Raw genomic sequence first — 121,970 nt, 5'->3', positions numbered from 1 at the left:
AACAAACTAAGCAGCAAAGTTAGCCCAGTTTTTTAATATATTGTGAAACATGATATTATGCCGAGTAAACAGATACCTAACATGTTAGGCCGCGTACACACGGGCGGACTGTTCGCCCAACTTTGTCCGCTGAACAGTGTTTGGGCGGACAGTCCGCTCGTGTGTGGGCTTTCAGCGGACAGTTTCAGCGGACAGTTGGACGGACAAGGTTTTTCGGAATTTCCCAAAAACTGTCCGCTGAAACCTTGTTTCAGCGAACAGCCCGCTCGTGTGTAGGCTTGTTCGTCAAACAAAGTTGGGCGCATGCTCAGAAAGGATTTTCACGCCGAAAGCTATAATGCAGTGTATAGGACGTCGTATTTTTCGTCCCGTCGTACGTGCTGTTCACGTCATCGCGCACGGTTTCAGCAAACTGTTCGTTCGTCGTGTGTGGGCATGTCCGTCCATGCTAATTTTGAGCGGACTGTTTGCTGAAACTGTTGGACGGACAAAGTTGGGCGAACAGTCCGCGCGTGTGTACGCGGCCTTACAGTTTAACCACTTGCCTACTGGGCACTTAAACCCCTCTCTTGCCCAGTCCAATTTTCAGCTTTCGGTGCTCTCACACTTTGAATGACAATTACTCAGTCATGCAACATGGTATCCAAATTAATTTTTTGTCCCTTTTTCCCCACAAATAGAGCTTTCTTTTGGTGGTATTTGATCACCTCTGGGTTTTTTATTTTTTGCGCTATAAATGAAAAAAGACCGAACATTTTGAAAAAAAAAACAAATTTTTCTTTGTTTCTGTGATAAATTTTGCAAATTATAAATTTTTCTTCATAAATTTTGGCCACAATTTATACTGCTACATATCTTTGGTAAAAATAACCCAAATTAGTGGATATTATTTGGTCTTTGTGAAAGTTAGAGAGTCCACAAGCTGTGGTGCAAATCATACAAAACTGATCACATCTGGTGGTCGATCTCATTTCTTGCGACCCGAACAAGCCAGGAAAGTACAAATAACCCCCAAATGACCCCTTTTTTGAAAGTAGACATTCCAAGGTATTTAGTAAGGTGCATGGTGTTTTTTTTTCCACAAAATTGTCATTGTAATAAGTTATTTCTCTCACATGGCATGTGCATACCACAAATAATGCCCCAAAATAAATTCTGCTACTCCTCCTGAGTATTACGATACCACATGTGTGGGACTTTTCCACAGCCTGGCCACATAGAGAGGCCCAACATGCAGGGAGCGCCATCAAGTGTTCTAGGAGCATAAATTACACATCTAACTTGTTGACTACCTATAAGCCCACGTACACACGGTCGGAGATTTTGCCAACCAAATCCGTCGGATTTTGCCCGTCGGATTTAGTCCGACGGATTGTGTTCGAAACTGTTGCATACACATGGTCGGGCCAAGTTGGCGAAAAATCAGATCTTTCAGAACGTGATGACGTAATTTCGTTATGATAGGACTACATTCAGGCTAGTAGCCAATAGCTTTGATGTAGGAATTTGATCTGAGCATGCGTGGCACTTGGTCCGATAAAAATGCTCTACACATGATCGGATTAGGTCCGTCTGGCCCAGTTGGTCGGGAAATATTTCCAACATGTTGGAAAATTGGGTCGGACGGAGATTCGGACGGAATCAGTCCGATGCATACCACACACAGTCGGATTATACCACAACACGGTCCGATAAGACTCATTCCGATAGATTCTCCGACCGTGTGTACAAGGGCTTACACTTTTGAAGGCCCTGGAGCACCAGGACAATGACCCGTGACACTGACGTGGCACTGATGACAGATGCCACTAATACGTGGCACTAATATGTGGCACTGATGACAGATGCCACTAATATGTGGCATTGATGACAGATGGCACTTATACGGGGCACTGATGACACGTGGCACTAATATGTGGCACTGATGACACATGGCCCTAATACGTGGCACTGATGACACATGGCACTAATACGTGGCACTGATGACAGATGGCACTGACAGGTGGCACTGATGACAGATGGCACTAATATGTGGCACTGATGACACGTGACACTGATATGGCACTGATGACAGATGGCACTATGTGGCACTGATGACACGTGGCACTGATGACAGATGGCACTATGTGGCACTGATGACAGGTGGCATGGATGACAGATGGCACTAACGACAGGTGGCACTGGGGGAAGATGGCACTGTGGGCAGATGAGGACAGGTGGCAGTGGGGACAGATGGCAGTGGGGCAGTGGGGACAGGTGGCAGTGGGGGCAGATGGGTACTTTATTTTCCTTTTTTCTTTGTCTTTTTACTAACCGCTGCATCTCTGCAGCGGTTCATCTCTCCCTCCTCACACGCTGTCTCTGTGTGAGGAGGGAGAGCCGGCGATGGGAGATGATCTCATATGTTTACATATGAGATCATCTCCCATTGGACACGCCGATCGCGCTGTAAACGACCGCTGTGATTGCCGGTTAAAGCGATCTGTGACTGGCTGTGTTCAAGGGACATGGCCAGCACAGAACTTCCCCGATGCACGCCTGCGGCGAGGGTAAGTAAACAGGAGGATGTCCAGGGATGCCCTCCCGGCAGATAGCGTCCGCGCTGTAGCCGTCTTTTGGCTATAGCGCAGGTGCGTATTGGTTAAAATTCGTGGAATGGCGACAAACTACAGTACTTAAAAATCTCCATGGGCGATGCTTTAATACATTTTAACAGTTACCTGTTCAGAGTTACAGAGGAGGTGTTTTGCTAGAATTATCGCTCTCGCTCATACGATTGCGGCGATACCTCACATGTGCGATTTGAACACTGTTTACATTTGCGGGTACAAATTACGTATGCATTTTCTTTGGTGCGCGAGCACACGGGGACAAGGGCGTTCTGGCTGGTCGTTTTGCAGGGGGATGGGAGACCCGAGCGGAGCCAAAATCTGTTATTATCACTATAAAGCCGACTACCAGCTCTAAAAAAAACGGTACCAGGGTGAAGTTTACAACTACTTTCTCAAAGCGATGTACAGATACATTGTTTTGCGTGAAGTGGTTAAAGTGTAACTCCACTTTTGTTGAGAAAAAAACACCCCCCTCTGGGTGATCTATGTACATTGCAAGGATTATAACAAACGTTGTTGCAGATTCCGACCTTTTGTTATTCTGAAGAAATCCCTCTGTGTTTCTCTGTGCCCATGTGGGAAAGTGAATCTAATGGGAGTGGTTTCATAATTATCAATTGTCTGTGCACCTTGCAGAGCACTAATGATAACATCTACTGGGCCTGCATCCCCTAGGACGTGTTCCTATTGGGAGTGTCTCACCAATAAATACATTTTTTGTTGCAGGGGATGCCTGGAATCTGAGTTCTGTGCACAGTTCTGGGAAAATCGGTGAGCCAATCTCACAAGCAGGAAATAATGTTTGGGGGGCTGCAGATTGAAAAGGAAAGGTCATTTTTAGCTCCTTCAGAGCCGCGCTATAGCCGAATGATGACTACAGTGCGCTTCTGCTTTGCCGGGAGGCCATCAATAGATGTCCTCCCCTTTGCACGCTCCCCGTGCGCCCCCTGCAGGACGTGCGCTGTGATCACTGAGTCAATGAGACTCGGGTGATCACAGATCCCGGCCCCTTACCATGTGATCAGCTGTCAGCCAATGACAGCTGATCACATGATGTAAACAGAAGATCGGTAATCTTTTTTTTCTCACGCTAACCGGCTTTAGTGCAAGGGACATCGGTCCTGAAGAGGAACAGGTGAAGCCACCTCATGTTTGCCCACCAATACCGCCTAACAGTGCCACCTGCCAGTGCCCACACTGCCACCTGCCAATGCCCACACAGTGCCACGAATGAGTGCATAAGTGCCAGCAATCAGTGCCACCTATCAATGCCCACGAGTACCACCTATCACTGCCCACCAGTGGTGCGAATCATTGCCTCATTAGTGCCACCTAGCAGTGATGCCTGTCAGTGTCACCTACCAGTGCCGATCAGTGCCCATCACTGCCACCCATCAGTGCCCATCACTGCCACCCATCAGTGCCCATCACTGCCACCTATTAGTACCCATCAGTGCCAGCTATCAGTGCCACCTATTAGTGCCCATCAGTGCTACCTATCAATGCCCTTCAGTGCAGCCCATCAGTGCACCCATCAATGCCACACATCAGTGCCACCCATCAGTGCCCACCAATGCCACCTATCAGTGCCCACCAGTGCCACCTCATCAGAGCCCACCAGTGCTGCCTATCAGCGCCCATCAGTGCACATCAATGAAGGAGAAAAATTACCTGTTTACAAAATTTATTAACAAAATATAAGACGATTTTGTATATTTTTTTTATTCTTTCTCAAAAAATAAAAAACCCAGAGGTGATCAAATACCACCAAAAGAAAGCTCTATTTGTGGGGAAAAAAATGATAAAAATTTTATTTGGGTACAGTGTTGTATGACTGCGCAATTGTCGTTCAAAGAGTGACAGCGCTAAAAGCTGAAAATTGGTCTGGGCAGGAGGGGGTTTAGGTGGCCAGTAAGCAAGTGGTTAATAACATTCAATGACAATATGACTTGTGTCGAAATTGTATACATTATAATTTTTTTTCTTTATTTGCTATTTTTTTTTTCCCAGGAAAGCGGAGTTACCTTTTAAATAATTCCAAAAGCTCATTTACGTGTTTAAAATAAACTATGCCGATGAACTGACTACACCTAACCGCACAGGTTTACCAACATGCTGATCACAGTCAGCCCTGGCAGCACACAAGAAATGCAATGCTATTCTTGCGTTTATTTTTTACTTCCTCCTCCAGCCTACCTTTACCTCCTCAGAACAAGCGTCGCAATACAATGTGGAGATTTGTCTTTTCCAGCCAATAACAATCAGGCCAAGAAACCTGACACTCCTCTTGTGTAAAGTACATGGGAACAGTAAAACCAGGAAACTGCAGCTCTCCACTGACATTTGCTTGCTCCATGGAGGTGGAAGGTGCGAAATGGGCAACAGCAGCAGCACAAACGGCTTCTGGCCCCCTGGGTGAGTAGATCTGTGTGCCCTGATTGTGTGGGCGTAGTGCCAGGAAAAGGGGATTGATTATACTGCAGATCTGATCAGGTGTTGTACTTCTCACTGACATATGCACCTGTCACATTTCCTAGGATAAGGTCTTGTTAGCAGGTGGAGGATCTACATACTGCTTTAATTATATGGAGAATGCTGCTAATAAGATCCCTTGCCTAACAGAAATCTTGGATAGAAATACAAATGTTGTTGCCACCAACAATTATTCTGTGGTTGGTACAGTCACAGCCAGCAACCAGGATGACTTGGGATCTAGATCTTTCGTGCAATGTTGATTTTGTGGGAGGTGGATATATGGACTAATTACACAGAGATGCTTTCACTTGCCTACTACAGAGCAGAACCAAGTTTACATGAGCTTCACAATTTGATGAGCAATATACAGGGGATCACTTTTCAGAGACTGTTTGGTAGGTCGTGAGGAGGCTCTTGTTTTAATCCCTAAAACACTGCACCAGGGGCATTACACAGGGTTTTTGGGGTGGCCCTATTCAGTTAAATGGGTCATGTTCAGAGGACAGCACTACCCACCAAACACGGCAGAAGGGGATCATTTTTGCATCATGGCCAATCCATCTCCTGATAGAACAGAGCCTTGGGGGCAAGCTGCACATGCTCAGTTTGCTGTGTATTGCTCGAGAGTTTTTTTTTTCTTTTCTTGGGAGAGTGAACGTGATTAGCACAAGGCCAATCAGCACTGTCCAGACAGAGGGTCAGGGGTAGGGTTGCCACCTGTCCAGGATTCACCCAGACAGTCAGGTTTTGAATCATGTGTCTGGGTTTTCAGGCAGCCTGAAACCTGGATACATTATTTAGACTGGGTTGTGGCTCCCCAAGTAGCCAAGAGAGTCACACACAAATCTGTTGCTGTCTGGGAGCTACGGGCGGCTGTCTGGGGGCAGGGCAATAATGTCATCAAGAGCAATTTGACCACACCTACTGTTCGCTCCGACACGCTATGCACACTGCATTACTACCCTCCTTGGGGCACCCAAAGGTGTCCCAGGCCACTAAAGTGTTCAGGTTTAGCTTGAAAACAAGGTGGCAATCCTAGTCAGGGGTCCTGCAGCCTCATAGAACAATCAGGGGAGGATGAAAAACTCCTCCTACAAGCTTTAACCAGACACTGATAGAAGTCACAAGACTGCTCTAACTGCTCTAAATATAATGAATGCAGGGTCCTGGGTTTAGTAACTCTTTAAAGTGGAACTTCACTCTGCTATCAACATTGATTATTTTTAATACTCATGCTGCTAGCATTAGTAAATAGATAGGAAATTAGATCATATTTACTTGTTTTAAACATTTTCTTTTACATTTCTTCAGTTACTTCCTGGTTTCTTGCCTAGGCAAATTATGTCATACATCCCATGAGTCTTCAGGAGGAGAGGAGGAGGTGTTTTCTTAGCTAAGCACACTCTTCTGCATGCATGCTTGAGCTATGGGCAGATGGATTCCAGGAAGTAAATTCTAAATTAATGAATTGACCTTACGCAAGATGGCCATGGACAGAAATATTAGGGGGGTGCTTTTCAAAGTGATTTCTCAACAAAATAAAGCATATGGACATGGATGGATGAGGGAGTTTGCTTTGAATACTAAAATTGAATTAATGTTTCTGGTTTGTGGTGCTCAGATGCAGTAAAGATCTGCTTTAAGAGGAAGCAGTAGGAGGTGGTAAAAACACGGTTCAGCATTATGTTTTCGCCACCCACCAACTGCAAGTGTAAACATGGCCTTCAATCGTATCTATGGAAAAAATTTAAAATTATATATTCATTTCCATTTTGTATTTCAATTGTTTCTAGTATTCTCCTATTAATCTGAATGATCTTGAGGTTTGTAAGCCAGCCTACTCTGTGATGATCCCCTACACATTTACTTCCTTGAATTCTCATGTTCATAGGCACTACTGTCTCACACATATAACAGAGCCTGCCTTCTGAACAACAGAGGTGCTGTGAGGAGGAGCTTTAGGAGTGTCAGGTCACCTGAGTCCAGGTAACAGATGTACTCCGTTGGGGTCAGGAGTGCACCGCAAGGTAGTGGATCCTATGGCTGAGTGCTGCAGATGGAGTGCTAGGTGATTCAGGAGAGCATGTATTCTGGAGCACCAACACAGATCACACTGGGAGCTAGAGCATAAGATTTCACAGGGTGCGGAATCTAAGAGCCAGCGGGTGTTCACCAGAGGCCCCTAGTGGTGGGGATAGATTTTGCTTCAGTCTGGCTCCGGATCTTGACCCCCCAGGGCCTCCCAGCTCATGCTCACAGTTGAATACAGGAAGGTAGGGATGAAGCAGCAGACTGCTACAACAAGGATAGTCAGGAGATAGCCATAGGTCAGGGCAACAAGCAGTTAAGGATAGTCAAGGAACATGCCAAGGTCAGGATATGGAGCAGACAAGGACAGTCAAGAAGCCTATTATGGCATCCTTGAGGATAGGTATGTGGAAAAGGGGGAGGAGTCCGAAGACCCTTGACCTGAATTCCACTAGGCAGGGCAGGACCACCAAATATGGATTTCGTCTCCTCACTGACGACAGGTCCAGAAACATCTATCATTAAGAGATGGGTTCGACTTGGCAAATACCATTGAAGGAGGACCTTATATGCTGCCTCCAACACGGCTGTATTGAAGGAGCACTTTGCTATGCTGGACCAGGCCTTGCTCCAATCTGCAAGGTCAATAGAGAATAGGTCTCACTCCAACTTAAGTACTTAGGAAAGAGAGGCAGAGGCACTGTTAGAGTTGAGAGAAGAATATGCCATAGACATGGTGCCTGGGGCACATGGGGAGTACAGGCAAGGGTGTTCAAAGGTGTTTTCTTTGATATGGGAAACTGTCATGTCAGTGAAGTGAGGCTATGCAGGGCAGCAGCTGAATATCGCAGAAGAATTCAACTGAAGGAGCTTCATGGGTCTCTTGAATCGAAGACCATGTAGAGAAGGTGTGCGATCCAAGAAAATGTCAGACCCGTGAGAACCCGGGGGGGGGGGGGGGCACCATGAAAATATGGAGATGTTCAAGAGAGGAAGTAGTGGAAGAAACCGAGACATGAGCTTTCTGGTGTACCATACCGAGTCCGAAAGTTTCAGACTAGGTGCCATTAAGGGGCCAACAGAGGGGGGACATAGTTTAGGAGGGAGCCACAGTAGGGCAGAGATGGTGGCCAGCACGCAGTTAGGGACCTCAAAAAGAACTTAAAGAGGGATGTCAGTCGAAGCGCGGAGCATGACAAGTTGAGAAATTTGTGCTGGCGGATAGTATTTTGCAACGTTTGGAGCACCCAGCCTGCCTAGCATCCTATGGGCGTATACAGTAAAGCAGGAGACCTTGGGGCACTTGTGGGTCCAAATGAAAGAGAGGAGTCTGTTCTGGAGAAGTTGCAGGTTGAATGCAGAGACCTGGACAGGCAGGATGTTCTGAGTATTTTTATTTGAAATTCTATACATCTATGCCCAGCTTTAGTTGCTACTACTGTAAGACTGGACTACTTTAAGCAATGGTAGGGTTGGGGGAGGACTATTGTTGGGCTGTCCATTATATGGCCCTGTGGCCCATAGATGATAATACAATCAGAAGATCATGATACTGGCACAGTTGTTATGTTTTGAGCAGTGTGCACACAGTTTGTCTCCCACAGATCTGCCTGTTACCTTTTCTCTTGCGATCTTTCAGAAATGTACAATGTAGCTACATCTAGTGAGTGATGATGGAGGGTGTAAGGAGACCAGGGTTGCCAACCTTCCGCAGCATTTTTTACTGACAAAACAGACAATTTACTGGCAATTTACACTTAAAAATTCAACACAGCATGAAATTATGAATGAATGAATGAAATACTTGTATAGCGCACAATGCGAACTGAATCGCCTCTAGGCGCTGAAATTATCACCCCCTGATATTTACTGCCAGTTGTAAAAAAATCACATATTTTTACAATCTGTCAGTAAATTTAGGGTTCTTTCACACGGGGTATTATAAAGTAGCACTTCCTTTGCCTACAGCTGCACGGCAAAGATGTAAGCAGGCTGCCCAGTGTTGAACATGCAGATGGGGCCCCACCTACAAACAGGGCTCCAGGACTGTAAAAAGATATCAGAGGGTGCAAACGCCTAGTGTATAACCACCACCAAATTTAATTAAATATAAGAGCCAAAACATACTCACAAACTTGAGAAGGTACAAGCGTTTCAAAACTCAACTCCAGCATCAGGCAATGCCATAATAGCTGCGGTTGGACAGCTGATTTCCTCACAACAACGCAGTTTTCAAAGATGTAAGCAGGCTGCCCAGTGTTGAGTGGCCAAACATGCAGATGGGGTCCCACCTCCAAATAGGGCTCCAGGACTATTCCTATAGTATTTCCTGTTCAAGCCCACGCAAACATCACATGCTCAGATACTGGTCCGAGACCACATTCCTGTATCCATTTGTTCTTAGTGCAAATAACCCCTTTCCCCAAGCACTTTATACATAGGCCTGTGCCTTAACATGGTCCAGATTGGGACTCTGGGATTCCAACTCAACACCTAGGGCCCATGTCACACGGGGGCCCAGGTCACCTGGCGAGTGTTCCAGGAGAGGCTTAGCTTTCAGTGCCAGAAGGGTGACTCTTTCCCCAATCACCACCTACTCCTGAGCCGATCAGGTTTCCACAAACACACATATTTACTTCTTCCCAAAGGCTGATCTTATTATTTCACAATTCTTGAGCTCCCAGGCTTCGACAAGGAAGAGACGATAAGACGCTTTTCTTGAACTTTACTTAAAACAAAAGGGAATATAAATAGTTCTAAAATCTGATATTGCAACCCAATATACAAGGTATGAACAGTTCCCAAACAATGGCACAAAGGTACATAAAAACATGTCAACGTCGTGGTTATAATAGCAAGAAAGCAATAGATACACAGAAAGAGGTGCTGTGGTGCTACTCCCCGGGCCCCAGGTCTCATAACTTCCCACCCCCAGGGGGGTGCTTCCTCTTTAATGCTGTATCCTGCTGTCCTTGCTGCTGATGAAGACCAACGTTAGCTCCTCCCCCACTATTTAATGGGACAGGGGACTGGGCTGAGGTAGTACAGAGGACACACTTCCTAAGGGAAGTGGCCACACCTTAAGGCTGGGTTCACACTGCAGCGATGCGGGAACGCTCCAAATCCACTGTGGGTTCCCGCATCGCATTCCTCCCGGCGGCAGTTCACACTGCCCTATGCGAACTGCTGGGAGTGTCAGTGAAACGTTAATGACACCCCCAGATCAGTTTGCATATCGCAGTGCGATCTGCAAAACTCGACAGGAATCGGATCGCATGGTGTGAACACCCTTGCGATCCGATTCTGCTGCGGACCAAAAAAAGGGTCCTGTGCGAGTGTGGGCGGGATGCGATGCTATTTTCAGCCATACTATCTGTATGGCTGAACTCGCATTGCACAGAGATCGGATGTGATTTGCACTGCAGTGCGGTGTGAATCACATCCGATCTCATCACCGCAGCAGTGTGAACCCAGCCTTACAGGGAAGACCTACCTACAGGTAGACCGCTTCTCTCCCAGCATATGCAAAGGTAAGCACCAACAATGAGAATGCAGAGAGATGGGAGTGAACCAAGGTGGGGTACCCTGTCCAACATTGCATCGAGTGTTACAGGACACCTAGGTAGATAGGAAAATCTGAAACTGAATAATTGATGCTTCTTCTTTAATGGCTAGCTCCTGATTTTATCAAAGTGTGCAACTTCCCTAAACAAGGCTAATTTGATTTTATCCTATGTCTAGCTGGTAGATAAGTTGTACGAGTTCATGTTTTTTAAAGAGGGAAAAGGGGAACTGTACCAACTGTCTTGATTTTATCTTGTATGTCCCATCAGAAAACAAAAAATTGAGGCTTTACTCCTCTTGCAAGCATCCAGCATACCACCAAAAGCTGGGGCTAGTCAGAAAAAAATGAACAAATTGGGATCAGCTTAAAGTGGTTTTAAAGCCTAAACATTTTTTACCTTAATGCATTCCTTGCATTAAGGTGGAAAAAATGTTTGGGCTTCAGCATCCCCCCTCACCCCCCCTTTTTTACTTTCCTGAGCCCTCCTTTGATCCAATGCTGTGCACATCTACAGCTCTTCTCTCCCCCCACTTCTGGGTTTCACTGGCTCTCCTGGGGCATGCAAAGCCATTGGCTCCCAGTGCTGTTAATCAAAGCCAGTTACGGGGCAACAGGGTCGAGTCCCGCTGTCTGTGTCCATGCACTCAGCAGCGGGGCTCAGGAACAAGCACGCACAAGTGCCCCCATGGGAAGTGGCTTGCCATGGGGGCACTGGACAGAGAGGAGAGGCCAGGAGCGTTGACAGGGAACATAGAAGAGGAGTATAGTATAGTATGTTATGAAAATTGGAGGGAGCACACCACTCCCTCATAAGGTTGTGGGATATTTAAGCATGTTTAAAACTGTCAGTGACGTAAGCACAGCCACAAAAAAGTGTTCATAAAATTATAAAATTTATTTCAAAGGTTAACAAGTTAAAAGGTTACAATAATGACATTTGATCACAGAAAGTAGACCAATGATCAATACAACAATAGCATTTGGTCATAACTATTTGACCATAATTGATACTCAATACCCAGGATAAAGGCAGATGCTTGTATATGTGGAAACTGACGCGTTTCACATACTTCTTATCTGCTTCTTCAGGGCAGCTCGGCATACATCTATAACATTTTGTAGATTATAAAAAGATACCGTTAATACCAATAACAATTATTTTATTCACATTTATAGAAGATTATACAATGGCATGAGTGCTCACCAAACTTGTGGTATTGATACTTCAGCGACCGCAACATCAAGAGGGAGCAGAGATGACACACTCTACAATGATAGGATGGTGAAGCCAGATTCACCAGCCTGGTGTGATGGACGTTGGACAGTATAGAAAGTGCTATATAAAGAGGCCAATGATCGTCTAGGAGTACCAAACAAAATTGTTCAAAGAATAGAACCCTTTATATACCCATGACTATAGCAATATATGTATATATATCATATGTGGCCAATGGTAAGGTGAGTTCAGGTATAAGGCATGGATATGAGACATCCAATTGACCCATACCCAAACCCCTCCCCCCCACACAATCATCACAACCCCTCCATCCCCCCACCCACACAAAAGGAGCAGAGCCTAGGCAAGAACAGATGCCCCGTGTATAATAGGACAGTAGGGGTAATCATCCTCATTAACCATGTGGATGGCCATGAACATTGCACTATAAATAAACCAGAAACATGGGGCATATGGAAAACTACCATTGCCACAGTATAATATACCTGCTAGATATACACTTGCCAATAAGAAAGTGGGATAAACAGAACCCAATTCCTAAATGCCATTGAATATATGTTAGGGTTATTAAAAACATAAATATATGGGACATTACCTGTACGAGGCCGTCAAGAAAAAATACCCCAAAAAGACTGAGAAGTGGGGTGCCAGTGCACCTTGATTTCAACACGCTCCAGGAACCATCACCGCCGTGTGCGTCTTGACGGCTCTGCTGTTTAAGCGCAATTAAATTCAAGGTCCCAGACAGAAGTGAATGAGCCTGAAACAGCTCAATGACCGCATTTTTTTACCTTTACAATCTATTTAAGTTTTATTTTTTTCATTTTTGTTTTATTTGTATCTAGTAATCCTTTGAAAAATGTAATTCCTGTACCTTCCTGACTACCCATACTTCCACTGTAGCTATAGAAGGAGACATGCCTGTCATCTGGGCTGAATTTCAAACATGTCTGCCATTTGTTCATCTCCATTACTATACATGGTGGATTTATGGGGCAATTAGTGGCAGGGATGCCTAAGAGATGCTGGAGACAGTTTAGATACTGTTGAGGTACTAGATTTGTAGAATGGTGGTTTCCAGATCAGGCCAGGGATCACGCAGGAGCCAGAAGCAGAGTCATAGTCAGGGTGTGCAGAAGTCAGCAACAACTAGGCAGAATTGGTACCAGTTCAGCAAGATGAAGCAGAATCAGAGTTCAGGCTAAGGTCAAGATCAAAAAGGCAGCAGAGGTACCACGACAGCTGGTAGAAGGTAAAGAAAGGACACAAGCTAAGGTCAGTAGAAGGAAAAACAGGCATAACAAAATCATGGGACAAGCCGGGTCTAACATAGGCCAGGTCAGATAATTTAATAAATGTGAATGCATGGCAAATGAAAATACAAACAAATACATCTGTACACCAAACCTAAGCTGCCTGATAATCCCCAATTACATGGCTCCATCGTTTTTAATGGAGCCACGCTGCCAGCCAAAATATATAGATCAGTGGTCTGTATTACATCTAGCAGTCTAAGTAATGCACAGCTCTACAATGCAAATTAGATGCAAATTAGAGGATTCCTCATCATTAAAGTGGAGCTTAAATAGGAAGTAAACCCTGAAGGGTTTACTTCCTCTTTGTCTCCCTGCAATGGTAAAGCATAATGGGCTACTATGCATCGCATAATAGCCCATTATGTGTCACTTACCTGACACAAGAGCCAGCAATGTCACCGCTGTCCCCTGTAGCACGAAGCATCCATCTTCTTCTGGGTATCGCTGCTCAGGCCACTCACAGCGCCGGAGCAGCGATGACATCACTCCCGCACATGCGCACGGGAGCCGCCACTAACGGCATATAGCCGTTAGCAGCAGCATGCTTACTGCGCCGTAAACAGCGGTGCCTGTCTTTTTGTAAATATATCCTAAACCGTGTAGGTTTTGGAGATATTTCTTGGACCTACAGGTAAGCCTCTAGGCTTACCTGTAGGTCAAAGTGGTTTGTAAGGGTTTACAACCACTTTAAGATCCCTTTCACACTGGGGCTCTGCGCTGGCAGGATGTCAAAAAAAGTCCTGTAAGCAGCTTCTTTGGAGTGCTTTAGGAGTGGTGTACATACGGCTCCTAAAGCGCCCCTGCCCATTGAAGTCAATAGGCAGCGCCGATGAAGCACCCGACAGCGGCGCTTTGCCGGCACTTTTAACCCTTTATTCGGCCGTCAGCGAGGGTTAAAAGCTCCCCGCTAGTGCCCAAAAAGCCTCTAAAACAATGATGAAGTACAGCTAAAACTAGCTGCACTCGCGCTGGCAGTGTGAAAAAGCTCAGTCACAAAATTAGGTCCTGTAGATCACTTCAGGCTGGCCCCTTTTGCAGGTATAGCTACGTAAAACATTAGAAATAAGTGCTTATACTGTTTAAAACCCAGTAATACACTTAGGGTTTCCACCTTTTCTGCAAGTCAAACCCAAACATTTTAGCAAAGCACAGCTAATTTTTTAACAGCATAAACTATAGATATACTTTGCAATTAAATAACATTTCTAATCATATGAAGTGAAGTAAGAGTTCCCCTTTAGATCAGTGTCCACAGAGTTCCCCCTTTAGATCAGTGTCCAAAGAGTTCCCCCTTTAGATCAGAGTCAGCAGAGTTCCCCTTTAGTTCAGAGTCAGCAGAGTTCCCCTTTAGTTCAGAGTCAGCAGAGTTCCCCTTTAGTTCAGAGTCCGCAGAGTTCCCGCTTTAGATCATAGTCCGCAGAGTTCCCCCTTTAGTTCAGAGTCCACAGAGTTCCCCCTTTAGATCAGAGTCCGCAGAGTTCTGGAAACCCTGATCTAAGGGGGAACACTGAGAACTCTGATGTAAGGAGGAACATTGCTGCCTCTGGTGTAAAGAGGAACTCTGATGTAAGGAGTGCTCTGAGAACCCTGATTTACCTTGGTGTACTCACTCAGAGACAAGTGAGAGAACAGGGGAGGGGAAGGAGACTTCAGTCACAGACAGGGATGGATGGTGAGCTCACCCACCCCTTGACAGTCAGCACCTCTCATCTAGATGTATCTGTGGTTGCTGGGCTTCAAATTTTCCGGTCTCCGCTTTCCTTTTCTGAGGAATTGGCGTGTGGTACGAACAGCGATCTGTCATCTCCCCTAGTCAGTCCCCACCCCCCTTCAGTTAGAGCACACACTAGGGAACACAATTAACCCCTTGATAGCCCCCTAGTGTTAACCCCTACACTGCCAGTGACATTTGTACAGTAATCAATGCATTTTTATAGTATTGATCGCTGTACTAATGCCAATGGTCCCAAAAATGTATCTAAATTGTCCGATGTGTCCGCCATAATGTCACAGTCACGATAAAAATCACAGGTCGCCGCCATTACTAGTAAAAATAAAAATAATAATAAAAATGCTATAAATCTATCCCCTATTTTGTAGACGCTATAACTTTTGCGCAAGCCAATCAATATATGCTTATGGCGATTTTTTTTTACCAAAAATATGTAGAAGAATACATATAAACTGAGAAAAAAAATAGTTTTTTTTTATATATTTTTGGGGGATATTTATTATAGCAAAAAATAATGCGTTTTCTTTAAAATTGTCGCTCTTTTTTTGTTTATAGCGCAAAAAATAAAAATCGCTCTATTTGTGGGAAAAAAAAGGACGTCAATTTTGTTTGGGTGCAACGTCGCATTACACTCTACTCTCCAATCTATGCGGCTCAGACTAGGTAAAAACCAGCATAAGCAGCCAATCAGGTGTGTTGCAGCGTAAAGCCCCTTTCACACAGGCAGTCTGATCAGGACCTGATTGGAAGCTCTATGTTAGGCTGGCCATATATTATATAATTTTTTTGTACAACTTTCTGTTAGATTTACCAAAACCATACAATATGAGGTCACACCTAAACAAGTTCAATGTGTATGCAATCGGCAGGCCCTTGCACTATATAGTTGAGGGTAAATTTATATGAAAATTGTATAATGTATGGCCAGCTATTGGGTCCTTTCACACGGGTGGTCCGCCGGCAGACTCCACTTTGCTCAGCAGGAGATCGCTCTGTCGATCCCCGCTAAGCAGGAGGATGACAGGTCCGTCTCCACTCTCCGCTCACTATGCAGAGACGGACCTGTCAAAGCCTCGCTCTCCTCTATGGGGAGATCGGATGAAAAAGACCGCCTGTCTGTTTTCATTGGATTCCATCCAATCTGCCAGATGGATGGAAAATAGGGTCTCCATCCGCCTGGATTTCACAGGCAGGTTTGGATTGGATAGCAGCGGGTGTCAGCGGACATGTTATCCGCCGTTCCATAGGAGTGATTAGAGCAGGGCTTTTTTCCTCCGAGAATAGGTGCAGGAACTCCCCCCCTTGCGAGTCACCCCTCGTCTCAGTCCCCTAACTACCTCTGAGCATCGTCCCTTGTCTCCACCCCCTACCCAACTCTAAGCACCGTTCCTTGGTTCCACTCCCTACCACACTCCTAGTACCGGCCCTTTTAGAAAATACAGTACCAAATATCATTTTGTGATGCTAAATAATTTGTATGGAATATGTTAATGATTACAAGAAAAGCAGCCAAAAATAGACTCCCCCAGCAACAATAGATCCAACACACAAAAGATCCCACCGCAGCAACAGTAGATCCCACACATGACAATAGACCCTCTACACAGCAACAATGGACCACAACAAAACACCACATCCAGCAACAAAAGATCCACCCCAACAACATTAGACCCCCCCAGCAGCCACAACAGATCTCCCAGCAGCCAGCATCAATAGACCCTCCAGCACACCCCACAACCCTTGCTATTACATACATTACATACATTCAGTGCTGGAGGTGGCGGAACTGCGTTCCCCCACGTTCCTGCTGAAAAAAGGCGCTGCATTGGAGGAGCTCTGAACAGCTTCGCCTGAAAAACTGACAGATGGACCTAATCGGAAAGCCCGTGTGAAAGGGGCCTTAGACTGTGGGTGGACAGGTGTAAATGGACTGCTTACCTCTCATTACCTCCAAATGCAGCCAGATCAGAAAAAAAACAGAGAAAGGTCTATGTCCTTTTTGATAATTTTTGGACCTAAACATTATAGATTGCAGGTTGTCTGATTTAAACACTTAAAAGTCTGTTTACAATATCTTACAAAAGTGAGTACACCCCTCACATTTTTGTAAATATTTTATTATATCTTTTCATGTGACAACACTGAACAAATGACACTTTGCTACAATGTAAAGTAGTGCTTGTACAGCTTGTATAACAGTGTAAATTTGCTGTCCCCTCAAAATAACTCAACACACAGCCATTAATGTCTAAACCGCTGGCAACAAAAGTAAGTACATCCCTAAGTGAAAATGTCCAAATTGGGCACAATTTGGACAATTTCACTTAGGGGTTTACTCACTTTTGTTGCCAGCGGTTTAGACATTAATGGCTGTGTGTTGAGTTATTTTGAAGGGGACAGCAAATCTACACTGTTATACAAGCTGTACACTCACTACTTTACATTGTAGCAAAGTGTCATTTGTTCAGTGTTGTCACATGAAAAGATATAATAAAATATTTACAAAAATGTGAGGGGTGTACTCACTTTTGTGAGGTACTGTATATATGTCATGAATCTGCAGTAATGTTTCATGCCCTGTTTGTCTGCTTACCTTTCTGCTTGTGTTCAGCTTAAGAGACCGTGCGACGTTCACCTGTGTGCGTAAAGTGCTGTCACCCCCCCCCAAAAAAAAACAACACACACAATTAAAAGCCAGCAGCTACACATACTGCAGTTGCTAGCTTTTAACAATAGGACACTTACCTGTCCCGGAGTCCAGCGATGTCGGCACCGCAGCTGATGTTTCCATCAGCTGTCGGGTGCTGCCGCCGCCATTGTGGGTAAAGATACCCAGCAGTGTACTGTGCATGCGCGAGGCCCCGCTCCGCTCTCCTACTGGCCCGGCGAAATGGAGAGGAGTGAGCTCTGCGGTGATGTGATACCTGTCAAAGACAGATATCCTGCCCCCCCCCCCCCCCCCGAAAAGTGCCAATTGTGGCACTGGAGGGGGAGAGGAGACAAATGAGCGGAAGTTCCACTTTTGGGTGGAACTCCACTTTAAGTAATTTTCCCTCAGCATCTAACAGGAAACACTATTTAGACTTGTGCACTGCAAGCCAGCCTTGCCAATCAACATTAGTGTGTTAGGTTTCCTGTGTGGTTCTTGCCGTGTGCTCTACGTCTGATTGCGTATACCGACCTTGGCTTGTTCTCTTGACTATCCCAGTCTAATCGATTCCTTGGCCTTTGGTGTGTTCTCCTGTCTATCCCTGTCTGCTCGTTGCCCAGACCCATGGCTTGTCCTCCTGACTATCCCCTGTTGTCATAGACTTCTGCTTCCTCTCGATCCACCAATACCCAGCCGTGAGCGTGAGCTGGGAGACCCTGGGGGCCGCGACCTAGATTCAGTTGCAGTGAAGGCCATCCTCACCATCAGAGGCTCTGGTGAAAACCTGCTGGTTTTTAGACTCCATGCTCCGGGAAATCTCATGCTCTAGCTTCCAGTGTGATCCGTTCCAATGCTCCAGTGGACCTGCTTTCCTGAACCACCCAGAGCTCCATCCGCAGCAGTCAGCAAAAGGGCCCACTATCTTAGCATTGCGCTCCTGACCACAACGTTGTGCATCTGTCACCTAGCCTCAGGTGACCTGACAATATATGTATAAAAAACGGGTAAAATAAGTATTGAACACGTCACCATTTGTCTAGGTAAATATATTTCTAAAGGTGCTATTGATAATACATTTTCACCACATGTCAGTAACAGCCCATGCAATCCATACAAAGAAAAGAAAACAAATCAGTTCAAAAATGAAATTGTGTAATAAAATAGACTGACACAGGGAAAAAGTATTGAACACATAAAGAATAGGAGGTGCAAAAGGGCATGGAAAGCCACCAACTGAAATCTATCAGTAATTAGAAAGCAATCCTGCTCCTTGTCAGTGCAAATTAATATCAGCTGGTTCAATCTCAAATGATGGCCTATAAAAAGGTGTCTCATTACCAAGGTGTCACACAATAAACATCTTATGATGGGTTAAAGCAAAGAGCCCTCTCAAGACCTTTGCACCCTTATTATTGCAAATCATGCTGATGGCATTGGTTACAGTAGAATTTCTAAACTTCTGAATGTTCCAGTGAGCACTGTTGGGGCCATAATCCTGAAGTGTAAAGAACATAATTTCACCATAAACCGGCCACGATCAGGTGCCCCTTACAAGATTTCTGACAGAGGAGTGAAAAGAATTATCAGAAAATATAGAAAATAAAGCTGCTATAATGACCCAGCCAATCACCTGACTTGAATCCAATAGAATATCTATGAAAGGAACTAAAGATCAGAGTTCATAAACTCACCTCCGTTCCTAGTGCCAACTTATGGAGCTTAAAGGGGATCCAATATTTGAGTCAGTGGTGTATTTTGGTTTTGTTCTGCCCTAGGCAAGACTAAAATCGGGCACCCACCCATCTGAATTTGCCACACCCCTTCCTGTTTAAGACCCACCCCTTTATCTGTAACCTCCACCACTTCCTCTTTAGGCTCCACCTCTTCCTATTAGAGCTCCACCTCAGGAGTTGGTCAGAGACTGCAGACATACTACAGGAGTTGGTCAGAGACTGTGGATATGATACAGGGGATGGTCAGAGGCTGCAGACATGGTCAGAGGCTGCGGACATGATTAACTTCTTCTCTAACATGATTCTCCTCCTTTTTCTAATACATCATTACTTACATCACTGTGACTGTCCCCTCCGCCCGAGCCCAGCCAAGCTGAGGTGAGTCAAGCCTGCCCGCCTCCTGCCCAAGCAGCACAACCGAGCCGAGCCAAGGTGAGCTGAGACTGCCCCTCCGCTCAAGCCCATATATTTGTGCGGCCGTCGAGACTCAGGGGGAGGTGGGGAGCTTTTTTTCACATGAGGGTGGCTTTTTTGCTGCCCCCCCACAAAGCACCGCCCTACGCCTGGGCCTTGTCAGCCTAGGCCAAGACACAGCGCTGATTTGAGTCATCTACCCTCAGATGGAAATCTTAAAACATATGACGGACTTAGAGAGGAATCTTATTGCCTAACTACATTTTTTTTAGATGTCTATGGATCTGTCATGCTATGCAAACACAGTTCCCTTGAGAGTTTTCTCAGGCAGCTCCTAACCCCCAATGGAAATGGTCAAAAAAGTACAGGCCCTGGCAAATGAATCCCCATCTCTTACAGTATGTTACTCCTTCCTTCTTTTATGCAACTAGCTTCTAGGCTAAAGAAAAAATTGGAGAGTGATATGGGTATTATAGAGAATGAGGAATGGAGTGAGGCACTAAACACATGTAAGATGGTGTCAGCCAAATTGTCAGATCGTCTCACCCAATTATTTATAATACACCGCTCCTATCTTACCCCTCTTAGAATAGCCCCTTACAAAGGAGAGTAAAGCATTTTATGTCCAATGTGTAACGGTGCTAATGGCTCATTCTATCATTTATCCACTGGTACAAGGATATTGGTCAAATTCTTTCATGACAATATGGGCTCCTCATTAACATCACACCCTAAGTGCTTATTGGGAATATTTCCTGAATCAGATTCCTCGATTCCTCAATTAGAGAAATTCACCAAGACCTTTCTTCAACAAACTTAATAGCCAGAAAAGCGAGAGCCCAAAATTGGATGAGAAATTTACCCCTGGAACCCACCACATGGATAGGAGAAGTCAATAACACCTTGCCATACAAAAAGTTTTTATATTCACAGGGGATGTCCTTCTAAATATAATAACATTTCGGATCATTGGTTACAATCCTCCTAAGCCTGTTTTTAGATACCAATCCATGGTCTCTTACTACAAGCTACAGTATATTGACAACTATGTTATACGTCATATTTTGAATTGATTTTCTGTGCATGTCCTAACTAACGGATTTTCTTTGATCTATTTGAAAACCCATAAATTGTGCTTAGTTACTATTGATCTTATCAGGGGATGAATAATCCAATTTTTCTTGTAATTTATGTATACACCAGTGAAATTTTGTTTGTTATACTTTGTATGACCTTGTATGAACATTTTCTTAATAAAAGTTCATGTTTAGGCTGAAAAGGTCAGAGTTCATAAAAGAGGCCCACTAGACCTCCAAGATTCAGGCCGGGTTCACACTGGTATGACAAACACTCCAACATTGGGAGCTCATGTCGCATGACGTGCGAAAATCAATGTTTCCCTATGGGATCCATTTTAACTGGTCTGATACAAGTCGGTCCGACTTTGAAAATGCTCCCTGCACTACTTTGGTCCAACTTTTATCCTACTTCAGCCCACTGAATATCACTGAAGGCGGATCACCATCTTGGCTGATCTGACTTTGGCATGCGACTTGTGCTCTGATAATCTTGAAGGGGAACTCCACGCCAATTTTTTTTAAAAAAAGGGGGCCCACAGATCCCTGCCCCCACTCTATGTTAATGAGTGTGGGGTACATTATACCCCTACTCATTCACCTGAAAAAAGTGTCAAATATAAAACATAGTACACAGGTCTTTAAAGTAATTTATTAAGGCAGCTCCGTCATCTCTTCCGATCTCTTCTCACTTCTCGGGGTCTTCTCAGCTCTCTCTTACAGTGCCTTGCGAAAGTATTCGGCCCCCTTGAACTTTTCAACCTTTTGCCACATTTCAGGCTTCAAACATAAAGATATAAAATTTTAATTTTTTGTGACGAATCACCAACAAGTGGGACACAATTGCGAAGTGGAACAAAATCTATTGGATATTTTAAACTTTTTTAGCAAATTAAAAACTGAAAAGTTGGGCGTGCAAAATTATTCGGCCCCTTTACTTTCAGTGCAGCAAACTCACTCCAGAAGTTCAGCAAGGATCTCTGAATGATTCAATGTTGTCCTAAATGACTGATGGTGATAAATAGAATCCACCTGTGTGTAATCAAGTCTCTGTATAAATGCACCTGCTCTGTGATAGTCTCAGGGTTCTGTTGAAAGCGCAGAGAGCATCATGAAGACCAAGGAACACACCAGGCAGGTCCGTAATACTGTTGTGGAGAAGTTTAAAGCCGGATTTGGATACATAAAGATTTCCCAAGCTTTAAACATCCCAAGGAGCACTGTGCAAGCGATCATTTTGAAATGGAAGGAGTATCAGACCACTGCAAATCTACCAAGGCCTGGCCGTCCCTCTAAACTTTCAGCTCAGACAATGAGAAGACTGATCAGAGATGCAGCCAAGAGGCCCATGATCACTCTGGATGAACTGCAGAGAACTACAGCTGAGGTGGGAGAGTCTGTCCATAGGACAACAATCAGTCGTACACTGCACAAATCTGGCCTTTATGGAAGAGTGGCAAGAAGAAAGCCATTTCTCAAAGATATCCATAAAAATTCTCGTCTAAAGTTTGCCACAAGCCACCTGGGAGACACACCAAACATGTGGAAGAAGGTGCTCTGGTCAGATGAAACCAAAATCCAACTTTTTGCCCACAATGCAAAACGATATGTTTGGCGTAAAAGCAACACAGCTCATCGCCCTCAACACACCATCTCCACTGTCAAACATGGTGGTGGCAGCATCATGGTTTGGGCCTGCTTTTCTTCAGCAGGGACAGGGAAGATGGTTAAAATTGAGGGGAAGATGGATGCAGCCAAATACAGGACCATTCTGGATGAAAACCTGTTGGAGTCTGCAAAAGACCTGAAACTGGGACAGAGATTTATCTTCCAACAAGACAATGATCCCAAACATACAGAAAAATCTACAAAGGAATGTTTCACAAATAAACGTATCCAGGTGTTAGAATGGCCAAGTCAAAGTCCAGACCTGAATCCAATCGAGAATCTGTGGAAAGAGCTGAAAACTGCTGTTCACAAACGCTCTCCATCCAACCTCACTGACCTCGAGCTGTTTTGCAAGGAAGAATGGGCAAGAATTTCAGTCTCTCGATGTGCAAAACTGATAGAGACATACCCCAAGGGACTTGCAGCTGTAATCGCAGCAAAAGGTGGCTCTACAAAGTATTAACACAAAGGTGCCGAATAATTTTGCACGCCCCACTTTTCATTTTTTTATTAGTTAAAAAAGTTTCAAAAATCCAATAGATTTCGTTCCACTTCACAATTGTGTCCCACTTGTTGGTGATTCTTCACAAAAAATTAAAATTTTATATCTTTATGTTTGAAGCCTGAAATGTGGCAAAAGGTTGAAAAGTTCAAGGGGGTCGAATATTTTCGCAAGGCACTGTATATCTTCTAGCCCTCTCCGGTTCTTCTCCCTCTGTCCTCTGTCTTCTCCGCTGTCCATGTCTTCTCCGCTATCTTCTCGCTCTTTAGCTGGGTCTTCTCCGATGTGTTCTCCCTCTGTTCTTCTTCCGATGTTGACTCGACACTCTCTCCTGCTTTAAAGCCGAGTGCGTGGTATGCCACTACTTATATTGTCACCGGGTGATGTCATCTGGAGGCCGTCCCTTATGACGCCACCACCCGGGGCATGATGGGAAGGTGACGTCATAAGATAAGGGGCAGGCCTCCGATGACCCTGCCCCATGCCAATATAAGTAGTGGCACACCACACACCCAGCATTAGAGCGTGAGCTAAAGATATAATAAAGTATTTGCAAAAATTTGAGGGGTGTACTCACTTTTGTCAGATACTGTGTGTATATATATATATATATATATATATATATATATATATATATATAATATAAAAATAAGTGTATGACAAAAACAAATGTCCTTTAGGACAGTACTCATCTCTCACATGCTACTTGCCACCATGTCACTGTGGCACATTCTCTGTGAAATACTTTCTTGGGCACATAGGAAACTTCCTACCAAAATCATTTCAGACTCCCTCAGGCAAATAGATCCTAGTCCTCCCCCCTCCGTCTAAATAACAAAAAAACTCTTACCAGCAGAATTCCCTAAGCAGGAGAGCAGTTCGTTCCAGCTTGGCATTTTAATAGAATTCTAAACAGGTACAAGATTAGAATTAATAATGCAAAATGGGGTCAGGATGGCAAAGAGCGTGCATAAATTACAGAATAATACAGACAGATATGATTATCCTCATAAACAGCATATCTATCAGTGAAGTCTAAGGTAGGTCTGGTAACACAGGTAAACAGCTGAAGGGGTGCATGGCACAAGGGCAAAAGCACCATCCCACTGGAACTGAAGTATTTTGGTAGCAATTGGGGAAAGGCTCCTTTTAGAAGCCAGCTGCATGCTATTAGGCTCACAGGCCGGTTCTCATATTGGTGGTCTGCTCATCTGGCTGCAGATCACTTACCCTGCTACCTCTGCCTCATCAATAAACATGAATATATAATAAAATCAGACCTGGTAGTGTTGGGTCAGTGACATTCCTTTATCATTTACTTCTGAGATAGGTGAAAATTAATTTAGAATAGTCTGAGGCACACCTAGTCACAGAAGGTCATGTAGAAAATTATAACCTAAATTTCCTCTTTACATATGTATATTGCCTTTGGGGAGGAACATAACCAAGATATCATGCATAGCTGTAATTTTTTTGAATACAGAACATTTTCTATATACGACTGTACTTGTGTTTACAATAGTACCATCATATACACGAGTACAGTGGTGCACAGCCCTTCATGGTCATGGCAGATTGTACGTTGCACCTAGCAGAGGAAATATGGCTGCAATTCCACTGAAAGGGCTCAGCTGGCCCATCGTGCATGAGTCTTAGGACTGAAGATCATACGTGGCATAGATGACAAGCAGTACCCAAATGGTTTGAATTTATTTTCATGTACGGAAATATTAAAAGGTGGCAAACAGGGAGTGTGACCTTGAGCTGGAGTTCTCAGATGAGAAAATGTCACATCTGTACATACTTAGACAGACTAGCTCCATAGAATCCAGAACCCAAGAGACCAACTATAAATTGCTAGCTCGCTGGTACCGTGTACCTGCAGCTCTATCACATATTTACCCTTTGGTCACAGATCACTGCTGGCGGGAATGTGGTTACAGGGGCACACTCCTGCAGCTCTTGTGGAGTGTCCTGTGGTTATCCCTTTTTGGTCAGATATTAAAACTCAGATAAAGGATGCTCTTGGAGTGGATATTCCATTGTCCCTGGCCCACTTCCTTCTCCATGTTCCTACTCTTCTGCTTAGCCATTATAAGAAAAGTGTCATACCTCCTCAATGCGGCTAAACGACTTATCCCGGTATATTGAAAACAAGCCCAGGTGCCCACCATGGAGGTGTGGTACTGGAAAGTAGCTGAGATTCAGGAGCCTGAAGAGTGGGTGGCGACATGTAGGGATATCTGGGCAACTTGGCAGGACCACATAGCTGATCCTGCCTTAAGTTTCGTCCAGCCTGGATGTCGCCCTGTTGGAGCTAGCGGAGCCCTCCCTGCGAGTACCTGCCTGACTAGTGTTGCATTACCTGAACCTAAATTTTATATTTCATTTTAATGTCTTTTCATTTCCTTTCAGACGTACCGATTAGTATGGGCGATTATGTTATGATAAACTCCAAAGGAGCGTCTTCTTAGTCTTAAACTGTGTTGAAGGTTTTAGTTCTTGTTCATGTTTTACTCCCTGCACTGGACTGCAACTTTTGCCTACTGTTCTGCTGTGCTAATGAGATTTTCGCTCTGTGAGGGCCCCGGTCTGGTCTCTGGCATGGCACCCTTGAGTGGAGGTTTGATGGAGGCTCTTGAGGCCCCCTTTCCCTGGTGTTGGTTCGGGAGGGGCCACCCTGCAGCCATGTTGATGTGAGGCTTCCAGGGATTGCTAAGGCTAACCCTCTGGCCTTCGGATCATGATTACTGTGAAGCTAGGTCAATGTGTCCCCCTATTGTGAAACCCCTGGCTTAAACTAGGGGTAACCTCATCATTGATGATGTTTACCTTTTCCTTTGTTTTTCCTTCATTTTCCTCTCCCTTTTAAATGCTGGTATACTTGCCTTTGCCATAATATGCACAAATTCTTATACCTATGGCATTGTGTATTATGGTGTGTTTTGATTGTTTTCTACAAATAAAGATTATAAAAAAAAAAAAAGGCAAGCTAAAAAAGATAATAGGTAAAATACAAATCAATGCAGATATATTTTCATTAAAATTAGATAATATATTTTATATGCAACTAGTGTTAAGCATTTAAATCGATCTTGCTATCAATATTCTGTTGACTGACTGTGAGATGGGGAGGCCAGTGCTAGAGGCCAGCCAAGCAGGTGCACTACTGTACACAGGAGCTGACAATGACTGTGCTGATAAGAGGAGAGAGCAGACAGATGAGCTAATCAGTCTGCTGCTGCTCCATCACTATCTACACTCAAACTGGGAAAACAGAGTTAACCACACAAGCATAATGTATTCAATGTTTTCATGAATGCTCTTTCTTATTCTTTTTCTCCCAAAGCCTGAATTACATGGTAATCCTGCTAGCAGCCTCAGCTTCCTGGATCATCAGGTCAACAAAAACCACAAGGCACTGCTTACTTATCGCTGTCGCACCATCCAGCTCTGACCCTGTATCAGTGTACAGGTAGTAATGTACCTGTGGTTGTACAGGCAGCCACACCTGCACCTTTCTGTAGCTTGACAAAGACTACCTTAAGCCCCATACACACTATCAGTTTTTCTGCTGAGTTTTTCCTTCAGGTTTACCAAAACCATGTAGTGCAAGGGCCTGACTGATTGCATAAAAATTGAAACTCCTAAGGCTTGACCTCATATTATATGGTTTTGGTAAATCTGAAGGAAAAACTCAGCAGAAAAACTGACAGTGTGTATGGGGCATTAGTGACTATCACTGTCAATACCGCAAGATACTGCAGAGTGGCGGAGTCACGCTCCTCCCACAGAGCTGAAGTAATTGAGGGGAACCTAGCAGTCGTGATTATGAATATAACCTTTAGAAAAAAGGTATTTCAATGAAATTTTAAAGCATTAGTTGGATGATTAGTGTTTTAGCAATGCTGATGTGTAGCTACTGTTGAGTTTTATATTAAGACACTTTGGGGTTTAAATATATATATAATATATATAATATATATAGTGACATTCACAGCAAACAGGAACTTTAGTTTAAGGGCATAATAGCCCACTTTTATTGAGAGGAACAAAATAAAGTTCATACATGCACTTGGATGCCCACACAGGGGTTCTTCTGCCAAAAACAATGACAACTGAAAAATGCCAATCCACCCAGCTATCTTCAGTAGTACTGCCACTTTGGCTTTACGCTTCAGCCCTCTTGGCTATACAGGGTTCCTGTACAACTACTGTACCTCATTTCAGCTTCCTTGCTGCTCAAGCCTTCCACTTCAGGCTCTCATCTGTCTCCTCAGATGCACACAGCGTCTATCTAGAAAACAGCCCCTCACTGCTCTGATCCTCAGACTTGGGTCTTTGGCTTTCACTAGTGCACACCTGCACACTTGCACACTTGCACTCTCTGGACTCTCTGGAGACCTCCTGTCTCTCTGGGTGGAGCCCAGAACCCTAATCCTGACTCTTCTATAAGCCCAGGACCCACCTGCTCAATCAGCCAGCCAGACTCCTGGCTGATCCCAAAACCCGATCACAGGATTGGAGATTTTGTCCCACCCATAATGCTATGGAATCTCCAGGCTCCAGGTCCCCAACTGTATTTTACAAACTTTGGAGGAAACTGATAAAACAGATTCCTCCACATTAAATACCCCTGGAGCCCCTCAACCCGCCTATTTGAGAAACCTGGGCAACAATTACTATGACAGGGAATTGTACTGTCACAATATATATATATATGTGTGTGTGTGTGTGTGTGTGTGTGTGTAGCACTGACCCCTGAAGCAGCTGCTCAGTTTGTTTGGGCCTGTACTGTGCTAGTGAACTCAGTCCCCTTGACACAGCTGTGGTGCAATGTTGGTGTGGGACTAATGACAAAGGATAACCCCAAAATATGCAATATGATAACAGTATACCTTTGTTATTACCTGGGTATGCAATGGCTCTAGCTGCTTCTGAAAAATGAACAACACTCCACACCAAAGTACTTAACCAGAAACGTATTTTTACTGGAACTTGTATTGAGTAATGTAAAAGGGTAATTGCAACATTTGCACTGTCACATAAACATAATGTAACAGTACAGTTGGTATACCCAACAGATTGTACCTGTACAGTTGTCTTAAATTACCCCTTAGAATGTGGCTCCAATTGGGACTAGTGCTCAGAGGGACTACACCTTACTCTGGGCACCTTTCCACTTCCAGCACACCCTGGTTGCTACAGAAATGCAAGGTTAATAGTGAATTGCAACACAATCCCTAGGGGGCTCCCTCTACCTTAATAAGATGCATGGCCTTGCATTAAAGGATGCAGTCTTTTATCTTCTTTCTTCTGCTAGCTATTTGTATTGTGACAATTTGTAATCCAACAGTAATCCACTTGTAATTCCCTTTGGTATAATTGCTTTGGAATAACACAGTGCTAATAGTGTTATAATGAATAGACTTGAGATCTGCTTAAACTCACTCTGCTGGTCTCAGTCCATTTGCTGCGGCCACACGGTCACACTGTTCCACTTCACAAAGTCACCAGAAACTCTCAGTTACCTCCGTCAGGGCGCCTCTGGATCCTTCCCGATCCAACCACACTGCTATCCCAGGACAATGTGGTGTGACGTCCTCCTCTGGCTTCAGATTTCTGCTCAGCACCGAGCAGGCCGCAGTGTTGTGGGACACACCCACAGGTCCTTGCAGGCAGGCCATGCATCCAGAAGAGGAAGAAAATGACAGCGCTCTTTTATAGCCTACCCAGCATGCAGTTCAGTACAGGGTGATCATGGGTAGATCATCTGGCATTCTGGGTAGATAGGTCACAAATAAAAAGTAACCAGAACAGTCACTTCCTGTTATCTTTCTAGTGCTTGGAAAAGGAAAATCATTCAAGTCTTTTTCCTGTTTTTGGTCACTAGATGGCGCCAAATACTAAGCTATAACATTGTCCATAGAATTAGATTGCATTACATTAATAGGTAAAAATGCCAGCACTATATATATATATATATATATATATATATATATATATATATATATATATATATATATATATATATATATATACACATTTTAAACAGAAGATACCAAATTGGGTAACTAGGTGGCACTAAGTATCCCAGAAATTTCCTATAATATCATATATGTCATCTAGTGGCCAAATGCAGTATTTTTTGTTTTAAATCAAGGATAAAAAATCAACCAGCACAGGAAATCATCTAATAACATTTGTTTTTGCCCCATTCACACAGACCAAATGTATATACACTTTCACAGGGGGAATTGCTATACTAAATTTTGGTCAGAAAAAGCTCTGATGGTTTTCCCAACGGAATTCCGACGGGATTTCGTTCAAGCTGCATACACGCGGTCACACCAAATTCCGACCGTCAAGAACGCAGTGACGTACAACACGTACGATGGGACTAGAAAAAGAAAGTCCAATACCAAGTAGCCAATAGCTTCTGTCTCGCAGTTAAATCTGAGCATGTGTGAGTTTTTGCGCGTCGGAATTGCATACACATGAACGCATTTTCGGATAGGAACTTTTTCCTTGATTGAGAGATCTTTTGCTGGCCGAATGGAGCATAGACGCGAACGCATTTTCCGACCAAAAGCTCTTATCGGTCTTTTGCTGGCTGAATTTCTGATCGTGTGTATGGGGCATTAAAGGCTGACGTAGTCATCACATGTAGCCTATTGTAATTAGCAAATGCACATCAAATAAACGTTGGACTTCACACCATAAAGTATAAAATGCAGTTTATGAAAAGAAATGGCCATCATATTTAACAGTGGAAGAAAGTATATACACTTACATAAACATCCACATTCAGAGATTAAAACGAAGATCCCAAACGCCCCGTTTCAGGGGAAAAGTGCCCTCTTCTTCACGGAGCTCTAACAGGATGCACTCTGAACACTGCCCTAAACATTGTCCTCTGTAGAGACAGAATGATGTAGGATATTGTGTTGCAGTGCTTTCTGTGCTCCCAATGGATTTCAGTTGAATGAGTTAACACTCGCTTGCCTCCATCCACCAGGGTGCGGGCAAGCAGAAAGATTCAAGAGGGTTGATAGTTGGCAGCATTAAATCATGGGAAATTAAGATTGGGAAATAAATTTTAGTGTGGCAATCTATGGACCATTGGATTACTATTCCAATTCTGGCCAAGTATTAGTGGACCCAGAGTCGTATTTTCTCCTGCTCAATACTGAGACACTTTCTCTTTGCTGTAAGGAGACCGAGCTACTATGCGCACATCAACCTATCACAAGACTGCTCACTCAGCTGCTTCTCAAGAACTTGTCTATTGTCCATAGTAAGAGGAACCTCTCTAGGGAGTTCTAAATGTCATTGTTGCTATTCATATAGAGAGTGCACTCTAAAGTGGATATAGATTACGGTTTACAGTATTGATTATTATTGCTGTTACTATTTTCTAATACCATTACTTGCTGCTGACGTTGTGGATCACCAGGTTTGCTCTAATTTAGCTGCATATAACTCCATTCAATGATGATATAGCCTAGGAAACATTGTCTAGTGAACTTTAATTGACCTAATCCTTTATCTGCTCATTTATATGCATACAGCGGGGACCGGAGTGAGTGGAAAGTAATGGAGCTAGCAGAGGGCCGGCATGACAGGAGTAAGAAGGGGACATCCAGGGGTTAAGGATAACAGGGTAAAAGTGTGAAGAGGTGAATTGGAAGAAAGGGAAAGAGGGGAGGGGTTTCGTTTATTTATTGGATAGGGGATTTCCTGGGCAGCATTGCAGGGAGAAGTCTAGACAGGGAACAGTTTTCAGCCCAGCAGCTTAGAGAAGTAGCACTTGTAGTTCACCAGCCATAGCCGACGTGGACCTGCTCTTGGCCCAGCTCCAGGTGGCCGCTGCTGCCAGGGACCCGAGTGGCTGCACAGCCAGGTGGCCCCACTGTTCTGTGACCAGGTATCCGGCTCGGCGGCGGGGGGACAGGAGCTCCCACGTGCTTGGAGGACTAGACCTCTGGAGTGTTTCTCCCCGGGAGCTTCCCCCCGAGCTTCGCGCCATGGCAGGAGCCCCAATCGGGACCCATCAGGCCCACCGGCAAAGCGCCTGCCTGCTTCTACTGTGGTAGGGCCTGCACGGAATCCTCAGCACCGGCAGAGCTCATGGGTGGGGCTATGGTGCGGGCAGGTGCCTCTCCCCACCCACTCGAGGACACTATCGAGAACAAACGCACTCACGGCCGCCTGGCCTCTACCAGTCCCTTCAGATGTGCCCCCAGGGGCCCCTCAAAGCATGCATACACCTCGCATTTTGCCAAATCCAGCTTACCTGCACTCTCCTACGACGACCCTGTCTTCTCACCAACCAGTGTACCTGGAGCCTTGGGCAACCCTGACAGACCCAATGCACTATCAGTCTCATTGGTGACCAAGATGGGTGAGGGCGATGGGGACGGCCTACTAGACCCCACCCCCGTGCCATCCACAGCTGACCCATCACCTGGCGGTACCCACGCTGCTATCTGTGGAGCCTGCACTCCTTTTTCTCCTGAAAATTGCTGTACCAACTCCCGCAATACCCCCAGCAAAGCCTGCAGATGAACGTCAGAACCCGCAGGGGTGGGGTATAGTGCCCGTTGCCCAAAGGTCAGCCACTAGCGCCACCATATGCTGCGGAGCCTTTCTTGCAGCCCCTATCACCCGCAGCTGCCACCCCTAACAACCCACATAATGCAGAACTCAAAGACAGATTATAATGGGACGATAGATGACTTACCGGGTACCGCCGGGCTCCGGTTGCAGCGGCTCTCATCCCATGTCCCGCTGTTTTAGAAAAGGGAAGGGCCCTGCAGGGGAATTTGGTAACAAAAGGCATGACACCACAAAGGGGGGAAAGGATGCAATATTTCCTAAATAGGTACCCGGCTGTTGGGGGTGGGAGCTGAGGGTTTTTTTTACGCATCGTATGCTCCTTGTCTACTGTGCCACCGGTGGTGAAGAATTTGCAATCGGCCTTGCTTCATCACTGAAAAATTGGGAAAGGAAGTGGCATTGGGTCACATGGCCCAACCTTTTCAGGAGCAGCCTCTTCCAGAGCTGGTGGTTTCCCCTCTGGGGGTGGTGCCTAAAAACATGAGTCGGCCCATGCGGACAGCTTTTGGCTGTTAGGGTGCTGCTGGCAAGGGGAATTTTACGTTGATCGTTGCTTGTCAATAGGCTGCTCCATTTCCTGTACAATGTTCGAAACATTCAGCTCCTTTATAGAGTGAGTGGTTCGGGATGTTTCACAGCTTAATTCCGTCATTCATTATTTGGATGACTTCCTCTGCGTGGGTCCTCCTTTGTCCAATGCGTGTGCGGTATTGTTATCCACGTTGCAACACATGGCAGGTAGATTCGGCATTCTGTTGGTGAAGGACAAGACAGAGGGTACAATCACTGCTCTCAGCCTCCTAGGCATAGTGATCGAATCAGATCGCATGGAGTGTCACTTAGGAGAAACTGGAATCGGGAGAGATTAACGGGGTCTTGGAGCTCTGCAAGATTCAGCTGGGGAAGCTGCAATCCTTGCTGGGTAAACTGAATTTCACTTGCCGGATTATTCCTACGAGCAGGGTGTTTTGCCAGTGGCTGTCGACAGCCACTGCAGGGGTCCAGTCCCCCACACATTTTATTCGGGTCACTAGAGAACATCGGGATGATTTGAGTGTGTGCCACACATTCTTGACTGACTTGAATGGCAGATCAATGTTGATGTCCGGTCTGGTGAGTAACTTTGATTTGGAGCTGTTCACAGATGCTGCTGGGTCGACGGGGTACAGTGTATTCTTCCAGGTTCACTGGAGTGCCGGGCCTTGGGAAAGTTCTTGGTTCGAGGCAGGCCTGCAAAAGAATCTGGTGCTACTGTAACTCTTTCCAGTAGTATTGGCAATGGAAATATGGGGTGAATCATTCAGAAACTTGAAAGTGAGATTGCATTGTGATAATCTGGGAGTGGTATAAGTTATTAACCGCATCTCAGCGTCATCACAGCATGTCGTTCGGCTGTTACGCCACCTGGTGCTGCATTGCCTACAGTTAAATATTTTTCTGTATGTGGTACACCTCCCAGGGGTGGACAATACATTGGCTGATGCCTTATCTCACTTTCAGTGGGTCAAGATTCGAGAGCTGGCTCTGGCGGCAGACAGACAGGGGGTTCTGTGTACCCAATTGCTGCAGGCGATCGCCTTGGAGTCACTGCTGGATGGATCAGGAGGTCGGTGAGTGAGGCCACATGGGCGGCCTATGATAAGGTATGGCGGGATCGGTGGGACTTGGTGAGGCAGGCCGGGGTGGATCCAGATGGCACGGAGGTACGGATGCTAGTCATCTACTTTGTTTCCAGAAACCTGGCACAGTTGGTGTCAGTGTCTGCCATGGATCGAAAACTGTCGGGTCTGGTGTTCTTGTTCAAATTGCAGGGCGGTGTCGATTTTATCAAGGATTTTGGGTAAGACAGGTGATGAAAGGTTACTATGGGACGCGTAAGCGCAGGGATGTTTGGAGGCCTGTGTCTTTTGACAACCTACAAATACTGATTGTTCAGTTGGGATCATTGTGTATGTCAGCTTACGATGTTGCATTGTTTAAAACAGCGTTTTTGTTGGCCTTTTTTGAAGCCTTCAGGATTAGTGAACTGGTCATCCCATCTAAGCGGGTCCAAGGGGGCTTAGGGGCACATGATGTGGTTTTCAAGAGAAACCGCATTAAGTTGTTGCTACGCCGGCCCAAGACGGACCAGGGTGGCAAGGGCATCAGAATACAGCTGTTTTCTCTAGTGGGCTCTCCGGTGTGCACGGTGGGAGCAGTGCAGGTGTTTCTGGGACTTCGTCTGGTTTCTGATGGGCCATTTTTATTGCACAGAGACGGGTCCCCAATGACTAAGTTACAATTTGTGGCAGTTTTTAGAAAATGCCTAAAAGCAGCGAGTTTGGATGGCACACAATTTGCTTCGCACTCGTTCTGCATCAGGGCAGCAACAGAGGCTGTGCAATTTGGGTTGGACGAGGCAGCTGTTAAGTAGATTGGTAGATGGGACTCAAAGAGATTCTGTACCTACATTCATCCGCATTTGGTGGTCGAGTAGAGCTACGACAGAAGTAAACTGGGGAGGGGGGGGGGGGGGGTTGTGTGTGTGTTTTTGGCAAGCATGCATAGGTCACATTTATCAAAAGGGGTGAACATATGTGGTTTGTTTGGTTATCCCGTCGTTTTTTGTTCCTTTCTTTTAAGGTGGAGATCAGCAGCACATCTTCGGGTTCATGGGCCACTCCTATGTGTTTTACTGCAGCAGGGCAGACCATCTGTACCAGATCACGTACCTAGTACATGATCTGACACTTCCGGGTCTGGGGTGCGCACCGCCAGCCACCCACTCCTGCTGAAATTGGACACAGCGGGAGCCAATCACTGATGTGCGCTGGGACCCGCCGTTCATCCCGGAGATCAGCAGGATGGCGGTCTGCTTGTGTAAACAAGGCAGATCGCTGTTCTTTGAGAAGGGAAGACAGAGATCTTATGTTTCTGCTAAGCAGGAACACTGATCTCTGTCTTTCCACAGTGAATGCACCCCACAGAGTTAGAAAACACTCCCAGGGAACACAGTTAACCATTTGATTTCCCTTGATGGTAACCCCTTCCCAGCCAGTGTGTTCAGTTCAATGACGGTGCATTTTTTTTAGCACTGATCACCATATTGGTGTCACTGGTCTCCAAAGTGTCACTTAGCCCTGGTTTACTATGGTGCGATTTGGCATGTCAAATAGCATGCCAAATCGGGGGCAATTGCCGGCAATGGCACCGTCTGAATCAGTGTGACGCTCCATTTGCGGCTCTGCACCGATTCTCAAAAGTAGTTTCTGTACTACGTTTGGCGACTTCGGGTGCGATTTCTATTGACATCTGTGCAGCAACCCACACAGATGTCTCGGAAATCGCCCCCGAAGTCGGGACTGACACGAAGGAATGAAAGCTGAACTTGCACAATTTCATTCCCGCTGTCAGTGTGAACCTAGGCTTACAGTCAGATTTGTCCACCGCAATGTTACAGTCCCGCTAAAACTCTCTGATTGCCGCCATTACTAGTAAAACTTTTTATAAATCTATCCCATTGATTGTAGACAATATACACTTTTTGGATTTTTGTTTTACCACATATATGTAGCAGAATACATATTGACCTAAATTTATGAAGAAATTCGATATTTTAAAAAAGGACGTACATTTTATTTGCGTAAAGTGTCACACAACAGCGCAATTGTCAGTTAAAATAAAGCAGTGCCATATCACAAAAAATGGTCTGGTCATGAAGGGAGGGGGGGTAAACCTTCCAGAGCTGAAGTGGTTAACCTGGCGTTTCAGTGGGATTGAGTTTGTTCTCAGAGTTGAGGCAGAAGAACAGAGGACCCAATCTATGAAGCGGCTCCTGCAGGGGCACCGCTACATAAAAATAATCTTGGATGGGTAGAGATTCAAGCAAAAATTCTTAGGAAAAAAATGTTCTAAGAGATGTGTTCTTTTTTCTAATTAATAGTGGGTGAAATTGATGTTTGGGTTTTTTACCGCAGTGGCAAGAAAATTCAAAGGATGGAAAAATGTTCTCAAGGGAATTAATTTCTAACAGTGTATGTGGTTTTTGTAAATCCATTTATTCTAAATTCAAATGTCGAAAACAAACAATATTTTTGGAGCAGCTTTCTAATGTTCTGAGAATTTTTGTACAAATTTTCCTAAGACGTACAAAAAAAATTCCACTTATTGCTTTATACATGTATTATTGTAAAGTGTATAATTAAAGTAATTTTTTATGTGACTTTCACGCAGATTTGCATTTGTTAATCTGTATGGTAGACTGGCAATCATCACCTTTGCTCAGTGATTACCAAGGTAACAGAACGAGACACCTACAGAGGGGATTGTTAATATTCAGCCTAATTAGACTGGTTGCCATTCTCTGGGAAAGAACCCTAGTAAAGCACAACCATAGTAATCAGGAAGCATGTTCTGCATAGGTAAGCTAAATACAAACTGTAAATAAAAGCATTTCCTTATAAAGCATTAACACAAATTGATAAGATTACTAACGTAAATTCCCAACGGAACTTTCAGTTTAAAGTTGAACTCCAGGCAAACTGCTAAATACACAGATTAAATACATACATGAGAGCCATTTACCTGTAACAGGCAACTAAGCCACAATTTTACCTCCCCCAACCACCCACACTCCCTTCAGCAGCAAAGGCTGCCGAATGGGGTTGTGCACATGCCGTGGAAAAAATGATACCCCCTGTTGGCTTTTTAGAGGGGTGGACAAGTCTTCCAGACTTTTTAACTTGGCCGTACGCGGAAGGGGACCCGACCTTTTCTTTGTGCAATTTCACATTCGCTTTTAGGTTCTCTCCTTTTTCCCATCCTGTGACTGGTCAGTGAAAGGAGAAGCAGCACACTGATGAGCTCTTCTCTCCGTCCCTTTTCTCTCACCAGCATGCACCTTATCAATGGGTGCTATCCAGTCTGATCAGCAGGGAACACATCCTCTGCTGAATTTTAAAACTGGAGCTTTCTGGACCAATGTTAGATGTATGGGCGGCTGGATGTACAGTAAAAGTGAGTACACTCATATTTTTGTAAATATTTTATTAGATCTTTTCATGTGACAATACTGAAGAAATTACACTTTTCTACAATGTAAAGTAGTGAGTGTACAGCTTGTATAAGCCCTTGTACACACGAGTCATTCAGACGGAAAATGTCCGATCGGACCGTGTTGTATATCCAACAAAGTTTTAGAGCTTGGCTATAAAACTTTCCGACAACATGATCCGATCGGACTTTGTCCGATTGTGTATAGAGAATTCCGATCGGACAAAGTGTCACGCATGCTCAGATCAAATTCCTAAACCAAAGCTATTGGCTACTAGCCTGAACGTAGTCCCATCGTAACTAAATAACGTCATCACGTTACGTACGTTTGGATTTTCCGACAACTTTGTCCGACCGTGTGTATGCAACACCAGTTTTGGACAAAATCCGATGGATTTTGTTGTCGGACTGTCCGACCATGTGTACAAGGACTAACAGTGTAAATTTTCTGTCCCCTCAAAATAACTCAACAAACTGCTGGCAACAATAGTGAGTACGCCCCTAAATGAAAATGTCCAAATTGGGCCCAATTAGCCATTTTCCCTCCCCGGTGTCATGTGACTTGTTAGTGTTACAAGGTCTCAATGTATGAATGGGGAGCAGGTGTGTTAAATTTGATATCGTTATCACTCTCCCATGCTGGTCACTGGAAGTTCAATATGGCACCTCATGGCAAAGAACTCTCTGAGGATCGTTGCTCTACATAAAGATGGCCTAGGCTATAAGAAGATTGCCAAGACCCTGAAAATGAGCTGTAGCACGGTGGCCAAGACCATACAATAGTTTAACAGGAAAGTGCTGCCAGCATTGCTGTAGAGGTTAAAGGGGTCAGCCTGTCAGTGCTCAGACCATACGTCGCACACTGCATCAAATTGGTCTGCATGGCTGTCATTCCAGAAGCTTGACACCATTTGAACCAAATACGTTTATCTTGGTCTAATCAGACCACAGGACATGATTCTGGTAATCCTGTCCTTAGTCTGCTATTCTTCAGCAAACTGTTTATGGGCTTTCTAGTGCAACATCTTTAAAAGAGGATTCCTTCTGGGACGACAGTCATGCAGACCAATTTGATGCAGTGTGCGGCGTATGGCCTGAGCACTGACAGGCTTACCCCCACCTCTTCAACCTGTGCAGCTTTGCTGGCCGCACTCATACATCTATTTCCCCAAAACAACCTCCGGATATGACGCTGAGCATGTGCACTCAACATCTTTGGTCGACCATGGCGAGGCCTGTTCTGAGTGGAACCTGTGCTGTTAAACCGCTGTATGCTCTTGACCACTGTGCTGCAGCTCTGTATCAGGGTCTTGCCAATCTTCTTATAGCCTAGGCCATTTTTATGTAGAGCAACAAAAATTTTTTTCAGATCCTCAGAGAGTTCTTTGCCATGAGGTACCATGTTGAACCTCTAGTGAAGAGTATGAGAGAGTGAGAGCAATAACACCAAATTTAACACACCTGCTCCCCATTCACACCTGAGACTTTGTAACACTAACGAGTCACATGGCACCAGGAAGGGGAAAATGGCTAATTGTGCCCGAATTTGGACATTTTCACTTAGGGGTGTACTCACTTTTGTTGCCAGCGGTTTAGACATTAATGGTTGTGTGTTGAGTTATTTTGAGGGACAGAAAATTTACACTGTTATACAAGCTGTACACTCACTACTTTACATTGTAGCAAAGTGTAATTTCTTCAGTGTTGTCACATGAAAAGATATAATGAAATATTTACAAAAATGTGAGGGGTGTACTCACTTTTGTGAGATAATGTGTGTGTGTGTGTGTATATATATATATATATATATATATATATATATATAGTATATATAATGGCACTTTTTTCCACAAAGAATATTTAATATGGAGGCAGGTTTACTAGACCTTTAAGACCATGTTACATATTGCACCCATATTTAGGGTGAAACTGTTTTTTCTGCAAAATATATATATATTTTTTGCAAAAGGTGGACATTTCCTTTAATATACACACTGTTTGTACATGTATGTATGTGTGTGTGTATATATGTATTGTTCAGGGTGCCGGGGATGTGTCCTGGACAGCAGGTATGTTTCCCCATTATTTGGGATGTGGTCCATTTAAGGGGAACAATAGGGTGAGTTTTAGGGCAGACCGGTCGAAGAGGAGAGAATTGATGAACTGTACTCTCAGGATTAGTGAGTCCTCATTTGGGTCCTGGGCAAAAATATTACAGCGCACACATGCAAAACTAACATTTACCTCCAGAAAGGCTTTTTAAAATCACCTAGACATTTTAAAAAAACATTATCAAAAAATATGGGGATTTGTCTGGGTGTTTTTAAAAAGCCTTGCTGGAGGTAAATGCTAGTTTTGCATATGTGCACTATAATATTTTTGCTCTGTTGTATGGTCTTATGGCAGCACCATCTTTATGCGTTTTTTTAGGGTGTGCCCCCCAAATATCTTGTTCCTCATTTGGGACCTGGGACCTGGAATTCAGAAGTTCAGCGAGAACCTGGGTGGCAAACCCTGACTATAGGGACTTTGGGCTAAACTGCCTGCAGGGGAAGCTTAAAAAGGGTCAGCAAACAATTCAGCACCTGTCTGTGAGGTAGTGTGGAGTGGTTCACAGCTATGATAAAGTGTGGACTATCTGGGGACCGAGACATGGTTTTGCTGCGCTCTTATGGCCTTCACATTACCCTGAAGCAGACAGGAACCCCCCAAACCCTAGTGTGGGACTGGCATACTGGTGGTGAGGTGAGCCATTCTGTTGTTTTCCTTATATCAGAATGATGGACTGTTTATCTCTCATATATATACTGTATATATATATATATATATATATACTGTATATATATATATATATATATATATATATATATATATATATACACAAATGTAGCCACCAAATCTAAGGACTGAACTGCAGTATTATATTCAATTTTTGTTCTTAGGTATTACTCCCAACCGTCCCTGATTTGGGACAAAGTCCCTCTGTCCCTCTTTCCTCCCATTTGTCCCTGATTTTGGTCCGATCTATATAGTTGTATATAAAATGTATTTGTTATCTTTCAAAAAAGCATTTCACAGTGCTACATTTTTCATCCAATTTCTAAACTGCTACATTTGTACATTTCAAAAGCCATTATAAAGGAAACGTAGTTGTAAAAAAAAAAAAAAAAAAGTACTTGAGGATTTACCAATTTTTTTATTGTATAATTCTCCTTTAAGGGGGCATGGCAGGGAGTGTATCCTATGCCTACATACTTTTTCTAATAGATGTTCCTCGTTCTCATCTCAAAAAGTTGTGAGGTAAAGGTTTATATATACTTTAAAGAGGAACTAAACCCTGATGAGTTTACTTCCTCTTTCATTCCCTGCAAAGGCAAAGCATAATGGACTACTATGCATCGCATAGTAGTCCATTATGTGTCACTTACCTGACACAGGAGCCAGCGATGTCACCGCTGTCCTCTGTAGTCCGGCGCATCCATCTTCTCGTGGGGTCTCGCAGCTCCGCCGCTGCCATTCAGGGAAGCCGCGATGACGTCACTCCCGCACATGCGCACGGGAGCCGACACGCGCGGCAGCTCAGTCATTGAAAATGCCACGCTCAGTGCGCCTGCGCGCCGCTGTCTGCGCCGTAGACAGCGGTGCCTGTCTTCGGGCAAATATCTCCTAAACCGTATAGGTTTAGGAGATATTTCTTTGACCTACAGGTAAGCCTTAATCTAGGCTTACCTGTAGGTCAAAGTGTGTTGTAAGGGTTTACAACCACTTTAAGTTAATAGTTCAAGGTGTTCATGCACACTCTTTCTTTACAAGATGTACTAGGCCTTGCCTACCTGAACAAAGGAAAACATTGCCCATGGCATCCAGTCAGAATGTAGCTGACAATGTGTAATGCAGGTAGAAAACCAGAAACAAGCACCTCACTTGTTGGATTGGACAATGGTCTGATTTTCTCTTGTCCATTTGTTTTATAAATAAGACCCACTGTTAGATACATAGTCAGTGCACATTATACAGTGTTTTTGTCATTGTCCATCCAGCAGCCTTGTAGTAGTTCAGTATGGGAGTTTAGTAGGAGTAAAGCAAAGACGTCACTTCAGTGAATCATCACTATACACCCCTGTGTAGTGACAGGCCTCAATCCTGATACCTCATTGTATGAATGTAGGCCTTGTCTGTAACCAGCTGCAACTGTGTATTATTCATTAGATGATCCCATGTGTACACCTAAAAATATACTCGTTGCAATTCGTTTAACCTGGGGCTGTATCTTAATAGGATTAACTTCAGTGGTTCATTGTCACAAGTTGTAAAACATTTAGGCCCCTTTCACACAGATGATTATATGCATACACCAGATTCCAGAAGCAATAATCAGCAGAGTCTTGCAGCTGGGATGACGGGTATTATGAGAACAGCCACAGCCACTGTGCAATGTAATAATAGACTAAATAGAGGAGAGCCGACCAGCTGCTCTCCTGACAGGGGGGTCTTCGATGATTGATTATCAGCGCAGCACCGGCCCCCACCCCCCCTGCGAATGCCCGCCGAGTACCACCAGGGATCCTGAATATGAATGGCCACCAGGTATGCCACCCTGGACCACCAGGGATGCCAATCACCCATAAGTACCCATCAGCGCAGCCTTTCAGTGCCCATCAGTGTTGCCCATCAGTGCCAGCTATCAATGCTCATCAGTGCTGCCTATCAGTGCCCCCATCAGTGCAACCTCATCAGTGCCCATCAGTGAAGGAGAAAACTTACTTATTTACAGTTTTTAATAGAAACAAAGAAAAACTTTTTTTATTTTTTTAGCAAAAAAAAAAGTAGAGGTGATCAAATACCACCAAAAGAAAGCTCAATTTGTGGGAAGATAATGATAAAATTTTGTTTGCGCACAGTGTGGCATTTAAAAAGTGACAGCGCTGAAAATTGGCCTGGGCAGGAAGGGTGGAAAGTGCCTGGTATTGAAGTGGTTAAAAGGACTTACTGTTGTTCCCATAGGCCAGTGATGGTGAACCTTGGCACCCCAGATGTTTTGGAACTACATTTCCCATGATGCTCAACTACACTGGAGAGTGCAAGAGCATCATGGGAAATGTAGTTCCAAAACATCTGGGGTGCCAAGGTTCGCCATCACTGCCATAGGCTCAGTTGCCTAAGAAACAACTAAAAGTAAACACAACACAGAACTTACTACAAAGTTTCACCATAAGATGACATGAGATATTAATTACAGATGTGTATTTTCATTTAGCTATAATACCATGTCCTCCTGGGTTCAGAGTGTGATTGTGCGATAATACATGCACATTACATCACATGTTAACACAAATTGTGTTAGGGCAGCCCATTTATTTTAATTGGCTTCCAACACACGCCTTTACAAGCAAAACTGTACCTCACCTTTTTCGAGGGAAGCAGCAAACAGTTGTGCATTGCATCCCTCCTAGATGTTTCTCTTTTATTTATTTCCTGGCAACAACTCAAAACTTTGGATTTTCCTTCACTTTTAGTCCCCAGGCCAATGGTTACCAGGGCAAATAGAGAGAGGGAATCTGCTTAGATATAAAAACTTGTCCTGACCCCTCACCAGTCTATCCAAAATGTAAAAAAAGCTTTGTCTATAAATGCGCTTTAATGGTCTTCAATATTTTTGTTGTTTGGTACTTGAGGATTTTGTATCATGTTTAATGTTTTTGTGAATCTAAAAGTCACTTGAGTCCTTATAATATTCCCATTCAGACAACATGCAACATTTAAAAGAGAAGTGCAGGATTTAAAAAAACAAAATTCATACTCACCTTTATGGCTGCAGCATCGATCCGATGCTGCAGGTTTTCCCACCGACTCTAACACTGAGAACTGAGCAATCACATGACCACTGATTGCTCAGTTCTGAGGCTTCAGAGAGCTGTGACTGTCAGTTACCGCCTCTCTACTCTGCCCCTAGTGTGCTCACTAGCACCAGGCTGTGGAAGGGGGCAGGGCCGACGTTGGCTGAGGCTCTGAAAGGCTGAGCCAGTTGCTGGTCAGGCATCTGGGTGGATCCTGACATTATTATTGGGATGGATCTATAAATTGTTGTCTCAGATAATATGCTGCATACCTAACATAATCGATACAAAGAAAAAAGAGAGATATTTTTTAAGGCTGGATTTTCAAGCCACAGTTCACACAATATATTTAAAATACAAATAACGTTATTACAAAATTACAAGATTAAAATGTTGTTGCTATATAAAAAAATTTAAATTTTACTTGTGGTATCGAGACAGTCCTTTCACATTTGGGCACGGCACACCAAAAAGCTTTTTTGGGTTGTTTTCCTGTGCGCATGCCTCTCCATAAAATCATATATTTTTCAGATTCTCTCAAACTGCCATTGTTGTACAATATGTCAAATCTCTTAAATTGTTACTAAACCCATAACAGTAAAATCAGTCTGTATATGCAGTAAAGCATGCTTTTAATACTCACTGAGGAACCTAAGGGCTTAATCCTCTGCATTGTGTAAAAAGGCTGTTTGGTCCTGTCTTCTGTGATTCTCCCCTTCTTTCACTATCCCCAATCCATCTGCTGATAGAACAGAGCCCTAGGAGGCACTCTGCACATGCTCAGTTTGGTTTGTTTTGCTAGAGAGTCTTTTTTTTTTTGAGAGGGTACATGTGATCAGCACAGAGGCAATCAGTACTGTCCAGACAGAAAGTCAGGGCCATGCGGCCTTACATAGGACAGGAGAATGAAAACTCCTCCTACAGGCTTTAACCAGTGCATCAGACATTGATAGAAGTCATAAGACTGCTCTGACTGCTGATGAGAAAAGGTATTTAGCAGTTTAGATTTACTAACATAGTTGCATTTTATTGTTCTGTGTACTGTGGGAGACCAGATATATTGATTGCAGGGTCCTGGGTTTAGTAACACTTTAAATCAGGTGATAGCTTTCAACCTCTATAAACTTGTCATCAGAAAAATATTTATATGGCTCAACGCATTTCCTGGGTCATAGTCCACTTCTACAAGGCAGGTATTGGAAATTAATTAAGAACAACTCTATAACATTTAAAAATAGAAACCGTTAAATTACCTTAATCCAAAATAATTATAAATGTTCATACGCTGACTGCAGTCACTTGAAAAACCACTGGGGATGTTGTTGGTTTGGAGGATCCAAAAAGGGGAACCCAAAACACAGGAGAAAGGAAACCACTCACCAGGCATCCCATGGTTCCCTTCTCTCTGCTTCCTATTCCACTCACAAGGTGGCACTTTATGACATTTATATTATTCTCAAAGATGGTCACATTTACTATAAAGGGTAATTGCCAGAAACCATGAATCAGACCGAGAGAGAAGTACAGTTAAATCACACTTTTTTAATAATAAAAGTAAATAGCAAAAACTTAGTCAAAACATAGCCAAAGCTTGGTAACCCGGAAGGGATAGTCAGGCAAGCCAGAAAGTCTGGGAGTCAGGGATCAGCATAGTGGAACAACAAGCAGGATCTGGAGCCAGAAGGAATGTCAGCCAAGCAAGTCTTTAACAGGAAGGCAGAAGATAGTCTCTGTGATGTTGACCAAGGCAAAGGCAGAGATCATTTGGGATGAACGGCTTAAGTAGGCAGGACTGACGAGCAGGATTTCATCAACAGGTGAGTCACTGTGGAGAGATAGGAGCTGGCAATTACCTGACACACAGCTCAGAGAAGGAAGGGCTGAGCCCAGCCCTGACATGAATAAAAGTATTCATAATCTAAGGGTCCAAAATGGAGGCTTTCACTTGGATATATCTATACATTTTATAGCAGAGCTCCGCCCAAAAGGGGAAGTTCAACTTTAAGCACTCCCCCCCTCCCGTCACATTTGGCGCAGTCATGCAGGAACAGGAAGAGACCATAACCAAACTGTTTCCACAAAGATGTAAACATGAAATTGTCCAAAATGTCTTGGTATGCTGATGCCTTAAGAGTTCCCTTCACTAGAACTAAGGGGCCAAGCTCAACCCCTGAAAAACAACCCCACACCATAATCACCCTTCACCGAATGATTTGGACCAGTGCACAAATCAAGGTCCATAAAGACATGGATGAGCAATTTTGGGGTGGAGGAACTTAACTGGCCTGCACAAAGTCCTGACTTCAACCCATCAGAACACCTTTGGGATAAAGCAGAGACTACAAGCTAGGCTTTCTTCCAACACCAGTACCTGACCTTACAAATGTACTTCTGGAAGAATGGTCAAACATTCCCATAGACACACTCCTAAACTTTGTGGACAGCCTTCTCAGAAGAGTTGAAGCTGTTATAGCTGCAAAGGGAGGGCCAACTCAATATTGAACCCTACGGACGAAGACTGGGAGGCCAATAAGGTTCATGTGCGTGTAAAGGCAGGTGTCCCAATACTTTTGGTAATATAGTGTATGTATTGTTATAATTACCAATGCATTATGACAGAGTACTAGTAAAATTTGAAATAGGGGCCTCAGCCACTTTACTTATTAAACCTTAGTTTAATAAGTAAAGGCGTGAGGAGTAAGGATGAGTCGAACACCCCCAGGTTCGGTTCGCACCAGAACCTGCAAACAGACCTAAACTTTGTGTGAACTTTAGAACCCTATTAAAGTCTATGGGACTCGAACGTTCAAAATCTAAAGTGCTAATTTTAAAGGCTAATATTCAAGTTCTTGTCCTAAAAAGTGTTTGGGGACCTGGGCCTGCCCCAGGGGACATGTATCAATGCAAAAAAAAGTTTTAAAAACTAACGTTTTTTTGGGAGCAGTGATTTTAATAATGCTTAAAGTGAAACAATAAAAGTGTAATATTCCTTTAAATTGTCATTTCAGAAGGAAAAAAGTAATTTAAAATCACTTGCGGCTATAATGAATTGTCAGCACCCCGTAATACAGAGAACAGTCATTGAAAGTCATTGATAAAAAAATAAATAAAAAAAGCGTGGGGTTCCCCCAAATTCAATTACCAGGCCCTTCAGGTCTGGTATGGATATTAAGGGGAACCCCATGTCAAATAAAAAAAAAAAAATTACGTGGGGTTTCCCCTAAATATCCGTACCAGGCCCTTCAGGTCTGGAATGGATTTTAAGGGGAACTCCACACCAAATGTTAAAAAAATGGCGTGGAGTTCCCCCTAAAAATCCATACCAGACCCTTTATACAAAAGTACCCCTACCATTTCACAAAGAAAGTGTAAAAGAATGTTAAAAAAGACACACACACTGTTGAAAAAGTCCTTTATTAAAAATAAACAAAAAATTAAAAAAAGATTCCAGCGGTGGTAATCCACTTTTGCTATCCAGCAATGGATGATCATCTCCCCGGGTCCAGTGATGGCTAATCTGATCCAGCGACGGGTGATATTCTTTTACACTTTCTTTGTGAAATGGAGGGGGCCAGGATTTGGGGGTCCCCTTGCTAAAGGGGGCTTCCAGATTCTGATAAGCCCCCTGCCCGCAGACCACCACAACCACCGGCCAGGGTTGTGGGGATGATGCCCTTGTCCTCATCAACATGGGGACAAGGTGCTTTGAGGGGTCACAGACCCCCGAAAACATCCTCCCAATGTTGAGGGCATGTGGCCTGGTACGGTTCAGGAGAGGGGGGCGTTCTCTCTTCCCCCCCTCTTTTCCTGCGGCCTGCCAGGTTGCGTGCTCAGATAAAGGGTCTGGTATAGATTTTTTAGGGGGAACTCCACGCCATTTTTTTAAATTTGATGCGGGGCTCCCCTTAATATCCATACCAGACCTGAAGGGCCTGGTAATTGAATTTGGGGGAACCCCACGCTTTTTTTTTTGTTTTTTTATCAATGACTTTCAATGACTGTTCTCTGTATTACAGGGAGCCGACAATTCCTTATAGCCGCGAGTGATTTTAAATGACTTTTTTTCCTGCAGAAATTACACTTTGTGCAGGGACAGTTCTAAGCACGGGAAACATGCGCCCCTTTACAGGCATACTATAGACACCCCCAGGTACAAAATTTAAAGGAATATTACACTTTTATTGTTTCACTTCAAGCATTATTAAAATCCCTGCTCCCGAAAAAACTGCAGTTTTTAAACTTTTTTTTGCATTGATATATGTCCCTTGGGGCGGGACCCAGGTCCCCAAACACTTTTTAGGACAATAAGTTGCATATTAGACTTTAAAATTAGCAATTTAGATTTTGAACGTTCGAGTCCCATAGACTTTAATAGGGTTCTAAAGTTCACACAAACTTCAAAAAGTCAAAAAATTAGCACTTTATATTTCTCCCATAGACTTGTACAGGGTGTTCTGCGGATTTTCGAATTTGCCGCGAACACCCCAAATTGTTCACTGTTTCCGCGAACAGGCATTGTTTGAGTCGAACATGAGTTCAACTCGAACTCAAAGCTCATCCCTAGTGAGGAGATGTAAAATGGTGATTGTGATGCATCCGGTTTCTGGGAGCATGAGCACCCTCACCGGTGACACCTGACGCTTGGATGTGACGACGTTACAAGATGGCACTGGAAGCCCAGACATCCATGCACCCGGAGCTGCCTCAACCCCGGTTTTACATCTCCCCACACTAGAATTATTGTCTGGATCCCCGCAGAGGCTGGACCAGCTCGGTGACGTCAGCCAGCGCTTTTTATGAATCTGTTTCTGAGTCAGCCTTTCTCAACCTTACTTCAGAGAAACCCTTGGAATACTTTTCAGGTCTCAGGAAACCCTTTTAAATAGAATAGATTTTATCTGCAACTCATGGAACATTACCATGAACAATATGTTGTAGGAAGGTTTAAATAAAATAATAAATCATTTGGCTTACGTACTGTATTTGACACCCAGGAGGCTGAGCCTTGTAGCCACAATCTAAATTCAAACATTTTAGCCAAACAGGACTGTACACATGGCGCAGAAATGATGCTTTGCTTGGCTATCAATTTTAACTTCACCTGCAGAGTTTGACAGGTGGCACTGCCCGTCAAACTCATCTAATGAGTTCAATCGGAGCACACTGCAACCGGGAGACAAACACTTGACCCGTGTTTGCAGTGTAGTATTTTGATATAAAATTCCCTTTAAAAAAAGAAGACATTCAGAAGTGGGACAAGCGTTTGTCTTATAATGCAGTGTTTTAATATAATCTCCCTTTTAAGATTAAAAAAAGACAAACATAGCATAGCATAGTAGCAGGATTGCCTACTGAATGCTTGTCAACTGCTGCTATACCACCCTCTAAAAAATGTTCCTCCGTGACAAGAACCAAATTCTTGCTACTGTTATAAGCACGTTCTTCCTTAAAGAAGGCCTAGTTATTGAGTAACTTCAATTCACGCTCTTGGCAATGCAGTTTGGTTAGTGAATGTCTAGAAGTGAAGTTGTTTTGTTTCTTTCAATCGAAACTCTGCAATTCACTTCCTTACTGACCTGGTGGCTAGTTAGGATGAACTGTGCGGTTACTGTGGGAGGGGTTGCGTGATCAAAGATTTTCATTGTACACTTAAAATCAGGTTTAACCTCTTTGTTGTGTTATCAAAATGTATTTTAATTTCGTTTGTAAAGATAGTTATATAATTATCAAGAGACAGTTAGCGATACCGTTAAGATGGAACTTTTTTTCATTTTGAATAAGGTAAGGGAGGGTTCTAACATCTGTTTTGTTTTTGCCATTTGTGTCCCATTAGGGAGATTCCTGGTTGTCACCATAACTACTGTCCCTGCTGAAAGATATGTCCTGTATGTCCTGTTTGTCCTGTATAACCCAAGGTGATTACCCAAAATTTGGGGTTTCCCTTCACTTTCGGTGATACTGGTAAACAGAACGAATGGAGAAGGTGAATCTCCCTAATAGGGGCACAGATAGCAATTAAAACCAAAAAAAAGGAAGTTTTGTCTTTTAGTTATACTTTACCAAATACAGTTATATCTTTTACCAGAATTATTTTTTGGTTCTTTATTAGGTACACCTGATCATTGATACAAATAGCCAAACAGCAAAGGATATGGCTTCAAAACACAAATAAAATGGACCACTCAGTTTTTTTTTTATCTTTAAGAAGACATTTCTAACAACAGTATCCATTTCTTCAAAATCTGTACCTTTTATCATCAAAGCAGCAGTCCAAGACACATAATTTTGCTGAGATGACACTCTCAGTCTGCTGCAGGCAGGAGGAAGCATTTTCTTAACCTGGCCATAGGCTAATGGATTTTTATCATTCAGCCTGTAGAACAACCTACATAATTACATAAAGCACATAATTAAACCACCTAAGTAAGGACATGCAGTCACTCAGGACCGTACACATGACGCGACCATAATGTTTCGCTTCATGTGTGCAGCAAAAATTAAACCCCTGTACTGCAGCTGAACCCGACTGATTCAAATTAAAGCAGAGCTCCACCCAAAAGAAGACATTGCCCTTTAGGACCTCCTGTTTCTAAAGTGGAGCTTTTGGGGGGGGGGGGGGGAGCAGGTACCCAATTTTGACAGGTATCTGCTCCCACTTCCACCCTAATTGCCTAGGCAATCGGAAGCGGAAGTCCTCCCCCCCTCACAACCATTCACAACATGCAGCGCAGCTCACGCATGTGGGCTGCCGGCTGTGAAGCAACAAGCTTTGTGCCCACAGTTAAGATGCCGGGAGCAGCCGAGAGGAGATGAGCAGGTTAGGAGAATCCCCACCCTCCCACATCACCAGAATTTTCCTTATTGGAAGAAACCCTGCCAAGCACACCAAACTTTCACAGGCACTTCAGAGGGGTTAATAACTTAGATAAGGATGGGATGCCCACTTGAATTCGGCAAAACTTTGACAACAACTTCAGGGGCATCTTCCTATATACAGTCTATATACAGTCTCCTTGTCACTCCTCCTGCACACACTTGTTTGTAGACTTCAGCTAAATCACTGTTAGTTGATCTGGCAGGCAAGGACTCACAGCCCAGTGGCAGCTGGTGGTATATTCTCTGGGGGGGGGGGTTCAAACAATCCTACTGATGACACCACCCCCCCCCCACCCCCCTGGTCGGTCGGGTCACAGGCACCCCCCCACCACCGGTCCCACAATTATCCCATGTAAGTTGCTTCCTCCAACCTGCTTGCGGTAGGTGGCATCTCCAACTCTTGGTGCTTCACAGCAGCTTCTCCTGAATCTCCTCCCTCCTTCTCCTCAGCGACCAATAGGATTGCTTCTTCTCTCAGCCAATTGGGTGACTGGTATTGAGGACCCACTTTCTGATTGGCCAGGAGGAGAATCATGAATACAATAGCGACTATTATTTCACTATTGTCACACAACTGGGTGGGCTTGCGGCGCAGTGCTCTGCACCTCGAGCCCACCCTTTTTTAAAGCCTTTTAGAACATCTGGTGCTTCACAGCAGCTTCTCCTGAATCTCCTCCCTCCTTCTCCTTGGCAACCAATAGGATCGCTTCTCCTCTCTGCCAGTCAGGTGATGGGTATTTAGGAGCCGCTTCCTGATTGGCCAGGAGGAGAATCAGGAAGACAATAGCGAAAATATTATTTCGCTATTGTCACACAACTGGATGGGCTTGGGGCACAGTGCTCTGCGCCTTGAGCCCACCCTTTTTTAAAGCCTTTTAAAGCCTCTGGCTCTAATCACACACTTCTAAAAAAAAGAAGAAAAAAAAACCCTTGGAATCCATGTATCCGGCATACTGCATGTAGATTAGGGGGCCGGACGCATGGATTAGGGGGGCTGGTGCCACTGTTGCAACCCCTTGTTATGTAGCAAAATGTCAGTGAAAAAGCTTGCACATCTCCTCCTGTGGTTATTGATCCCAGCACCTCTTCAGGCACTGCCAACTCACCTAGCATCAGCTGCCCCTTTCACTAGCCCTCCAGGCTAACTTCTCCACACCAGTCCTCCACACTGACTCTTCATCAGTCCACCCGGCTGACTCTCTCACCAGCCCACCTGGCTGACTCTCAGGAGATCTCCCAGGTAAGGATGAAGTCTTAAGCACATCACTGTCTTCAATGAGACTGGCTACATGTAGCAGGCTCCCCCCTTGTTAGTCCCCAGCAGTGCTGATCTACTCACGCTGTCCTCTCTCTTGCTCCCGTGCCTCCAGGAAGAGCTTTGCTTCTTCTGTGTGTTTTGACTGGATACTTCCAGCACCTGAACCCTGGTGCAAGGTCATCCCCAGGCTAGGGGGCACCCCTGAGGGCCACCGACAGCCTCCTTGGCACTGTATCTCTATCTTCCACCCAACTGCCCCTGCTGGCATGCCTATTTGAGGTAAGCTCTGCCCCCTGCCAGTCCACTACTGGGCATTATCCGAAGCCTCATAAATATTCCAGGAAGCTCCTCCTAATCTCCACCCACTTGCTCTAGAACATTCTGCAATGTCCCAGAAACAGACAGTCCACTGTTTGCTGAAAATGTGTCACAGAAGTGGAAAACGAACTGCACTCCTGTGATCCACAGGAGAAGTACAGCCAAACAAGTTTCGGCCGGCCATAAATCGGCCATACACTCCTAGCTTTTCGAATGAACATTCCTACAAATACTCTCAGTACATTCAAAGACTATGAATGTTGTATAAAAGTGCTTTAAAATTTAATTTACTTTTACCATTCAGATTTTGGAAAGAATTAAATTTTCTGCAAGAAAAACACATACACTGTTAGGGCCCTATCACATGGGCGGTCCGATCAGGTCCACTTGTCAGTTTTTCAGGTGGACCTGATTGGACACTGCACTGTCCTCTATGAATCGGCACATGTCAGCAGACACATATCCACTGCCACTCACCGCCATCCGATCCTGTGAACCAAAAACAGACGGATGATGGTCCTATTTTCATTCGTCCATCAGAAAGCAGAGAGAGGACTGTGCTCATGTCCATTCTGCACAGTGGAGCAGTAGCCTGTCTTCCTCCTGCTCAGCGGGGATCAGTGGAGCGGTTCCCTGCGGAGCAAGCAGACTCCGTTAAGCAGAGGCACCCGTGTGAAAAGGGCTTTAGAAATTTGTTCAAGAAAAACTTTTCATCCTGATCCTTCGAATTTTCTTGTCACTATTGTCAAAAACAAGCATCAATTTGACCCCACTAACCATTAGAAAACCAAACAAACGTTCCTAAAATGAAAATTTTCTAATAAAATTATACTAGTGTAAAGCCAAATTTTTTTTTTTTTTTAAATGAAAGCAAAAATATGTGGACCCATGAAAGTTCAAAACTCTGAATGTATTAAAAAATGTAAATTTATTATTTTGATCTAATTATTACAGTTAAATAGCATGTTGGACTAATAATAGTATAAGCAGTTGGGGAACTAAATGATATAAAATATGATTAAACAGTAATAAAAAGAAGAAAATTTCAGTTTTACTTTACATTGTACTGCTTAATCATGTGTCATCTTTTAGGTCTAAGCTTTAGATGAGTCTATTGTGCTATTTAATTCCCCTAACCATGCATCAAAAGAATCCATCTATGTTGTTTAATTAGATTTTTAGACTTTTCCCTACCTTTGATGAGTCCACTGATTTATGTTCCATATATACATTTTTCAAAGGTTTTAGATTTATGTTATGCACATATTCCTAATGAATTCTTTTTAACCAGGAATTGTTCTGTTTAGTGCCAGTAAATCACTTGTTCCTTTAGAAGTTCTATTATTTTATCTTTATCTGGGGCTTCATGGCATCCTCCTCATATCCTGTCTACATTAACCACTTGAGCCCCGGAAAGAGTTACCCCCTTCCTGATCAGAGCACTTTTTGCGATTCGGCACTGCGTCATTTTAACTGACAATTGTGCGGTTGTGCGGCGTTGCACCCAAACAAAATTGAAGTCCTTGTTTCTCCACAAATAGAGCTTTCTTTTGGTGGTATTTGATCACTGCTGCGGTTTTTATTTTTTGCGTTATGGACAAAAAAAAATTTTTTTTTGAAAAAAAAAAGCAATATTTTTTACTTTTTCTATAACAAATATCCCCAAAAATATATATATAAAAAAATAAATTTTTTCCTCAGCTTAGGCTGATATGTATTCTTCTACATATTTTTGGTAAAAAGAAAATCGCAATAAGCGTATATTGATTGGTTTGCGCAAAAGTTATAGCATCTACATAATAGGGGACAGTTTTATGGCATTTTTATCATACATTTTTTTTTATTAGTAATGGTGGCGATCTGTGATTTATATCATAACTGCGACATTATGGCGGACACATCGGACACTTTTGACACTATTTTGGGACCATTGTCATTTATACAGCGATCAGTGCTATAAAAATGCACTGATTACTATGTAAATGACACTGGCAGGGAAGGGGTTAAACACTAGGGGGCGATCAAGGGTTAAGGTTGTCCTAGGGAGTGATTCTAACTGTGGGGGGATGGGCTACTACACATATGACAGCGATCACTGCTCCCAATGACAGGGAGGAGTGATCTCTTGTCAGAAACCATGAATCAGACCGAGACAGAAGTATAATTAAATCACACTTGTTTATTAAATAAAAATAAAAAGGCAAATAGAAAAAGCGTAGTCAAAGCATAGCCAGTAACCAGATCGAGTAGTCAGCCAGGCCAGAGTTCAATAACCAGATCGGGTAATCAGCCAGGCCAGAAGTCATAGATCCAAGTAGCAACAGGAAGCAAGTCTTTAAACAGAACAGCAGGAGATGGTTTCTTGTGATGTGACCAAGGCAAAGGCAGAGGTGAAGTGAGCTGGACAGCTTTAAGTAGGCAGGTCAGACGAGCATGATCAGGAACAGCTGGTAACTGTGGAGAGAGGTGAGAGCTGGCAATTAGCCGACAGCTGAGCAGCCAGCCCAGAGAAGGAAGGGCTAAGCCAGCCCTGACATCTCTGTCATGTCACTAGGCAGAATAAGGAAATGCCTTGTTTACATCGGCATCTCCCCGTTCACCCAGCGGACATCAAGGCTGCGGGACCCACGGTCACGGAGCATGCGGCGCTTCTTACAATGTCGCTTCTTAAAGGGGACGTACCTGTACACCCATTTTCCCAGCCAAGCCATTGTGCCGATTACTTTTTAGCCCAATTCTAGACAAAAGTTTTTGCCCTTGTTTACACTTGCAAACAGTGTCAGTAAAAATAGGCCAAATAGGTTCAGTTTTTACTGCCCTGTAACCTCTCGCCTTAACATGACATTGTAGCTGGAGAAGACTGTACAACATCATTTAATGTCAGGAACCATAAACCAGACGGAGACAGAAAGTGAAGTTAAATTCACACCTTTAATGTAATGGCAAAAATAACACAGTTCAGGAAAGTAGTAAAAAAACAGAAGCTAGGGTTTGCATGCCAGAGGGGGTAATTAGACAGGCCGGGGTCAGGAAAGCAGAGGTCAGCGCATTCAGGAGCAAGAATCAGGAGCTGGAATCAGAAGGGAAGTCAGCCAGGCCAAGTCATACACAGGGGCACAGGCAGGACCGCACTTGGAACCCTTTCACACTGAGGCTTTTTACAGGCGCTATATCGTTAAAAATAATGCCTGCAAACCGCCCTAAAACAGCTGCTCCATTCACTCCAGTGTGAAAGCCCTTGGGCTTTCACACTGGAGCGGTGCGCTGGCAGGGCGTCCGGCGTGTCGTTTTGTGTGCAGATTTAACCACTTTTCGGCCGCTAGCGGGGGGTTAAAACCACCCCGCTATTGCCCGAATAGCGCCGCTTTACCGCTGATGCCTGGGGTGGCTCATGTCAAAGCGCATGCCAAATTGCCAGCTGGAACCCACACAGATGCCTATCAAATCGCCCCTGAAGTCGGACTGCTTTGAAATTGTGCGCGTTTCTATCCACACCTTCCAGCTGCCCTCTAAAAAACGATCCACAATCAATCACTGTTGTAGAGGGAGGCTCCTTTTCCAATCAGTGCACATGACTATGCCACATAGGACCGGATTTCCATCACTGGAGTCTGTAGGCAAACAACCATCTGTCCTCCACGCCATATTCCTGTGCTATGTTGACCTCCTTTATACAGAACATTTATACTGAACCTACCCTGGATTATAATGTTAAAAAAAATAAAACATAAAAAACTTAGACAAGCTGAGTGATGATGGGATACAAAATGTGTAGTCAATACATGTCAAAAATAAAAAAGCCACCTCTTTGTCGGCGCCACCTATTGGAGCAAGTCTAGCGTGCCTAATGGTAAATCCAGCCCTGGGGCCATGTGTCATCTGGGGCCATGTGTCATCTGGAGCCATGTGTCATCTGGGGCATGGCTGAGATCAGAGCTAAAACAAGCAGTTCTCTGCAGTTTAGTTCTGTAGTGAGTGTCTTGTTGGCACCAAAACTTTTTCCTTCAGTCATTTTAGTAAAATGTACATTATTACACGGTCACTGTGTATGTTCCAGATCATTCTTTGTTCTTACATTTTTACATTTCCTCTTAAAAGATCTAAAACTTGAAATGACGGAAAGGGGAAATCTAAAAGGAAAATCTCTAACATAAAACTCTAATCTCTAACTCCAATCACCTGGAACAGCAGATCATGTTACTAAAATGCTATTCACAGAAAGATTCTGTAGTATTTAGATCATATTACAAATACCTGATCAGATGTTGACTTTTCTGATACCTGTTCACCTATTTATACCTTAGATCTTACTGGAATGGATAAAGCAGGTGTGACAGGTTTATTTACACTTCTCTATATCAACTGCTTTGCTGTTCTTAGGAGTCTTTATATAATCTGATCCTAGAACAGCTCAGTGCTGCCCTCTATGTGACTCTTCACAGACTGCAGTGTCTTCCTCTTCTAAACTTGTGCTGCAGCAAGGACTGGTGTCCTGGTGTGGAAAGCAATGTAAACAGTGTAATGTTAGGCTGTAATACACAAAATGCTTTTACTGCAACGTCATGACAATTTTCTACAATTTGTGTCAACAATTTAGGGCTCCGTTCTCACCTGAGTGATCCGGATCTCGGCTGAAATCTCAGCGATTTTGCGCAGAATGCGTTTGCAATGCCATTATTTCTTATTGCGTTTGCAATGTCATTATTACAAAACGTTGCTGCAGATCGCTCAGGTGTGAATGGAGCCTTAAGTGCATATTGACACCAGGTTGTGAGTTGCAGCGCAGTGGTTGGTGTGCGATGGGATGACAGCAGTGCCGATGGGCCAATTTGCTGTGCATCGAACGGTTAACTTTCTTTTTGTATATTTTATTATACGGTTGCAAAAAAAAAAAAGTATGTGAACCCTTTTGGAATGATATGAATTTCTGCACAAATTGGTCATAAAATGGGATCTGATCTTCATCTAAGTCACAACAATAGACAATCACAGTCTGCTTAAACTAATAACACACAAATAATTAACTAATTAAACTAATAACACAAATAATTAATTATTTGTGTGTTATTAGTTTAAGCAGACTGTGATTGTCTATTGTTGTGACTTAGATGAAGATCAGGTCACATTTTATGACCAATTTGTACAGAAATCCATATCATTCCAAAAGGGTTCACATACTTTTTTCCAACTGTATTTGAATTTACAAAGTGATGTTTCAGTAAAGTTATACTAAACACACACTGTTTCATTTATACTGTCCCTTCTATTTCTGTATGTGGATGATGGCACTGTAATTATTTTAATAAAAATCTAAGTACCTTTTTCCTAATCGATATACAGCTGTCACATGACCCAGATCTTTCCCAGGCAAAAATGAAGTTCATGTTAGTTATGTTTATTTTTATTAATTTTTTTTATATAATTTTAACATTATTTACCTGTAAAAGCCTCCTCATGTAGACATCCAAAAGTCCTGAGAGGGCTGCTTGGCACCGCCATCTTGGATGTGATATCGGCAGCCCCAAGAGGCTCAGAGCTGTCACTAACATTATATTGTATATTGTTTGCCTTTATCAGCTGCTACATAAAAGGTTATGTAGGAAGGGGAGGGACACAGGAGCTGGACCAGCACAAACAGTAATTAGACACTCCCAGAAGAGAAGAGGACTATCACCTGCAAAGGAAGAAGGGGGCTGTGCTGGGGAACTCATACTGTCAAATTCTAAGACACACTGCAAATCCATAATAAAAAAACATTTATGGAAAGCAAAAAGGCATTGATAACACTTTTCTGTTCTTTGATCTGGAATTTTTATGTTGGTGACACAGTCTCCTAAAAAGGCAATTTCAAGACTGTAATCCTGAGATTTACTTATCTGCTACGCGCTAAACAAATATTCAGAGTGAAAACAAAGTCTGAAAGATTCGATCTCATTTACTTTCTCTGATACTGTTGCTTGCTTTATTTCCTCATTCTTACCAGACATGCATAAGGTGAGGGGAAAATCAGTTCTCAAGTTACAAGAAAGTGTAAGTTCTTATTCTGAACATTAAAGTGATACTAAGGCTGGGTTCACACTGCTGCGGGGGGAGATCCGGATGTGATTCGCACAGCAAATCACATCCGATCTCCGTAGCACTGCGAGTTCAGCCATACAGATAGTATGGCTGAACTCGCAGCTGTCCCGCAGCAAACTCGCACAGGACCCTTTTTTGGGTCCGCAACGGAATCGGATCGCATGGGGGTTCACACCATGCGATCCGATTCCTGTGCGAGTCGGCAGATCGCACTGCGATATGCCGACGGATCTGGGGGTGTCATTAACATAACATTGACACCCCCAGCCGTCCGCATAGGGCAGTGTGAACTGCCGGCGGGAGGTGAGCGATGCGGGAAAACGCCGCGGATTCGCGGCGTTCCCGCATCGCAATAGTGTGAACCTAGCCTTAAGGTTGATTTTTTTTTTCATTAAAATAAAAAAAAATGTTAGATGGAGGCAGCTTGGCCCCCCTCTCCTGGGTCGCCACCGGAGGGCGGCCCTATGCCTCCCCGACCCCACACATATCGGAGGGCGGGCGGATCGGGCATCAGGAAACTAGAAGCACTTTCCGGCAGGGCCACAGATTAAAGAAACCAGAACGGATATAGATTTGCAGGAGACATTGCAGGTACTAGCTTAAAGTAGGGCAATGGGTCTAAGTACCCGACTAAGACCATCTTCTCTCTGCCTCCCTGGACAGGATAAACAGGTGTAATTGTTTCATACAGTTTATTTGACTTGTAACTGGTCCTGACACACCTGTCTAAGGCCCCTTTCACACGAGACGGATCAGTAATGATCCGCCCCATGATGATCCGCTCGCTCAGTGGGGATCGCTCCGTTGTCCCCGCTGAGCCGGCGGAGGACAGGGCGGTCTCCGCACACTGTGCAGGGACCGCCCTGTCAGCTCTCCGCTCTCCTCTATGGGGATCGGATGAGCACGGACTGTCTGTCCGTGTTCATCCGATCCGCTCTGCAGATGGATAGAAAAATAGGATTTTCCTCCGTCTGCAGAATCGGACAAAAGCGGAGGCGGACAATAGCGGGTGTCTGCGGATATTCATCCGCAGACACCCGCTATCCCATAGGGGTGCATGTATGTCCGTATTTCATCCGCAAACGGATGGATGAAATACGGACATACTGTCCGCATGTGTGAAAGGGGCCTAATGTATACTCAAGTGTATTCTTCTGTTAAAATGTTTCAAAATAAAGATTTTACAAAAAAATAAATAAATAAAAAAGATGTTATACTTACCTTCTCTGTGCAATGATAGTGCACAACATGGTCCCTTACCTCCTGTTTGGAAGTCCCATGCCAATGCTGTCCACAATTCCTTCCTCCGTGAGTGTCCTCAGCAAGCCACGTGCATCACATGTTCTCCCTTGCTTGTGTTGGTTTTCTCCAGTTACTCCTCTTTCTTCCCATACCCAATGCTGGTTGTGAGCCAGGACTTCTCATCTTTACATTATTTCCTGACCTCACAAATGCCCTCTTGCTAAATGGCCCAATATCCAACAGACGCGCCCCAAAATATCTTCCCAGAAGAGTGGAGGCTCTTATAGCTGCAACACCCATAGTTAGAGAATGGGATGGCCAACAAGCTTATATAAATTGCCTAAAAAAAACCTCTAGAAACTAAAGTAGGGACTTTAAAGGTACCACTTATATAAAATATCAAAAATATTGTTATTTTATATAAGTGGTACCTTTAAAGTCCTTACTTTAGTTTCTAGGGTTTTTGTTGGACAGTTTCTATTAGAGGATGCGGTACTGGACAACAATTGTCCAAATTTAGAGGGTCCCACTTAGTGGCCCTTCCTACCATTTATCTCTTTTTTTTTTCTAAGCTTAGTCAGGTGTCATAGAATACATTACGGTAAAAAGAAAAAATTTGGTTTAAAAGGCTCCAAGCACACTATTTTAGGCTATTAGTATTTTTTGAGCTTCAGTATCAATTTTTTTTTTTGTAGAGTTTGCTGAGCATTTTTCTAGCAGAAACGCTGCTAAACGCTCCTAAGCACTACTAATAGGGTTTTTTGAGCTTTTTTTTCCCCTTTTACTACAAAAATACCAATAAAATACTAATGTTCCTAAACGCTCCTAAAACACTGCTAAAAACACTACTATAAAAATCTATTACCAGCCTTTTTTATCCAGTGATTTTTCCAGTGTTTTTTTTTAGCATGGAGCCTTAATGTGCTAATATGCTGTGCATACTGGATCATTATGGCATCTGAGGCCCAATTTGACATCTTTTTTTGCAGTGGCTTACTTGATTCTTCTTATTACACAGTTACTGTATCCTTTTTTCATTAAATTTAACAGTTAACCTTTTACAATGTCTGACTTTCCCAGTAATTACCATGCTTCTTATCTGCCACTAGAGGGCATATTATTCCTGGATTTGACAACAACAGCATAGCCTGGTCTATGTTTGTTGGATGTCAACATTAAAATAAATTAGAAAAAAATCCTATCAACACATTGATATAATGAACACAAATCAAATTCCATATGTCATTTCTTTGTAACATGGTTCTAGCTCTGATGGTGTGATAATAATGGATAAAATGTGAAAATGCATTTAGTTTTATCTCTAGCTTATAGTGTATTTTCCCATAAATATATCCAGGTGGATATGTTGATGTGTTTTAGATGTACAAATCTAACAATAGTAGTTCCACATATTCACAATAGGGAGGAGCTGAACAAACCCCCCCCCCCCCCCCCCAGTTCGGTTTGTGGGAGAAAATGCGAAAATCTGTTCGAACACGCAAACACTGTTAAAAGTCTATGGAACACGAACTTGAAAAAACAATAGTTCTAATTTTAAAGGCTTATATGCAAGTTATTGCCATAAAAAGTAATTGTGGGCCCAGGTCCTGCCCCAGAGGACATGCATCAATGCAAAAAAAATTGCATTGATACAGGTCATTGATCTTTTTTTTTTCTTGGGAGCAGTGATTTTAATAATGCTTGCTTACATCAATACCATGCACTTACACCCACTTCTTGCCCAAGCCACTTTTCAGCTTTCAGCACTGTCGCTGTTTAAATGACAATTATGCGGTTATGCTACACTGTACCCAAACTGAATTTTTACCATTTATGTTCCCACAAATAGAGCTTTTTTTTTTGGTGGTATTTGATCACCTCTGTGTTTATTTTTAGCTTTTTTTTTTTTTTAACAAAAGCTTTTCTTTTGTTTCTGTTATAAAATGTTGTAAATAAGTAAGTTTTCTCCTTCACTGATGGGCATTGATAAGGCGGCACTGTTGGGCACTGATAAGGCGGCACCCATGAGGTGGCACTGATGGCCACTGACGATGGACACTGATAGGTGACACTGATGGGCACTGGTAAGTGTTACTGATGGGGACTCATGGGTGGCACTGATAGGTGACACTGATGGGCACTGAAAAGCTGCACTGATGGATACTTATGGGTGGCACTGATAGGCAGCACTGATATGTGGCACTGATGGGGACTGATATGCGGCACTGATAGATGGCATTGATAGCACTGGCAGACATTGGGGATGGACACTGATTGGCATTTCCCTGGTGGTCTAGGGTGGCATACCTTTCCTCTACTCCCATCTGTCAGAAGCGAGTGAGGAAAAGCTGATCAACGGCTCTTTCTGTTTACATCGTGATCAGCCGCAATTGGACATGGCTGATCATGTGGTAAAGAGCCTCCATCAGAGACTCTTTACCGAGCTCAGTGTAGCGGCCTGTCAGATTGACACATCACACCACCGATTTCCTCAAAGCGTGACCCCAGGGGTGCGCGAGAGCGGTTGTCCTGGAGGTCCATCATATGACGTCCACCCAGAACAAGAGCCGCACCGCCCAGCCGTCATTTGACGGCCAGCGGGCAGGAAGTGGTTAAAGTGAAAAAAATAAAAATTAAATGTTCCTTTAACCATTTCAGCCCCGGAAGCAAGTCCTGCGGGAACGCATAGGCATGGAGTTTCTGTACTTTTTCCACAACAGGAACTCAGTTTCTGTTAGCAGCCGTGTCCTGCAAGACTTTGAAGTATGCGAGCTGTGTAGCAGGTGCTACACCAGCAGTCGCTGACACAGCTCGCAATAGTAAGTGCCGCACACCAGGGGTGGACTGACCATTCAGGCATTGCCAGTAGGGGGCCCCAGGACAGCTTCCTCTTCGATCTACCTGTCAATCACAGCTAGCTGACAGGTAGATCAGGTCCCTGCTGCTAAGAGATTGTATTTAGTCAGACCTTTCATGATGCGCTCCTCCCCGCCAGCCCCTCCTGATTTTCCGTCTCCTCATCTCCCCCCCAGTCTCCTGCATACTTGCTCTGTGTGTCTCGCTGAACCCCCCCCCCCCTCCTCTATCTTCAGTGCCATATGATGAGAGAACCCAGAAGAGGCTATTCTGGTCACAGGACATGCAGGGAGAGAGGTGAGCTGAGGGAGGAACATCAGTTTGGGGTGGTAAGCTGAGCACAATACCTGGCAAAGTTTAATGCCAGGAGGGAAGTTTATATGGAAATATGTGAAGGATTGGAATAGCAGCAAGTGTGTGTTGGAGCCCTGCAGAGTTTGCAGCTCCCCAAGGTAACATACATCTCCTAAGCAGGAACACATCACTATCTCCCCAAGCATTCTGTCCAGATAATGTGCAGTTAATTTATGACCTTTCCCTTTAACCCTGTGTTATCCAAACTCTGTTTAATGAAAAGTGTAAACTCACCACATAAACATTCTATATACAAAATAGCATTCCCCAATAAAGATCAGAACATGATGTTCACATTTGCATGGAAGCACAATGGAATGAATGCTGATTATTCAGAGAATTACCGTATTTATGTTTATTGAGGATTTTTTTTTTTTGTATGTACTAACAGTTAAGCTTCATACACACAATATGAAAATTGGATGAAAAATACCACTTTTGAAGCGTTCGTGCATTTGAGCGTATCTTTTTTTTTTTGGTGGGTGAGTGGATCTTGGGTGGGAGTTCCCACACTTTTTTCCCCAGGACTTGACCCCTGCCCGGAAGATTTGGCTGCTCAATGACCAGAGCATTTTTTGCGATATGGCACTGCGTTGCTTTAACTGACAATAGCGTGGTTGTGTGCCGCTGTACCCAAACAAAACTAACGTCCTTTTTTTCCCACAAACAGAGCTTTCTTTTGGTGATATTTGATCATGTCTGTGATTTTCATTTTTTGCACTATAAACAAAAACAGAGCAACAATTTTGAAAAAAACACAATATTTTGTACTTTTTGCTATAATAAATATCCCCATTTTTTTTTTAAAAAAAGCTAATTTTTTTCTCAGTTTAGGCCGACCTGTATTCTTTACATATATACTTATTTTTGGTAATAAAACTCACAGTAAGTGTATATTGATTGGTTTGCGCAAAAGTTATAGCATCTACAAAATAAGGGGGGTTATTTACGAAAGGCACTGCAAGTGCACTTGAAAGTGCACTTGGAAGTAAAGTCGCTGTAGATCCGAGGGGGACATGCAAGGAAAATAAAAAACAGCATTTTAGCTTGCACATGATTGGATGATAAAATCAGCAGAGCTTCCACTCATTTTAGATCTACCCCTTAGATTTAAAGCAACTGCACTTTCAGTGCACTTTGAAGTGCACTTGCAGTGCAAAGTGGATTTGCCTTTTGCAGGGATAGATTTATGGCATTTTTACAATTTTTTTTTTTACTGGTAATGATGGTGATATGTGATTTTTTATCATGCGACATTATGCGGACACATCGGACACTTTTGACACATTTTTGGGACGATTGACAATTATACAGAGATCAGTGCATAAAAATGCACTTATTACTGTATAAATGTCACTGGCAGGGAAGGGGTTAACACTAGGGGCGATCAAGGAGTTAACTGTGTTCTCTGACTGTGTGTTCTAACTGTAGGGGGAGGGGACTGACTAGAGGGGGTGACAGATCATTGGTTCCTAACTATTAGTAACTCACAGTCTGTCTCTCCTCACAGAACAGAACAGGGATTTGTCCCTGTTCTGCCTCTTGTGCCTGCAATCGCTCGTGGCCGGTGGTCATCACGACCATCAACCATGAACATCGGCACCCTTGCAGTGCAGCAGGCATGTGCCTGCACCTCCGGCAGTACACCTGCTATCCTGCTTAAAGGAGGCAACATATAGCTACGACCGCTCGCAGTATCGTGCCAACCAGCCGCAGTATGACGGCAGATGGTCGGTAAGCGGTTAAATATCGTGCCTGGGGATGTCCTTAGTATGCATGTAAAGTAGCTCATCTTTCGCATGTTTATAACAGTGCCACAGCAAAATCACATTTCTAAAGGAAAAAATATAATTCAAAACTGCTTGCGGCTGTAATGTATTGTCAGATCTCAGCAATATAGATAAAATTATCAAAAATACCCCCCAGAAAATGGTGTGCATGTCACCCCCAAAATCCATACCAGGCCCTTTAGGTCTGATATGGATATTAAGGGGAACCCCGCACCCAATTTTGTTTTTAAATGGCGTGGTGGGGCCCCCAGGCACTATATACTCTGAACAGCGGTATGTAAACTATACCGCCTGCCCTATATACTCTGCAGAAAATTGGGCCTTAGGTGTTGGTGGTACCAGAACACTGTAAGCCCTCACAGTTACTCTTGGTGGGCACAGGAATGGGCCCTACTGTGAAATATCATATCAAGAATTGTAATTACATGCCCCTGTTAAACAGAGGCACAAAAATTGGGCCTTGGGCAGTGGTGGTGGTGCCACCACACTGTTACCCCTCACAGATACTCTTGTTGGGCGCTGGAGCAGGCCCTGCAGTGAAATATTATATCAAGAATTGTAATTACATGCTCCTGTTAAACAGGGGCAGAAAAATTGGGCCTTTGGTGGTGGTGGTACTCTTGGTGGGCGCAGGAAAAGGTCCCTGCTATGAAATATTAGATCAAAATTTGAAATTACATGCCCCTGTTAAACAAACCCAAAATATTGTTGGAAGCTAGCATCATCAAGATTGAGGAGGAATAGGATAGTGTAAGAGAACTGCTATTGCACGCCGGGTGCATTTGCGCATGCATTTGCACCCAAGAGACTGTGTCAATCGCGGGCGAGCTAATGCAAGCACCAATGCACGCAGATGTGTGTGCGCACGTTTGTAGGTGCGCATCCATGCTCCTTTTGGCGCCAGTTAGCTTATTTAAGGGGCACGCTGACTTGTAGCAGATGCTGACCGATCTTCAGCTATTCCAGTCCTGTTCCTTGGTATTCCTGCAATTGCCAGACTGATACCCGTTGCTGAACCCTTGACTTGTCCTGACCTTGCTCTGGATCCTATCTCTAACTACTGGCTCCTGACTTCGGGTTTCTGATTGACCTTGCTCCTGCCTGATGATTTGGTACCTTGCTGCCCGCCTGCTATTCCTGTGACTATGCTCCTGTCTCCTGTTTGGCTCCAAGCTGTAATCCGGGTGTCCGCAGCTCCGTTCCTGCGACCTGCTGCAACTTCCTGCATCTTCAAAGTCGCATCACCTGCCGCAAGCTTCCTGGGCTACATCTGCAGGCACTCATGTTCCTCCTTTCCCTTGGGTCCTTCTGTCTCCATCATCAGTGGGACCCGGGTTGGAGATACAAGGGAGGCCAACCTCGTCACTTCAGACTCTGACTGGGTACGTGACAGATAGTCAGCATAGACAGTCTTCAAGGGAGCCCACATCCATAGCAAATTCAATCAGTTACATCATCATCGGGTACTTGATAGCTGCTGATCCAATAGTGATTCATTTTTATGAATGTAAGCCTATCAACGGAGTCTGTGGACTGGTGCACTCTTTCATCCATTACAGACCCTCCAGCAGCACTGAATGTGTGTTCAGAAAGCACGCTGGGTGCAGGACAGACCAGTAGCTCAATTACATATTGAGTAAGTTCTGGCCAGTGGTCAAGACCCAGTAACCCAGTGGATGCTCTTTTGGAAAGGTCTCCAAGTCTGCTCTTGCCACTAGATATTCCTGCACAATGTAATGCAGATGCTGGCGATGGTTGCTTGAACTGAGCAGACCTTGGTGCTGAGGACTGAAAATTGTTTGAAGGCATCGCTCAGCCGGCCACCTTCTCCAACGTTCTTTCTCTGACTGAACGAAGCCTCAGCAACATGTTGTCCAGCAACAGGCAATTGTAACCTCCCAGGGTCTGGAAATGCGTTGCACAAATGTTTCTTCAAGGCCTCCTGAAGATGCTTCATCCTCTGCTCCTTCTGTGAAGGCAGGATGAGTTCTGCAACCTTACCCTTGTAACATAGATCAAGGATTGCCAACCAGTAATGATCCCTCTGCTTGATACCACGAATCCTAGAGTCCTTTCACAGGCTTTGCAGAATCAAGGAGGCCATGCATCGTAAGTTTTCAGAGGCATTCGATTCTGAGTCCTCTGGGTCACTAAGGATCACATGATCCTTAACTATCTCCTCCCAGCCATGTACAACTCGTTGGGTTTCTGGGGACTGAAAACCATCCCTTGAAGACTGCTACTGAGTGTTATCCTCTAAATCAATGCTGACACAATCCTCCTGCTCCTCTTCTTCCTGTGTGTTTGGCGGGCCCACAGGAATGCTATCTGGATAAAGGGGGCCTTGAGAGCTAAGGAAGTTCTCCTCCTCCTCCCGCTGTTCTGCCTCAAGTGCCCTGTCCATGATTCCAAGGAGCGTGTGCTCCAACTGGAAGATTAGAGGGATAGTGATCACTGATGCATGCATTGTCACTGCTCACCCTCTTTGTGGCCTCCTCCAATGGTGACAGGACAGTGCATGTATCCTTGATCAGTAGCCACTGACGTGGCGAAAAGAAGCCAAGCTCCCCTGACTCTGTCCTGGTGCCATACTTGCACAGGTACTCATTGATGGCCCACTACTGTGTGTGCAGCCACTGCAGCATTGCCAACATTGAGTTCCACCTGGTGGGCATGTCACAAATAAGGCGGTTGGTGGGCAGGTTGCATTCCCTCTGAATGTAAGCCAGCCAAGCACTGGCATTGTATGACCAGCAAAAATGATCAGACTTTTCTGGCCTGTCTCAGGAGATCCTGTAAACCTGGGTACCTGCTCAAGAACTGCTGCACCACTAAATTCAGGATGTGTGCCAAACATGGAACATGGGTCGAGTGTCCCTGTCAGAGGGCAAAGAGATGTTGGTTCTATTGTCGCATACAACCATTCCTGGATGAAGCTGGCATGGCATCAACCACCTCTGAGAGTTGACAGAATCTCTTCCCCAGTGTGGCTCTTGTCCCCTAGGCAGACCAACTAAAGCATTGCATGGCATCTTTTAGCCTGACTGCTTGCGTAGACCCTTGAATGCTTACGGAGTACCGCTGGTTCAGAGGAAAAATCTGCAGAAGAGGACATAGAGGAAGAAGAGAAGGAGGGGGTGAAGGAGAAAGCTGTGGCAGAATCACCACTAGCATTTTGGAGGCATGGTGGTGGAACAAGCTCCAACAACATTGAACCCTGTCCTGCATCCTTCCCAGCTGCCAGCAGAGTTACCCAGTGTGCTGTGAAGGAAAGCTAACGTCCCTGCCCAAGGCTGCTGGACCATGAGTCAATGGTATAATGAACCATACTGCTGACCGCCCTGTCCAACTAGGCCAAAACATTGCCTTCCATATAATGGTAGAGAGCCAGAATAGCCTTTCCATGAAAAGAAATGGCATTTTGGAACCTGCCACTGAGGTACAGCACATTCTACAAATTCCCGAAAGGGGCAGAGTCTAGCAGCTGAAAAGGCAGCAGTTGCAGTGCTAGCAATTTGGCTAAGCTAGCATTTAGACGCTGAGCATGTGGATGACTGGGACCGATTTTCTTTTTACGGTTCAGCAACTGGGGTAGGGAAATTTGCCTGATAAAATCAGATGGTGGCGTATTGCTAGCAGATTGGCTGCAAGTACTTGGGACACGTATTGCTATACCTTCATTCCTCTCAGTGCAGGTTTTTGAGAGGACTGGAGCTATAGTAGAGTTGGAGATCCCAGATGAGGAGCAAGGAGAAGTCTGCCTTTTTCTTTGATGTGGGACTTTCAAGTGCTACTGCTAACAGTCTGCATGGCAGATCATCACATGTCTGGTCAAGCATGTGCTGCCCAGGCAGCTGCATTTCTGGCCAAGCTTGATCCGCTTCAGACATAGGTTGCAAACAGCAATGTGTGTGATCTGCTGCACATGTATCGAAAAAGGCCCACACCAAGGAACTTTTAAAAGTCAGCACCCTGCACCTGCAGAGCTCTGTGGTGTGATGCAATAGGGTGGCTGCCCGTAAGCTGCCTCATAGAGGACATCCTGCCTCCTCCTTCTCCTCCTCTCTTCTCTCAGGCACCCAAGTACAGTCAGTGACCTCATCATCTGCTCCCTCCTCGTCACTGGAGCAAACTTGGCAGTATGCTGCAGCTGGGGGAACATGACTGACAGTTTCTTGTCCTTCTTGGGCACCCCTCTCTCTAGGCTCACGTTACTCCCTTCCTCAACCTGGGAACCAACATCAGAGCCTTCAAATCCAAACTTTGGTCGAATAATTCAAGGGACTCCTCCGTGCATAATGGTGGGGGCTACAGAAGGAGTGATTGTGGACAAGAAGCCGGTGGAATAGGCTGCTTTGGCAGCTGCATTGAAAGGCAAACTACTCTGAGCCTAGCTGACAGAGGATGAGGAGGATTAGGACGGCTTTGTTATCCACTCCGCCAACTCTTCTGCATGTTCTGGCTCAATAACAAAAAAAAAGGACAAGCGTGCCCCACGGCCACCTGGATGTCCACAACCAGCACTGTTGACTGTAGAAACAGAGGCTGCTTGCCCTCTTTTAGTGGCCTATGAGCGTCTGCCTGTCTTGGTGGCCTTGCGGACATGATGTATTTTTTGTTGTGCAACAACACACTACACTGTATTAGATACTGTGTACACCGCCTGCAAAGTAGTAGATTTCGTACTACGGCTGCACTATATTGTGTACTGTGTACACCACCAGAAGTGTAGTAGAACTGTACACACTGTATTAGATACTGTGTACACCGCCTGCACTGTAATTGCAACTGTACAATGGCTGTACTTTATTGTATATTGTGTACACCACCAGAAGTGTAGTAGAAACTGTACACACTGTATTAGATACTGTGTACACCGCCTGCAAAGTAGTAGATCCTGTACTATGGCTGCAATATATTGTGTACTGTGTACACCACCAGAAGTTTAGTAGAAACTGTACACACTTTATTAGATACTGTTTACACTGCCTGCGCTGTGTTAGCAACTGTATTGTATACTGTGTACACCACCAGAAGTGTAGTAGAAACTGTACACACCGTATTAGATACTGTGTACACCGCCTGCATTGTATTAGCAACTGTACAACGGCTGCACTGTATTGTATACTGTGTACACCACCTGCAAAGTAGCAGATACTGTACAATGGCTGCATTTTATTGTGTACTGTGTACACCACCAGAAGTGTAGTATAAACTGTACACACTGTATTAGATACTGTATACACCACCTGCACTGTATTAGCAATTGTACTACGGCTGCACGGTATTGTGTACTGTGTACACCACCAGAAAAGTATTAAAAACTGTGCACACTGTATTAGATACTGTGTACACCGCCTACACTGTATTAGAAACTGTACAATGGCTGTACTGTATTTTATACTGTGTACACCACCAGAAGTGTAGTAGAAACTGTACACACTGTATTCGATACTGTGTACACCACCTGAAGTGTATCAAAAACAGTAAACCATGGAATGCAATGTAGATATATGCTACACTAGTGTATATATATATATATATATATATATATATATATATATATATATATATATATAAAATATCAAATACGCTACCAATAACTGCTGAATAACCTGCCTGCTTATTCTAAATCAAGCTATCTCTATGTCCACACCAACAACACTACACACGGCCGCTGTTTAACCAGCCTTATATAGTGTGGGGCATGGACTTGGTCCCCCTGAGCCATGGTTGCCCAAAGGCACCCTGCCTCTGGCCACTTATGGCTCTCTTAGCAGAGCGTGCTGCAATTGGCCAAAGCATGCAGCTCAGGTGCATGCTTTGGCCAATCACCATACAGCAATGCACTGCAATCTCTCAGTGCATTATGGGGCATTACGCGGTGCTTGAATTTGCCATGAACACCCCATATTATTCGCTGTTTGGTGAACGGGCGAACACCCGATGTTCGACCCGAACATCATGCTCACCCCTAATCCACAATATTGTGTATTCTTCAGCACAAGCAATCAAAAGGCATTCTGTGTGCACAAACTCTAAATCTACATGTGGTCTATACAGTGGGGAAAATAATTATTTAAAGAAATGAAGGGTCTATAATTTTTATCATAGGTGTATTTTAAATGATAGAGACAGAATATCTAACAAAAATCCAGAAAAATACACAAGATACAAATGTTATAAATTGAGTTGCCATTTAGTAAGTAAAATAAGTATTTGATCCCCAAGCAAAACATGACTTAGTACTTTGTGGAGAAAACCTTGTTGGCAAGCAAAGATGTAAGACGTTTCTTGTATTTAGTAACCAGGTTTGCACACATTTCAGTTGGGATTTCGTTCTGCTCTTTTTTACAGATCTTCTTTAAATCCTTAAGATTTCTTTGCTGTCGCTTGGCAACTTGAAGTTTCAGCTCCCTCCATAAATTTTCTATAAGATTAAGGTCTGGAGACTGGCTAGGCCACTCCATGACCTTAATGTGCTTCTTCTTTAGCCACTCCTTTGTTGCCTTGTATGTTTTGGGTCATTGTCATGTCGTGTTCTGGCTGAGGGCAGAAGGTTCTCATCCAAGATATTACAATACATGGCCCCATCCATTGGTCCCTCAATGCAGTAAAGTTGGTCTGTACCTTTAGCAGAGAAGTGGCCCCGAAGCATAATGTTTTCATCTCCAGGCTTGACTGTGGGGATAGTATTCTTAGGGTCATAGTCAGCATTTTTCTTCCTCCAAACATGGCGAGTCCCCCTCCTCAAGATGGCACATGTACAGTCATGCCAATGAACATCGGAATGATTCAGAGAAGGATTGGGAGAAAGGGCTGTGGTCAGATGAGACCAAAATTAAGCTCTTTGACATTAACTTGACTCTCAATGTTGACTATGGCCCTAAGAACACCATACCTACAGTCAAGCATGGAGGAGCAAACTTTCTCTGCTAAAGGTACAGGCCGACTTTTCCGCATTGAGGGGCAAAGGACGGGGCTATGTATTGTAAAATCTTGGATGAGAACCTTCTCCCCTCCAAACAACATGATGGGTTGTGGATGGGTCTTCCAGCATGACAATGACCCAAAACATACCGCCAAGGCAACAGAGGAGTGGCTGAAGAAGAAGGACATTAAGGTCGTGGAGTGGCCTAGTCAGTCTCCAGACCTTAATCCTATAGAAAATTTATAGAGGGAGCTGAAACTTCAAGTAGCCAAGAAACCTTAAGGTTTTTGAGAAGGTCTGTGAAGAAGAGTGGACCAAAATCCATCCTGATCACCAAGAAACGCGTTACCTCTGTGCTTGCCAACAAGAGTTTCTCCACCAAGTACTAAGTCATGTTTTGCTTTGAGATCAAATAATTATTTTACTCACTGAACGGCAACTCAATTTATAACATTTGTATCATGTGTTTTTTCTGGATTTATGATTGATATTCTGTCTCTATCATTTAAAATACACCTATGATAGAAAAAATTATAGAGCCTTCATTTCTTTTTAAGTGGGCAAACTTAAAAAATCTGCAGGGATCAATAATTTTACCCACTGTAGGTAAATGCTTTTTAAAGCTAAACTCCAGGTTTGGTCTGTATTGCATACTTGCAACCAATGCACCAGCTCCAGCTTGTCCAATGTAAGTATGCATATTTTGAATGTAAGAGGCCACTGGGGAAACTGACAATCACTATACCGTGTTTTCCCGAAAATAAGACCGGGTCTTATATTCATTTTGGCAACAAAAGACACAATAGGGTTTATTTTCTGGGTAGGTCTTATCATGTAATGTGCTGTCTTCTCTCCCCCTCTCCCTCCCTGCCTGTCAGGAATTCCCAGTGTGAACCAAGTTAAATGCTTATAAAATCCTATAATCCACTCTATTACAGTAGTAATTAATGTACAATGTGTGTTTCTGTAATATAATTGTGTCAAATACCCTTGTTACAGCGCCGCTCGGCTCAGTGCCGTGACCCGTGGAGCTCTCTTCCCTGCTCTGGAACACTGCAGAGGGGAGGCGTGGGGGGCTTAGATCCCCCGCTGACAGCTGGTGGGAAAAGAGGAGGAGAGCAGCGGGAGGTTAGCTGACCGCTGAGCGGTGCTGTACCGAAGGTATTTGGCACAATTAGTTTACAGAAACACACACATTGTACATTATATACTACTGTAATAGAGTAGATTCTAGGATTTTACAAGCATTTTAAACTAGGGCTTCTTAGTAGGGCTTATATTGCAGCCCTCCTGAAAATAACAGTAGGTTTCATTTTCAGGGTAGGTCTTATTTTCGAGGAAATACGGTAGTATTCGGCACTACCGCAGTGATAGCCATGATCTTCCAGGCCCTGTGCTGAGTGGGTTCCCCTAAGCACACTGACCACAGGAGGTCAATTGCTCTGCACTGCTGCCATTCAGAGAATGCCTTGTTTTTTTTTAAATTAATACAAGTCATTCTCTGATTGGACATGGTGGAGATCATGATGTCACTGCCCCTCCAGCAAGCTGGACCAATATAATGCCCTGTACACACGGTCAGACTTTTCGATGGAAAATGTGCGATAGGATCTTCTTGTCGCAAAATCCGATCGTGTGTGGGCTCCATCAGACTTTTTCCGTCGGAATTTCCGACACACAAAGTTTGAGAGCAGAATGTAAAATTTTCCGACAACAAAATCCGATCGTTTAAATTCCGATCTTGTGTAGATCCCGACGAACAAAGTGCCACGCATGTTCAGAATAAATTACGAGATGAAAGCTATTGGCTACTGCCCTCTTTATAGTCCCGTCGTACGTGTTCTACGTCACCGCGTTCTGAATTATCGGATTTTCCGTCAACTTTGTGCGACCGTGTGTATGCAAGAAAAGTTTGGGCCAAGATCCATCAGAAAAAATCAGAAGGATTTTGTAGTCGGAATGTCCGACCTTGTGTACAGGGCATAAGAGTGCAAAATGATTACAGCTGGAGAGAACCTATGTAACTATAAACTTTTCTAATCCTTATTCTTGCTATAATATAGTTATAGAAGTTAGTCCAGCATTGTTTTGTTTTTTTTAGCTGTTAGAGAATCACAACCCTCAACATGCTTGCAGTTCTGCTAGTGGAAAACAACAGGTCCTTTATAACACATTAAATAACATAGAACATTAAAAAAAAAGCATTTCTCATTACGTATTTATTTGGTCATCAGCAGTAGTAGGGAGAGGTTTTGGTATGACCACAGACCCCTTAGGTACCAGGCAATTTAGAATGGACCTGAAAAGAAAGAAATACAGATATATATATATATATATATATATATATATATATATATATATATATATATATATATATATATATATATATATATATATAATATACACACACACAGTCAGGTCCATATATATTGGGACATCGACACAATTCTAATCGTTTTGGCTTTATACACCATCACAATGAATTTGAAATTAAACGAACAAGATGTGCTTTAACTGTGTAGACTTTCAGCTTTAATTTGAGGGTATTTACATCCAAATCAGGTGAACGGTGTCGGAATTACAACAGTTTGTATATGTGCCTCCCACTTGTTAAGGGACCAAAAGTAATGGGACAATTGGCTGCTCAGCTGTTCCATGGCCAGGTGTGTGTTATTCCCTCATTATCTCATTTACAAGGAGCAGATATTTATTATATTTATAATCAACTTTTTTTATTTGATATTTAACACAACATACTAACCAAATTTTTTATTTAATTTGCAGGAAACTGTTTCAGCGCAAGAATAAACAAAGTAAGTGAGTTTTCCCAATTTTCAAAAATACAAGGGTTGTCCCAGAAATGATCAGCCTGACTTACAGGAGACATAAGTGTGTGTTAATTTTAGGATATAACACTGTGTGTCTAGAAATGCCAAGAGACAAGCTGTAAGCTTCTTGGTCATGCTAAGTATTTTTACAAATCTACTGGGTAAACCAAGGACCTTAAAATGACAATCTATGAAAAGAAGACAAAAGACATTCATAGAGCCTCAGGGGCTAAGACTCGCAGAGCATAATCCTTCATAGAGTATTGTAAAGAGGCAGACGGTGAAATTTAAGCATGGGAAAATGTGTGTTAAAGATGGCCCTCTGTAAGACATACCATTGGGAACTTACTAGAATAAACTTGGACAAGGTACATGGAAGAATACTGCAAAATAGACACGACATAATATTTAGACATAAAAAAGAAAACTGCTGACTATTGAGTCCCAGAGATCCTGCCTCCAGAGCAGAGGGAAATCAAAACAGGTCTTGCACTGTTTCAAATCAATCTAAATAATTCTGCATAGTTTGCAACAGTGGATGAAAAATGGACATACTACTATGGTTGGTTCTGCAAAGACAGAAAAGTCTAATGCCTTTGCTGAAAAGCTCATGGCATCAGTTTTCAGGGATGTGGAGAGGTTAGTGATGAATGGCGGGATGAATAACTTTGTGAGACCAAACCTTCACTAGAGCATACCATGCTAGACAACTAGAGAAACGTCAACAGACTAAAGATTAAACCCCAAGAAAGTTTGAACAAACAGGAGTTGTTTCACCCAATATCACCATCTGCCATTCATGGATGGGATTTGTTTTTTTTGAAATTTTGTATTGTATTAAATTTTGTATTTTGCATTTTAAAAAGCAAATACAAAATAAAGGGGAGAAACATAAAAATGGAATATAGTATTCCCATAGTAAAGGACATAAAATAGTATATTTACGCTTATACGTGGTTGGGAGTTTTAACTGTGTCAATATCCTCTCCATTTTGAATTCATTTTTTGGATTAGTATCTGTTCCCATATCTAAAGAAAGACTTGTTTTGATGGCTTAATACAACTTTGCCACTCTTGACAAATCTTATTTTTTTTTTGTATAGTAACCCTCCGACTTTCAAAGCATATGATGTTCCTCAGAGGGAGGTTCAGATGACATTTCACCTTAGGGTCTAGTCCTTGGAATAGTGGAACATAGTGAACAGATGGGCACTAGTCCATTTTTGATGTAAGAAATAGTGTTTATTGACTCTTATTCAAAAATCCTGGGAGAGAGGGTTAGGGCAGAGGACTCACATGGACTAAGCAGATTCCAGATAAGGCACAAAAAGTATTTACAGTGTTTAGTTTAGGAACAAGCTTGTACCCATTTTTTTTACCTTCATCTCAAGTCCCCAAATTGGTGCTTTAATTACTTACCTTCCTGCACCCGCAGAGAAAAACGTACTGCTGCTTAGGTGATACATGGGGGGCATTGATCCTAATAGCAACACCACACACTGGAAACTGCAGCATGGTTTCCTGTCCTAATACCACGGCTGCAATTTTTTAAAAAGGTGCAAGGACCTTTACTTGAGTTTTCAGGAGGAACAGCAGCCCAGTCAAATGAATGGGCTGCTGTGCTACATTAGGAAATAAGAGTTGGCAGTACAGCTATAAAAAATGGGGACCTTTTGAGGTATTACGTAGGAAAAAATACCCATCCCTTTGTAGTAAGGCTGAGAACTTTTGGGACAACCTGTAAATATATTCATAAACCAACTACGTAGGTATTTGTAAACTGTGCATTTCGTAGGGCTGAATTACATCCTTTTCTTTCCTTCTGTGTTACTGAAACTATAAAAAGGAATGTTGTTAGTCAGGTTATTTTTGTATTTATAACAGCGTGGAATGTGTTGTTGCCATACAATTTAGTATGATAATACTGAATCTTACTTTTGAGTATGTTTTAAAGTGTTCAGTGAGTTGACTTTATATTTCTATATAAACTGGACGATAACAATAGTTACAGCAGGTTAGAAAGCTGCTTGCTGCGTAAAATGTGGTGCTATAAGGATTTTAGTAGCTACAAATTCTTAAGACATTTGCAGCTACTGAACAATTTCACAAATTCACAAACTATTCATGAAACTATTTCAGAGGGAGTTAAAGTGCATCTAAAGCAGAAACCTTTTTTTCTCATCTTTTGACCCATTGGGGAGATTTCCCTTTTACTTCCTGTCTTATGTGATCCAACAGGAAGTGAGAAGAAGTGTGTAGCAATAGTCATCAGAACAAGTGTCCTCATTGGACAAATTCTTTCTCTCTTTTTTTTGGCTTACATTTTTTGATTCTGCTGACAGCACTGCAAGTTTTGTCCCTTGCTTTCAGCCATGGTGACAGTGGCCATCAGCACAAACAGTGAATATCCTGAGCAGGATAAAAAAAAAACTAAGAACGAAAAGAAAGCAATACAAACCTAACAGCGGTTGTAACCTTTCAGTACTCTTAAAAAATGTTTTGGCTTTCGATATACTTTAACTACATCCTACAGTGAGCAGCCAATTGATTATCTACTTTATACCACCATGTAACAGAGGAAATGTATCTCTCTACCTCCAACAGCTTGATTGGGAATAAAAGTAAGACCCTCATCTTGTTTACACTATTGGATCAACTGTGATTGCCCTTGTATGTTTAAACTCCATGAGCTATTTTGGAGATACAGTATATTTTGCAGGTTTTAGGCTGGGCTTACACTATTGCAAATTGGATGCGGATTTCACCGCATCCAATTTGCATGTCAGGAGATTGTGACCGGTTGACACATCACTGGAGCGAATTGCACAGGCATCTTCTGATCCATTTTAGGTCCAAATTCAGCCAAAAATTCAGACTGAAATTAGACCTGAAACTGTGAACAGGGACGCACTGGACCCCTGCTGGGAGCCATTCCATGCTGCGCTGTGAACCCAATCTAAAGAAGTGCCCACACTGCATGGGTTAACTGCTTGTTTTGTCCAGAGCCACACAGAAAGGCTATACTCACCCTGACATTTGATTCTCTGGAAAACAGAGCTCCCCCACATCCAGTGGGGGACTGTTCCTACTGTTCTCATGTTCAGAGCCAGTCTATGAGTGTGATGATGTCAGGAACAGTCCACTATACAAGACCGCTTGAGTTCTGGGAGCCCCACTGCATGGGGGGCAGAAAAAAAATTCTCTGAGAGTTCTTCTTTAACTAGAAGTTGGCTTTAACCTACAAAATAACGGAAAATGTATTATCAAATACTTACCGTAATTTTCCTTTCCTGATGAACTCCATGGCAGCCTATGTGTGGGTTTACCCTGCCTCCTCTCGAATGCTATAAGACCCCACTCCCATAAATTTGAGCTCACCGCTAGAGACTGCGTTCCGTAATTAGCCAACTCTTGACCAACGGGTGGGACCTCCATCTACCATGGAGCCCATCAGGAAAGAAAAAAGTAAGTATTTGATGATGATTTTCAGTTTTCCTGACAGACTCCATGGCAGCCTACATGTGGGAAATAACCAGCCAGTTCACACGGGTGGGTATGCTGATCAAAGAAAAAAATTTAATTTAACCCGTCAACAGACAAGATTCTTAAACCAAAGTTCACAGAAGATAGAGAAGCAGGCTCTATGCAATAATGTCACATAAAGTTATTAATGGAAGCCTGTGAGGCCACTTTGTCTGGAGCCACATGCCGGGCTGCTGCCCACGAAGCCACCATAGCCCTGGTGGAATGTGCTGTCACTGCCTCTGAAGGAGCTAAGCCCTTAGCCCTATAAACTTGCTGAATAGATTGGACAATCCAGGCCACAATCGTTCTGGTCCAAGCCCGCTTCCCTTTGTTACAGCCAGAGTGCAAGATAAACAGGTAGTCAGAGCGTCTAAAGGAGGAAGTAACTTGCAGGTATTCCCTGAATAATTTGCCTACATCCAGAGGATGCGTTTCAGTGGACCCCTCGGCCCTGAATGTAGGTAGGACAATTTTTGGGTTTTCATGGAATACTGAAGTGACTTTTGGGTTTGAACCGAGCATAAGAATGAGGACCACCTAAGAGAAGCAGACACGCCCCCACCCGACCCACCTGGACAGGCCCAATCTCAAAAAGACTTAGCTGGTTCTCGTCCGCTGGATGCTTGGCTCTTAGCAGATTTTTGGAATGATGTCTGACTTCTGTTCCAATTTCTTCTGAAATCACAGCCGGGCCTGTAGGAGCGTGCTTCCCTTGAACTCTCAGTACTGCGAGCCATCTCCGCCCCACCCTGCACCATAACCCCAAGCCGAAGCTTACTTTAACCTGGGAACTCTGGTGCATGGAGGAGCTGTCGCAAAGTGCCAGAGTGATCCTCAGTATGACAGGGCTCACAGGGATTTAAATATCCCCGCCGTAATGACGTCAGCACCATGTTACCATGCCTGCGCAAGGCCGGCAGAACTCTGGCCGTACCGCGCACATGCAAAACCGCTTTGTCCGAGGATCGTGCATGCGCAGAAGCGCACTGGAGCAGCAACCCAGAAGAGGGAGCCGTGTCCCGGAACGCATCTGCATTCCAGGCACCAAAGAGGGGAGAGAAGAGAAAAGGGGAGAGACACGCACAGGCATAAAATCAAACACTTGCTGCCATGGAGAAATCTTCAGACCTACCAGCTGATCCACTCCTGGGCATAGAGAGGCCGTCCCCACCACCGGACACAGAGGCCTGGAGCCACACACCCACCCATGGCTGGGCCCTGGGCTATCCTGACACTGTTAGAAGATTTGCCCGGCATCAACCTCAATCTATTGGACATCTGTAAATGTAAGTGCATTGATTGTATGTCCAATGAGGAGGACAAAAAATGAATGCAGTCTCTAGGGGGTGAGCTCCATATTATGGGAGTGGGGTCCTATAGCATTGGAGAGGAGGCAGGGTTAACCCACACGTAGGCTGCCATGGAGTCTGTCAGGAAAAAGTAATATTTGCTCTATTTTGTCATATTTGCCATTACATTTTACAGCCACTTTAAGTGCAAATTGTGTGAACAAACCTTTTACTTTAAAGTTTGCTCTACACCTGGCAATATTCAGTTAACTTAAACCAGTTGCAAACCACTGGGAATTGCGAATACAAGCTCAAGCCATTCTATGACTTTGATTGCTTTGCTCTTTCAACAGAAAATGGAAATCAAAAGTTTCAATGCTATATCAATTGCCACATGCTTTACCAAGGGATTACCAAAATGTTAGTATAGCAAAAATTATAAATATCTTTGGATTTATTCAAATTATTCATCTTCTAGGTTTAAATAAAAAGACATCCAAGCACTCCAGTTCAAACGTAAGTAATTAATAATTATTGAACTATAGTTAGATGCTAGATTTGTAAGCAGAATAAATGAGGCTTTGCTTTGTAATGTACATGAGTGTTATTGCTGTTTACATGGTGCGAATAAACAGTTTCTTATATATTCAAACATTAAAGTGTAAGTCCAGCCAAAAACTAACTAAGGCCGCGTACACGCGGGCGGATTGTCTGTCCAACTTAGTCCGCTGAACCGTGTTTCAGCGGACAATCCGCTCGTGTGTGGGCTTCAGCGGACTTTTTCAGCGGACAATCTGACGAACAAAGTCTTACAGAATTTCCGTAAGACAGTCCGTTCAAACTTGGTTTTGTCCGTCCAAACTTGGTTTCAGCGGACAGTCCGCTCGTGTGTAGGCAAGTTGGACGGACTAAGTATGGCGCATGCTCAGAAAGGATTTAAACGGCCGAAGGTTGCATTGCAGTGTATAGGACGTCGTTTTTCTAGTCCCGTCGTACGTGCTGTACACGTCATCGCGCACGCTTTCAGCGGACTGTCTGCTCATCGTGTGTGGTCAAGTCCGTTCATGCAAATTTTGAACGGACTGTCTGTCCGATTGTCTGACGAACTTAGTTGGCCAGACAATCCGCCCGTGTGTACGCGGCCTAACTCTAAACCTGCTCTCGCACATTATAAACCTATTCTATTGCTGTACTTACCTATTCTGCAGCCAATCCAGTCTGGTTTCCAGCAGCGGAAGCTTTGTGTAGGAGAGGACTGAAAATGGCTGTGAAATGGCTGGGAAGTGATGTCCCCCATAGACTTACTGCACTATGGGACTTTCATTGTCGGCTGCCTCTCTGGCACTTGCCTCCACACTGAAGCCACCGCTCACAGCTGATGCTGGGACCAGACCGGATTGGCTTAAGAATAGGTAAATACAGCGATTTTTGCTTTACAGGGTTAAACAGATGACTTTTAGAATGTGGCAGAGAGCAGGTTTAGCATTGGTTTTGTCTGAACTTCTACTTTAAGGGTCTTTCAAACATGTTGCACATTAACATGTTTTATGTCATTTGCAACCTATTCATTTGAATAGGCAGCTAGTGCAACAAAATAGATTAAAAAGAAAAACCTCCCTGCATCTTTTTCTTTCTTATGCAGCAAACCATTAAGCACAATATATATATATATATATATATATATATACTGTATATAGAAAAAAGTAGTAGGTGGGATGCAAATATATTTACCTAGAAAAATGGTGACATGTTCAATACTTCTTTCCCCTGCTATATATATATATATATATATATATATATTAGTGGGGAAAATAAGTATTGAACATGTCACCATTTTTCTAGGTAAATATATTTCAAAAGGTGCTATTGACATGAAATTTTAACCACATGTCGGTAACAACTCATGCAATTCATACATACAAAGAAGTCAAAACAAATAAGTTCAGAAATTAAGTAATGTCTAACAAAATGGAATGACACAGGGAAAGGTATTGCACAAAAAGTATTGAACAATAACATTTGCAGAAAGGTATGGAAAGCCAAGACACCAGCTGAAACCTTTCAGTAATGCCCCATCCACACGTACGCGTAGTGTTTTCAGGCAGAAAGATCTTTTTTTCTGTGGTTTTTACCGCATTTTGATGCAATTTTGGCGCATTTTTGCAGCGATTTTTGTACAGGTCAAAGGGTCACCAATGTGAAATGCGCCCAAATCTGCCTAAAAAAAAAGTTACAGAACTTGTTTGAGCTTCAGGCATTTGGAAGCTTCTGGCTTCAGGCATTTTGGAGTGGAGATGTGAGCCATCGCCATAGAGAATAATTGATTTTTTCCCCTCCAGCAATTTGTAGCTTCAGGCTTCAAGCTACAAAACACTCAGGTGTGGATGGGGCTTAATTAGAAAGAAATCCTGCCCCTTGTCAGTGAAAATTAATATCAGTCTCAACTGATGGCCTATAAAAAAAAAAGTCTCATTACCAAGATGTCACAAAAGAAACATTTAATGATGGGTAAAAGCAAAGAGCTCTCGCAAGACCTTTGCAACCTTAGTGTTGCAAAACATACTGATGGCATTGATTACAGATGAATTTCTAAACTTCGGAATGTTCCAGTGAGCACTGTTGGGGCCATAATCCAGAAGTGGAAAGAACATATTTTCACCTGATAGCGGCCAAGACCAGGTGCACTTCACAAGATTTCTTGCAGAGCAGTGAAAACCATTATCAGTAGAAATGTCCAAGAGCCAAGGCCCACTTGTGGAGAGCTTCAAAAATACCTAGAACTAGCAGGAACAATTGTTTCACAGAAAAACAATAAGTAATGCACCCATCCGCCATGGCCTGTATACAATCTCAACACACAAGACTCCCTTGCTGAGGAAAAAGCATGTTGAAGTTCGTTTAAAGTTTGCGGCACAACATTTAGACAAGCTTGTAAAATACTGGGAAAACATATTTTGGTAAGATCAAAATTGAACGGCTTGGATGCCATAATACACACTATGTTTGGAGGTCAAATGGCACTACACATCACCTCAAAGCACCTCCATACCTCCATATCAGTGAAGTTTGAAGGTGGGAATATCATGGTGTGGGGCTGTTTTTCAGCATACAATACTGGCAAACTTCATATCATTGAAGGAGGGATGAATGGAAAAATGTATCAAGACATTGTTGATATAAATCTGCTACCATCTACCAGGATGATGAAGATGAAATGAAGGTGGACATTCAGCAAGCCAATGATCCCAAACTCAAAGCCAAGCAAACTCAAAATTGATTTCAAAGAGAGAAAATACAGCTGCTAGAATGGTCCAGCCAATCACCTGACTTGAATCCAATAGTAAATCTATGGAAAGAACTAAAGATCAGAGTTCATAGAAGAGGCCCCGGTACCGTCTTGTAGACTGTTTGTGTGGAAAAATGGGCCAAAATCACTCCTGAGTAATGCATGCAACTAGTTTCTCCATACAGGAGGCGTCTTGTAGTTCTCTGTACGAAGTATTAAATATTTAAACATTTAGCGCGTTCAATACTTTTTCCTTGTCATTCCATTTTATTTTTTATCTCAAAACGGATTTTATTGGTACAAAGATACACAAAGTCCATCACAGAATCAGCACAATATACATGTTCAAGCAGCATACAGATAAAGGCACTTTTCACTTAGCAATGTCATGCACCACAATTGTTATAAGTTATCTCCCTATTTTAACAGCATACCACATGTAAAAATCAGTACGGTTCATTCGGGCCACAACCCCTGTGCCACCTGGCCTGCCCTTACCACGTCTGGTGTTGTATCTCTATAACGCCATATTCCCCGTTATAGCTCCCCTTACACTTCCTAAATAAACAACCTACCCATAACTAGCTCCAGGGGTGACAGCCCGGGGGTATCAAGCCAGGGACCCCATAGTCGTTCAAATCTTCCCGCCCGGCCCCTGTGTTGATAAATGTACTTTTCCATGCTTAACATGTTCCCCATCTGAGTTATCCATTCCTTCAACCTCGGGGGGGTCCATTCCATTTTATTACACATAACTTCATTTCTGAACTTATTTGTTTTGGTTACTTTGTATGTATGGATTGTAGGGCTGAAACAACTAATCGATTAACTGACAACTAATCGATTATGAAATTAAACGATTACTATTTTCATAAACGATTAATCGGCCAGTAACATAATGGGGTTAAACAAATGAAAATGAGCCCTTTATAGTACAGAAACGCACTACAGTTCGTTTACATGGTTTCCTATGGGACACATTCACATCTATGCTTTTTTCAGCCACTGCGTATTTGGAAAGGGTCAGGAACTTTTTTTTAATGCAAAACAGTACTTTTTTGTCTCGATATACTTCAATGGAGAGGCTGCAGAAAGGCATGTAATGCGTTTTTTGCAGCAATTTGTGTTTTTTAATCTGCCTAACAAATTGGGCAAAAAAAAATGCAAAAACATAAACCGCAGCAAAATCACGTGCCCAAAAATCAAAATGCACAGCAAAACACTGCAGAAACTGATCAAAAGTAAACTGCATAGGTGTGTACCAAGCCTTATACTGACCACACGGATCAATTTTCAGACGAGAATATTCATATGAAAAATCGATTTGATCTCACTAACGATTAGAAAATCAAACGTTCTTAAAATTACATACTTGTTTGTTTTTTAAATAAAAAAAATATGAGCTCTGAGTCTGATATTTACCAGATTCACCTTTAATAGTATATACAGTATATATCCTAATAGTATATACAGTATATATCTCCTCTAATAGTGTATCCAGTATATCTCCTCTAATAGTATATACAGTATATATCTTCTGTCTGTTATTCTCAGAGCGGATTAGATATTTTGCTCCCTAACCATATAGTTGGTTTATATTTACCACTGCATAGAGATATTTAAAAATAAATTGCCTTTTTTTTTAAACTTTACATATTAAAGAGGAAGTAAACCCTGATGGGTTTACTTCCTCTTTTTTTCCCTGCAAAGGTAAAGCATAATGGACTACTATGCATCGCATAGTAGCTCATTATGTGTCACTTACCTGACACAGGAGCCAGCGAAGTCGCCGCTGTCCCCTGTAGTCCGCCGCATCCATGTTGCTTGTGGCGTCTCGCAGCTCCGACGAATCACAGCGGCGCAACCGCGATGACGTCACTCCCGCGCATGCGCACGGGAGTCGCGCCTCGCAGCTCCGCCGCTGTCATACGGCGAAGCCGCGATGACGTCACTCCCGCGCATGCGCACGGGAGTCGACAAATTTGGCAAATCCATTCTTGGATTTACCGCATTTAGTGCGCATGCGCGCCGCTGTCTACGGCGCATGCGCCGTAGACAGCGGTGCCCATTTTCGGGCAAATATCTCCTAAACCATATAGGTTTAGGAGATATTGCTTGGACCTACAGGTAAGCCTTAATCTAGGCTTACCTATAGGTCCAAGTTGTTTGGAAGGGTTTACTTCCTCTTTAACTAAATTATACAACACACTTTTTTTTTAAGGTTATTAACCGATTAATCGATTAATCAAAACAATAATCGGCCAACTAATCAATTATGAAAATAATCGTTAGTTGCAGCCCTAATGGATTGTATGGGTTGTTACCGACATTTGGCGAAAATTTCATGTCAATGTCACGTTTAGAAAATAGATTTTCCTAGAAAAATGGTGGCGTGTTCAATACTTATTTTACCTGCCGTGTGTATGTGTGTATATATATATATATATATATATATATATATATATATATATATATATATATAAATATTCTTATCCCCTTCTGTACATCTGCCGCATTACAGGAAGTACAGAAGTAGAGCAGAGAAAGCTCCCATTGTATCATAGGGCTGGGCTTATTTCTTTACTGGTGTAGATATGTTTTACAGTGTGGGCAGCTTCACACAAATTAGGGGTAGAGGGACACTGTAGGGCCAGGTCATGATTCTAGGTGGGATGTGGGAGTATAGAAAAATCTAAGAAGTGGGCTAAAAGGCTCCGCTGTGTCATTATTAAATCACAGGAATGAGCAGTAGAATAGACAAGCAAGGCCTTGCATGCCCATATTGTGGTAAAAACAGACAGACGAGGACTCTTTTGACACATTTTGCTATAGCATGGGTCTGGGAGGGTAAAAAGGTACAGAGCAAGATGACACATATCCATGTCCCTGGATTTCAGTCATTATTTCCCTTGTGCCTTCATTTTGAGTGGATAAAGGACACAGAAGGAGGAGCCCTAGTGGCTGGCACTACTCTATTAATACTACAGCCCATCACAATATTGTGAAGAAACCTGCAATTTCTTCAGAAATGTTTAATTCAAATTGACTTATAAAATAAAATAAAAACACACTCTTGAGGAGTCAAAAAAGGAAACACAAGTCATGAAATTTGACCTGGGCACATATATACTTGCAGTGTTTACTTATCTCTCTCCAAAGCCTCATGTCCCATGTCTTTCTGCTGCTTCGTTCCTCTGTTATCAGCATGATAACTTCTGACAAGCTCTCCAACACAGGAGATAAAAGCAGCTGGAAATTTGTGTCGTGGAGGAAACTTTGAGACAGATAAGCAGATAGCTGATCTATTCACAGCTCAGCTCTGCAAGTATCTCTTGCCTATGTGGAGTGGGATTGGGTGCCTTACCTCCAACCAACTGTCACACAGCGTATGCCAAGACTCCCCTCCCACTGCTGAAAAAGGAATAAAAATTCTAACAGGATGTTCACTTTCTAAAGAATATATAAAGCTGAAGAAAGCTCATTTGGCTGTACTTCTCCTATGGATCACAATTCGTTTTGAAATACTGTGACCCGTTTTCAGCAGAGAGCAGGCTGAAATCTGCTCTCTGCTTACGTCACCAATGAGTCTGGATCCGCCAGGTGCCTGGATTGACACCTGTCTCAGCCTCACAGCGAGCTGCTGAGGGCCTGAGCCGGCTGCCCCCTCCACAGCCCAGAGCTCAATTGAGTGAGGAGGGAGAAGAGCAAATAGCTGTGATTGACAATCTCCAGCTCTCTGCTCATGGAGCCCTGAAAACCGAGTGATCGGCGGTGTTCGGTGGCTCAGTTCTCAGTGTTAGGGGTATCAGGAGACAGATGCAGCATCGGACCGATGCTGCATCCACCTAGGTAAGTATGAATGAAAAGAAATCCTTTACTTCTCTTTTAAGGAACTTAGGAGGTAGTAAGTTTGTAGAGGAAAAAGTGGAGTTGCAGAAATGTGAAATTATTGTGTACATACTGTATTAATTTTAAAAAACAAGATTTGGAAACACTACATCCCAGTGCCAGTGTAGTTATTTTTTATTGTAGTTCTGAATGTGTGAAATATACAGTAGACCCTCTTTAATGATTATTGAACATAAAAAACATTATAACCATTTATCATTCTGGCTGGTTTGGGGGTCTTGGCCTTGAAAATATGATAAGAATCAGAAAAAGTAGTAGAGAATGGTTAAAACCACTGTCCGTTTGTTTCTTTTTTATATCTGTTTCCCATTGTGGAAATATGTCATCATCTCATTACCCATAGACACAACAGGAACCAAGAGTATTCTCCAAAGTGAGAGAAATGCCCCCTTGAGTTGTCACTGAAACAAGTGTCCCATTGGAATATTTCCCCTCTGTACCTGTTCTAGTGAAAACTTAGTTATGCATTTTACCTCACTTTCAGTTCTAGTGAAAATAGTTAACAGGACAGTAGAAAGCTAAGCAGGCCATACACTGCATGAATTCATTGAGTGGGTGAACCTGTCAGTCGCCTTCCGCTCAACATCTCATTTGAAAAATCAAGGCAGCCGGGGAAGAACTTGTTGGCCAAAAAGCAGCTACAGCTAATTAGATGCAGCTGCTGTTTGGATATTTTTGACAGTTGTTGGAGCTGGCTGTCAAAATACAGTAGGCACAGTCTATTGGTTGGGTTTTTTTTCTTTTGTTAGCTTACCAGCTCAATTTAAAAGAAATATTAGCATACGACCAGTTTAAATCTCCCTATAGGGGACATAGACAGTGATTAAGCCTAAGCCCCCGTACACACGGTCGGAGATTCCGGCAACCAAATCCGTCAGATTAATTCCGACGGATTAATTCCGGAAGAGGTCCAGAAGTGATGTTGCATACACACGGTCGGACTCAGTTGTCGGAAAACATTGTACATAACGTGATGACGTTATTTCGTTACGACGGGACTACGTTCAGGCTAGTAGCCAATAGCCTTGGCCTAGGAATTTGATCTGAGCATGCGTGGCACTTTGTCCGCTGGAGTAGGCTACACATGATCGAAGTATGTCCGATAGGAGCATTTTGTCGGAAAATTTTACCGGCAAGTTGGAAAACTTGGTCCGTCAGATATTCCGATGGAAACAGTCCGATGCAGACCACACACAGTCGGAGGATCCGACAAAACGGTCCGATAGGAAACATTCCGTCGAAATCTCTGACCGTGTGTACAAGGGCTAACATTCAACATCCTGTACAGATCCAAATTAAACACTATATATTAAAATGGAAGTGTTAGTTGCAATATATGCCAACTGGATGTCAACTGCTGAATCATTAACACATTTATTCTAACACTCCTTGCTTTTTTCTCTTAGAAGCCTCCTCCAACAGCTCCAATGTATGACACTGTAGCCAACGACATCCCAGTTTATTCTGTTGTGGACAAATCACGATCAAACCATCCCAAGGTGGAAGAGAATGTGCAGTATGCAGAAATAGAGGTCATACGGCCACCAACCAAAAGATCCCAAAAGAAGCCAGCCATCTTACCAAAGCCTGTAGAGTCTACAGAGTATGCCACCATAAACTTTCATACACATAATGACCCCGCCACAAAGTTCAAGACTCCTCCAGGGCACAACCCTACTACTTATGTCAATACAGCTGCTGAATTAAAGTCACCGCATAAGTACAACTCTGCTAATGGTACTCTTGTCTAACATAATCACTTTTTCTGCAAAGGAAACTCCTGGTACAGAGTCATTGATGTGTTTAAACATCAAACACTGAGACTGTCCTACTATATAGCTCCGTCTACATTGTCAATTTGCTGCGTGAGTGTCACTATTAACACTGTGGAGGTAGGCTGTCTGCCATTTTGTCTTCTTTAAACACCTAACTTGAAATGGACATTTAAAACATAACGAAAGACACTTCTTTGTCTTCTTTTCCACATCGATAAAAATACACCTGGATGCTGAAACTGAATAATGTTTATGGTGGTGTGAGGATTGCTAGCTGATTCTAATGTGTTGTACATCTTATCCATTTCAGTTAAAGCCCAACTCCAGCCAATTTTTTTTTTCTTATAGAATGAAAAATATTAAGGCGGTTATTTCTTTTTGTGATCCCATTGGCCAGATTTTCCATGGCTTCCTGCTCCTGTTATACCTGAACAATTAATGGACGGGGTCGGGGACAGATGGACAGGAAAGCAAGGATAGCAATAAAAACATTATCATGAGTTGTACCCTTGCCAACTGTACTAAATATAATTGTGTTTTTATGTGTCTCAATTGGAGATTTCCCATCACTTCCTGTCTTGTTTTTAACTTGACATGTTAAAGCAGTATAGATGTGTTTTTTTTTTTTCTGCTGACCAGCTGGAAAAGTGTGCTGGGGGATTTTTTTGTATTGCTATGCATATTATTCGACCTATGTACACCTCTACCTTGTTGTACTAGTTACAAATGAATATGTGAGGCTGCCATTGTTGCTATGTTAAGCCTGGTACACACTATGGGTTTTTTCCATTCCAGAATGCCCGTCTGACGGAAGCCAGTCAAACTTCTTCTTCTGTCGGACCGGATGCCATACACATGGGCCGATTGTTGGGCACTACACATGGGCCGATTGTTGGGCCATGCACATGGGCCGAATGTCGGCTGGTTTTTATTGAACCAGCCAATGTCCCCCGGCAATCAGCCCGTGTGTATGGGGCTTAAGTTTTCACTTTTGTTTTAGTAAACTGATTGGAGAGATGTTCCCTGACTTTATGCCCTGTGATGCCCATACAATAAATGAGTAAATGAGTGGTGTGGGACAGCAATAAATGCATTGTCAGAAGTTATAACCCTTTCTAAGTGTACTTGTGGCCCTGTTACATTGCAGAGATTTCTAATGACTTCCTGTTAGGACAAGGAGTGAGGGGCAGAACAGGGAGTATTGGTTACCTGCAGGCCCAGACTGGCAATCTGCTAGAAGATGTTGTGGAATGGAATGGCATAAGTCTAAAACTCAAAGCAGTTCCTACTGATAAAATTTGCTTTGTATTCTCCAAACATTGAGTGCATTGTGGGACAAACATGTACACGTTATAACTCTCATTTGGACACAGATTAAAATTTGGGCCTGTGTCACATGTAAAAGGCTGATATTTTTTCTTACCCACACTGGTTTTGCAGTATGTTTGATCTTTCTCATATCAGACAGCTCATTATAATGTTGAATATAAAGTATATTCCCCTGGCTCCAGCTGGTGGGCCCATGTCAGTCTATAATCTAAACCAGCCTTTCTTAACCTTTTTACCCCAGGGGAACCCTTAAAATAATTTTCAGGTCTTGGGGAACCCATTCATTGGAGGTCAGTGGGAACAATGCCCCTTACTTTGGCGTTCAGTGAGAAGAATGCCCTTTTTTACAGTAGTGGTAAGAATAGCCCCCTTACCGAGAGTTATAAAGATCATTGGTGTCATACCACGGACTCCTCCAAGTGGCATTTGCTCAGATCTATGTAGGTACCATCAAACAGGAGGTAAATCGGCCACAGCTCAAGGAACCCCTAGCCACCTCTGAAGGAACCCTAGGGTTCCACGGAACCTTGGTTGAGAACGGCTGATCTAAATCCTCATAACATATGTTCTATTTTGCACTTTTAAGTGAACCTCTTTCTTATGTTTTATGTTTATATCCCCTGCGTGGGAATTTGTCACCTGGTTCTTCCCTTTTTTTTATATTTCAATAAAAACATTGTACCAGAATATGAAGTATATTGCTATGTTACAGTGATAAATTACTTCACTTTATATCTATATGGTATACAAGTTTCTTGATTCCATTATATGTCATTTTAATCTGAAGCACTTGTATTTATACAATTTTGTTAAAGTGTTTCTGCACACAGCTAAATATCATGTTCTTATGTACAATTGCATATTAAAATACCTTGATTAGTCTTCTCTATTTCAAAAATGACTTCTTTCTAAGCGGTGCCTGTACATGTTTTCCTATAACACATTTCCTATATTTCCCACCATGTTCCACTCAGTGTTCATTTCGTCAACAAAAATATTTTGTCATAGTTTTTGTCAACTGTATGTTTTCAATGATGAAAACTAAAGAAAAGTAAGTTAGAATTAAGTCAATTGACAAAAACTATGATGAAAATTAATTCCAATTTTCATTTAGTCTACTAAAATCTAATGGATTTGTAATGCATCGTTTAAGCATTTCTCTATCATGTCTCTAGCATTTCCAAACTCATTATATACTCCTGGAGTAAAAATCTAATAACATGTTATTACTTAAAGCGGTAGTAAACCCGCTGAAGTTTTTTTTTTTTTTGACCTGCAAAGGAAAAGGCATAATGAGCTAGTATGCCCCGCATACTAGCTCATTATGAAATACTTACCTTACAACGAGGCCCCCGACATCTGGCCCGATCCACAGAGAGGGAGCTGCCGGACTTTCAGACGAGAATCCCTTGTGCGCATGCGCTGCTGCAGTCAGCGGCGCATTGCGAAGGGAATATCTCCTAAACCGTACAGGTTTAGGAGATATTTTTTTTTTACCTACAGGTAAGCCTTATTATAGGCTTTCCCGTAGGTAAAAGTTATAAAAATAACTATACAACCACTTTAAGGTAAGGTTTGAACATGCACTACAGACACAGATTTAGTCGCTGTGATATATAACGTCTTTATAAATAAAACCGTAAACAAACAAAAATATTGCTCTTTGACAAACAGAAGTACAACTTTAAAATATACAGTGCCTTGCGAAAGTATTCAGCCCCCTTGAACTTTTCAACCTTTTGCCACATTTCAGGCTTCAAACATAAAGATATAAAATTTTAATTTTTTGTGAAGAATCACCAACAAGTGGGACACAATTGTGAAGTGGAATGAAATCTATTGGATATTTTAAACTTTTTTAGCAAATAAAAAACTGAAAAGTGGTGCGTGCAAAATTATTCGCCCCTTTACTTTCAGTGCAGCAAACTCACTCCAGAAGTTCAGCGAGGATCTCTGAATGATCCAATGTTGTCCTAAATGACTGATGGTGATAAATAGAATCCACCTGTGTGTAATCAAGTCTCTGTATAAATGCACCTGCTCTGTGATAGTCTCAGGGTTCTGTTGAAAGCGCAGAGAGCATCATGAAGACCAAGGAACACACCAGGCAGGTCCGTAATACTGTTGTGGAGAAGTTTAAAGCCGGATTTGAATACAAAAAGATTTCCCAAGCTTTAAACATCCCAAGGAGCACTGTGCAAGCGATCATTTTGAAATGGAAGGAGTATCAGACCACTGCAAATCTACCAAGACCTGGCCGTCCCTCTAAACTTTCAGCTCAGACAAGGAGAAGACTGATCAGAGATGCAGCCAAGAGGCCCATGATCACTCTGGATGAACTGCAGAGAACTACAGCTGAGGTGGGAGAGTCTGTCCATAGGACAACAATCAGTTGTACACTGCACAAATCTGGCCTTTATGGAAGAGTGGCAAGAAGAAAGCCATTTCTCAAAGATATCCATAAAAAGTCTTGTCGAAAGTTTGCCACAAGCCACCTGGGAGACACACCAAACATGTGGAAGAAGGTGCTCTGGTCAGATGAAACCAAAATCGAACTTTTTGCCCACAATGCAAAACGATATGTTTGGCGTAAAAGCAACACAGCTCATCACCCTCAACACACCATCCCCACTGTCAAACATGGTGGTGGCAGCATCATGGTTTGGGCCTGCTTTTCTTCAGCAGGGACAGGGAAGATGGTTAAAATTGAGGGGAAGATGGATGCAGCCAAATACAGGACCATTCTGGATAAAAAACCTGTTGGAGTCTGCAAAAGACCTGAAACTGGGACGGAGATTTATCTTCCAACAAGACAATGATCCCAAACATACAGCAAAATCTACAAAGGAATGGTTCACAAATAAACTTATCCAGGTGTTAGAATGGCCAAGTCAAAGTCCAGACCTGAATCCAATCGAGAATCTGTGGAAAGAGCTGAAAACTGCTGTTCACAAACGCTCTCCATCCAACCTCACTGAGCTCCAGCTGTTTTGCAAGGAAAAATGGGCAAGAATTTCAGTCTCTCAATGTGCAAAACTGATAGAGACATACCCCAAGCGACTTGCAGCTGTAATCACAGCAAAAGGTGGCTCTACAAAGTATTAACGCAAGGGGGCCGAATAATTTTGCACGCCCCACTTTTCATTTTTTTATTAGTTAAAAAAGTTTCAAAAATCCAATAGATTTCGTTCCTCTTCACAATTGTGTCCCACTTGTTGGTGATTCTTCACAAAAAATAAAAATTTTATATCTTTATGTTTGAAGCCTGAAATGTGGCAAAAGGTTGAAAAGTTCAAGGGGGCCGAATACTTTCGCAAGGCACTGTATATGTAGCTACTGGGAGCAAAGAGGTACCTCCAGATACAGGGAGCGAGCTTACATTCACCCCAGAGCTGAGTCCATGGCTATAATGGGAATTTAGAACAGAATTTAGGTGCCAGTCACTTTAGGTATTTTTCAATGCTTTAATGAGAACTTGAGAAAAGTAGTAGGACAGAGGTTTAAGGGAGGTTTCAGATACACTTTTTAGCAGATCACTTACAGACTCCTTGAATCCTAAGGACAAAACGGCTTTCTTTTAGAAGATCTGGATAACTGCATAGGTCGCTCACACAGACCTAGCAACCGGTAGAATGTCTAGACAAGCCTCTCTCACATACATAGCAGCCAGTAGAACTCCTGGATAAGTCTCTCTCACAGATTTAGCAGCCAGTAGAATTCTTGGATAAGTCTCTCTTACAGACTTAGCAGCCAGGAGCTAGTTACCTTGATTAGATTGTAGAACAGCTTGACAGTACCAGAACCTTTAAGCCGTCCCGGCGGTACTGTAAGAGTTGTTTAGATATAGGTGCTTTCTCCAAACGAGTCACCAGACTCTCCTGAGAGAGAAGCCTTCATCCTGGCTCTCTCCAGCAAGGGTCCTCCCCTGGATCTCCTCAGCTTGGCTCGGCTTCTTCCACACTGGCAAGACAGCCTAAGGACCACCTCAGCATTAGTAGACCCCAGAAAGGCTTTTGGGCCTACCTGTAGAATATGCAGCAGCACATCCTCAGGCCAGGAGGTAACGACTGATTAGAGCACATGGCATCTGTCCAATAAATACCGCTTCCCAGAATGCACAGTGGCCAGGCACCTCCTACTAGGCTGTTTCTGGAAAAAGAATATTCATTACAGCTCAACCTAGTTATAATTCTCACACTGCCCTGTGGTATCAGTGACACCTACTGGCAACAGTGGGAAATGCACAAATCAGCCAAGTTTAGAACTGAACCAAATATATATATTACATAGTGCTAAGCGCTGCTACCTTGCTGGGAGAGGAAACACCAAGTCACATCCAGGCAGACATGAATCCGATGAAGGAGTTCCTTTATGCAGGGCCAGATCTAGGGGGATGCTGGGGTGGGCTAGGCCCCCCCAGATTTCAGTGGCACCCCTTTAATGTCAACTGCTGCCTTCCTCCACCCTGGACACTGTGCCTGGCCGCTGAACCATACTTCAGGTTGTCCCTCTGGGATCTTCACTAGTTACCGAGGCAGTCAGAGTTGGTGGGCGGGGCCGGAGGTGTATCTGCCTCCTCCACTCCTCCCACAGAATAGTTTACTCAGGCTGATCTGATAGCTGAAGAAGGGGAAAAGGGAGGAGTGGACACAGCAGCCTGGGAGTCTTCGTCACCAGCCATGCTGTAAGTGACTAAGGACACTGTCACTACATACAGCCCTAGCCTGCCACTATACACACTGTACTGCCCTTGCCTGCCCCAACCTGCCACTATACTGACACTATATTGACACTATACTGCCCCAGCCTCCCACTATACTGCCCCAGCCTCCCACTATACTGCTCTAGCCTGCCACTATACTGCCCCAGCCTCCCACTATACTGCCCCAGCCTCCCACTATACTGCTCTAGCCTGCCACTATACTGCCCCAGCCTCCCACTATACTGCCCCAGCCTCCCACTATACTGCTCTAGCCTGCCACTATACTGCCCTAGCATAACTACAGCCCTCTTACATCTGTATGTATGTAAGTATGGCATTAGGTTAATAATTTGCTGCTTGTAAAGCCATGTATGTTTAAAATGAATGCTCCATCCCTAAGTATATTCTGCATTTATGATGGCTTTCTTAATGTTTTTAAAATGTTAGCAACTATGCTGAACTCCTTCTCCCATTCCTGCACTGCACACAGGTTGAGCACATGCAGCAGAGCTCCTGCTCCCCACACAACACATAGCTGGGATCGGATATACTTCCTGTGTGTAGCTGGCTGCCATGTTGCAGTTGTAAACAGTGGAATTACCTGGTCGGAATGGCAGCGCAGCTGCAGTAGCCAGCTACACACTGTGCAGATCATGGCTGTGTGTAAGGGAATACAATTTCAGTTATGTGTAGTGTGTGGAGAGTAGAAGATTTTTTGCTTGTGCCCAGGCTGTGTGCAGTGCAGGGATGGGAGAAGGAGCTCTGCTGAGTGCCCTGCCAGTAATGACCCCTATCCTCTGTCAAGTGCCCTGCCAGTAGTGACCCCTATCCGCTGCCGAGTGACCTGCCAGTAGTGACCCCTATCCTCTGCCGAGTGCCCTGCCAGTAGTGACCCATATTTTCTGCCGAGTGCCCTGCCAGCAGTGACCCCTATCCTCTGCCGAGTGACCTGCCAGTAGTGACCCCTATCCTCTGCCAAGTGCTCTGCTAACAGTGATCTGGTCCTGGTGGTAAGCAGGGCATTGTTTCAGAACTCCTAGGCAGCAGGCAGACAGAGGGAGCCTGCGTCTCTCAGCCAATAAAGCTTGCTAATAGAGTCAAGGGACTGGGGCTTTAACAGACGGAGAAGAAGACGTTCCGGTGGGTATTGGAGATTTTAGTCGACTAAAATGTACTGGAGATTTTAGTCTACTAGAATATGACTAAAACTAAAATGGCATTTTAGTCAAAAGACTATAACTAAATTGAAATTTGACATCAAAATTAACAGTGGTTCCTCAACAGATATATCATGAAGAAGTCTCGGGTTGTTTTTTTCTAAGTATGCTTAATTTGATACTAGCAAATTCCTGTTTCCTTTGACCGGTTTCTCAGGAAAAGGAAAGCTGGCAGCTATCTAAACTGCAATAATGTAGAATATTCATAAATACAATTTCAGTCTGCTGTACAGTACTTGAAAATTGAAGCATGTTCATAACATTACAAGGAATTTGCTTGCCCGACATTTTAGGACCCCTCCATAAGACAAATTTTTGAGCACTCCAGTTGCCCAAAACAGCTACTACTAGTACTACTACTTTTTGTGGTTGAACTGGATGGACTTGTGTCTTTTTTCAACCTGACTATGTAACTATGTACTACTACTACTGGACAAGTAAAAACACCAATTCACTGTGAACTATTCACAGTTATATAGAAATTAATCCTGTCCAGGTCTTCAGGACAGAGGGACAGATGTGAGCACAACTCACATCCAGTATAGACGGTCCCCTATGTTCCAGAGGGCCCCTGTGGGGCTGCAGAGCCTGCAGACCACTTGGTATGTCCATCCCTGTACTCTAGTCTTATTGGCAGAGATGGCTAAATTAAGCTTTATTAAGAAGGTTTATGTAGTTATGTGATCATGGGTACAAAATATCACATTTTTTTAATTGAGTAGCCCTGGTATTTGCACCTCATCTGAGTGTCCTATGTAACCCCTTCCTCCTGTTTTCTCAGCTACTTAAATTTTGAGGTTGTGGTGACAAGGCATCTTGTTTCCGAAAAGTGAAAATTCAATTTGTGATCTAAAACATGTACCGTATTCATCGGCGTATAACACGCGCCGGCGTATAACACGCACCCCAAGTTTAGGAGGGAATTTTAAGGAAAAAAACTTTTAGGAGGGAAATTTAAGGAAAAAAACTTACATTTAAATGCCTATCAATGCAGCCTTATCAGTGTCTATCTGAAGCCTTGTCAGTGTCATTGCAGCCTTGTCATGCAGCCTGTCCTCATTGCAGCCTTGTCATGCAGCCTGTCCTCATTGCAGCCTTGTCATGCAGCCTGTCCTCATTGCAGCCTGTCCTCATTGCCCCCTCAGTGTTAGCTTTTATTTTTAAAAATGGTGCCGCCAAGATGCCCTGTGTATCTCGGCAGCGCCCGGTAGTTCTCGGCCGCCTTCGGCCATCCTCCGCGGCTTCTAGCCGCCTTCGGCCGTACTCGGCGGCTTTTTTATAACAAAATATGAACTTTTTTTTTTTTTTTTTCAATTTTCAGTCTTTTTTCGTTACAAAAAATAAAAATCCCAGTGGTGATTAAATACCACCAAAAGAAAACTATTTGTGTGAAAAAATGCTAAAAAATGTCATATGGGTACAGTGTTGCATGACCAATCAATTGTCATTCAAAGTGTGACGGCTCTGAAAGCTGAAAATTGACCTGGGCAGAAAGGTGGTAAAAGTGGTTAAGAATGTTAAAATATTTAATCATCTTTTATTTTTGTTCCCTGATCACCGCCACACCAGTTATATGATGACACTGTACTGCACTTGTGACAGTGGGGTTGATTTACTAAAACTGGAGAGTGCACAGTCTGGTGCAGCTTTGCATGGTAGACAATCAAATTCTAACTTCAGCTTGTTCAATAAAGCTTTGACAAAAAAAAAAAAAAACCCTGGAAGCTGAAGTTGGTTTCTATACAGAGCTGCACCAGATTCTGCACTCTGCAGCTTTAGTAAATTAACCCCACTATGTAAATAAAAAACAATAGTGCAAAAAATTACGACTTCAAAAAATGTTGGACTACTTTCCAAAAATGTATCATTTGGGGGGATATTAGTACCATGCCATTGCATTTTTTGGGCCTCAAGAAATGAGAGGCCATAAGTACATCAGGATTGATCAATTTTCAGATGTATACCATATTTTGTGGACTGTATAACTTTCCTACAGACTAAATATACACCAATTTGGGTTATTTTCACTAAAGAAATGTAGCAGAAAACATTTTGGCCTAAGTTTATGAAGAAAGCGTATTTATTTGCTAAATTTTATAACAGAAATTAAGAAAAACTTAGTTGGTTTATTTAGCAAAAATAATAAACCCAATGGTGATTAACCCCTTGACGCTGGCCATATCCAAATATGTGGTCTCTTGGTGCCTGGTCCTTAGCACTGAAGGGGAGCATATTTGCGTGAATTGCACCCAATACACCTGTGCCGAAACCGCGTGCGGTGCGCGCTCCCAGCACAGTCTCCCCTGCCTAACCAACAGCTCCCGATCGCTCCCTGCGATTGGGCGTTTTCAGACAACGTGACTGCCAATCATGGTGGTCACGTGATCTTAAGCCACGCCCTGCCTCCCGGCGTCATGAACCTCTTAAAGGGCTGGGAGGTACCAATGCTAAGACAAATATCATATGGGTACAGTGTTGCATGACTGTCCAAATGTCATTCAAAGTGTGACAGCGCTGAAATCTGAAAATCGGCCTGGGCAGGAAGGGAGTGAAAGTTCCCGGTATTGAAGTGGTTAAGCAACTCCTTTTTTTTTTTTTAATCCAGGTTTATTGAGGAAAAATAAAGGCATAAGTGAAGCAACTCCTGACTGTCACAGCGCACTTCAGAAGGAGAAAAGAACTTGGCACGTGTATGTGACCGAATTCGCCAGCAACATTATTTCCTAGCAGCCAAGGAGATGCTCAACAATGTCTCTGCCACAGACTTGTTGTTACCGGCCTCAAAATGTGAATTAAGAGAGCCGATGATTGTAGACGTGATGAGATAAGGTGATCAGCTTGGCGTGGACTGCAAAGAATCACACAAACAGCATGAGATATGACCACTGACTTTATGGCTGGAAGTAGTTTAATTTCCAGTCACATGGTGTGTGGCCTTATATAGACTCTGTTTGTGTACCTTCTCTGCCATCTACTGGTTATTAATAGAATAGAAGGGAGATGTTTAGAAATATAAAAAAAAATGAATATGTACTTTGCTTTGGGGTGTCTGTTTTGTGACCATATAAACCCCAGTCCGTCACACTCTCCCCTCCTTCAGTTAATGGCTCCCGACATTAAACTCAATTGGTATCTGAACACTATTTAGTGGTTTAAGTAACCCAAATAGGTACTTGTTGCCACCAAGGAGCTACGTTAACTACCTGGCATGTCCTGGGAGTAGCTAGCATTGTGTGAGTTTGTATGGTGTGAATCTGACTTGGTATGTATCTTGGCTGACCTAGTGTGTCATACGTAAAGATCTCTTTAGGCTTAGCTTGTCTGGTAGATCTTCTGACAGGAGTTGAGTCTTCTCCATCAACATCATTTCCCATTTGCATATCTTGGTTCACAGGTAAGTCTTGACTTAATGAGGGTAATTCTGCAGTGTCTAGTCCCACCATATCTGTAGCCCAGATTTGGTCGCCAACTACTGTTCCATCATTTTGTTCTTGTTCAAAATTGGGTGTGGTAGTTGTAGGATAGAACTCTTCTGCAGAAACTCTTAATGGGATTTTCTGTACGTTTTGAGAGTTTGGTTGAGACACAACACAATCATGACTTTCTGTAGTCTCTGGTATATAAGGATAATACCATCTTTCTTCATCTGAACATTCCTCCTCCTGGTCCACATCCATTCTGGTATCCTTTCTGTTACTTGATTGTCTTTGTTTCATCGGTACTCTTGGAATGTGTCCTTCAATTGGTAGGTCATTTACTGGTAGTAAAAGATTTCTGTGCAGTACTCGAATAGTCTTTTTACCACTTTCAGGCTGAATTTTGTACACAGGCCCATCTTTGATTCTTTCTACCACTTTGTGTACTGATTCTTCCCAGTATGAACGAAGTTTACCAGGTCCTCCTCTTTCAGAGAGATTTCGTACTAAGACCCGATCACCCGGTTGAAGAGGTGCTCCTTTTATCTTTTTGTCATAGTACTTCTTCCCTTTAGCAGATGATTTTTTGCTATTCTCGGATGCGATTTTGTAAGCTTCTTGCATTCTAGATGCCCATTTCTGAGTAAATGTTGGTTGACTTTCTGATTCCTTTTCCAAATTTAGGTTGAGCATTAGGTCAATTGGCAAACGAGGAGATCTTCCATACAATAGAAAGAATGGCAAGTATCCTGTGGCTTCATGCCTGGTGCAATTGTATGCATGAACCATATGTGGAAGATGTTCTTTCCAATCTGACTTTTTCTCTTCCTCTAAGGTGCGAAGCATCTGTAACAAAGTACGGTTCAGTCTCTCCACTGGGTTACCCTGTGGATGGTATGGAGTAGTTCTTGAATGAGAAATCCCTGCCAATCGTTGCAATGTCTGAAATAAGTTGTTTTCAAATTCTCTTCCTTGGTCATGGTGGAGTTTCTCTGGATAGCCAAAACGTGGTATGAAATCTTGAAAGATCTTTTCTGCCGCCGTTTTTCCAGATTTGTTCTTAGTTGGATACGCTTGTGCAAAGCGTGTGAAATGGTCAACTATTACAAGTATATACTCATATCCTCCTTTGCTTTTCTCCAAGTGAAGATAATCAATGGATACTAACTCCAAAGGTGAACTGGTAGTAATCGAACCCATAGGTGCTCTTTCGGTGATATTTGGACGCTTTCGTTTGATGCAGCTGCACTTCTTCAGCACATATTCATCAATGTCTTTTTGCATAAATGGCCAGTAAAATCGTTCACGTGCTAGGTGGGTTACCTTCTCAGTACCAATGTGACCCATGTCATCATGAAGATTTCTTAAGACCAATGGTTTTAACTTTTCTGGTAGAACTAGCTGTTTTCGGGTTCCAGAGTGTCGGTAGAGGATTCCTTCATCGACTCTGAGTTTATTCCATTCATGTATCAAACGTCTTGTTTTGCTGGTCATACTCTCCTTTTCTTTGTGGTTTGGAATCCAGTCGTTCTCCTTAAGCCAGACCACTTCTCTAATGTTGGTATCGTCTTGTTGTAATGCTCTGATATTCTCCTGAGTCATTGGGCAGATTGTCTGTCCTTTCAGCAATTCTTCGGCCACATCACTTTCTGAGTGAAGAGTCAATGAAGCCACCCATAATGCCTCTTCTTCGTCAACAGCTTTGCTCCCTTGCCACATAGCTGACACAACCTCAGATGGTACAAGCTCTATGTACTCACTCAGATTCTTCGTGAGTTCCACCGGAAATCGTGACAGTGTATCTGCGTCTGCATTCTGTTTACCTGGCCTGTACTTGATATCGAAGTGGAAATCAGCCAACTCGCCAACCCAGCGATGACCCACAGCATTCAGTCTGGCAGTACTCAATACATATGTCAATGGGTTGTTGTCTGTGTAAACGGTGAATGTTGGAGCGTAGTACAAGTAATCTCTGAATTTGTCACAGACTGCCCACTTGAGAGCTAAAAACTCAAGTTTACCAGAGTGAAGATGGTAATTGCGCTCTGCTGGAGTCAATGTTCTGGAGCCAAACCCAATAACACGAAGTTTTTCTCCTTGTCGTTGGTATAGTACAGCACCTAGGCCTTCATTGGAAGCATCAGTGTGTAAGACAAAGGGTAAATCAAAATCAGGGTATGCTAGAATTGGTGGATTGGTTAGCATGTCCACCAGTCTGGATACTACAGCTTGATGTTTGGATGTCCATTGAATCAGTGTTTTAGATGGCACTTGTGCTTTGTTCCCGTTTTTCTTTGTAGATTCCCTCCGATTGTTTTTGGGGATGGATGTAGCAGATTCTTTCTCAGTGTTCTGCAAAAGTTCATACAGTGGTTTAGCAAGTCGAGAGAAATCTTGAATGAAGGACCTGTAGTAGCTCAGGAATCCTAACAAAGATCTGACTCCTCCCACTGTTTTTGGTTCTTTCCTTTTCAAATGTAATACCGCTTCAAGATCTTTTGGGTCAATTTTTATGCCTTCTTCTGACACCATTCGTCCAAGATATCGAATCTGTCGTTTAAAGAGTTCACACTTCTTCGGTCTAAGTTTGATACCATGCTCACGCATTCGACTAAGCACTTGCCTAATATCATTGACATGCTCCTGAAAAGTTTTGGAGTAACAAAGTACGTCATCCAAGTATGGAGAACAACATTTGTCTCTGATGCCCTCTAATACATTCTCCATGCATCTCTGAAAAGCTGCTGGGGCATTCGTTAATCCAAATGGAATACGGTTCCACTCCAGGAGTCCCCAGGGGGTGCTGAAAGCCGTCAGATGTCTGGAGTCTTCATGCACAAAGCCTTGATGATACGCACTACCCTGGTCCAGGATTGAGAACCACGTAAATCCTCCTAAGCTATCCAGCAGATCTTGTATTCTGGGTAATGGATGTCTATCTGGGATAGTCTTTCGGTTTAACTCCCTAAAGTCAACACATAGTCGTAGGCTACTGTCCTTTTTTCGAACACAAACAACTGGTGATGAGTATGCGGAAGAAGATTTTGTTACCCAACCTCGTTCAAGAAGGTTTTGGATATATTCTTTCACTTCTTTGTATAAGGGTTTCGGTATCGAATTGTAGCGTTTCTGGACAGGAGTTTCATCTTTCAGATTTATCCTCAGTTTCAGGTTAGGGATGCATCCTATGTCTCCCTCATCTCGAGCAAAGACATCTGATTCATCATATAACATTTGTCTCGCTATCTCCTGTTCATCTTCTGAGAGATCTTCCAAATTGACAGGTGGGTGCCACTTAACAGATTTGTTAGTGGGTAGCTGATTTCCAGTGTCCACTTGATTCAACTGGTTTACATGAAACACCCTTTTCTTCTGGTCAATTCCCTTTCCATCGTCTTTGTTTGGAGACAATGGTAGAATCTCAGCTGCTGGAGAAATGGTACCCAATACTGTTCTGGGTGGAAGGTAGATGTCATGTTGAGCACGGTTCAGTATAGGTATCTTCACCAGTTTAGAGAACCCATTTGGCACATCTACCACTGAAGGAAATAGTTCAAGTCCTTCCTCGACTGGATATTCGGGAAGTGGTTCAAATGGCATGATTCCTCCTTTCGGCCACGCTCTAATTCTGCATTTGACTTCACAGAGCTCGCCTCCTTTAATCTGGAGTCCCTTCTTCCCCACTTTGACCATACGACTATCGAATATTTCTCCTGGGTCAGTTGCTTGACTGACAGCATTGACAATGTTATTCGCTACACTCTGTCTTACTTTCATAGCTTCACTCAGCAAGATAGTCAGGTTTTGGGTGCTGTTTGGTCGGTCACGGTTTTCTCTGATCAATTCTTCGATAACATTAAACCCAAGAATTGGATTGTCATTACAGCAGTCACTCACCAGCATTGGCACATAAATGGCTGAGTTTCCATGTCCACTACTTTTGAATTCCAGGCAGACTTCAATCCATCCGATGAATGGAATGAGAGAACCATTTGCAGCTGTAATGGATAAGTTGTCATCACAAAGTAAATCTTGTATGTGCCTAATGGAGACACTGGGTAGAAACTTTTCTAACCATGCCTTCCCGACAATGCTGACCTGAGCTCCTGTATCCATCAACATGTCAACCGGTACACCATTCATCTGACATGACAGTAGGCATTTTCCTCCAATTAATTGTGCTACGTGTTGTTTGGAGAATCCATTCTCTTTTGGGAGTGTTCTAGTTGACCGGTGGGTGAATACCCTGTTTACCTTAGCATGGGACAGATCATTTGAGGTGGTCACTGGTTGTCCCTTTCCCAGTGACCGTCTGTCGTTTCCCGACTGCCTTCTTTTCTTCAAGCAATCACCCGCTCTGTGCCCTGTCCAACCACAGTAGAAACAATGGTAGCAGTTCTGACTCTCTCGTTTAATGCAATCATCACACCTGGGCTTGCAGTGAGTTGTATCTGGAACTTGAACATTGGTTAGTGGCTTAGTCATTTGGTTTCCAACAATAGGAGTTAGCTTCATCATCTTTTCCAGGTTCTTTGTGAGAGCAGAGACCTGTGTTGTTAGTTCCATTAATGCAGTGTGATTTGCTTTAACATCTCCCTCAACTCTCTGTTGCAAGGTGTCTTTTTCACTATTCCCTGGTGTCTGTGATGAATGAACAGTAATAGGTTTATGTTTAGGTGCACTGTTTAAGCGTCTCTGCCTTTCTGTTTCCTCATCAACTGATCTGGTGACTTGCTCTATGATAAAGTCATCCGTTACTGTCAAATCAGACACATAAGGCTTGATATCTCGTCTAACATTAGAATTTTTCTCATTTAGTCCCTGATACAGTGTATGAAGGAATATGCCTTGAACCAGTTTTTTGTCATAGCTAAGCTCTCGCCTATCATGTTGTGATGTAGACAGAACTTTTTGTTTTAACCCCACTAGCCTGTAAACAAATTGTTGTGCTGTTTCTCTTTCTTGCTGGGCAGCATTGCTAAGGTCCTGAAATAACTCATTACCACTTCGTTCTCTCATATGTGACTTCAAAAACCTTTTCAATTCAGCAACAGTAAGATCATCTTTGTCAGTCAACATATCTTTAAAATTACCAGGTTTGATTATTCTCAACACTGTGCGTATAATTTCAGATTCAGGGAATTTTTCTGTTAGACCCTCGTCAATTTGTCTGCACACGCTACTGTAACCCATGTCCGAACCATGATCTGAAATTACACCACCATGCATTTTAAATTCTCTACGTGGCAATAAAGCAACAACATCAGTTAATCTCACCACCTCCGATACCTGTTCAGTCCTTGCAGTCCCACTACTTATTTTTTTTGCAGCGGTTGCAATGTCCACAGTTGGTGTACTTTCCTTGTTAAGTTTTAGTTCCTTGATCTTGTCTTGGATGATGAGTAGGTACGACATACCTTGATCTTCCAACTTTTCCAGCTGATCACTTCTCAAGTAGTCTTTAATAAATTCAACAAGTTCCATTTCGTTGGTACCAGTCACTGATGGAACGTCCACGTCTCTTTCATCTTCCAGCGTAATAGCGAGGCTATGCAGCTGTTCTTCATTAAGCAGATGAATTTGTTTCCGGATATCCCACATCAGCGCACGATGAGGAGACGCCATCTCTGTTGCAATCTGAAGACTTGCACTCACAAGGCAGACGACACTCAGGACTCTCCTTGTAGCTCTGTAGCAGGCTCACGCTTGTCTCGCGCTTCCTTCTCACTGGTAACACAACGAATCCCGGCACACGAGCCCCCAAAATGTTACCGGCCTCAAAATGTGAATTAAGAGAGCCGATGATTGTAGACGTGATGAGATAAGGTGATCAGCTTGGCGTGGACTGCAAAGAATCACACAAACAGCATGAGATATGACCACTGACTTTATGGCTGGAAGTAGTTTAATTTCCAGTCACATGGTGTGTGGCCTTATATAGACTCTGTTTGTGTACCTTCTCTGCCATCTACTGGTTATTAATAGAATAGAAGGGAGATGTTTAGAAATATAAAAAAAAATGAATATGTACTTTGCTTTGGGGTGTCTGTTTTGTGACCATATAAACCCCAGTCCGTCACATTGTCAATTAAACTAAAGCATTCTTGAGAGATCTTGAGAGGTTTAAAGTAACTACCATACAGTACCAGTTTTCTTTCAGCCGACCCGGCAATACTGTATGGGTGTTGATCCGGGTTGCGTCCTCTAACTGAGTTTCCAGGCTCCTCCAGAGATACCAACCTTGCGCTCGGTCCTCTACTAGAAAAGTCCTCCCCTGGATCCTCCAGTTTTGTTGGCCTCTCCCCACAGGCGAGACAACACAGGACCACCCCTGGATCAGTAGGCCCCAAGACTTTTCTGGGCCTACCCACTCAGTTGCAGCCCTGAGGCCGCATGGTCCTGTGCCACTGAGCTACTTCCGAGCAAGAGGGGGTATTCATTTCCACACCTACCGGCGGTGACAGCGACACCTACGGTCAAGTGGGAACCAATGCAACCCAGCTGGACTGGCACAGAAACCAGAACTTTTTGGAAAAATTAGCCTGAGCCCAACTGCAGCTTTAGACAACTAAATTTGAAAAAATAATAGCGTCTGCCCATTAGGAGTAGGCCGCTACACATGCAATACCGCATGTGGCCAGAGGTTGGGGGGCGTTGGAGAGACTCGGAAATACTCGGAGACAGCTCGGTTGCACTCGGAAAGGCTCGGAAACACTTGGGAACTGAGTATTTCTGAGTGTTTCCGAATATTTCCAAACGGCTCTGAGTGTCACCGGCGCCCCTGCATCTCTGGCCAAATGCGCTACTGCACACGGCAGAGGCTTGAATCCTGCTTGTTTTGCAAGACAATACTCACAAACTGAGTTAGGATTTTTTTTAAATAATTGCGAAACGCTTGTTAACCGCATTACTCGCAATCCGAAGTTTCACTTTAGTGCATTTTAGTACAGAACTGCTTGTCAGGGGCTCTGAAAAAACATACTTACAGTATACTCATCAAAGGGAAAAAACAAAAGGAGACACCAGATTGTTTTGCACTGTGCAACCATTCTAGAGGGGAAAGAAAGAAGTGTGTAAGGCTGTAATCACACTATAGCAGTGTATGAAAATCACACAATTGCACATGCATTCATGAACTGTGCAAAAAAGGGTGTTGCCCTTACGGTGCCATTCATTGTTAGCTGAAAAAGGTGCAAAGATGCATGAGTTACTTTGCTGTGTTTGATGTGCATAGGGCAGCTTGTTTAAATGAATGGGTAGCCCTATGTGTGTACCCGAGTAGCATGACAATGCACAAAAAAATGCACCTATGCCCGAACACTTGATGTCGTGCATCACAGTGTGAATGGAGTCTTACTGAGAGAACACCAGCCTGCATGGTGAAAGAATGGCATGCAATGCCAAGTTGCTGGTAACAAAGCAAACAGAATATTGGCCTGCATTAAAAAGGGGATTCATTCCAGAGATAAAATGATAATTCTCCCGCTCTACAAGACTCTGGTCCGGCCTCATCTGGAGTATGCTGTCCAGTTCTAGGCACCAGTCCTCAGGAAGGATGTACTGGAAATGGAGCGAGCACAAAGAAGGGCAACAAAGCTAATAAAGGGTCTGGAGGATATTAGTTATGAGGAAAGGTTGCGAGCACTGAACTTATTCTCTCTAGAGAAGAGACGCTTGAGAGGAGATATGATTTCAATATACAAATACCGTACTGGTGACCCCACAATAGGAATAAAACATTTTTGCGGAAGGGAGTTTAATAAGACACGTGGTCACTCATTAAAATTTGAAGAAAAGAGGTTTAACCTTAAACTACGTAGAGGGTTCTTTACTGTAAGAACGTCCAGGATGTGGAATTCCCTTCCACAGGCGGTGGTCTCAGGGGGGAGCATCGATAGTTTAAAAAACAATTAGATAAGCACCTGAACACCTGGGTAAGCCCTCTGGCTTTCACAGTGGAGTGAAAGGGCCGGTTTTTTCAGGCGCTACACAGGTGCTATTTTTGAAAACCGCCCCAGTGTGAAAGGGGCCTTAAATAGGCTACCCTATGCGCATAAAGCGTTTTTCGGGGCAGTGAGATTCACGCTTTTTTTTTACCGAGCATTTATTTTGCAGTTATTTCTACGTAAGGGCCTTTTCACAACAAGTGCAGTTGGATGCATTTTGAACTGCATTCCAACTGCATAGACAGCTCAAAACCAAGGTAATCCAATGGGCATAGTTCACATCACCGCAGTGCAGGGCAGCTCAAAAGAAATAGAGCATGCTGCATTTTATTGCACCGCAAATGCAGGGAACGAGAGCTACAAACGCACCGCGTCTTTTTGACCACTTTCGGACCGCCTGCCATCGCTATACGTTGGTACTTTGATGTTGAATACTGTTGTTATGGCAGCAGATAGCTGCCATAACCCCAATATTTCTTAAAATGGTGGGTGGTCCGCTAAAGTGGTCTCCGCGGTAGAAACTGAATTTTTTTTTATTGAAAAAAAAAAAAAGACTTATTTTTTTTTATTGCATTTAAAGTGACACTCAGGCCGCGTACACACGGGCGGACTGTTCGCCCAACCTTGTCCGCTGAACAGTGTTTGGGCGGACAGTCCGCTCGTGTGTGGGCTTTCAGCGGACAGTTTCAGCGGACAGTTGGACGGACAAGGTCTTTCGGAAATTCCGAAAAACTGTCCGCTGAAACTGTGTTTGAGCGAACAGTCCGCCCGTGTGTGGGCCTGTCCGCTGTACTTTCGAAATGAGCGGACTGTTCCCGCTCGGAAAGTCCGCCCATTTCGAGCGCGTGTACAGGTAGGCGGGGCCCGCGAAGGAGACGTCGCGGGCTTCGCCGCCTGGAATGGGCTTAAAGGGGAACCCCAACGCCGAAAAAAATCGGCGTGGGGGTTCCCCCCAAGTCCACACCAGACCCTTGTCCGAGCACGCTACCCGGCCGGCCAGGAAAGGGGGCGAGCGAGCGCGCCCCCCCTGCCGAGCCGTACCAGGCCGCGTGCCCTCAACATGGGGGGTGCCTTGGGGAAGGGGGGGCCGCGCGGCCCCCCCCCACCCCAAAGCACCTTGTCCCCATGTTGATGAGGACAAGGGCCTCTTCCCGACAACCCTGGCCGTTGGTTGTCGGGGTCTGCGGGCGGGGGGCTTATCGGAATCCGGGAGCTCCCTTTAAGAAGGGGGCCCCCCGGATACCGGCCCCCCACCCTATGTGAATGAGTATGGGGTACAATGTACCCCTACCCATTCACCTGTGAAATAAAGTACAAATAAAAACACAACACAGGGGAAAAAAATATTTTATTGCACAGCCGGGGGTCTTCCGTCTTCGGGGGTCTTCTCGCCGGACTCCTCCGCTATGTGTGTGTAGCTCTTTTGCCAGCGGAGGAGTCCGGCTTTCTTCCTCCCCGCCGCCGGCCTCTTCTCCCGACTTCGGGGGTCTTGTCCCCCTCTTCGGTTCTTCTGCCGGGCCACCGCGCCTGGTCCGGTGGCCCGGTCTTCTGTCGCCGTCTTCCGTTCTTCTGTCGCCGCCTTCGGTTCTTCTGCCGGGCCACCGCGCCTTCTTGTAGCTCTTTTACAGGCGGTGGCCCGGTCTTCTGTCGCCGCTGTCGCCGCTGTCGCCTTCCGTTCTTCTTCTTGTTCTTCTTGTTCTTCTCCAGGAGATGTTGACACGTCGCTCCCTCCGGCCGGAATGCCAGAGCCGCCCTGCGCTGTGACTTATATAGTGACAATGGGGCGGTGTCACATGGTATATGTCACATGGGTTGGTCACATGGTGACCCCGCCCCCTTACGATGTCATAGTCCCCATGTGACATCAACCCATGTGACCAACCCATGTGACATATACCATGTGACACCGCCCCATTGTCACTATATAAGTCACAGCGCAGGGCGGCTCTGGCATTCCGGCCGGAGGGAGCGACGTGTCAACATCTCCTGGAGAAGAACAAGAAGAACAAGAAGAAGAACGGAAGGCGACAGCGGCGACAGAAGACCGGGCCACCGCCTGTAAAAGAGCTACAAGAAGGCGCGGTGGCCCGGCAGAAGAACCGAAGGCGGCGACAGAAGAACGGAAGACGGCGACAGAAGACCGGGCCACCGGACCAGGCGCGGTGGCCCGGCAGAAGAACCGAAGAGGGGGACAAGACCCCCGAAGTCGGGAGAAGAGGCCGGCGGCGGGGAGGAAGAAAGCCGGACTCCTCCGCTGGCAAAAGAGCTACACACACATAGCGGAGGAGTCCGGCGAGAAGACCCCCGAAGACGGAAGACCCCCGGCTGTGCAATAAAATATTTTTTTCCCCTGTGTTGTGTTTTTATTTGTACTTTATTTCACAGGTGAATGGGTAGGGGTACATTGTACCCCATACTCATTCACATAGGGTGGGGGGCCGGTATCCGGGGGCCCCCTTCTTAAAGGGGGCTCCCGGATTCCGATAAGCCCCCCGCCCGCAGACCCCGACAACCAACGGCCAGGGTTGTCGGGAAGAGGCCCTTGTCCTCATCAACATGGGGACAAGGTGCTTTGGGGTGGGGGGGCCGCGCGGCCCCCCCTTCCCCAAGGCACCCCCCATGTTGAGGGCACGCGGCCTGGTACGGCTAAGGAGGGGGGGCGCGCTCGCTCGCCCCCCTTTCCTGGCCGGCCGGGTAGCGTGCTCGGACAAGGGTCTGGTGTGGACTTGGGGGGAACCCCCACGCCGATTTTTTTCGGCGTTGGGGTTCCCCTTTAAGCCCATTCCAGGCGGCGGAGCCCGCGACGTCTCCTTCGCGGGCCCCGCCTACCTGTACACGCGCTTGAAATGGGCGGATTTGCCTCCTCCTTACGTGGGCGAGTCCGTTCATTTCAAAAGTTGAGCGAACTGTTTGCCCAACCTTGTTCGTCAAACAGTCCGCTCGTGTGTGGGCAAGTCCGCTCATGCAAATTTTGAGCGGACTGTTTGATGAAACTGTTTGCCGAACAAGGTTGGGCGAACAGTCCGCGCGTGTGTACGCGGCCTAAAGGTTTGAATATTTTTTTTTTTAAATAACACACATGTCATACTTACCTCCACTATGCAGCTCGTTTTGCACAGAATGGCCCCGATCCTCGTCTTTTGGGGTCCCTCGGCGGCTGTCTCGGCTCCTCCCCACTTCTGATAACCCCTTCTGGGAAGCACTCTCCCAAGGGGGTTACCCTGTGGGAGCGCTCCCGAGTCCTGTATTGGGCGTCCCTAGCCGCCGACTACAGGACTTGGCCCCGCCCCCGGCCCTTGCACCATTGGAGTTGATTGACAGCAGCGCAAGCCAGTGGCTGTGCTGCTATGAATCTATATAATGACGAGACGAGAAGACCGAGTAAAGGAAGAGTGAGTTCGCGACGCGGGACTTTCCAGGGCTCAGGTAAGTAAAAAGGGGGGGCTGGGGGGCCAGTGATCTAAGATGCCTCCTATGCACTAAGGTGAAAAAACATGAATCTTTACAACCCCTTTAACCACTTCCTGACCGGCGCGCGCCGATGTACGTCGGCAGAATGGCACTGGGCAAGCATATTGGCATACAGGTACGTCCAACTTTCAATGCCGCCCTGCCGGTCGGGACCCCCGTTCACTAAAAGAAAGCCCAGCCCCCCACAGTTAGTAACACACCCCTAGGAACACTTAACCCCTACACTGCCACCCACTGGTTAACCCCTTCACTGCCAGTGTCATTTACACAGGAATCACTGCATTTATATAGCAGTGATTGCTGTATAAATGACAATGGTCCCAAAAATGTGTCAAAAATGTCCGATATGTCCGCCATAATGTCACAGTCACAATAAAAATCGCTGATTGCCGCCATTACTAGAAAAAAAAAAAATATTAATAAAAATGTCATAAAACTATCCCCTATTTTGTAAACGCTATAATTTTTGCGCAAACCAATCAATAAACTCTTATTGCGATTTTTTTTACTAACAATATGTAGAAGAATATGTATCGGCCTAAACTGAGGGGAAAAAAAATTTTTTTATATATTTTTGGGGGATATTTATTATAACAAAAAGTAAAAAATAATGCATTTTTTCAAAATTGTCGCTCTATTTTTGTTTATAGCGCAAAAAATAAAAACCGCAGGGGTGATCAAATACCACCAAAAGAAAGCTCTATTTGTGGGGAAAAAAGGACGTCAATTTTGTTTGGGAGCCACGTCGCACGACCGCGCAATTGTCAGTTAAAGCGACGCAGTGCCGAATCGCAAAAAGTGGTCTGGTCTTTGGCCAGCAAAATGGTCCGGGGCTTAAGTGGTTAAGTGTAATCAATGTTAGATCTGATGTCTTTTTGACCCCACATCTCACATTAAAGAGGACCTCTCCTGCTTGTTTCTATTACAAGGGATGTTTACATTCCTTGTAATAGGAATACAAGTGACAGTAAAAAATAAAAAGTAAAATAAAGAAGAAAAAAAATGTTTTAAAGCGCCCCATCCTGCCGAGCATGCGCAGAAGCAAATGCATACGTAAGTTGCGCCTGCATATGTAAACGCTGTTAAAACCACACATGTGAGGTATCGCCGCAATCGTTAGAGAGCAATAATTGCAGCAAAAGACCTCCTCTGTAACTCAAAGCTTGTAACCTGTAGAAATTTTTAAACGTCGCCTATGGAGATTTTTAAGTGTCAAAGTTTGTCACCATTCCGCAAGCAGGCGCAATTTTGAAGCGTGACATGTTGGGTATCAATTTACTTGGCGTAACATTATCTTTCACAATATAAGAAACAATTGGGCTAGGGGAAAAAAGCCAAGCCCAACAACATATAGAAAAATGTACTGTAAACGCAGCACAAAACGCATGCAAACGCGCTTCAAATGCATCGCAAAGCTGCAGTGATAAAGTTGCTGTTCTGAGCAGTGTCTGCTGTGATTGGGCCCTCAGGACTGGAAATAAAGCCAATAAGGAGAGTTAGGTGAGAGATGTGTAATCACGTGACCAGCCTGAGGTGACAGAGAGCGCCAGGACACATAAACAACTTTCATTCCACCCATCACTCAGGACACCAAGCACTTTCTCACTGCCAATTAAACTGCAGCCAGAGAGCCCGCCTCTCCCCAGTCCTGACCAACCACAGCCTGATGCAGAGAAAATTGAACCCCGAGCTTGGTAGCTGGTATTATGTGATAGGGCGACATGTGCGCGGCGAGTCCGCCCCTCCCCTATCCAGTGTGTGCGTTGCTATAGTAACAGCAGCACGCTGGAGCCGTGTAGACGAGGATGGGATTCTTGGCTGAGTGTAGTGAGGTGACACCGGGGACAACTTCTGCTTTTATGTCACATGTGTGAGGCTGAACGGTAAGTCTACTTCTAGCAGTGTGCTGACTCCATGACCTTTGTATGTTGTGCTGTGTGTGGATGGATGTGTGATCAGACCTCTGGATCTGTGAGGTGATTTGTGTCTTCCATACTAGGTGTTTAGTCGTCTTTCTGCAATCCTGGCAGAAAAATGAAGCTATGAGTGGCGTTTGGCTTTTTTTTTTCTAATTCCTCTATTGCAGTTCTATGGTCGCATCTGTGATGGTGGCCAATCATAGAACTGCAAATGAGGCAGCGGTGGCTGGTGCTCGAAATTTGAAAAATTCTGCAAAAAAATAAAAAATCTATCGCAGCCACTGTGCCCATCAAACCCAGCCACTGTGCCCATCAATTGCCACCACTGTACCATCAAACTCAGCCACTGTGCCCATCAATTGCCACCACTGTACCATCAAACTCAGCCACTGTGCCCATCAATTGCCACCACTGTGCCCATAAAACACAGCCACTGTGCCAATCAATTGCCGCCACTGTACCATCAAACTCAGCCACTGTGCCCATCAATTTCCACCATTGTGCCCATCAAACACAGCCACTGTGCCCATCAATTGCCGCCACTGTGCCCATCAAATACAACCACTGTGCCCATCAAACTCAGCCACTGTGCCCAGCAATTGCCACCACTGTGCCCATAAAACGCAGCCACCATGCCCATCAATTGCCGCCACTGTGCCCATCAAATACAACCACTGTGCCCATCAAACTTAGCCACTGTGCCCATCAATTGCCACCACTGTGCCCATAAAACACAGCCACTGTGTCCATCAATTGTCACCACTGTACCATCAAACGCAGCCACTGTGCCCATCAATTCCTGCCACTGTGCCCATTAAACACAGCCACTGTGCCCATCAAACGCAGCCACTGTGCTCATCAATTGCCACCGTTGTGCCATAAAACTCAGCCACTGTGCCATCAAACGCAGCCACTATGCCCATCAATTGCCACCACTGTGCCCATCAAACTCAGCCACTGTGCCCATCAATTGCCGCCACTGTGCCCATCAATTGCTGCCACTGTGCCCTGACTTAGAAAAATGTTCCTCCATTACGTTGGGGCGACGTCATCACGACTTGCATTGACTTCTGTTAAAGAAGTCGTATGCAAGCCACGATGAAGACATGCAGGGATGTCGGCTTCAAAGTCACGGAAAATTGAAGCCACGACTTATGCCGTGTACACATGATCAGAATTTTGGTTGGAAAAAGCTCTGATGGTTTTCCCAACGGAATTCTGACGGGATTTCGCTCAAGCTGTCTTGCATGCACACGGTCACATCAAATTCCGACCGCCAAGACCGCGGTGATGTACAACACGTACGACGGGACTAGAAAAAGGACGTTCAATACCCAGTAGCCAATAGCTTCCGTCTCGTAGTTGAATCTGAGCATGTGTGAGTTTTTGCGCGTCGGAATTGCATACACACAATCGGAATTTCCAATAGAAAGTTTTTCCAAATGTATAGAAGCAGAACAAAACTCTGGATAGCCGCACTCCGGGTTGAGTTTATTTCTTCAAATGCAAGTGCAAAACTCCATTGAACAACACATCACAGCAAAGGGGAACAAAAAAGATTTTTGAACAAGGTTGCTGACGCGTTTCACGCTACAAACAGCGCTTACTCATCGGAAAAATTGAGAACATGCTGTCAAATTATTGCTGGCGGGAATTCGGCCAGCTAAATTCCAATAGAGCATACACACGGTCACATTGAAAAGCTCTCATCAGTCTTTTTCCGGCTGAAATTTCGATAGTGTGTACGTGGCATTACACTTACACTGAAGATAGTTCTTAAAGCCGAGGTCCGCCCACCGCTGCAAAAATGAAAAGCCAGCAGCTGCACATACTGCAGCTGCTGACTTTTAACAATAGGACCCTTACCTGTCCTGGAGTCCAGTGATGTCAGTACTGCAGCTGATGTTTCCATCAGCTGTTGGGGGCTGCCGCCTCCATTGCGAGTTAAGGAACCCGGCAGTGTAGCCTTTCGGCTTCACACCGGGAACCCTACTGCGCATGCGTGAGGCCCCGCACCTTTCTCCTACTGGCCCAGTGACAGGTGGAGGAAGCCCCAACCGTGATGTCAATTCCCGCGGCTGAGGCTCCCGGAAGTGGGGAAAGCATACCTGTGAAAGGCAGGTATGCTGTCCCCCCCGGAATGTGCCAAATATGGCACTGGAATGGGGGAGAAGTAAAATGAGCGGAAGTTCCACTTTTGGGTGGAACTCCGCTTTAATTACATTGGCTGTATGCTTTTGGTTGTTCTGCTGCAGAAAAATTTTTAGGCCAATCACACACCTCCATGGTGGTATGGCATGATGGATAAGTATATGCCTGTATTTATCAGCACTGAGGGTGTCCTCATTGTTCCTGACTAAATCTCCAACTCCATTTGCAGAAATTCTAGCTATGCCTCTGAACTCTATATCATAGTTTAATTAGGTTAGGGTCAAAGGTCAGGGTCAGCATATTTGAGGTAAGATTTAAAAAAAAAAAAAATATTGCCTTTTTTTTGGTGTCAGTTAGTGTTAAGCCTCGTACACATGATCGGATTGTTGGCCAACAGAGCGTCAGACTTTTGTCAAAAGGGTGTGTGCCAGGCTCTTGTCTTGCATACTAACGGGACACAATTGTCGGCCAACAAACACGAACGTAGTGACGTACTGTGTGGAATTTCAGCTCTTGAGCACCACCCTTTGGTGCACCTTCTGCAAATGTCATGTTTGGTGAGCATTGATTCCGAGCATGCGTGATTGTACTTTGGACTTTTGTGTGACGGACTTGTGTACATATAATACGAAAATTTGACAACAGACAGTTGTCCCCTGGAAATTTACTAGCCTGCCATTCAACATTTGTTGGCCAAAAGTTGAACAACAATTGTCTGTACTAGCAGTCGGATTTTTTTTTTTTTTTTTTTTTTTAATTTTTTTATTTATATCAAGAAATGGGTCCACACAGACCAACAGATTACAAACTTTCCACATAGTTTACAGATAGCGAAACAATATCTGAAGAACAACATCAAAAATCCGTGGGCATTATCGCCAAGAAGATAAACAGCAGTAAGCAGTCGGATTTTAGGCCAACAGTCTATCATCACACAAACCCCTGGCAACAATCTAACCGTGTGTACGAGGTTTTAGTGTGTGATGCAGGAAACCCTTGGAATCCAGTGCGGGTTCCCGCATCTCGCCTGACACCGTAAACCGCTGCGGGGGGCAATACAAAGTTAATCCGACAAAAAAAAAAAAGGGTCCTGCACGAGGTTGGTTCGAATGCGATTCAAATTCAGCCAAACATGTATGGCTGAATTCTCATCACACAGACATCACATGTGATCTGCACAGCGATGCGCAGTGTGAACCGAGCCTTACTAATAAATGCCAACATTTCCAAATAAAAATATATTTTTGTTTGCCAAAAAATGATCCTGTTAAAATGCATTCATTTACAAATTTGATTTTGAATTCCAAATCTGAAAAGTTAATTGAAGCAAATGTTACTTTTTTATAATGAAGTGAACTTGCTGACCTTTTGGAGTTAAAAAGAAAAAGTTCATTTGAAACAGCAAAGACTTTTATGAAGAAGACAAGCGGCGTGGTGAAATGCTGGAACCGTTCATCCATTGCTGCATTTTTCTTTTTGTATTTTGTGACCCGTTCATTTGAACCTTAACCTCTTTCACATGGCTTTGAATAAAAAGGATGCCAGCGGGAGAGGCAGGGGGTCAGACATGTTCCCTTATGCCATGTACACACGACCGGACTTTCCAGCAGAAACGGTCCGACCGAATCCTTTGATCGGATATTCCAATCGTGTGTGGGCTTCATCTGACTTTTTTTTTCAAAAATTTTGACGGACCTAGTAATAGAAAATGTTTTAAATCTTTCCGACGGAATCAATTCCTATCGGAAAAAAAACGTTTGTCTGTACGCTATTCCGACGGACCAAAAACAACGCCAGGGCAGCTATTGGCTATTTTTCTAGTCCCATCGTTCGTCATTGCATTCTAAACGATCAGACTTTGGTGTGATTGTGTGTAGGTAAGTCCGTTTCAGCGGAACGAAGTTGGAAAGACCGTCAGATTTTATTCTGATGGAAAAACTGTTCGTGTGTATACGGCATAAGAGAAAGACATAATTTCCGACTGTGTGTACAAGGGCTAATTCTATTCTTTTCTGTGGAAAACGCATGCAGGTCAGTTGACTTTCCTAGATGAACGCTTTTTCTGGGCCAATAATTAAAAGGTCTGAAGCCAGAGACAGGCAGGCAAATAGAATTTTCAGAAGGTGGTCAGCAATGGCATTCTACATATTTCTGATTGGATGTTTCATTTAATATGACTGCAAACGCCTGTGTGTATCCTGAATGCTTGTTTTTTAACAGCCAAACAGGTTTGTTTAAAGTGGTTATAAACCCTTACAAACCACTTTGACCTATAGGTAAGCCTAGATTAAGGCTTACCTGTAGGTCCAAGAAATATCTCCTAAACCTATACGGTTTAGGAGATATTTACCTGAAGACAGCCACATGTGCCATAGACAGCGGCGCGCAGGCGCACTGGGCAAGCCGCAGATCGTGGCGATATGCCGCGAGTGTCGGCTCCCGTGCGCATGCGCGGGAGTGACGTCATCACTGCTCCGGCGAATCACAGCACCGGAGCAGCGAGACCCACCAAGAAGATGGACGCTCGGAACTACAGAAAACAGCGTTGACTTCGCTGGCTCCTGTGTCAGGTAAGGCTCGGTTCTATACGGAGGCGACTTTGACAGAATTATTAGCTCTGAAGGGGGAAGTCCACGTCAAATTTTTGAAAAAAAAGTGGGTTCCCCCTCCGAGAGCATACCAGGCCCTTAGGTCTGGTATGGATTCCAAGGGGAACCCCCTAACCTGAAAAAACAGCGTGGGGGTCCCCCCCAGATCCACACCAGACCCTTATCCGAGCACGCTACCCGGCCGGCCAGGAAAGGGGGTGGGGACGAGCGGGCGCCCCCCCTCCTGAGCCGTACCAGGCCGCGTGCCCTCAACATGGGGAGGTGCTTTGGGGGAGGGGGGGCGTGCGGCCCCCCCACCCCAAAGCACCTTGTCCCCATGTTGATGAGGAAAAGGGCCTCTTCCCGACAACCCTGGCCGTTGGTTGTCGGGGTCTGCGGGCAGGGGGCTTATCGGAAGACTCCCGGAGTCTGAAGAAGAGGGCGGCGGCGAAGAAGAAAGCTGGGCTCCTCCGCTAGTAAAAGAGCTAGCAGAAGATAGCGGAGGAGTCCGGCGAGAAGACCCCCGAAGACGGAAGACCCCCGGAGCTGTGCAATAAACTATTTTAACCCTGTGTTGTGTTTTTTTTTTCTTTTTTTCACAGGTGAATGGGTAGGGGTACATTGTACCCCATACTCATTCACATAGGGTGGGGGGCCGGTATACGGGGGCCCCATTATTAAAGGGGGCTCCCAGATTCCGATAAGCCCCCCCGCCCGCAGACCCCGACAACCAACGGCCAGGGTTGTCGGGGAAGAGGCCCTTGTCCTTATCAACATGGGGACAAGGTGCTTTCGGGTGGGGGGCATGCACCCCCCCATGTTGAGGGCACGCTGCCTGGTACGGCTCAGGAGGGGGGGGGGGCGCCCGCTCGTCCCCACCCCCTTTCCTGGCCGGCCGGGTAGCGTGCTCGGATAAGGGTCTGGTGTGGATCTGGGGGGGACCCCCACGCCATTTTTTTGGCGTAGGGGGTTCCCCTTGGAATCCATACCAGATCTAAGGGCCTGGTATGCTCTCGGAGGGGGAACCCACACTTGTGGTTGCGGCCCCATTCACTTGAATAGGTCATGTTTGGTCTCAGTAATGCCTGCTAAATGCGTCGGGGTATAGTTTTTGCTGCAACTGCAAAATAAAGCATTGCAGCTGCAGGATTCATCCAGAACTTCATCTGGGTGCCGTGTTAATTTAAGGTGGGCTGTCGGGGGTAATAAAAACACAGCTCAACTGCCCATTTTTACCATCCCTGACTGCAAGTATCAGTGAACCCTAAATGTAAATATGAACATATATAAAATGTATTTTTCAATGTTCCTGATTTGTTTACTTTTAACCCCTTGCCTTTTTATGTAGATCTATTACATAGCTTTGCTTTCTTTACAATTCTCAGACACAAAAAAAAAAAAACTGAACAAAGAAAGGGATTAGTTTACATCTATTTTCTACTATTAAATGGTTAAATAGTATACTTATTTACAAAAGTATACTGCATACATGTATAATTATATTTTATAGGTTGTAACTTTAATATCTTAGTAGCTTTACAGGTCCTTTAAACATAGAAGAGCTCATTGTAAGGCTGATGAAGTTTAATCCAAAGCTTTATTATTAGTTCCCACCCGCAATAACAAGCTCTAGGTGTACCTGCTACCCTACATTGTGTGACTTATGTGTGTGTGCTCTCATTATTTCTCAGGGCCATTTATGAATGTGCAGCCCAGCTCTCTAAGTACCGGCAATAATGGCAACGCCAGCTCAGAACTGCCCTCACCCGTCATCTGTAAGTACTCCTGGACCTACCTATTGTCATTAAGAAGATGCTGTTTTTAATTTTCAGCTCCATGCAGACAACTTAACCGTAGATGAATTCGTTTTTTGTCAACCAGCCAGGAGGACTGATCAAAGTAACAGAATAAATTCTGTCATCCACACAAGCAAGGTGGATGGGGGAATCATGCTGGACATAGCACTAGAGGTCGACCGATATGGGTTTTTCTCTGGCCGATGCCGATGCCGATATTTAGAAATCATGGCGGCCGATAGCCGATATATGATGCCGATTTTTTTGGGCCGATATGTTAGGCCGATTTTATTTTATTTATTTATTTTTAATCCTCCTTGATCTAACACACCTTTCCCACTGGGGCGTTTTTTAAGGCGCTTTTGGGCTAAAAATAGCGCCTGTAAAGTGCCTGCAAAATGGCTCCCCTGCAGTCTGTGTGAAAGACAGAGTGCTTTCACACTGAGGCGATTCGCTGGCAGGATCTTTAAAAAAAAGTCCTGCAAGCAGCACGTTTGGAGTGGTGTATACCGCTCCTCCACCACTCCTGCCCATTGATATGAATGGGCACCACTGATGAAGCGCATGCAATGCGATTTGGCAGCGGTGCTTCATGGGTGCATTTAACCTCTTCCTTGGCCGCTAGCTGGGTTATATGTGCCCCACTAGCAGCCAAATAGCACCGCTAAAATGATGGTAAAGAGCCGCTAAAACTTGCGTTTTACCATCAACGCCTGGCCGCTCCAGTGTGAAAGCGGCCTTCATAAGTGATACAGAAAATTTCTTACACTTAAACATTTATTAAACAAAACAAACCTCCAATCAGTTTCCTTGTATGTATGATTTAGATAAAAAAAAAAAAAAAAACTATATATTAAATAAAAACAGGCAGTCAAAACTTTTGGACAAAAAAAAAAAAATGGGCTAACTTTACTGTTTTTATTTTATTTTTATTTTTTAAATGGTGTATTTTTTTTCCAAAAAAATGCATTTGAAAGACCTCTGTGCAAATGCCGTGTGACATAAAATATTGCAACAACCGCTATTTTATTCCCTAGGATCTCTGCTAAAAAAATATATATCATTTTTGGGGGGTCTAAGTGATTTTCTGGCAGAAAATACAGGATTTTTACTTGTAAGCAACAAGTGTCAGAAAAGATTTAGTCTTTAAATGGTTAAACTGAGAACTTCTACACACAGAGATGAGTTCATTCATTCAAGTGTAAACATTGTATCATTTTGTTCTTTTCTTGGCAGCCTGCCCAGAGAGGAGGAAAGACGTTGCTATGACGACTCAGTCAACTTGCACTGACTTCTATACAGAAGTAATTTCAAAGTCCCGCTGTAGTTCTAAATCGGCTTTTTATCAGCACAATCGGCCGATGCCGATTATTTAAAAAACTGCAAATATCGGCCGATATATCGGCCGGCCGATATATATCGGTCGACCTCTACATAGCACATCCATCCACTGCCCACTGCAGTACACTAATCGCAGTCGGTAACTCGCTCAGCACCTCCTCCATTTAGAAAAAGCCTTGCATTCTTTTTAGAGATTGCAAGGCATTCTGTGATTGGAGTAGGTGTGGATGAATTTTCTCAATCTCCTCTCTTCCAATCACAGAACACCTTGTATTCTGTGAAAAGAGTTCAGGGTTTTTTTTGCATGGAGAACGTGCCCAAAATGTTGCCCCATCGTTATCAATGCTCTGCACCCAACTTACAGGTCTTAGCAGTGGATGTTCTGTGCTGACAGAAGACTGCAACATGGATAACAGTGTGAGGTTTATCAAGTGTTGCAGCATGGGGACTTTAATACTAACAGGGACTGGTAGTGCCCTATTATCCATTGACAGAGTATAGAGGTAGGACGGAGCGAACAAAGTGAATTGGGAATTGAGTGAATGAAGTAAAAGGGGAGGAAGGAGGGAAGGGTTGGAGTTGAAGGAAACACCTTCAACTGAGAGGGACCCACAACGTGTCCAAGGGAGATCATTGTTCAGGGCACGCTCAGGCAATGTACAATGTAACTGAAGAACCGGCGTGAGTGAGAGCTTTCCAATCAGTAAGACGTCTATGTGAAATGTGGGAGGCGTGTAGGCATCGATTCATGGGGGGCAGATTCTGACAAATTTGGCCATGTTTGTGAATTTGTTTTTTAAATAAAAAAAAAATAATTAAACTTTTATTACATACCTTTTTATTCTTTGTGAAATATTTACACCTACAGTTACACAGAGTTTATACAGATAAAAAGAAGCCCAAGAATACTGTATATGCAAGTTTGGTCTTAAGATCCTTTCTCCTACAATGAAAGTGCAAGGAGCAAATGCTTGTTTGTTCAAGACAGACCATAATATGGTCATATTATTTTTCTCAGTTTAACAGATTATGTTGAGTTAATTTGGCTAAGAGTCTATCAGTTAATTTTGGAATCGCTTGGAGAACTGTACTATTATATATAAGTATGTACTTATATTCTTTTATCTTACCTTTTTTTTTATGTACTTATTTACTATTTGTAAAGTTAAGATAAAATAATATATATATATATATTCTTTTATCTTAGCTTTTTATTTTCTGTTCAGAAGTTCATGAATGTTTATAATTTTTTTTTTTAAGGGGGAGGGTGTGTGGGGACAGTGTCAGTGTGTTTGTTTTTTAATTTAATTTTTTGATTATTTTTTTTTATTACCGTATATACTCGAGTATAGGCCGACCCGAATATAAGCCGAGGCCCCCAATTTACCCCCAAAAAACTGGAAAACGTATTGACTCGTGTATAAGCCGAGGGTGAGACATGGCTGTCCATCCCTGTGTGTCCGTCCATCCCTGTGTGTGTGTCCGTCCATCCATCCCTGTGTGTGTGTCCATCCATCCATCCATCCATCCATCCCTGTGTGTGTGTCCGTCCATCCATCCCTGTGTGTGTATCCATCCATCCATCCATCCCTGTGTGTGTGTGTGTGTGTGTGTGTGTGTGTGTGTATTCATCCATCCATCCATCCCTGTGTGTGTGTGTGTGTGTGTGTGTGTGTGTATCCATCCATCCATCCATCCATCCCTGTGTGTGTGTGTGTGTGTGTGTGTGTATCCATCCATCCATCCATCCATCCCTGTGTGTGTGTGTGTGTGTGTGTGTGTATCCATCCATCCATCCATCCATCCCTGTGTGTGTGTGTGTGTGTGTGTGTGTGTGTGTGTGTGTCCGTGCAGCCTTGTGTGTGTGTCCAGCCTACCTGTGTCCCAAGCCTCCGTCCCGAGCCGCCGTCGTCCCGAGCCTCCTCTGTCCCGTGCCTCCTCTGTCCCGTGCCTCCTCTGTCCCGTGCCTCCTCTGTCCCGTGCCTCCTCCGTTCCGTGCCTCCTCCGTCCCGTGTCGTGCCGATGGATCGCCGCTCTTCTCGGCGGCCATTCTACAATTCAAAAGCCGCGCCTCCGTCCTCCGCCTGTGATAGGCGGAACACTCAATTTCCCAGCAGCCTGTGTTCCGCCTATCACGGACATCCTCTCATACTCGTCCGTAGTATGAGAATGAACGGATGTCCGTGATAGGCGGAACACTGACTGCTGGGAAATTCAGTGTTCCGCCTATCACAGGCGGAGGCGGAGAAGGAGGCGCGGCTTTTGAATTTTAATGTCCGCCGTCTGTCTGCTCGATACGCTGATCGAGCAGTCAGACAGCGGTGACTCGAGTATAAGCCGAGGGGGCACTTTCAGCCTCAAAAAAGAGGCTGAAAATCTCGGCTTATACTCGAGTATATACGGTATTATTATTTATTGCAATTTTTTTTATCAGCCCTGTTGGGGGGCTATGGTGAGATATCAGGGGTCTTAACAGACCTCTGACATCTCCCATTTGAGACAGGGAAAGGGACTAGGGATAAAGATTTCCCAGTCCTTTTCGCTGCAGCCTCTGCTGCACTGATAATGAATGGAGAGAAGACATCGTAATCACAGGAGGTTACAATGTTTCAGTTATGTGAGTGGTCACTGTCTCTGTCCATTCAGAAAAGGAAGCAGCCGGGTTTACCGGCTCCTACCTCCGCCCTTCATTCAGAGATACCGAGGGGGGTCGGAAGCACAAAGGTGGGCTTCTGTGGACTTTTCTTCCCCAAGCGTCCGACGGACATATTTCAAATGTATCCGACGGACTAAAAATCTGGAAAACCATTTGTCTGTGTGCTAGTCTGATGGACCAAAGGCAGCTTTTAGCTACTGGCTATTGAACTTCCTTGTTTAGTCCCGTTTACGTCATCACGTTGAAAATGAACGGACTTTCGAACAGATTTAGTCCGGTCGTGTGTGGCCAAGTCCGCTTGTTCAGAAAGTCCGTCGGGCCTCCGCCGAAAGTCCATTGGGAAGACCGTCAGACCTAGTCCGTCTAAAATTCCGGTCGTGTGTACACGGCATGAGGCTTGAAAACGCTATCCATGCTGACATGTATACAAACAAAGAGCCATTTCTGAACAGGTTGCCAAAAAGTTACACAAGCCATGAAGAAGGGCTGAGGGGATTCTAAGACTTCTTAAATTTGTTGTAAAAGGCATTCTCCTCACTCCATTACAATGGGGAGCATGGGTACTCCTTCTGGACACCATTTGGTGGACATGGCAGGTCAGAGAGGTAAGGGTCCCATGGACCTCATT

At 43.9% G+C, this 121,970-nt stretch overlaps 2 protein-coding genes across 5 annotated transcripts in view; both read left to right on the top strand.

The window, feature by feature from the left end:
* The first annotated feature begins 4,887 nt into the window (after window positions 1-4,887).
* LOC143933845 (uncharacterized) lies at window positions 4,888-89,037 on the top strand. Of its 4 annotated transcripts, XM_077456919.1 has the most exons (4): window positions 4,888-5,027; window positions 72,983-73,011; window positions 78,319-78,356; window positions 86,442-89,037. In XM_077456919.1, the coding sequence occupies exons 1-4, from the start codon at window positions 4,987-4,989 to the stop codon at window positions 86,784-86,786; spliced, it is 453 nt and encodes a 150-aa protein (XP_077313045.1). In that variant the 5' UTR covers window positions 4,888-4,986; the 3' UTR covers window positions 86,787-89,037. The 4 variants fall into 4 exon arrangements, with proteins under 4 accessions (XP_077313045.1, XP_077313044.1, XP_077313046.1 ...); XM_077456918.1 differs by lacking the exon at window positions 78,319-78,356 and having other exon boundaries at window positions 4,928-5,027; XM_077456920.1 differs by lacking the exons at window positions 4,888-5,027; window positions 78,319-78,356 and adding an exon at window positions 33,207-33,237.
* Window positions 89,038-110,652: 21,615 nt separating this feature from the next.
* DIXDC1 (DIX domain containing 1) overlaps window positions 110,653-121,970 on the top strand; it is a 274,022-nt gene continuing 262,704 nt past the window's right edge. The window contains exons 1-2 of the mRNA XM_077456913.1: window positions 110,653-110,774; window positions 117,241-117,324. Coding sequence (XP_077313039.1) covers window positions 117,286-117,324 — 39 coding nt within the window. The 5' untranslated portion in view covers window positions 110,653-110,774; window positions 117,241-117,285. The remainder of the gene's footprint in view (window positions 110,775-117,240; window positions 117,325-121,970) is intronic.

This window comes from Lithobates pipiens, unplaced genomic scaffold, assembly GCF_037356315.1.
Source record: "Lithobates pipiens isolate NorthernLeopardFrog02 unplaced genomic scaffold, aLitPip1_a1.2 Scaffold_27, whole genome shotgun sequence".
Classification (NCBI taxonomy): domain Eukaryota; kingdom Metazoa; phylum Chordata; class Amphibia; order Anura; family Ranidae; genus Lithobates; species Lithobates pipiens.
The sequence above is the reverse complement of the archived record's forward strand: the minus strand, read 5'-3'. Positions and strand labels throughout refer to the sequence as shown.

Excerpts from the sequence above, each read along its gene's own strand:
- LOC143933845 (XM_077456919.1), top strand. The coding sequence starts at position 4,987 with ATGGGCAACAGCAGCAGCACAAACGGCTTCTGGCCCCCTGG. Across the intron at positions 5,028-72,982 it reads AACGGCTTCTGGCCCCCTGG|GAAACTGTTTCAGCGCAAGA; the intron begins GTGAGTAGATCT and ends TTTAATTTGCAG. Across the intron at positions 78,357-86,441 it reads CCAAGCACTCCAGTTCAAAC|AAGCCTCCTCCAACAGCTCC; the intron begins GTAAGTAATTAA and ends TTTTTCTCTTAG.